The sequence below is a fragment of the Neoarius graeffei genome, chromosome 1, assembly GCF_027579695.1.
Source record: "Neoarius graeffei isolate fNeoGra1 chromosome 1, fNeoGra1.pri, whole genome shotgun sequence".
NCBI classification, from domain to species: domain Eukaryota; kingdom Metazoa; phylum Chordata; class Actinopteri; order Siluriformes; family Ariidae; genus Neoarius; species Neoarius graeffei.
Genome location: NC_083569.1, coordinates 71,303,863 through 71,448,041, shown reverse-complemented (window position 1 = coordinate 71,448,041; position 144,179 = coordinate 71,303,863). Strand labels below are relative to the sequence as shown.

At 41.1% G+C, this 144,179-nt stretch overlaps 3 protein-coding genes across 4 annotated transcripts; 2 read left to right on the top strand and 1 right to left on the bottom strand.

Moving 5' to 3' along the window:
- The first annotated feature begins 26,727 nt into the window (after positions 1-26,727).
- On the top strand, positions 26,728-92,730 carry m1ap (meiosis 1 associated protein). The gene is made up of 10 exons (XM_060919557.1): positions 26,728-26,817; positions 33,103-33,361; positions 39,884-40,069; positions 41,523-41,712; positions 72,388-72,561; positions 72,684-72,843; positions 73,871-74,012; positions 79,455-79,652; positions 90,518-90,700; positions 91,603-92,730. Exons 2-10 carry the CDS (start codon positions 33,113-33,115, stop codon positions 91,762-91,764), a joined length of 1,644 nt encoding a protein of 547 aa, XP_060775540.1. The 5' UTR covers positions 26,728-26,817; positions 33,103-33,112; the 3' UTR covers positions 91,765-92,730.
- A 4,603-nt stretch (positions 92,731-97,333) lies between these two features.
- On the bottom strand, positions 97,334-131,289 carry dok1b (docking protein 1b). Its single transcript, XM_060919106.1, has 5 exons — positions 130,970-131,289; positions 112,955-113,248; positions 109,305-109,395; positions 100,866-101,038; positions 97,334-99,139 (listed from the first exon to the last, which is right to left on the bottom strand). Exons 1-5 carry the CDS (start codon positions 131,024-131,026, stop codon positions 97,988-97,990), a joined length of 1,767 nt encoding a protein of 588 aa, XP_060775089.1. The 5' UTR covers positions 131,027-131,289; the 3' UTR covers positions 97,334-97,987.
- Positions 131,290-136,691: 5,402 nt separating this feature from the next.
- On the top strand, positions 136,692-143,539 carry nagk (N-acetylglucosamine kinase). 2 transcript variants are annotated; one of them, XM_060919230.1, is made up of 10 exons: positions 136,692-136,739; positions 137,032-137,116; positions 139,459-139,557; positions 139,687-139,828; positions 140,529-140,639; positions 140,738-140,850; positions 142,243-142,330; positions 142,411-142,508; positions 142,620-142,698; positions 142,969-143,539. In XM_060919230.1, exons 1-10 carry the CDS (start codon positions 136,711-136,713, stop codon positions 143,160-143,162), a joined length of 1,038 nt encoding a protein of 345 aa, XP_060775213.1. In that variant the 5' UTR covers positions 136,692-136,710; the 3' UTR covers positions 143,163-143,539. The 2 variants fall into 2 exon arrangements, with proteins under 2 accessions (XP_060775213.1, XP_060775298.1); XM_060919315.1 differs by lacking the exon at positions 136,692-136,739 and adding an exon at positions 136,757-136,831.
- Positions 143,540-144,179: the final 640 nt, after the last annotated feature.

Genomic DNA, 144,179 nt, shown 5'->3' with positions numbered 1-144,179 from the left:
CCACAAGCTGAACAATAGATGTCCCAAGCTCCAGTTATTATTTCCCTGAAAAGCACGTCTGTGCAATGCATTGCAATGCATTTGAACTTTAACTTGCGTCTCTGCATTTTAAAAAAGGACTAAAATTCTTCAAATTTGTTTCTTCAATGCAAATTTTTCAGCTTGACCTGTTGTTAGACCTGCACTGTCTTGGTAATACGAACTATCATTTTGGAAATTTAGTGCTGTAGTTGTGTAGGAGGAAAAGTTGAATAGTTTACTTCTTTACACGCAATGAGTGTTACCCACAGACACACAATCACACACGTACACAGACATAGGAGACTCAGGTCAGAGATATATCCATCTTCTATGATATTTCCTGTCTGGTAGAAGGAAGGGGTTCATAGATGCAATGAAAAGCAAACATAATAGGAACACAGATTCCCTTCCACACCTACACCCACACCACAGAGAGATGTTAGGAGCTCATAGTGTAAGTAGGAAGAAGAAAGAAAGAGGGCTTGATCCAGAGATCAAGAACACATGCGCAGTTCATGAGTTCTCAGTGCTTCACAGTAAACACTGGGTCTCTTGAAATATGAGCATGTACCGTATGTGTTTTAGATGAGGTGCAGTCCAGCTACAAAGCTTGAGCATGATTTAGAGAGAGGACTTTACAACTAAGTCAGAGAGGGGTGCTGGATACAAGCACACAGCAAAATAGACATAAATTAGTTGTTAAACATGTATGTATTTCATAAACTGCCGATGTCCTGGGATTTTCACACAACAGTCTAGAGTTTACACAGAATGGTGTGGAAAAAAAACAAAAACAGTGAGTGACAAAGTTCTGTGGGCGGAGATGCCTTGTTAATAAGAGAGGGCAGAGGAAAAAGGCCATATTGGTTCGAGCTTCAAGGAAGGATATAATAACTCAAATAAACGTTCTTTGCAACCATGGTGAGCAGAAAAGCATCTCAGAATGCACAATGCAAGAACATGAGGCTATCATAGGAATAGATTGACCCAAACTGGACAGTTGAAAATCACCTGGTCTTTTTGCAGTGTGTGTATATATATATATATATATATATATATATATATATATATATATATATATACGGCCGACGAAGGCCTTTCTGTGCGGAGTTTGCATGTTCTCCCCATGTCTGCGTGGGTTTCCTCCGGGTGCTCCGGTTTCCCCCACAGTCCAAAGACATGCAGGTTAGGTTAACTGGTGACTCTAAGGCTACATCCACACGACAACGGCAACGAGATGTTATTTAAAAAAATATCGCGTCCACATCGGCAACGATCAGTAAGATATCAGGTCCATATGGCAACGCAACGCTTGCTGAAAACGATGCAATACACATGCCACACCTCTAGGGGAGCTGTAAGACGGTCCCTTCGGAGACACCAGAACAATAGAAGAAGTAAGGACGCATGCGCATAAACTATTATGCGCGAGACTTCATATTAGCCACAAAGTCAGGAAAATCTGTTCGTAAAATTACATTATAATGACCAAATACAATGAAAAGCATTTTTCCAGTCTCACCTGTGAAAGGTAATCCCATGTGATCTCGTTTGGACGGTAAACCTGTTGGTACAGTTAAATGCAGCACATGAATGAGGCATCTTTATTCTCCGCTTTGACCTATCCAATATGGCGGCGAGGATGACGTATGATTCTACGCGGAAGGCGGCGTCTTTATTGGTCTGGAATAAATTGAATGCTACACGTTGATGGATTAATTTGTTCTTCTACGCCCTTTTTGAGGAATGTATTGTAGGACTTAAACCAACATCTGAAGAGGTGAGATCGCTCCTTTTTTCCCCTATTTTTGCTGGCGGGATTGACTCTGTCCTAAGGGCTATTCACTCTCTCTCTCTCACTTTGCACCATTACACAATAAATATTCACACTGAAAATATTTTGTAAGCGCGTTTCATGAACCAAGTTATAGGATTTGTTGACAACTCGCATCGAGTTCGTTACACTTCTACCCGGCGTGAAGCACTGACAGTCACGTGGTTGTGACATCATCGTTAACAAATCCGTTCTACTCATCCAGACGACTTCGCAACTGCAACGTTGCCAGATCTTTCCACTCTGGAACCCGTTCTCAAAAGATTGCGTTTTGGGGCACCCAAAACGCCGGTGCCGTGTGGACGCCAGGCCTAAACGATAAACAATTGTATCGGATTCACCTGAATCCGTTGCCGTGTGGACAGGGCCTAAATTGACCGTAGGTGTGAATGTGAGTGTGAATGGTTGTCTGTGTCTATGTGTCAGCCCTGTGATGACCTGGCCACTTGTCCAGGGTGTACCCCGCCTTTCGCCCGTAGTCAGCTGGGATAGGCTCCAGCTTGCCTGCGACCCTGTAGAACAGGATAAAGCGGCTAGAGATAATGAGATGAGATGAGATGAGATATGGTTTGTTGAAATTTCTTGTAAAGGACGACTAAGTTTCATCTATTCAGTCTTCCCTTCCATCTACAGTATCTATAATCATATTTAGCAATTAGGCTAAGTGCTGAATTTCCAAAATGGTGGTTTCATCTTACCAAGAAAATGCAGGTCAGGCAACAAGTCACCCTGAACTATTTGCACATCATTGTGGAATCCCAATGAATGTTCCAAAGCAATGTTCCAATGTTAAACAGATAAACACTAGCTTTTGGGCATGCAGTTACAGCTCTCCGCAAAGTAATTACAAATTCCACGTTTTCAAAATAAGGTGTCAGCTTTTCCAATCTTTCCTCCTTCCCCCCATGTTTTTCCCTATTTCACACGAGGAGATTAGGACTCAAATCCAAGCACCCTCAAATTAATCTTTCATACGAGAGCATTCAAACAGCTATATGTGAGAGGGCCATTTCCATGACAACAGGATGAGATTAGGCTATGATTGTGCAGGCCCTTGATTGGGAAAAGCACTTAAAGATTTCTCTTCTCACTGTGAAAATGGGCTGACCTGGGGAACAAAAGAACACAAAGAAAAAAAGCAGAGGATGTGAAATTCATTGGCAAATTTCAGGATGTGACTGGTGCACGTATTTCAATTTTAGGCCTTTTAGTCTATCTCTTTTTTTCTCGACTGAATGATCTAAAAAAAAAGACTTATTGTTACTGTGCGTGCAATATTTTCTTTTGTGAAAAAAAGATTTGAGCAGATTTCCATTTGTTTCTGGCTTTTCACCTGAATTTTTTTTTAAAGCACATTCAAGTAGCATGACAGACGTTCATGAATAAGATAATGAATTCACATTCCTGTGGTCTCGTTGTTAGCTATGCTTTTTGTCAGTGTTTGCAGTCATTCAATGCTCTCAATGTAGAATGGTAGCTTGCAACTGGCCACTTTATTAGGAACACCATAGTGTAAAGAGCCAAGTTCTTTAGGACATGGATTCCACAAGGGGTTGGAAAAATTCCTTTGCAATTGTGTGACGGAGATAGCTATTTGGCATGCTTGATACTGGTACAGGCTGTTCTGATTGCTACTTGTTTTGGTGAGTTAAATCCTTGAGATTTATCCTCGCTTGCACATCAACTCTCTGTTTCTATAAGGTTATTCTGACCAGTGATGTAATGCTTTATTATCCATTGACCTTACCCTGTCATACACAGATAAGGTAGCTTTGCCAATGACATCATCATCATCCAATCATATAGCTACAACACAGTCTTGAATGTAAATATATACTCATGTTTGTCCTACAATAAACTGAGAAACATCTCTGAACAGCTGTGTCCGTGTCAGTGACTGTTGCTCCCGGATGTGTGAGGTAGAATCTCTTGGGCGGCAGAAGTCTACATTCCTACACTCTCAGAAATAAAGTACCTTATTCAGGGGTTAAATTGGGATTGGTTATGTGGGGGGGCTCTGCCTCGTACCCGCCCCCGCCGCCCTGCCCCAATATACTTTTTGGAAAATAACCCTCTAATTTGATAACCATATCATATTGCACAGAGATATACACCTTATCTGTGTGTTGTAGGCCTATGTGTGTCTTGTAGTGCCCCCCTACACATTATGGCAGTTTGAATGTAGATTGGTTGGCCAATGTAACAGATTGTACAGGTTGTTGTACATTGGTTTGAAGGAAATGATTAGTGGGGGGTCTGGGGGTCCTCCCCCAGAAGTTTTTTATTATCATACATGTTATTTGCTGAATTCTAGTGCATTTTAATAAGTTGTTAGCTGACTTTACAGAGGTAGGTTGAGCAATATCATGTTAAATCTTGTCACATGCCTACAGGTGAAAAATGTGAAGGAGAAATGTTCAGTGAGAAAATTTGAAGGCTTGCACAATCTTAAACCAAAACAGTTGATTTATTTTGGAGGATAAATGTTAAATATGCCAAAACACTGTCAGTCAAATTGTCAATCAAATATATTCACGCAGTGAATGCAACCAAATACAAACAACACTATAACATTGGAAGCATTTATTATTATTGCTATTATTATGTATTCAATTATTTATTTGGCATGTGGTGCTTTTTGTATTGTCTAGAACATACATAAGATGAGCATATTATAGCAGCAAAATAGAAGCACAATCATTTGAATGCAGCAAAAGTTTTGCTGCATTCAAATGATTGTGCTTCTATTTTGCTGCTATAATATGCTCATCTTATGTATGTTCTAGACAATACAAAAAGCACCACATGCCAAATAAATAATTGAATACATAATAATAACAATAATAATTACACTAATACACTAATAATATTAAAAATAAATAATAATAAATTAACATTAAATTAAATATTAACAATAAATAATAAAACACTAATAATATTAACAATACAGTGAACATAATCATTATCATATTTTTTATTATTAAAAACAAAATATCAAATAATACTGAAGAGGGGAAAAAATAATACTGATCTAAATATGTTGTGTTTTTATTTTTAGACAGTATGTGTTTTGCTAAACACATACTGTCTAAAAATAAAAACACAACATATTTAGATCAGTATTATTTTTCCCCTCTTCAGTATTATTTGATATTTTGTTTTTAATAATAAAAAATATGATAATGATTATCTCCCCCTTCCCCCTGGCTAATTTCTGTCGGTAACTGGGGACTATGGAAATTGAACTCGCCAAATGCACAGACAGTTCGTTCAAGCACCTCTGATGGATTAGGATCGTATGCAGGTAAAAGGGGAGACGGTGTACGGAGAAAATTATAAACAAGTCACAACACTGAAACACAAGCCCAAAAACCCACAAACCACGACTTCTGATTTTTTTTAAAGCGAGCTCACAAAAAAAGAAACCCCAAAGTTGCTTATAAAAAGCGGAATTGGCAACCCACGCAGTGTTCCAGAAACCAGAATCTCTGATCGCAAGTTCTGTTCTAAATAGCTTTGACAGGTTGTCTTGTTATCAGGAAAACTATGATCTATCTCATAAAAGTCATGGGTTTATTGATTAATAAAACGATATTTAATTATTCAGAACTGAAAATTGTGAAAAGGGTTTGTTGCTTTTGATGTGTGCGTGATCATATGCCATCCGCTCCGAGCTTATGTGCCGGGGCTCAGCCCCGGACAGCCCCGGCCCAATTTAACCCCTGACCTTATTGTACCTTTAGGGGTACAATGGCTTGTCACTGGGCCAGTACCCTCTAAGGCAGGGGTTCCCAAACTTTTCCATGCCAAGGCCCCCCAAACAGCATAGCTTCTGGCCGGGGACCCCCTTTGCAAACCCACAGACAATGCTACAAAATATGTAAAGAAACATCAACTTTTAGAATGTTTTCTCTTACTTTTATTCAATAGTCAATAATTGTTACATTTGTTTAGCATAAGAATATTATTAACTAACATGTTTTCAACACAAATATTTTCGCACTGAACAATAAACTGTATAACCTCCTGTAGTACCTGATTCAACTCGTTATCCATCCTTCTTGCGACCAGTGCCTCGCGATGGAGCATGCAGTGTGGGGCCGCTACATGTGGGGCCTTCTGCTTAATGAGAGTGGTCACTCCACTGATCTTCCTGGTCATTGCTGCGGCTCCGTCCGAACACACCCCCACACAACGGGTCCAGTCCAATCCGTTAGACTCGATGTAATCGTCCAAAACTTGAAAAATGTCTTTCCCAGTAGTTCTTCTTTCAAGTGCTTTACAAAATAGTATTTCCTCCACAAATCTTTCCTGTGAAATAAATCTGATGTACACAAGCAGTTGGGTCTCATTGGATAAATCTGTGCTCTCATCCAGCTGAAGTGCGAAGTATTCCCTGGCTCTCACCTGCTCCAACAGCTGAGCAGATACGTCTTGAGCCATGTCACCAATCCGTCGGCTCACGGTGTTATCAGAGAGTGGGACACCATCGATTTTTTTGGCAGCATCCTCACCAAGCAATTCTCGGACAATGTCTTTGGTGGCTGGTAAAATCAAATCTTCTCCAATTGAGTGAGGTTTTTTAGCACGAGCAATGTGGTACAAGGCTAAAAATGATGCCTTCAGGGCCCACTCTGGGACAGTAGCTTTCTGGGTGAATGCAGCAGATTGCTTGACCAAATGCTCTTCTTTGCGTCTGAAGAAATCTACTGTTTTTTCGGCATCTGTTGGATGTTTTTGTACCAAGTGATGCTGAAGTTTCGAAGGTTTTAAGCACTCGTTTGACAGGGTCTCCAGACAGAGGACGCATTTCGGGCAATCATGGCCATTTTTCTGTATGGCTGTAAAGCCATACTTAATGTATGCTGCCTCATATTTTCGGATTTTAGTTGGCCAGGACTTCTTAGTTTTTTTCGCAGCAGTGTCCTCCACAGCAGGGCTGTTGGTTTGTTCCTTCGGTCTCTTCTTCAAAAACCTGTCCATTTTGCGCTAGCAATACGCTAGCTTGAGGAGCAAAGCAGCTTGATAAATGGCGCAAACCACAACGTCACAGGCAATTGGAGAGATGAGAATGGCAAACAATGTTTTGATATGATGTATTATTATTAATAATTATATTTTATAATAATGATTAAAAAACTAATTACAATATATTTAATAATAATTATTTTAAAAAAGTATATTTTTTCCGCAATTTTTTTGTTATCGTCCCTCCAACTTTCTGAGGCCCCCCTAGCGCCCCCTGGTGGCCCCCCAGGGGGCCATGGCCCCCACTTTGAAAACCACTGCTCTAAGGTACTGTACCCTTTATATACTGCTTGGGAATATACATGTACCTTTTTTGCCCTAAAAAGGTACCTTGAGGTCCAACAATGAGCCCTAGGGGGTACATTAGTGTAGAGTGTCCCTTGGGGGACAGAAATGGACTCCAACTCTACCCCTATTTCTGATAGTGTGTAGATCATACTTTGTCAATTCAACCTCCTTCAGTACAGACAAGTCAAAATCTATCATTCTGGTTCATGTTGACATGATTGCATCACATAATTAATGGACATTTGTCATGCTGCAACTCTCCTGTTCTACCACATCCCAAACGTGCTTGGTTCATTCAGATCTGGTGACTAAGGAGGCCACTGAAGTACACTGAACTCATTGTTTGTTCATGGGACCAGCTGAGACAACACAGCACATTATTATGCTGGAAGTAACCATTATAAGATAAGTAAATTGTGGCCATAAAAGACAATACTCAACAGATGCTGCGGCGTTCAAACGATGCTTGGTCGGTAATAACTGGCCCCTTGTGTGCCAAGAAAACATTCACCACGCCATTACACCATGACCAACAGCCTGAACTGTTGACACAAGGTGTGTCTTCTGTTGTTGTAGCCCAGCCGCCCCAAGTTCTGATGTGTTGTTCTTTTTCTGATCACCACGGTTGTAAAGAGTGGTTATTTGAATTATAGTTGACTTCCTGTCAGGTCTGGCTATCCTGCTCTGACCTCTCTCATCAACAAGCACTTTCTGCCCAAAGAACTACCACTCACTGGATGTTTTTTTGTATTTTACGCTATTCTACGTAAATTCTACAGACTGCTGCACTTTCTAGAAGACTCAAACCAGCCCAAGAAACATGGCAAAGTCACTGTGATCAAATTTCTCTTCATTCTGAAAATCAGAATCTTCTCTTGGTAACTGTGTGCATATTGAGTGGCCAGATGTCTGGCACTTCCTCCGGAGCTTTTCAGTGTCCAAGAGTCTTAAATGGCTGCCTGTCTTGCGTGAGTATACAGATTACTTGCAAATACACAAATCCTGTGGATATGATCTATTCTGTTTCAAACACAAACACAAACTGCTTTAAATAAATAAATAAATAAATAAATAAATAAATTCAGCCTGTCTCCTAAGGTCTTCTGTCCTCATTCTAAGATATTGACTCTAATGTTGGCAGACATGTTATTCTGGGAAGAGCTATGACCTTGATAGAATGTGACTCAATCTGGAGCCTTCCTTTCGGCGTCCATTGATGATGTAATTCCTCTCAGCAGGTCATGTAGCTGGACCAAGTGTCTAGCAAATAAACCTTAAACTCTAGAGAAGATTAAACCTTCAACTTAAGAGAGGAGGTGGAACAGGGTTGGAGACAGATTTACATTGACACAAAATGTATGTCTGTCCTCATTGCATCATGGTAGTCCATAATGACCTGGTCCAGATTTACTGCATCTGAACAGCTTCATGACGCCAGTACTACTGAGTTACGATGAAGGTCACTGTCGGGTCACACTCATGTTAGTGTTATCATTACTGAAGGCAGGACCACCAGAACACTGGTGACAAGCTGAAATCATTATCAGACATTACATACACAGTCAACTCCAGAATTATTGGCACCCATGGTAAACATGGGTAAAAACAGCTATAAAAAACTTGAATACTGTATATACAGTATATACTGTATGTGTAACTGATAGGTTTTTTTTTTAAATTTAGTTTATATTTCTCTGTTACTGCTTCTTGACCAACCGGGAACGGGTTTTTGAACCAATTCCGTTCAGGATTATTTGAACTTTGGTGCCAGTGACCAAATCAGCCTGCCTTTCCACCAGTTTTCAACCATGGCAATCAAGGGTCCGTCATTAACAGAGGGCACTGCAAAATTCACAATGGAAGTAAACAGTGGTAGCAAGAAGGCAGATCGCACTGATTACCTGAGAGCTTTTGTTCTATTATTGCAGATATTTGTTTTCATCCAAAATACAAGCATGAATCAACGACTAATGCTAAGAAGACAGAAACTCTCCAAGATAATGACATGCCCACTGATGTTGTCATGGTTCACACTGGAACATCCGGCTAACTTTTGGTTCCAGCTGGAACTAGAGGTCTGCGCGGGACAGAATTTTCAGTCCTGCTCCCACCCGCTCCCGCATTGTGCAGTCCCGCTCCCGCCCGCAAAGAATTATGATTTTCAGTCCCGCTCCCGCCCACGCCTGCCATATTTTGTCCCGCTCCCTCCCGCAAATCCCGCATGATGCAGACGTTCGCGTTATTTCTCACGAAAGTTCTTGTCATTGGCTTGGGGAATTAAACATGCTGATCTTAGCTGAGCTCTCCACTGACCGATCCTTCACCTAGCACACGTAGCGAGGGTGCACGTTGCCAGGCGGCATGCGCAGCTGAGGCTTTAGAGAGATACCCATTGTGAGCTTCACTAGAGGAGCTCTGCTCTTCTGCCATAATCGGAGATCTCAAACACAGAAGAGCGGAAAGGAATCGGAAATGTACGCGAGATTAGACCACATCCGCAAATTTAGGCATCTTAAAATGTTTTTATTAATGCCAAATAAAATATCCAGCACAAATTATATATGATAGACATAAATTAATAATTTATAAATTTTATTTTAAACACGTTTTTAGTTAGCGGGACTGCAGCTTATCACCTCTCCCGCCCGCTCCCGCATTGTGCACTCCCCCTCCCGCCCACGCCCGCAATGAGCTTTCAAAATTTGTCCTGCACCGCACTGCTTTGCGTCGGGTCCCGCGGGACTCCCACGGGAGTGCAGGGCTCTAGCTGGAACCAACTTTTCAGGTTCTGAAGAGATTTATTTCTGGTTGAAATATTCTAAATGGTTCACAGTTTGACGCACAAACCAGAATGGAACCCGTTCCCTGTTACATTACATTACAGGAATTTAGTAGACAATCTTATCCAGAGCGACATACAACATACTCAGAGCACCCTGGGGAGCAGTTACAGTGGTGCTTGAAAGTTTGTGAACCCTTTAGAATTTTCTATAGACTAGAAGGGCTTGAAATCAATAACATAGATGAGTTGAACGAAGAAATTGTCAGAGCGGTAAGGGAAAGTGTTGAAGAAACATGTCCAACAGCTGACTCTGTAAAGAAGAAAGAACCTTGGGAGGATGATGTCCTGCAGTTGATGATAAGGGACCTACGGAAGTGTAAAGAACAAGGCAAAATGAGAGAGTTACAGAAGGCCATTAAACTGCGCAGAAAACAACTAAAGAATGAATACTTCAGAGATATGGCCGAGAAGATCAACTCTGCTGTAGAAGCAAGGGCTGTGGAAAAAGAGTTTGCCTTAGTAAAGAAGTTCAAAGTTCTCAAGACCAAGCCAATGAATGCAATCTCTGAGACTGAACTCAAATCCCATTTCGAAAAGCACTTTGAGCTGCGAATGCTAGCAACCCCACCAGAACTCTTACACCCAACTGAATATCCACACCTATGGGAAGAATTAACTGCAATTAATGAAGAAGAACCAGTCGAGGAGGAGGTAGACGCTGCCATAAAGAGTTTCAAAAACAACAAGAGCTCCGGAACTGACAAGCTTAAAACGGAAGGCCTAAAGTATAACAAGAGCAAGCAGCTTCTCAGGATGATCCAGTCCCTTATGATACTTATATGTTAAGGTTCCTGCATCCTGGCTCCACTCTAATATTATCTCCTTGTACAAGAAAGGCAAAATGAATGTTGTGGTGAACTATCGTGGACTCTCAATCGGTGCAAATATGAGCCGTATCCTTGCAAAAATCATAATCTGTAGACTAAAGGAAGCTTACGAAGAGCACATCAGTGAAACTCAATATGGCTTCCGCCGTAACCGGTCTACAACAGATGCAATATTCATCCTAAAGACAGTGATTGAAAAGTATGGGGATCCTATTGTTGCGACCTACATTGATCTGAGTGCTGCGTATGACCACGTGCCACGTGACTTGTTGTTTAAAGTGCTAAGAGTGCAAACGGGTGCAGAGCGGCTTATAACTATACTCCAGGCACTGTATTTGAATGCCACCGCATCAGTAAGTGGGATGAAGAGCAAGTTTAAGATCAGCTCAGGGTGCCGACAGGGAGGCCAGGAATCCCCGTGCCTGTTTAACTACTATTTCGACTTCGTGTTGAAGGTCGCAACTAGTGAAATTGACAAGATCTACCCAGCTGGGGGGGGCGTTGACTTTGAGTACAACATATCATACCTCTGCACTAATAGGATGCAATGGAGACAAGGCTATACACGAGGGACAGAAGCCATCAAATGGATCGCATATGCAGATGATGTAGTTGTCTTTTCTAAGTCGATAAGCGAGGCCGAGAAAGTGCTTACTATACTAAATGAGACATGCCACCGCTTTGGCCTGACGATATCGACGAAGAAAACAAAAACCCAAGTGTTTAATGATCCAATCCTTGCACGAGAACAAACGCTGTTGAGTCTGAATGGTCAACCCATCAAGAAAGTGAGAGTATTTACTTACCTGGGCCAGACTGTAAGCAATACAGAGGATGTGTGTTTTACTGAACACAGAATAGCTAGTGCGACAGCAAAATTCAGTGAGATGAGAGACGTGTTGACAGACTGCAGGGTGGCAATGGCTACTAGAAGAAAAATCCTAGAAGCATGCGTTCGTTCAAGACTCGTATATGGTACCCAAGCATGGCTACCGAGTGAACAACAAATTGCCAAACTTGAGACGTGCTGGTCACAATGTCTGCGAAGTATGGTGAAGGGAGGTTGGCGCAGGAAGGATGACACAGATGATGAGTTCCATTTTGTTTACTCTAATAACGATATTAGAAGAATACCAAAAACAAAACCAATCAGGGACACTATCATTATCCAGCACCTCCAATGGACTGCCCACGTATGTAGGGGCGAGAACCAGAGACTCACGAAAAAGATACTGTTTGCCCTGCCCACAAGACGATATTATAGGGATCCTTGGCAAAAAGTAGCGAACCTGTTAGGAGTGACTATTGACCAAGCGAAGAGGGCAACTCAGTCGAAAAGAGAGTTCAACAGCCTACTCCAAATGGCCTGCCTCCATGGTGACTAAAGTCACTACAGGAGAACTAACTGTACTGTATATTTCTGCATAAATATGACCTAAAACATCATCAGATTTTCACACAAGTCCTAAAAGTAGATAAAGAGAACCCAGTTAAACAAATGAGACAAAAATATTATACTTGGTCATTTATTTATTGAGGAAAATGATCCAATATTACATATCTGTGAGTGGCAAAAGTATGTGAACCTCTAGGATTAGCAGTTAATTTGAAGGTGAAATTAGAGTCAGGTGTTTTCAATCAGTGGAACGACAGTCAGGTGTGAGCGGGCACCCTATTTTATTTAAAGAACCGGGATCTATCAAAGTCTGATCTTCACAACACATGTTTGTGGAAGTGTATCATGGCACGAACAAAGGAGATTTCTGAAGACCTCAGAAAAAGCACTGTTGATGCTCATCAGGCTGGAAAAGGTTACAAAACAATCTCTAAAGAGTTTGGACTCCACCAATCCACAGTCAGACAGATTGTTTACAAATGGAGGAAATTCAAGACCATTGTTACCCTCCCCAGGAGTGGTCGACCAACAAAGATCACTCCAAGAGCAAGGTGTGTAATAGTCGGCGAGGTCACAAAGGACCCCAGGGTAACTTCTAAGCAACTGAAGGCTTCTCTCACATTGGCTAATGTTAATGTTCATGAGTCCACCATCAGGAGAACACTGAACAACAATGGTGTGCATGGCAGGGTTGCAAGGAGAAAGCCACTGCTCTCCAAAAAGAACATTGTTGCTCGTCTGCAGTTTGCTAAAGATCACGTGGACAAGCCAGAAGGCTACTGGAAAAATGTTTTGTGGACGGATGAGACCAAATTAGAACATTTTGCTTTAAATGAGAAGCGTTATGTTTAGAGAAAGGAAAACACTGCATTCCAGCATAAGAATCTTATCCCATCTGTGAAACATGGTGGTGGTAGTATCATGGTTTGGGCCTGTTTTGCTGCATCTGGGACAGGGCGACTTGCCATCATTGATGGAACAATGAATTCTGAATTATACCAGCGAATTCTAAAGGAAAATGTCAGGACATCTGTCCATGAACTGAATCTCAAGAGAAGGTGGGTCATGCAGCAAGACAACGACCCTAAGCACACAAGTTGTTCTACCAAAGAATGGTTAAAGAAGAATAAAGTTAATGTTTTGGAATGGCCAAGTCAAAGTCCCGACCTTAATCCAATCGAAATGTTGTGGAAGGACCTGAAGCAAGCAGTTCATGTGAGGAAACCCACCAACATCCCAGAGTTGAAGCTGTTCTGTACGGAGGAATGGGCTAAAATTCCTCCAAGCCGGTGTGCAGGACTGATCAACAGTTACCAGAAATGTTTCGTTGCAGATATTGCTGCACAAGGGGGTCACACCAGATACTGAAAGCAAAGGTTCGCATACTTTTGCCACTCACAGATATGTAATATTGGATCATTTTCCTCAATAAATAAATGACCAAGTATAATATTTTTGTCTCATTTGTTTAACTGGGTTCTCTTTATCTACTTTTAGGACTTGTGTGAAAATCTGATGATGGTTTAGGTCATATTTATGCAGAAATATAGAAAATTTTAAAGGGTTCACAAACTTTCAAGCACCACTGGAGGGGTTAGGTACCTTGCTCAAGGGCACTTCAGCCATTCCTGCTGGTCCAGGGACTCAAACCAGCAACATTTTGGTCCCAAAGCTGCTTCTCTAACTTTTTGGCCATGGCATCCCCCCTGTTGGTTGAAAAGGGGTATATGAAATTAAACTAATAAACCACAAAGACATACCCAATCAACTCCAAAATTATGGTAAAGAAAGGTAAAAATGGCTATAAAACACACACACACACACACACACACACACACACACACACACACACACTTTCTTTTCCTAATATAATAATTTTACTTCAATTAAAAGTTAGAGTTTATTGTTTAAGCTAATTAAGCTAATAAACCACAAAGACATTAATTTTACATTAATTTTAGACATTGTGAAATTAAGCTAATAAACCACAAAGACATTAATTTTACATTAATTTTAGACATGACTGTACCTCACTCTGTATGGTGTATGGTACGACACATACAATCCTCCACCAAAAGGTAAGCTAATGTGAGGACTTATGTGCAAATGTTATCACAGCATAACCAGAGCCAAAGCATTTGGTACTCATTACAGTATAATGCCTCTATATTGCCTTTTTGAAAAACAACTACTGAAAGAATGGTCTTCAGGGAACAGCTCAATCAGTGAACACTTACTGAAATCAAGCCTAAAGTCCTAAAGTAATCATATAAACAGCAAGTGTTTACCCTCATATTGTGAAACAGTATGAGGGCTCATAGCTGCATGGATTTAAAGTTAAGAGGATTTGACATACGAGAACGAGCTAAATGCTGAGAATGGGGAATAAATAAAGTGTGGCTCAAGTGAAAGAATGATTACATTTTGTATTCATGAAATACACTTAATAGATGGAAAATGCATGAGCTAAAGCAAAAAAAAAGCACATTAAATTAAAAAGAGACATATCATCATTCTCCTTTAGAAGAATAGATGCAAAGTAAAATAGAGTAGTGAACAAATATTGCACAAGGGTTGTGCTATCATTTCCATCTTTCCATAAAACTGGTTAAACAACAACACGTATCTAATCAGGGACTATTTTACTGTTTGAATGTCATCATGATATTCTTCTACAGTTCACCTTAACACAATGGCTGCGATTATTTATTTATTCATTTTTGAAAAATTATTCTGCATAATAATTGTGACGGGCAGCACGGTGGTGGAGTGGTTAACGCTGTAGCCTCACAGCAAGAAGGTCCGGGTTCGAGCCCCGTGGCCGGCGAGCACCTTTCTGTGTGGAGTTTGCATGTTCTCCCCGTGTCCGCGTGGGTTTCCTCCGGGTGCTCCGGTTTCCCCCACAGTCCAAAGACATGCAGGTTAGGCTAACTGGTGACTCTAAATTGAGCGTAGGTGTGAATGTGAGTGTGAATGGTTGTCTGTGTCTATGTGTCAGCCCTGTGATGACCTGGAGACTTGTCCAGGGTGTACCCCGCCTCTTGCCCGTAGTCAGCTGGGTTAGGCTCCAGCTTGCCTGTGACCCTGTAGAACAGGATAAAGCGGCTAGAGATAATGAGATAAGATGAGAATAATTGTGACCATAATTAAAACGATTACTCCATTATACACCACTAACACATGAAGGAAGTGGACATCTTCCATCCATTATCTGTAGCCGCTTATCCTGTGCAGGGTCGCAGGCAAGCTGGAGCCTATCCCAGCTGACTATGGGCAAGAGGCGGGGTACCAGGTTATCGCAGGGCTGACATATAGACACAGACAACCATTCACATTCACACCTATGGTCAATTTAATTAGCCTAACCTGCATGTCTTTGGACTGTGGGGGAAACCGGAGCACCCGGAGGAAACCCACGCGGACACGGGGAGAACATGCAAACTCCGCACAGAAAGGCCCTCATCGGCTACTGGGCTCGAACCCAGAACCTTCTTGTTGTGAGGCGACAGCGCTAACCACTACACCACCGTGCCGCCAAGCTGGCATCTTATAAACCAAAATGTACTAGCTATAAAATGTACTATTGTACTAAACAGTCTTGCCTGCTTGTATCACAAAGATGCATTATGTACTTTTCCCCATGAAGGATGCCTCTTGAGCATAAAATTGCAACTCAGCCTCTGCCAAATAAAACAATAAGATTTAAGCTTAATTCTCTCTTAAGATGCTAAAGTACATTTCGGCTCCATTCAACGATGCTGTGACATTGAAAATCTGGATATTTCTGCAAGCGATTGTTCCAGATAAAGGTTACATCATAAGACGAGCTGAAGAGCTGACATGCAGGTACAAGACCTTTGTTTTATCTAAGTGTGGGTTTTTAGGTAATGCCTAGCAGCAAGAGAAAAAGCTAAACAGCCATTACTTTACCACACTGTCACTAATCACTGTTTATCTGTTATCGCTAAACCCAGCATGAAATGACAGTCTTATCTACATGACATAAAAAACTGAGAGAGTCCACAAATAGAACCCAATATTGATCCTGCTAGAATATATCAGTCCTAAATCTAAACACAGGCAACTTTTTCGAAATGTTACGAACCAAAGAAGCCTAGAAAAACACATTATACCCTGCAACAGCAGACAGGAAGACAGAGATGAAACATTTGCAAGCATTCCAGCACTAGACCTTCCACCTAGTGAAATTTGACAGACACGGTCGCGTCAGATTGAAGCGCTAGTCCGTTCTCCCTTATCTCCGCAGAACAGATGTGGCAGCTTCATGCCAATTCCCGCCTGCACGGGACATACAGCGCATCGTCATACGTCAGGTCTGATTTCACAGCACAGCCATCAGCCAAAGCCTCTTAAAGCTTAGAAATGAATCTGGCTCTGTGGATGTGCTTAAATAACTGGCAGCATTTATTTCCTGGAGAAGCTTTTGATTGCGTAATATTTCGAAAAGTTGTGGTAGGTGTGAGAATGTCTTTGCTTAACTTTGGGAATGGCTGGGTGCACAAGGCTGGGATGAAACATTCATTAAGGTTGTTAAGAGTTTGCTCGTGATCGGTGTCAAAAATGAGCAACTCGGATATTCCATTCATGGTGCTCTAGTCCAGCCACTCTGAGCTGCTCAGCTACTATGCAACCAGCAGAATACAAGAAACGAGCAAAAGTTGACAGAAATTGGTTGTGCTTTGTGCAGAAGAAAGGAAAACTTGTAGAAATTGAAATGTACTCAAGAATTAAGGAAACTTTTTAAAATGTCGCTAAAACACACACACATAAGCAGGCCTCTTATTATTCTGGTCACAGCAGAAAAAAAATCAACATCCAGATTGTTACACTGTAGGCTATTGAATAAAGCCGACAGGTGATATTCAATGTAACACCCCAGGATTTCTATTATTCCTGATAAATTCATACCAATGCAACACACATGCCTATTTCCGTATCACTGCTGCGCTAAGAATGATACATTACCCTGTATATCTACAAAGTCGGTAGCTTTTAGTAATAATACTTTTCATAATCTGCTTATTAGTAGGCTTAAATTATGTGGAGTGCCATACAAGTCCCTGGGAATGAGCTGTTACTATAGAAATGATAGCCTATTAGACTAAGTACATGAATATCAACTTGTGTTTTGCCTTGAAGTCGCACTACTGTCATGCTGTACGCTTGAACAATACCACTAGAACAATGTCCCAATTACAACTACTTTCGGGAACTCGGATTTTTCTGTGAGCCCCTACTTTCCAAGTTGGGGGCATGTCAATAACAAATGGTCATGACAGCCACCAGTATGAATGTAACACCTACAGCAGAGGATAAGATTTAAGGGGGAATTTTACAAGTTAACTGTTCACCTCTTCATTTTCTTTCAGTTTACACACTCTGTCCATTTTTTCTGACCAAATCCACTTGAACACACACCATGCTGCAATCACCACCTTTGAAGTCATACACACAAGTTTCTGAGGAGGACTTGAAGGCAGTACAATATTAATGCTCAGAATTGGGAAGTCTTACTTTCGAATTTATGTCATTTTCAAGTTTGGTGAAGCTATAAATTGGGAAAACTATGGACCTCTCCCAGAAAGTCTGTGTTTTGGTAGCAACAAGATATCCAGCGAACATTAATCATGAGTTTATGATAACGCTACTTGCTCAAAACAACTAACCATATGGTCAGTATTATACATTTAACCAATGATTATATCTATATGTTAAGTGATCTAAAATACTGTGTACCGTAGATACTACTATAAACTCATTTATATGAAACCTCCCTAATGACATTGGTGGGAATAAAATTATTGCTTTGCCATGAGTTAATAAGGCATAGGAATGAGATAATTAAGTTGTGGCCACAAGTTAATAAGGCTGATATATGACCGTGATAACTAAATCGTGGCCATGTATTAATAATGCATGGCCACAAGATACAGAATCTGTTTACTGACAAAACCAGGCGAGCTCCAAAGGGCTATTATCATACATATCATGCTATTATAATGATATTCTGCAACCTTATGCAGTTAAGCACAGTGTCATCAAGACACTTAATTTAGCTGCTTAAAATGCACAAGCTGAAACGCAAACAATATGCAGACATGGGCAAGTTGTCAACAGCATAACCCCAGCCCAGAAATATATGTTTATAGGCATACTAAAGTACGATTACCTTTATTCATTGCAACAAAAAAACTGACAGCCACCTCAAAGTTTCCTCATGCTGTTTGAGCTCATATTGAAAGTCATGGCCACAACTTAAAATCTCATTCACATGCCTAATTAAGTCATGGCCATGACTTAATTATCTCATTCACATACCTTATTAAGTTATTATAACTTAATAATGTTTTTCCCACCAATGTCACCAGGGGACTTTGTACATTTAAAGCTAGAGAAGGTAATTTTGGAGAAACCAGCAAGAGTAGGCTACATTTTGAAGGTATCCAACTAAAAAATCCCATGACCTCCCTTCAAAGCCACTCCTCCAAAACAGATGAACGCACACTGCCCGACTACTGCTGGAGGACAAGTCCATGAGAGAGACAGAGTGTTGGGCTGGTAGGGGGGAATGGAGTATAGCACGTTGTTGTCATATCCAATTACACTGTCAGAAATAGAGTACAGTCGGAGTCCATTTCTGTCCCCCAAGGTATACTCTACACTAATGTACCCCCTAGGGCTCATTATTGGACTTCAAGGTAACTAGGTGTGCCTTTTTAGGATCAAAAAGGTACATACAGTGGTGCTTGAAAGTTTGTGAACCCTTTAGAATTTTCTATATTTCTGCATAAATATGACCTAAAACATCATCAGATTTTCACACAAGTCCTAAAAGTAGATAAAGAGAACCCAGTTAAACAAATGAGACAAAAATATTATACTTGGTCATTTATTTATTGAGGAAAATGATCCAATATTACATATCTGTGAGTGGCAAAAGTATGTGAACCTCTAGGATTAGCAGTTAATTTGAAGGTGAAATTAGAGTTAGGTGTTTCCAATCAATGTGATGACAATCAGGTGTGACTGGGCACCCTATTTTATTTAAAGAACAGGGATCTATCAAAGTCTGATCTTCACAACACATGTTTGTGGAAGTGTATCATGGCACGAACAAAGGAGATTTCTGAGGACCTCAGAAAAGGCATTGCTGTTGCTCATCAGGCTGGAAAAGGTTACAGAACCATCTCTAAAGAGTTTGGACTCCACCAATCCACAGTCAGACAGATTGTATACAAATGGAGGAAATTCAACACCATTGTTACCCTCCCCAGGAGTGGTCGACCAACAAAGATCACTCCAAGAGCAAGGCGTGTAATAGTCGGCAAGGTCACTAAGGACCCCAGGGTAACCTCTAAGCAACTGAAGGCCTCTCTCACATTGGCTAATGTTAATGTTCATGAGTCTACCATCAGGAGAACACTGAACAACAATGGTGTGCATGGCAGGATTGCAAGGAGAAAGCCACTGCTCTCCAAAAAGAACACTGCTGCTCGTCTGCAGTTTGCTAAAGATCACGTGGACAAGCCAGAAGGCTATTGAAAAAATGTTTTGTGGACGGATGAGACCAAAATAGAACTTTTTGGTTTAAATGAGAAGCGTTATGTTTGGTGAAGGAAAAGACTGCATTCCAGCATAAGAACCTTATCTCAACCGTGAAACATGGTGGTGGTAGTATCATGGTTTGGGCCTGTTTTGCTGCATCTGGGCCAGGATGGCTTGCCATCATTGATGGAACAATGAATTCTGAATTATACCAGCGAATTCTAAAGGAAAATGTCAGGACATCTGTCCATGAACTGAATCTCAAGAGAAGGTGGGTCATGCAGCAAAACAATGACCCTAAGCACACAAGTTATTCTACCAAAGAATGGTTAAAGAAGAATAAAGTTAATGTTTTGGAATGGCCAAGTTAAAGTCCTGGCCTTAATCCAATTGAAATGTTGTGGAAGGACCTGAAGCGAGCAGTTCATGTGAGGAAACCCACCAACATCCCAGAGTTGAAGCTGTTCTGTACGGAGGAATGGGCTAAAATTTCCTCCAAGCCAGTGTGCAGGACTGATCAACAGTTACCAGAAATGTTTACTTGCAGTCATTGCTGCACAAGGGGGTCACACCAGATACTGAAAGCAAAGGTTCACATACTTTTGCCACTCACAGATATGGAATATTGGATCATTTTCCTCAATAAATAAATGACCAAGTATAATATTTTTATCTCATTTGTTTAACTGGGTTCTCTTTATCTACTTTTAGGACTTGTGTGAAAATCTGATGATGTTTTAGGTCATATTTATGCAGAAATATAGAAAATTCTAAAGGGTTCACAAACTTTCACGCACCACTGTATATGTTCCCAATCACTATATAACTGGTACAGATAAGTATCTTAGAGGGTACTGCCCCAGTGACAAGCCATTGTACCCCTAAAGGTACAACTACAATGATGTACTTTGTTTTCTGAGAGTGTATCTCACATGTTCACATGCTAGAAAACACAACATTATCGGAATGAATGTAAACAACAAACATGGCTATTGTTAGTATTCATAGCTGTCGACTAGCTTGCTAGCTTTAACAATACAGTATGTCTGCCTAACCTTGGGAAAGACATGCAATGCATGTGTGAGCAGAGTGTGCATAGGTACACAGGTAGGTAGGTAGGTAGGTAGGTAGGTAGGTAGGTAGGTAGGTAAGCCCTAATGTGAAAATCCCACTCTGGTCATTGGTACATGAGTCTCGCTCCTATACGAGATCATGGCGTACCGATCGCCGTTGATGGAGAATTCATGCTCTGCGCGAGGCTTACGGCTAGTTTGACGAACCTTGAACAACATGGGAATGGTGCGGATTTCGCCTCAATTACGAGAAATACATACTAATTCTCGCTAATTTCGGTGTTTTCAAAGAAGAAAGTCAAGACATTGGATTTTATGCAGCCAAGTTTATTTAATCAATATTTCTTTCTTTTTTTTAACTTTTGGTAGCATATTTTGGGCGCTTGACCTTAATTTGGGCGCCTACGACATTATCTGTGGTAGGCTTCATGTGTTTAAATGCCTGAAGCCATTAAATCATTTAATTCAGACCAAATGAAATGATCGGACAGGCGTTTAACAGCCCTGTGACTGCCAGATGGCAAATTTTTTTCCTTTTATTGTCAGAGCATTTGATTTATTCACTGCTGGACATGTCACCAGGTTATCACAGGGCTGACACATAGAGATAAACAACCATTCACACTCACAGTAAATTTAGAGCCACCAATTATCCTAACCTGCATGTCTTTGGACTGTAGGGGAAACCGGATCACCCAGACATGGGGAGAACATGCAAACTCCACACAGAAAGGCCCTCGCTGGCTGCTGGGCTCGAACCCAGGACCTTCTTGCTGTGAGGCGACAGTGCTAACCACTACACCTAAATGCTTCTAAAAACGATTTATCCTAGTGTTAATGTAGTGAAGTGATGGCCTATTTACTGTTGATGGTTTGAGCAGCCATATTCACATGACATCATATGCTGCTCTTAGGCTTAGCAATCAATCAGTCAATCTAAGGCTTTTTTTTTTCTTCTGAAGGAGGAGCCTCTCCCCAGCCTGCCCGATCACGGGCCAACCAAGTCCACAGTGGTCCCGGAAGTTTGCCCCTCCATCTCTTGTCTATTGTGACATCCTGGGGGTCACAATAGACAAGAAGCTGTTCTGGTCGAAACATCTGACCAAAATCTCCATACGGGCAGGTCAGAAACTGGCAGCGCTGAGGAGAGTGGCCAGTAAACTCACCACGGAGAGCCGAGCAACTGTCTACAAGCTACAGGTACGCAGCATCATGGAATACGCCTCACTCAGCTGGATGAGTGCCTCACCAACACATCTTGGCCTACTCGACAACATCCAGAAGAAGGCCCTAAATATTATAGTAGTGGACCAGGACACTGCCAGCACAAAACCCTCCATCCCCAGCCTTGGCCACTGAAGACAGGTTGCTGCTACTACAGTCCTGTTCAAAATGCACACCCACCATTGCCCTATGGATCTCCGGGATATGCTCCCCCCGCCACACCCTAGACGGCGAACCACCCGCCTATGCACAGCTATGTCAGATCATGCCCTGGACCTCCCAGCCTCTAATACTCGCACCCTGGACAGAACCTTCCTCCACACTGCTGTCCGGGTATGGAATAGCCTTCCAGAACATGTAGTTGGACCTGTAGACACTGGCCTCCAGGCCTTTAAATGCAGGGTCCACAGGCATCTTCTGACCACTCCTCCCACTACCAGATGAGCTACAGTGAACCAGATGATTGGCCAAGTGGAATTGTATTCTATCTTGCTATTGTTCACAATTGTAGACAATAAAAAATAAAAATCTCGTTTTTGGTCTCCCTCTTGGTCTTGTCCACCTCCTTGGTGTCCATTCTGTCACTTTAGCAGTCCACCTGTTATCTGGCAACATGTCCTGCCCAGCAATGTCATGATTTTCTGATGACACTGATAATGTCCACCACTCCTGTTTTGTGCCTTATCTCTGTGTTGCTTTTCTTGTCTCTTAGTGTTATCCCTAATATAATGCGTTCCGTCTTTCTTGGTGCTACTGCCAGCATGTCCATTTGAGCATTTGTTAGGGCACAAAAACTAAACTTATCAGGCTTAGCTAACACGCCTGACTTTCTGAGTGGGAATTCTAAGTTGAGGGGCATTTTTCCTTGGTGTTCTTAGTCAAAGGTTGGAAATCCCGAGTTATGAGCTCTAGTTGAAAGTAGGACCAATATAGATGGTTGAAAATGTTTTTTGTGTGTGTATAGAAAGGGTAAATGTGCCATTTCTCATCTCATTATCTCTAGCCGCTTTATCCTGTTCTACAGGGTCGCAGGCAAGCTGGAGCCTATCCCAGCTGACTATGGGCGAAAGGCGGGGTACACCCTGGACAACCATTCACACTCACGTTCACACCTACGGTCAATTTAGAGTCACCAGTTAACCTAACCTGCATGTCTTTGGACTGTGGGGGAAACCGGAGCACCCGGAGGAAACCCACACAGACACGGGGAGAACATGCAAACTCTACACAGAAAGGCCCTCGCTGGCCACAGGGCTTGAACCTGGACCTTCTTGCTGTGAGGCGACAGCGCTAACCACTACACCACCGTGCCGCCCTGCCGAGAGCCATACTATTGAAAATCCCATAGACCCGATTTTTTAAAAAATCCCACGAAGTTATGACGTGGAACTTGTACACCCCCCAAAAAATATGTTGTATATGTTGGGATTATCTACTAACTGTGAAAGTATCAGGTGAAATTTCACTGTCTTTTAAAAGATCAAAATTGCGCCTAACCTGTCAGAAACGGACTACAACCAAACTGTCTAGTCAGAGTCGCTCATATTACATCAGCAGTAGGCTTAGCTATCTGATCTGTAATGGTTATCCCCACAAGGGATGCATTTCTTATTGGTACAGAAATACTCCACCAAACACGTTATACAAATCAGCATGTTGATGTAGGCTACTCGCCGACCGCTACCTGCTATAGATTTGGAAAGGCGCTAGACTTGCGGTGACATACGCGACGTCGGGTCCGTGTAGTCTTTGATCAGCTTATTAAAAAAATATTCAAAACAATTCAAATTGGTGGAAAAAATAAAGTATGATCACCAGGATCGATAGAGCTGCCTGACATGCACAACATATGGAAGCCATTGTCTTAACTTTGAAGTGTAACCTGAAATGTAACACTGGGGAACAATTTGAAAAAAAAATTCTGTTGAGTTAGATTTTTATGCTGATTAAAACTAAAATTGGCATGCTGATTCCAAAATTGCAGTCAGTTTTTTTCTAGCACATCAAGTTTTTTCTCCACAGTTTACCCTCCAGATAAGCAAAATTCCACTGTAGTAAGACTATTTGAAGGTTATGGAAGAATGTTATCAGGGTAGATGGGATGTACATATGATGGCTGACTATTGTTGGAGCATCAAACGCGATAGTCTTCAAGTTGAACACTCCAGAAAGAGCTATAAATGTAAATTTTTACCTTAACTACTTGCACAGGTGGCACGGTGGTTAGCACAGTTGCCTCACAACAAGAAGGTTCCAGGTTCTAACCCAGCGGCTGGCGAGGGCCTTTCTGTGTGGAGTTTGCATGTTCTCCCCGTGTCTGTGTGGGTTTCCTCCTTCCTCCCCACAATCCAAAGACATGCGGTTAGATTGACGTGGGGTGGCCTTGGGCTGAGGTGCCCTTGAGCAAGATACCTGACCCCGGACTGCTCCCTGGGTGCTCTGGTGTGGCTGCCCACTGCTGTGTGTGTTCACTGCTTCAGATGGGTTAAATGCAGAGGATGAATTTCACTGTGCTTGAAGTGTGCATGTGACGAATAAAGGTTTCTTCTTGCACACAATTATAATTACAGTAGCCATATCCTTTGTAAAAACATAATAGTGTTAAGCATTGCAGTCATGCCTGTTTCTTTCATATTTCATTGTATGTCAATATTTGTAAATTTTTATAAAACAAGCACATATCTGTTAAGCCTAGGTCACAACCGGACATACGATTTTTTGGCCATGTGATTTTTGGTGTTTCCCAAATCGCTGCGTTTTTTTTTTTGTTAATGGAGAAAGACGCACGTTGGCCGTAAGTTTGTCTTGCAACCTGAAAAAAATGTAAGCGTCCGTAGAGTTTGTTTGACATGACAAGCCTCAGTCACAACCAGCCGTACGTGCTCCTACGGCCGGTCTACGTGCAAAAAACACCAGAAACGCACGGAGGGCGCGCGTGTGACGTGCTGATTTTCGAGCCATAGACTGGTCGCAGACCGGCCGCAGAGGTCCTTTGTCATGTCAAACAAACTCTACGGGCACTTACGTCTTTTTCAGGTTGCAAGACAAACTTACGGCCAACGTGCATCTTTCTCCACGAACAAAAAAAACGCAGCGATTTGGGAAACGCCAAAAATCGCACGGCCAAAAAAATCGTACATCCGGTTGTGACCTAACCTCTGCGGCTGGTCTGCAGCCAGTCTACGGCTCGAAAATCAGCATGTCACACGCGCGCCCTCCGTGCGTTTCTTGCATTTTTTGCACGTAGACCGGCCGTAGAAGCACGTACGGCCGGTTGTGACCGAGGCTTTAAAGTGCCATTCCACCATTGGATGTATTTTTTTGGCATAAAATACAATATATTTTATGACAACATGACTAGACAGAGAAATCTTTTAGCTTCAAAATGATATATCAAACATAATTTTTTGACAACGACAAGTATATTAATTTTGCGACCAAAGTCACCTACCCTTTTAATTTCCACGTGGTAGTGAAACGTGATGTCATCAGCAGGTTCCCCTTCTTGTGTACCATGTCACGTGTGACGTGGCACAGATTATCAGCAATGGCGGATAGAACGCGATTGTCAGCTTCAGAAAAGAAGCGAAGGAAAATAGCAAGTGTTGCCCAAAGGAGACGGTCGATGGTGAATATCGGCACAGCAATCGACAAGTGGAAATCGCATTCTATCCGCCATTGCTGATAATCTGTGCCACGTCACACGTGACATGGTACACAAGAAGGGGAACCTGCCGATGACATCACGATTCACTACCGCGTGGAAATTAAAAGGGTAGGTGACTTTGGTCGCAAAATTAATATACTTGTCGCTGTCAAAAAATTATGTTTGATATATCATTTTGAAGCTAAAAGATTTCTCTGTCTAATCATCTCATTATCTCTAGCCGCTTTATCCTTCTACAGGGTCGCAGGCAAGCTGGAGCCTATCCCAGCTGACTACGGGCGAAAGGCGGGGTACACCCTGGACAAGTCACCAGGTCATCACAGGTCTGACACATAGACACAGACAACCATTCACACTCACATTCACACCTACGGTCAATTTAGAGTCACCAGTTAACCTAACCTGCATGTCTTTGGACTGTGGGGGAAACCGGAGCACCTGGAGGAAACCCACGCAGACACGGGGAGAACATGCAAACTCCACACAGAAAGGCCCTCGCCGGCCCCGGGGCTCGAACCCAAGACCTTCTTGCTGTGAGGCGACAGCGCTAACCACTACACCACCATGCCGCCCCTGTCTAGTCATGTTGTCATAAAATATATTGTATTTTATGCCAAAGAATACATCCAATGGTGGATGTATTAAGTACAGTATTTTTCATATTTTTTAAGAAAACGGGGATCCTATAGTTCAAAAACTTGACGTGATAGAGAAAAACTGAGATCAGTTTTGGATTCCGCACCCAAAAATTAGTTAAAAACAGCTGTCAGACCTAACTCAACAAAAATTGTGTTCGTGATACTTTTTTGTAAAGATATTCCCATTCATTTTGCCATAGAGGTTGGAATGCATCCAGTAGGGGGCGATGAGATTACTTTCCCTCCCTATAGGTGAAAAATAAATCTTCTATCGATATCGAAAGTATCGAGTATCGGACCATCGCGGTGTCGCGTGCAGATCAATCTGGTAGAAAGCGTCTGACAAATATCGACATTCCAGACCAGCAGCGAGGGAGGCGGTTTAACAAGTGGCAAACCTGGTTTAACTGGAGGTAATAGCGATGTAGTGAAATATCTAAAAACTGTTACTAGAGGATTGTGTTTGTATTACAGTTTAACATCTTAATTCAGTCTCTTTAGTACACAGCGTTAGCATTTAGTCTCTCAAGCTAGCTGAAAGAAGGGAGGTTGGTAACGCGAGCTAACCAAGATAGCTAGCTAACTACAAGAGTTAGCATGTTTTTTTTTTTAAACAAAGACGTGTATTTATTTATTTATTTACACTACCGTTCAAAAGTTTGGGGTCACCCAGACAATTTTGTGTTTTCCATGAAAAGTCACACTTTTATTTCCCACCATAAGTTGTAAAATGAATAGAAAATATAGTCAAGCCATTTTTCTGGCCATTTTGAGCATTTAATCGACCCCACAAATGTGATGCTCCAGAAACTCAATCTGCTCAAAGGAAGGTCAGTTTTATAGCTTCTCTAAAGAGCTCAACTGTTTTCAGCTGTGCTAACATGATTGTACAAGGGTTTTCTAATCATCCATTAGCCTTCTGAGGCAATGAGCAAACACATTGTACCATTAGAACACTGGAGTGAGAGTTGCTGGAAATGGGCCTCTATACACCTATGGAGATATTTGCACCAAAAACCAGACATTTGCAGCTAGAATAGTCATTTAGCACATTAGCAATGTATAGAGTGGATTTCTGATTAGTTTAAAGTGATCTTCATTGAAAAGAACAGTGCTTTTCTTTCAAAAATAAGGACATTTCAAAGTGACCCCAAACTTTTGCACGGTAGTGTATTTATTTATTTATTTAAATTTGTGTGTGAATAAACCCCGTTATCTAAATTAACTTTTCTGCCAGCTAGTGACTGCTAACTGGTCTGACACCTCAGAGGCTCTGAGCTCTTTGCTCAGGTGTGTAATGAGGCAGCAACTTGTTTAAGGGTTGTTTTACAATCAGGGTCCGCAAGCTAAAAATCACATTTAACACTTATTGTCTTCAATATCAAAAGGCTTGACTAAATAAACTCGGTTGTTTATTGTAGCCCTGTGATAGCTCTATTTACCATGCAAAAAAAAATGTGGTGATAACGTTATTTTTGGTGAATGTATGGCAGTATATGTCATATTTAGCAAAATTACTCGTGTCATTTAGAAAAAGTGCTTTTTTGACCAAAAGGGATGCACTTAAATCATTCTTTATACCATAAAACACATATTTGGTTCCATATCACTGGAAACATAGTTAAGTTTTAATGTTGAATGCCAGTAAGTTTTCAGACTATTTTGATCAAATTAGTATGTAATTGTGTCCAAAAAAGTCCTCTCCGAGACAGCTAATTTTTCAATATAAAATAACATATCTAAAATGATTATTTTCATCCTAAAATGTGGTCAAGATATTGGGACATAAATATTAGAGACAACTAACACAAAGCTTACAGCCTTATATTTAAAGTGCTGATGACACGTTTTTGACATCTTTGGCGATGTTTTATAACATAAAAAGTAATTCCCGATGATCCATGTATTAATTCACGAAGGCACCTATTTTACAAGTTATGATAAAAAACGCGGCTATTTGGGCAAATTTGACGGGGCTGCAGCACCCAGGAGACGAAAGAGGAGGAGGAGCTATATGACGTCAGCGAAAGAACCTTCCTCCTAACTTACCAGTTTGTTGTTGATGCAGCAGGTGTTCAGTTTATCATTATTAGTATTTTTATTAGACATTATTATATATATATATATATATATATATATATATATATATATTATAGTTATTATGCCTTCGTGTTGTGTTGCCGGCTTTTGCTCCAAAACCCACAAGGATGGGGTAAGTTCATTCAAGTTTCCCAGAGATCCCGAGCTGCATGCGAAGTGGGTGAAGCAAGTCAGGCGCACTCGTGACAAGTGGGAGCCCTCACCAACATCCGTCCTGTGCGCTGAACACTTCGATTTGGATTGTTTTGACACCCTTCCCAGCTTAAAAGAATCTCTTGGGTGTTCAGTTCAGCACAAACGTGTGTTACTACCATCAGCAGTGCCTACAGTATTCCGGAGGGGGTCTACTAGTAGCTATGCCGGATCCAGCAGTCGCCTGGGACAAGGCGACTCCTCCAAAGATGGTCCTCCTGTCAGAACGTGTTGAGAAACGACATAAGATAAAGGTACGTAGAGCTATAGAGTGCTCCGACATGATGCTAAAAATAGTAAACATGCAGTCTGCGCAGCCATCTTGGAAGTGACTCGCTCCAGAGCACTCATAGAGTACACATCATAGAGTACACATTCATGATAATCATAAATGTAATCATAAAGTCGGCGTGATATCAGTCATGTATTTGCTTGTGAAAGCTTGCGGCTTTCATGTAACTGCCGCCTAGCAACGAGAGGCAAAGGGTAAAGAGGGTAGACTATCATAGATTCTATTCGGAAGAGATCAATACATGATTGCTTAAAAATGAGGTATTTTAACAATTTGCATCTGTTTTGTGATCATCGTGACACTTGTGTGTTATATAGAACTGTATGTCTTATCAGCACATCGAGGATCTTCCACCGGAGGCTTTAGCAAGTACTCGTACCCTTTGTCATGCGTTGTTAGGGAATGGTAGCAAGTACCCCGATGACCGACTTCAAGAATATGTAGAAAAAATTTAGAAATTATACTTTCCAAAAGTCATTTGAGCTTAGTGTATTGCATTTCCATTTATATTGTAGGTTCTTGCTGATGTTTTTGCGGAGTATGACGCAGCTGCTGAATCAGAAGCTGCAGAGTTTGTATGTACTAGTTGTGAACATTCACATTATTATCAATCTCATTTATTTAAAATCAGATAAAATCGTGCCATCATGATCACTGCTTAAAGTACCAGTATTTGGTTGTTGAAGAGCTAGCACTAGAAAGTTCACCGGCGTTTTCATGCGCCATTTCTATTGAGTAGAACAGCCAGTGAACCGCAGCGTGTTCTTCCGCTGACGTCACAGCATGGCCGCGAGCCACGGACCCAGTTTTCTTGCGCTGTGCAATTAAAAGTTGGATATTCGCGTAACAACAGCTTCTTTTCACGTAATTATAACAGAAATCTAACATGTTTGCCATGTTGTATAGTTTATTTAAGAAATTGCATAGAGTCATGTTCGTGTCATCAGCACTTTAAAAGCACTATGGAAGTAGTGGATTCTGAATTGTCAAAAAAAAAAAAGTCCTCTCCGAGAATCACTTCATTTGTTTCTCCCACCTTATAGCAGATTACACAAAACTACCATACACACACGTCAAAAAATTACCTGAAATCTGTTCTTTAACTTGTCCTTCACTTAAAAACTGGTACAAGAACCAGTTTGAATCAATTTGAATTTTGGACCCCTGTGACACAAACTTTGTACCCTGATTGTAAAACAACCCTTATATTTCTCTCACAAACAAACATTTCAGTTACCGAAATACCAGACACATCAGGTTGATGTTAGATTAAAATAAATAGAGCAACATACATACATTTAAAAACACTTTAATAGCCTAAATGCACTACCATATACATTTTCAGTGGTGCTTGAAAGTTTGTGAACCCTTTAGAAGTTTCTATATTTCTGCATAAATATGACCTAAAACATCATCAGATTTTCACACAAGTCCTAAAAGTAGATAAAGAGAACCCAGTTAAACAAATGAGACAAAAATATTATACTTGGTCATTTATTTATTGAGGAAAATGATCCAATATTATATATCTGTGAGTGGCAAAAGTATGTGAACGTCTAGGATTAGCAGTTAATTTGAAGGTGAAATTAGAGTCAGGTGTTTTCAATCAACGGGATGACGATCAGGTGTGAGTGGGCACCCTGTTTTATTTAAAGAACAGGGATCTATCAAAGTCTGATCTTCACAACACATGTTTGTGGAAGTGTATCATGGCACGAACAAAGGAGATTTCTGAGGACCTCAGAAAAAGCGCTGTTGATGCACATCAGGCTGGAAAAGGTTACAGAACCATCTCTAAAGAGTTTGGACTCCACCAATCCACAGTCAGACAGATTGTGTACAAATGGAGGAAATTCAAGACCATTGTGATCCTCACCAGGAGTGGTCGACCAACAAAGATCACTCCAAGAACAAGGCGTGTAATAGTCAGGTGAGGTCACAAAGGACCCCAGGGTAACTTCTAAGCAACTGAAGGCCTCTCTCACATTGGCTAATGTTAATGTTCATGAGTCCACCATCAGGAGAACACTGAACAACAATGGTGTGCATGGCAGGGTTGCAAGGAGAAAGCCACTGCTCTCCAAAAAGAACATTGCTGCTCATCTGCAGTTTGCTAAAGATCATGTGGACAAGCCAGAAGGCTATTGGAAAAATATTTTGTGGACGGATGAGACCAAAATAGAACTTTTTGGTTTAAATGAGAAGCGTTATGTTTGGAGAAAGGAAAGCACTGCATTCCAGCATAAGAACCTGATCCCATCTGTGAAACATGGTGGTGGTAGTATCATGGTTTGGGCCTGTTTTGCTGCATCTGGGCCAGGGCGGCTTGCCATCATTGATGGAACAATGAATTCTGAATTATACCAGCGAATTCTAAAGGAAAATGTCAGGACATCTGTCCATGAACTGAATCTCAAGAGAAGGTGGGTCATGCAGCAAGACAATGACCCTAAGCACACAAGTCATTCTACCAAAGAATGGTTAAAGAAGAATAAAGTTAATGTTTTGGAATGGCCAAGTCAAAGTCCTGACCTTAATCCAATCAAAATGTTGTGGAAGGACCTGAAACGAGCAGTTTATGTGAGGAAACCCACCAACATCCCAGAGTTGAAGCTGTTCTGTATGGAGGAATGGGCTAAAATTCCTCCAAGCCGGTGTGCAGGACTGATCAACAGTTACCGCAAACGTTTAGTTGCAGTTATTGCTGCACAAGGGGGTCACACCAGATACTGAAAGCAAAGGTTCACATACTTTTGCCACTCACAGATATGTAATATTGGATCATTTTCCTCAATAAATAAATGACCAAGTATAATATTTTTGGTCTCATTTGTTTAACCGGGTTCTCTTTATTTGCTTTTAGGACTTGTGTGAAAATCTGATGATGTTTTAGGTCATATTTATGCAGAAATATAGAAAATTCTAAAGGGTTCACAAACTTTCAAGCACCGCTGTACCCATGTTTAATATTGTGTTTTTGTTATTAAAATGTTCACCAACCAGCTGAAGGTGGGTTTTGTTACCCCTGCAGGTTTCTGTCGGCCTTAGTTTTTGGTTCACCACAAAGTACGTGCTTGTGCTTTAAGTGTGAGTTTGCCAATAAAATAGTGAGTATAGTTGTTTTTACAATATTTTGTGGTCAAGCTTCTTTCATGCTGACTCCATAATATGGTGTATTGCAGCACAGTTTCAGTCTTTAGGAATGACAAAGTGAAACTACTCCATGTTATGTGGACCCTCCTGCCTGTTGTTTGAGCTTGTTTCCTGTCTTGTAAATCGTGCGCCCTTTAATAATGTGATTCCTGCTAACGTATGAAATATTAAAAGGTCACAGCTGAGCCGTAAGTAAAATGCACGTCACACTATTTAAAATTCTCATACAGTGTAGATGTCTTACAGATGCTAAAATGTAATGATTAGTTTTATGCTTTTTTTTTTAATTCAGAATCATGAAGTATTAATTCTGACAATTAATGCCAACTACTGAAGTGAGCACCAGAAAGTTCTTGTCAATAATAGTCTTTCACTGCTTTCTGAAGACCTTTTGAAATCATAAGTCGAAAGCACGGTTTTTTTGGAGCAGATTTTATGCCTATTAAAATGTCTCCATCATCTCCTCTTGTTTTGATCAGGCTGCTTGCTCATTTAATGACATTGGGCCTGTGCTGCCCTTTAGTTTAAAGCACTGGACTATTTAAGATGAGACAATCTGTCTTTTGTTGTGCGTGTTGTGTTGAAACAGGGGGTGGACGCCTGAGGCACAGAAGGATCCAGAACATCAGCTTGGTGAAAGGGCTTTCTTGTGAAGTAGAACATAACTGATGAGCCCAGAGATTTCAGAGAATCATAGCCGTATTTAACCAATCTCTTCCAGTATCCCGCGTGTTTGATGTGAGCAACAATAACAGCATTGTGTTAAAATAGACACGGGAAAAAAAGTCTTAGGAAAAAATGCTTTTGGTCCAGTCTACTTCTGGTAATTGTCCATTAGCTTGATTACAGCCAGTCATGTGTTAAGAATGAATAGTTTCTCTGGTTTAGTTGCTGCCTCATTTTTATTCAAATAGCCGATTAATTTCTAATATCGGCATCTGTAATCTCTGCTTTCCTGCAGATTCAGAAGCATGAGTGGCAGGAACCGGTCAGGTGCTTCAGCCAGCCAGGTGCGCCGTGCATCATCCTTCTCCAGTCAGCCATCCCGCGTGCTGATAGTTGACACGTCGCCACCTTGGTGGTCAGAGACACGTTCTGTCGTGTGTGAGGCCCTTGAGAACTTCCTCTCTCTGGCAAGCAGTCTGGAGGGACCCAGTCGAGTACCTCTCCTCAGCCTCTATGCAGTAAACCTGCAGCAGGAGTGTCTGCTGCCGTTTGTGGTGAGAGAAAGGTTGTGTGTGTTTTGGTTGATGATGAGATGAGCTGGTGAGTGGGAGATGTATCCTTGGTAATGACATTTGTAATTTCATCTTATTTACATACGTGTCAAAAGTTACAAACCCAGAGATGCCTACTAGAACGGATTGGCCGTATTTTGTACGGAAAAGTTACGTAAATACGATGTTACAGCAAACAGTGTTATTCTGTACGGAATTATTATAAAGTCTTAAAAAATTCCAGTGAGTTGTTTTTAAATATCCAAGCGACTTTTTCAATCCATGCGCAATTCACGGCTAGGCTATTTATTTTTACGACAACCACACATGCTGTGTGTGACATGCGCAGATTCCGCACATTTGTTCGCGCTATTTTCGATACGGTAGAATGGCCGTGCATTACACCCAGTCAAAAGGGCAATGGATACACGCACTGCAAACTGTGTAGAACTGACATTAACATCACTCATGGTGGTCGCGATGACTGCACGCGGCATGTCAACTACAAAAAAAAAAACCTATGGAGTATGCTGAAATGGCGAGTCAGGCGGAAAGTAAATCTGGGGGTATCCAGCAGTTTTTTACGAAATCTGTGGATGAAAAGACACGGAACGTGACACGTGCTGAAGCGGTGATGGTTGACCTGTGCTTGGAGTTGAACTTGCCGATTAGTGCCATGAAATGCGAGTTAAACTTATTCAGTTTCTTTTTACATGTCTGATTTTTATTCACTGAAATATCAAACACTGGCTGTACTTCTTCAATTCAAAGTCTTTTCAGTGTTGCAAGTGCAAATGTACATGTAGTATGATCAAAAACAGAATATTATGATTAGTGCTGTTGGGATTGTGGCAAAAAATTGATCATTCCACTGTTTTAAATACAATTATAAATGTCATTTTATTCAATGTCTCTTCTGAAGCATTATGCTGAAGTATTTATATATTGGGACATTAAGATAATGTCAGACTCTCTTTGGCATGAAATAATTTTTTATTTTATTTTATTAGAATCCGTTAACAGGTAGAACATTTTGCCAGGCAATATAATATAATACTTTTGAGGAGTTACATTCAATACCAATGATTGGCAGTCAACCGTAATGTCTGCAAACAGGGAACACTATTGTATTTATAAAAATGTGATATATTGTATGCTCTAGAAATTTGTTGAGTGGAAATTCAGTTGATGGCTGCTCGTGATTTGTTTATTCAATTCACACAAAACAGTTCTTTTTAATAATTTAAATGTTAAACATATTGGTATATACACCTCTTTATAATGGAAATGCGCATAAATTAATGTTACTGAAAGTCATTCCAAAATACTGAAATTCAAAATTTGGGGTAGGAATCTCTGCAAACCACAAAGTTTAACCGTTTTATCTAAACCCAGGGGTGGGTAATACGATGGTTTGTAGCATCCATCCATCCATTATCTGTAGCCGCTTTATCCTGTTCTACAGGGTCACAGGCAAGCTGGAGCCTATCCCAGCTGACTACGGGCGAAAGGCGGGGTACACCCTGGACAAGTCGCCAGGTCATCACAGGGCTGACACATAGACACAGACAACCATTCACACTCACATTCACACCTACGGTCAATTTAGAGTCACCAGTTAACCTAACCTGCATGTCTTTGGACTGTGGGGGAAACCGGAGCACCCGGAGGAAACCCACGCGGACACGGGGAGAACATGCAAACTCCGCACAGAAAGGCCCTCGCCGGCCACGGGGCTCGAACCTGGACCTTCTTGCCATGAGGCGGCAGCGCTAACCACTACACCACCGTGCCGCCTAGTTTATACCATATAACTGTTAAAAACTTGAATCTGAGTGGTTAGAAGGTGTTGATTAATTTTCTATAACAGCATAGCTTAGGCAGTCGTGTGGTTGTAATTGAAATACATTTTAATGTTATCGTTTCTATAGTAACAACTCATTAACAGGGACTTCTATCCACTTTACTAATAAACTGATTGGTATTTAACAAAGAAAAAATGTTTAATCATTGATATGATAAAGCTTTCTGTAAGGGGAACTTAATATTTGTGCACAATCTCCAGTGTCAGCACTTTGTATCAGACAGTAAAGGGAGATGCCTCGGGACGGAGGGTTTTGCTGTTTCTGGTATCTCTGTTACATGACCAGCTCTATTTCATTTTCCTTTTGAAGTTCAAGAGAGATTAAAGAAAGCGCTGATGAGGGAAGGATTGTATATAAATGCCATAACAGCCTATTTCACAGACATTTCAGTGAATAAGTACAAATATATAATTGAAAGGTTTATATAACTTTTGGCATTTGAATCTGAACTGCATTTCGTCTGAAAAACAAACACGGTACACAGTAAAGTTGTAACCCTTTTGTTCAAACCAAAAAAAACACTAAACTTATGGTTTTGTCATCTGTCCTTTTGTGTAATTTATACTTTGATTAAACTGTGTGTGCTCAGTCTATCAACTATCAGTTTCTTTTCCAAACATTTTAATGGAAAAATAACCATGGAGTAAATTATCTACTTCATTCACCTTTATTGCACCTGTGACTGAGTCCGTAACACGCCTACATGCATACGATACATTAACCCATTCGAGTTCAAAACTACGGGGGCGTGTTATGCTGTGCAGTCACGTGACATGACTGTTTTTGATAGACTGCATGAACCTATAGCCATGTGCTCCTTAAAGTTGCACAGTCTCACCTCATTATCATTCTGTGTGCGTTTTTGTATGACCGCTAGTAGTGCTGTTACACTCAGTTTCAAAAAAATCAGAGTCCTCTTTAAAATGTTTAACTGCAGATAAGATGATGTACATGCCAAAAATGAAACCTAATATTGAATTTTTTTAACCTTTGAAAGGTGGGCAGAGCTTTCCCCTGCTAGCCCATTGATACGAGCCGCCCCTGATCAAAAGCGTAGCAATTATTGTCACTTTCCTGTGGTGTAAGAGGAATAAAACACTTTGAGGGATATGTTATTTCCCAGCTGGGAGGTCCGTATGGTGAAATACCGTGACCGAGGTCTTGAAAGTACTGAGCGAGGCCCTCTAGGCCGAGGTCAGTATTCAAGGCCGAGGTCACGGTATTTCACCATACGGACCGACCTTAAGCTGGTAAATAATATATATATATTTTTTTTTCTTTACCAAATTCTAACAGAAAACGAGAGCGCCCGAAAGGGAAAACCGAGCCGAGCCGCCATTTTGAATCCTCATTCACGGCTGTAATGCAAATGGCTTCCTCCTCGGTATACAAGTGCTCTTCCATGGCGGGGAAAAAAGCTACATTTTGCTGCCTATGTCGTCCCCTATTTATACAAATAGGAGTCATTCAGGATTCAGCCATGTTTTTGCTCGGCGTTAGCAACAGTTAGAGGTTTTTAGCTTTCTCCTGAAATGTTTTCTTTTATTTCTTCTTCCTCAGGGTAGTAAAACTCGCTTTCGCTGTGAGCACTGTCGTTATCGCTATCCATGCTGTAAAATTAATGCAATTCTCCTGAGAAATGCTGGCAAAAATTTATAAGATTTTTGATAAATCTTATAAAAAAAAAGATAAATGTTGACAAAAAATGCTACTGTTTGTTGTTGTGAACGAGCGAGTCGCCAGGGGTCCGTAACCAGGGTCCGTAACGTAGGATACGGACCCGCTCGCCAGCCAATCAGAGTGCAGGATTTGATGGAAACCGGACCGCGAAAAAAAATGCTGTTATTTAACAGTTATTTGCTGAAGGCAAGGTGAATATCAGGGAATAATAACCTCAACTTCATCTCGGTTATTATTCACCGATATTCACTGAGCCTGACGTGGATAATTGTTTTAGTATAAATACACAGGTGATTATTTTTTAAAAATCGCATTAAAAATAATGTATTGCAAACTTCAAAAGCAGCATGCAAATGTAATGTGCGCAGACTTGTGTATCTATGCCGATTCAGATAAAATACTTTGTTTTGAAATCAGTAAAATAAATCACATTTCCACCTTACCTTTGAATAGTTTTAAACCAAACTTTGGCGCATCTTTAGTGCTTTAAGGAACAGCATTTTCTTTAATACTTTGTAATTTTTCCTCACTTACGGTGACAAAGCGATTGGCAGCCATTTTGCTGAGTCACTCAACGTGATCAGAGGTGGACAAAGTACCCAACTTCATTACTGTTGTACCGTCAATTTTTTTACTTAAATTAAAGTAGTGAAGTACTTGCTTTTAAAAATACTTAAGTACTAAAAGTACATTTTCTGTCAACGCATCGTTGTATTATTGCCACAACGCTTACAAAACCTAACGCCTCTGAAGCAACCGACTGGATTATTTTGTGAATTCACAAAATGAACACATGCTGTGCCATCATGGTGGTTTAACGTTAAGCTAGCTAGTCAGTGAAACTCCACCCGACATGCTAGCAAACTCTTTTCAAACTTGAAATCATATTGGGTAGCTTATGTCACGAGAAAAGAGATTTCTACATTCTGTTTATTTGGCAAGATTATGCTAAAACATATTTCTGAAAGGTCTTCAGATAAGTTAACGTTATTCATGTTAGCGTAGCTTCGTTTTTACATGCTAACTAACAGTGTCCAAGTTAACGAGCTATGTGTAAACATCAGCCATGGAAAAGGCGACGGCAACTTGGCGGGCAAATCCATAGAAAGTCATTTGACTAACCAGACTGCATTGCTATTGCAACGTTATCGCTAGCTCTAAACGCACAGACAACTTTTATCGCAAGCTTTCTCTTGGAATAAAATGTTTACAGACCTCAATATGCTTCCGCAGGTCGGACGGCGAGTTTTTGTAGGCCGTGATGTGGTTCGTTTTAAGGAAACAAAGCAAACATTTAAAACGAAATGAATCTTTAATCCTTTCAGAAAACTGAAACATGGGTTCTAGGTAAAGCCATGGGTGCGTGCGTTCTCCAGAAGAACCGCCTCCTTCCATTCTGCCGTCAACTGATCGTGTTCAAATAATGCTGCGGAGAAATCATTGAATTGATTTTATACAGTCTATGGACGTGACGTGACCCTAGTGATTACTGATAGACTGTCTCAGTGCCACCTGCTAAAAAACCAATCACATTTTAGAAAAGAAAAGAAAAAAACATCCACTTTCAAAGCTGCTTCATAGTAACGAGTAACGAGGACCTTGATAGAAATGTAGTGGAGTAAAAAGTACGATATTTGTCTTTCAAACGTAGTGAAGTTAAAGTCATAAGTTTAAAAAAAAAAAAGTACAGATACTCAAAAAGTGTACTTAACTACAGTACTCAAGTAAATGTACTTCATTACTGTCCACCTCTGGAGGTGATTATCGAGAAACAGTCCGAATCTCTCGACCAATCAGCATTTGCGATTTCCTGTAATCGCCTCCGTATTTATACTAATGGAAAATAAGCACTTGTGGTGGTAATTAAATTTTGTGAGTGGTATTACATCACTGCAGCATTGATTATTTTCACATAACAACATGTCCCTGTCATGGTTTTTTTTTTTTTTTCCCCCTCATCTCATAATTGCATCACTAAAAGTAATTCTAAGCATTGTGGGTATCATCTGTACTCTTTTATAATACTGACCAATTTTATTGTTACCTGTGAACAGAAATCTTACGAGCTTAAAGGAACAGTCCACCATACTTCCATAATGAAATATGCTCTTATCTGAATTGAGACGAGCTGCTCCGTACCTCTCCGAGCTTTGCGCGACCTCCCAGTCAGTCAGACGCACTGTCACTCCTGTTAGCAATGTAGCTAGGCTCAGTATAGCCAACGGTATTTTTTGGGGCTGTAGTTAGATGCGACCAAACTCTTCTGTGTTTTTCCTGTTTACATAGGTTTATATGACCAGTGACAGGAAACAAGTTCAGTTACACAAATTGAAACGTAGCGATTTTCTATGCTATGGAAAGTCCGCACTATAATGACAGGCGTACAAATATCAATGTGCTGCTGAAGTGTGCAGAAGGTGTTAGTACGCCTGTCATTATAGTGCGGACTTTCCATAGCATAGAAAATCGCTACGTTTCAATTTGTGTAACTGAACTTGTTTCATGTCACTGGTCATATAAACCTATGTAAACAGGAAAAACGCGGAAGAGTTTGGTCGCATCTAACTACAGCCCCAAAAAATACCGTTGGCCATACTGAGCCTAGCCACATTGCTAACAGGAGTGACAGCGCGTCTGACTGCGTCTGACTGACTGGGAGGTCGCACAAAGCTCGGAGAGGTACGGAGCAGCTCGTCTCAATTCAGATAAGAGCATATTTCATTATGGAAGTACGGTGGACTGTTCCTTTAAATCTGGACATTAAATTACATTTTGTTCATTTTTCCTACAGCCCCCACGTTAATTAAAGGATTTTTGAAAATCTTATTGATGCCATTCTTCATGGCTTTCATGCCACACGAGTGTTTTTCTGACATTAACAAACCCGAATATTCATGTCTCATGAAATATCATGCTACAATATTTTGGCACATGTCATCATGTCCCCCCGTTTTGGTTTCTCCATTCTGTACCCTGGCAGCAGGTGAAGGGGAATCTTGTGCGTTTGCATTCATGTGTGGAGGAGCTGCGCTGTCTGCCTACGGAGGGCTGTACACGGCCACAGGTCGAGCTCCTTAAACAGGCAGTGCTGGACAGCCTGCAGCAGTACAAACACTACACCCACCATGCAAATCTGGGGAACAAGCTCCACAGTGGCTCTGTAGAGGTAAGAACATGGCACATTTCTTCAGTGTCGATGGATTGGTAAGCATTTTTATGATTTTTGCATGTTCCAGTTTCTCCAGCCTCGCTCGAACCAAATGAATATTTCAGTTGGAGACCGGAGCCTTCGCCTCATGTCTAAAGTGCTTTCAGTGTCCTCATCAGTGGGAACCACCCATCGAGCTCCATGAAGATAATCCCACTCACTTTTTCAGGGCACCCGCATTCATATTTAAATCCCCTGCTGATGGAATGTGGCACTGATTTAACCCCTGTTATCAATCCTTAATGAAGCCATCAGCATTCTGACACAAACCACATGGCCTGCTGTTTCCTCTCTGCACTCCACAGGCCACACTTAAATGTTTTCCATGCAGGAAGCAAAGCAGAGGACAAGTGCTTTAATCAGATTGTTCTGATATTTATTTTGACCTTAATGGGATTTAATATTACATTTGTGCTTGATGCGTCAATTATTTTAGACAGCTGTAATAGAATAAGAATGACTTGCAATCCAAACAGAGATGCTTCTCTGTTAGAGGGTTTTGTAGGCTACTCCAGCTGCGTGCTCTGTATAACAGGGTTGGACATGAGGCAGAGTTGAGGACCTTCTTGTGCTCTCATCAGTCTAGGACCAATGCGCTTTTTACCCTAAATGAACAGATTATACAGAAACTGTATGAAAGTATCTGCAAAATATGTCATTATTCATAAGATAACCCCGGCTACAAATGTTTCTTTTGCTATTTTATAGCTTTTATAAAAACCGTTTCAGAACCCATATAAAGCAAATGATCAACATTTTGGATTGGTGGTTCTCAAATCTGTGGTCAGAAACCCTTCAGGAGTTAAAAAATAAAAATCTCCGGCGACCTTTACGATCATTGGTCCAAAAAAATCTTAGCTTATAGTAACTGAATAATAACTGCAATAATTTTGGTAACTGTTAATAATGACTAATGTAATTTTAGTTAATAATAATAATAAAATTGGGGTGGCACGGTGGTGTAGTGGTTAGCGCTGTCGCCCCACAGCAAGAAGGTCCGGGTTCGAGCCCCGTGGCCGGCGAGGGCCTTTCTGTGCGGAGTTTGCATGTTCTCCGTGTGGGTTTGCTCCGGTTTCCCCCACAGTCCAAAGACATGCAGGTTAGGTTAACTGGTGACTCTAAATTGAGCGTAGGTGTGAATGTGAGTGTGAATGGTTGTGTGTCTGTGTGTCAGCCCTGTGATGACCTGGCGACTTGTCCAGGGTGTACCCCGCCTTTCGCCCGTAGTCAGCTGGGATAGGCTCCAGCTTGCCTGCGACCCTGTAGAAGGATAAAGCGGCTACAGATAATGAGATGAGGTTTTTTTTTTTTGTTATTCTACAGATCTTGATCTTTTGATACCAAAAACAGATTTCCAAATAATGGTTTATTATTCCTTGATGAGGTTATAATCAGAATTGTGTGTTTGAAGGTGACAGTACTGAGCAGTGAGCCGGGCCGGGCTGTAGTCAGACAGCTGGAACAGGGCCTGAAGGACTCCGACCTGGTCAGTCTGCGACAGCTGTTGGTCATCCATATCGCCGTGGAACAGAACCTTACAGACAGAGAGCCAGCCTGGAGCCCAGAGTCCTGCTCTACAGAGGGCACGGAGCAGCCAGGCGGTCAGCATCTGTTCACTTTAGCACTGTCAGTTTACAAGCGTTGGGCATTTTTAGTAAAGCCTTTCAACAAAGCCTTTCAATATTAAGGAATTATTATTTAGTCAAAATTGACTTCTGGTATATTGTACACATTGTGTGCTTTGTATACAGTATATTATTTTATCCACATTCACTGGATATGAGCAATCGCACGTTCTGATTGGCTACTCTATTAGGCTATCAGTAGAGGAAAACAAAATGGCGGCGCATGTTGCTGAACCAGGGCGGCATGGTGGTGTAGTGGTTAGCGCTGTTGCCTCACAGCAAGAAGGTCCGGGTTCGAGCCCCGTGGCCGGCGAGGGCCTTTCTGTGCGGAGTTTGCATGTTCTCCCCGTGTCCGCGTGGGTTTCCTCCGGGTGCTCCGGTTTCCCCCACAGTCCAAAGACATGCAGGTTAGGTTAACTGGTGACTCTAAATTGACCGTAGGTGTGAATGTGAGTGTGAATGGTTGTCTGTGTCTATGTGTCAGTCCTGTGATGACCTGGCGACTTGTCCAGGGTGTACCCCGCCTTTTGCCCGTAGTCAGCTGGGATAGGCTCCAGCTTGCCCGCGACCCTGTAGAACAGGATAAAGCGGCTACAGATAATGAAATGAGATGAGTATTTGATGGTAAGAACGTATCTTTTTTTTTTTTTTTCAAGTATTATAGCATTTTTCACAAATTGCTCCTGTCATTTCACTGGTTTGTTTACATTCTAAGCGGAAATGATTTTGTCAGACATTTTGTATAAAGTTTTTATCAAATTTGCAAAAAAAAAGCTCTGTTGCTCAAAATCCAGTGAATTTGGATGGAATAAAAGTTATTCCACTCAATATCATACATGGCTTATAGCCCACTCGGCGCTCTCAGCTCATATATAACTCAATTTCGTGGAATTCAAGCAGCAATTAACCTAATCAGTGTATTACATTTTTACAGATCCCTTTTAATTCTTTTTTTTCTTTTCGTTTTTTATTCACAACCCAAAACAGAATTAGGTGAACTTCTAATCACTTCTAAACAGAAGTCTAATCCCTCTGTACATGTTTACTACATGCTTCCAATTAAGATTTACCATAGCATTGAATTAAAAAAAAAAAAAAAGGGTGTGTGTGTGTGCATATATATATAATATGGGTCTGTCTCAGAAACTGGTCTCTCATTTGGGACATTATGGTCAAAAAATACATTTTCTAATTTTACTTTTTTTTTGTTGTTTGCATTTACCTAACACTCGATGTTTCTTTTGTCATGTTTAATAAGAATAAAGATAGCATCTTGCTTTATCTGGCCTCCACTGTGGAACATTTTTTTGATTACAATTCAAATGCTTTTGTAAAATTGATTTTCATATAAAATAACTACATCATGAAGAATTAAAGCCCCTCCTTCACAGATGAGTGAAAATATTGAATAAATTTCCTCTTTTTGATTGCTTGGGTTAAAAATGCCAAGTTATGATGACTGAATTGATTATTCACTTAAATATGAATAATATGATACATTTTGGGTATTTGATATGGCGAAATAGGACACAATGGAAAAATCAAGAACACACCGGAAAGATGAGAATAACGGCGCTGGTAAAAGAACAGCGACTGTACCGGCTGAAGGTTGCGCGGGTCTCTGCTGCGGCACGCGAGCAACGGGACATCACTACCGCACCGGACTGAGTGCGAGACGGGGGCGGGGCAACATGACTGGTCGTAGATTCTATCAAGAGTTCAATCTAAATTGACCATGGTTGCAAAATATTGGCCAAAAACACGCAAACACTACGAAATATGAAAGTAAGATGAAAAAGAAACATTCTATTGCCTTATACTGCAAGACTAAAACAAAATAAAACTGTCAAAACTCGCCTTTTCAGTGATAACGTCCGAACAGATCACCCGCGTAACAGAGAGCCCGCAAATGGAAGCACGATCAACTTCTAACTGTTGGAGTGGAAAATTCCATTCTACACATGCAAATTGTTAATGTGTGTCCTTCCCCGCACACAAATAACACGCTACGGTAAAAAATAGACCACAACTCATTTTATAGCTCAGAAATTCATACAAGACCAGCTACCATCGTAACACATTCTGTAAGAAACATATTCTATACCTAACTTTCAGCTTTCGTTTTAAAAAACAAAATCGCAGATTTATAACTACATTTTTATATGGCGTAGTGATTTTAAGTTACTACTTTTGGTGAGGTAATGACCTTGACCCTGAGGCTTTCCGTTTAGATCAAAACCCACGATCGTATTGGTTTTGGGTTTGCGGAAAATGGAGTTACGACGGCGATCAAATATTTTGCATGATGTTTTATTACGGTTATGATTATTCTGTGAGCGCACCAATCCTTAGGTGTATAAAGTTACAAGTTAAAATACAATTAGTGATAACTGTAGACTTTTCAGTGGACTACAACCTTTTTAAGGGAATGTGATGTAGTCGACCATTTATCATGTCCCAGATCAAGCCGCCATTTTTCCACAAATTTGCAGAATTTTTGCCAAATTCTGAATAGAGTCTTCACATCTGTATTATTTCTTTCATCATTTTATTTCAAATTAAAACCAACATCACCATTCAAAACCGTATAGTTTATTGACTGTGAGTATATTTAGTGGGGGACCCCCACAGTACCCAGTTTCTGAGACAGACCCATTATATGTGTGTGTGTGTGTGTGTGTGTGTGTGTATGTATGTACAGTGGTGCTTGAAAGTTTGTGAACCCTTGAGAAATTTCTATATTTCTGCATAAATACGACCTAAAACATCATCAGATTTTCACACAATTCCTAAAAGTAGATAAAGAGAACCCAGTTACACAAAGGAGACAAAAATATTATACTTGGTCATTTATTTATTGAGGAAAATTATCCAATATTACATATCTGTGAGTGGCAAAAGTATGTGAACGTCTAGGATTAGCAGTTAATTTGAAGGTGAAATTAGAGTCAGGTGTTTTCAATCAATGGGATGACAATCAGGTGTGAGTGGGCACCCTGTTTTATTTAAAGAACAGGGATCTATCAAAGTCTGATCTTCACAGCACATGTTTGTGGAAGTGTATCATGGCACGAACAAAGGAGATTTGTGAGGACCTCAGAAAAAGTGTTGTTGATGCTCATCAGGCTGGAAAAGGTTACAAAACCATCTCTAAAGAGTTTGGACTCCACCAATCCACAGTCAGACAGATTGTGTACAAATGGAGGAAATTCAAGACCATTGTTACCCTCCCCAGGAGTGGTCGACCAATAAAGATCACTCCAAGAACAAGGCGTGTAATAGTCGGCGAGGTCACAAAGGACCCCAGGGTAACTTCTAAGCAACTGAAGCCCTCTCTCACATTGGCTAATGTTAATGTTCATGAGTCCACCATCAGGAGAACACTGAACAACAATGGTGTGCATGGCAGGGTTGCAAGGAGAAAGCCACTGCTCTCCAAAAAGAACATTGCTGCTCATCTGCAGTTTGCTAAAGATCACGTGGACAAGCCAGAAGGCTATTGGAAAAATGTTTTGTGGACGGATGAGACCAAAATAGAACTTTTTGGTTTAAATGAGAAGCGTTATGTTTGGAGAAAGGAAAACACTGCATTCCAGCATAAGAACCTTATCCCATCTGTGAAACATGGTGGTGGTAGTATCATGGTTTGGGCCTGTTTTGCTGCATCTGGGCCAGGACGGCTTGCCATCATTGATGGAACAATGAATTCTGAATTATACCAGCGAATTCTAAAGGAAGATGTCAAGACATCTGTCCATGAACTGAATCTCAAGAGAAGGTGGGTCATGCAGCAAGACAATGACCCTAAGCACACAAGTCGTTCTACCAAAGAATGGTTAAAGAAGAATAAAGTTAATGTTTTGGAATGGCCAAGTCAAAGTCCTGACCTTAATCCAATCGAAATGCTGTGGAAGGACCTGAAGTGAGCAGTTCATGTGAGGAAACCCACCAACATCCCAGAGTTGAAGCTGTTCTGTACGGAGGAATGGGCTAAAATTCCTCCAAGCCGGTGTGCAGGACTGATCAACAGTTACTGCAAACGTTTAGTTGCAGTTATTGCTGCACAAGGGGGTCACACCAGATACTGAAAGCAAAGGTTCACATACTTTTGCCACTCAGATATGTACTATTGGATCATTTTCCTTAATAAATAAATGGCCAAGTATAATATTTTTGTCTCATTTGTTTAACTGGGTTCTCTTTATCTACTTTTAGGACTTGTGTGAAAATCTGATGATGTTTTAGGTCATATTTATGCAGAAATATAGACAATTCTAAAGGGTTCACAAACTTTCAAGCACCACTGTATATGTGTGTGTGTATATGACCACACAACACGCATACGTTTAATTTTTCTACCTGACCCTTTTATTCAGTATGTCTTACAAGAAGTGAAAGCAGCAGAAGGCAGAACAATACAAAATACTTGAAGAATCTGAAAGGACTCATAACCTGAAAGACTAAAGCTGGCTTTTGCAAGTGCAATTACAAAGTGCATCTGAGTGAGTTGATCAGTACTTGTAGTGTGTGGCACGCCATTAACACGGCTGTGTTTCATCATCACAAAGCCCAGGAGTGCTTGAACATTACGCAAGTCAGAAATTTGGTTAGTGTTTGGTTCATTAGTGCATGCCTTATCCCAGATTTGTGAATCTCTCTCATGGTCTCAGAGATGTCTGATCCTTAAAAAGTCAGCCAAGCTGCAAATTGCATAACCACTGATAAAAAAAAAAAAAGACAAATTACTTACTTCAGAGAATTTCTTTTTTATCAACATCAGCAAGAAGAGTGAAACGTTGTGTAAATGACAAAATCTCAGTCCATTTCTTGTGAGACAAATAGACAGAGACTGAGGTAATCCGAGTTGAAAAACATAAAGCATGTCAAATTATTAAAAGGACAGTTACATAAGTGTGGTTTACTTTAAAGATGGGTGTGCCATGGTCTTTCAGTCTCAACTCCATGATTATTCTGACTGCATCGCTCCCAGTCAGTTTAGCTGCTTAACGTGGCACTGTTCCAAAAGAAGGAGTCAGACGGTGCACGAATTTGTAAGACGTTGATGGGGATTATAGTTGAGTGTGTTCTCAAGTGTTCTGTGATTCTGAATTCACTTTTGCTAGACACACACTCAGCCACAGATTCATGCTGACCTCCAGAGCCCAGACCCATTAACAGTGTAAGACTGCTGGAAAGGGAGCCAGAACCCCTCCTTCAAATACATCCTGTTTTTCTCCTTTCAGCAGACAGACTTGAACATGACAGCCTCATGATCAGGGTTGTGGAAGGTGTTTTGTAAAAGAGGAAGGAAATATGAAAGTGTGTGCATGTGTCCACTATAAATAATAGAAAATTTGTGCAGAAGGCTTTTTGATACAGTATTCATTCCTGTAGCACAGATTAACCAGAAAGTGTGGATTATTCTGTACTAAAGTTTAGATTTATATCATTTATAGCCATTTTTATCACCAGTCTCTAAATCTTTAGGCTCATCAGAGGTTTGGTTTTAAACTCGATAGACGACATCTTTTATCCCACGAAGCCTCGGAGCAGTACAAACCCTACTGGTGAACTTTTGATGCAGTGTCATGAGCTTTAAAGTGCATATCACGGGTAAATTCAGGAGCAAGATCAGTACAATTCTCCTATTTTATATTAAACTTTGGTCAAATATCTGTAACATTCTGCATTTTTTTTACCTTGCGCAATACCAGAAAAATTCAGTTGAAATCAAGCCATTTGAGGTGAATTGGTCCGCCTCTGAAAAAACTTGGCGTTTGGATTTCCCGGCAAACATTGATTTTCGTGACGTCGCGTGCGGGACGCCTCCCTCTGAATCCTACGTCAGCGCTGGTTTGTTTATGAGAAAACGACCTGGTGGTTTTCTGCAAATTTCTTCAACGTTGTCACGTAATTATTAAAATGGTTAACAGATGTATCGTAGGAGGGTGTAGCAACACCAATCTTGATGGGATTAGTACTCATCGTTTCCCAAAAGACCGGACAATGAGAGAGAAATGGGAGCGCTTGGTCTACACAGGCTGTGCACTGAAACCGTGCAAAGCTCTCGCAGCCTGCTGGCGCTTCCGCAGGTGACGTCACGAATCTGGCTCCAGACTCCCTTGGGATTTTTCCAGACGCGTTTTGGTATTTTATTTTTTTCTGCTGTAGACAGATGGCCTTGTGCAAAATTACCCTTCTGGATGAGTGTGTAAAGGGACATACTTTCAGATAAAAAAAACACAAAATTGGTCCAGAATATGCACTTTAAACTCTGTGCATTGATCATGATTCTGGAGTCAATCTGCATTGCAATACTCCTAAGCAATACCAAGAGGATTCAATGGCCCACTCAGTGACTACATTATCGTGACATTACTGTTAGATGCATATTCAGTGAGTGCATGTACTAATAATTCATATGCTTCATTTATGCACAAAGAGAGAACTTCTGGCATTCGGCACTCTAATACCAAGGTTAAAGCTCGGTCTCGGACTGTATCAGGACCCTGGCTGGGCCATAGTAACCAAAACAAAAAAGAAAAACTGAAAATGTATTTTAAAATATTCAAACAGAATAAAAACATTGTATAACTTGTATAATTATAGAACTGCATGGCGGCACACTGGTGCAGTGGTTAGCACTGTCGCCTCACAGCAAGAAGGTTCTTGGAGTTTGCATGTTAGAAGAAGAAGAATCCTTTATTAGTCACATGTACACTCAACAGTGAAATTCCTCCTCTGCATTTAACCCATCTGAAGCAGTCAGAGGTGGACAAAGTACCCAACTTCATTACTGAAGTGAAAGTACAGATCCCACTGGTCAAATGTTACTCCGATACAAGTGAAAGTTGTACCGTCAAATTTTTACTTAAGTTAAAGTAGTGAAGTACTTGCTTTTAAAAATACTTAAGTACTAAAAGTACATTTTCTGTCAACACATCGTTGTATTATTGCCGCAACACTTACAAAACCTAACACCGTTACCAAAGACAGAAATGTGAATTCACAAAATGAACGCATGCTGTGCCATCATGGTGGTTTAACGTTAAGCTAGCTAGTCAGTGAAACTCCACCCGACATGCTAGCAAACTCTTTTCAAACTCGAAATCATATTGGGTAGCTAACGCTACTAGAAAAGAAAGATTTCTACAGTGTGTTTATTTGGCAAGATTATGCTAAAACATTTCTGAAAGGACTTCAGATAAGTTAACGTAACTGTTTTTTTACATGCTAACAGTGTCCAAGTTAACTAGCTATGTGTTAACGTTAGCTGTGGACAAGGCGATGGCAACTTGGTGGGCAAATCCATAGAAAGTCATTTGACTAACCAGACTGCATAGTTATTGCAACGTTATCACTAGCTCTAAAAGCACAGACAACTTTGTTGCAAGCTTTCTCTTGGAATAAAACGTTTACAGACCTCAATATGGGGCGGCACGGTGGTGTAGTGGTTAGCGCTGTCGCCTCACAGCAAGAAGGTCCGGGTTCGAGCCCCGTGGCCGACGAGGGCCTTTCTGTGCGGAGTTTGCATGTTCTCCCCGTGTCCGCGTGGGTTTCCTCCGGGTGCTCCGGTTTCCCCCAAAGACATGCAGGTTAGGTTAACTGGTGACTCTAAATTGACCGTAGGTGTGAGTGTGAATGGTTGTCTGTGTCTATGTGTCAGCCCTGTGATGACCTGGCGACTTGTCCAGGGTGTACCCCGCCTTTCACCCGTAGTCAGCTGGGATAGGCTCCAGCTTGCCTGCGACCCTGTAGAACAGGATAAAGCAGCTACAGATGATGAGATGAGACCTACCTCAATATGCTTCCGCAGGTCAGATGGTGAGTTTTTGTAGGCCATGATGTGGTTTATTTTTGGCAAACATTTAAAACGAAACGAATCTTTAATCCTTTCTGAAACATGGGTTCTAGCTATAACCATGAATGTGTGCATTCTCCAGAAGAGCCGCCTCCTTCCATTCTGCCATCAACTGATCATGTTAAATAATGCTGCGGAGAAATCATTGATCTTGATTTTATCCAGTCTATGGACGTGACGTGACGCTAGTGATTACTGATAGACTGTCTCAGTGCCACCTGCGAAAAAACCAATCACATTTTAGAAAAAAGAAAAAAAACATCCACTTTTAAAGCCACTTCATAGTAACGAGTAACGAGGACCTTGATAGAAATGTAGTGGAGTAAAAAGTACGATATTTGTCTTCCAAATGTAGTGAAGTTAAAGTCATAAGTTTCCAAAAAAAATAATACTCAAAATACAGATACTCAAAAAGTGTACTTAAGTAAACATACTTCATTACTGTCCACCTCTGGAAGCAGTGAACACATAAGTGAGCAATGAGCATGCGTGTACACACCCACCCAGAGCAGTGGGCAGCTATGCTACAGCACCCAGGGAGCAGATGGGGGTTAGGTGCTGAAAGGGGAAAGCGCTGTTCATTCACTCAACTCCCCTTCCATTTTTCCTGCCAGTCCCATGAATCAAACCAGTGACCCTTTGGGCTCAAGGCTACTTCTCTAACCTTCAGCCCACGGCTGTCCCCAGGCCATTTTCTCCCCGTGCCTGCATGGGTTTCCTTTGGGTGCTCTGGGTTTTTTTCCCACAAGCCAAAGACATGCAGCTGGCTACTCTAAATTGCCCATAGGTGTAAATGTGTGTGCGAATGGGGGCATCGTGGCTCAGGTGGATAAGGCGCCACACCATAAATCCGGGGACCCGGGTTCAATTCCGACCCGAGGTCATTTCCCGATCCCTCCCTGTCTCTCCTGCTCATTTCCTGTCTCTACACTGTCCTATCCAATAAAGGTGAAAAAAGCCCAAAAAATATCTTTAAAAAAAAAAAATGTGTGCGCGAATGGTTGTTCGGTTATAACTGCATCCAATACCAGTATTAAAATACTAATTATAATATTAATATTTTTTTCAAACTGAACATTCAGCCCAGTATTTATTCCCTGTTAAAGGACAATTTATATTTTCCTGCTGGGATGAGAATATTTTTAAAGCTCTAAAATATGTACAAGTGTCCAAGAAAACTATCCATGACCATAAAATATAAAACTTGACTAAATTATATCAAAATAAGACCTGCATTTCAAACATGCAGCACAAACCCTTCTCTCATGCTGCTATTTTGTTATATAACAGTCAAATATCAATCCCACGATCAGTGGTGACTCAGTGAGTAGTGTCTCTGATCTCATGATTTTACATTAGTATCTCAGGACTGGGGTGGTGTAGTGGTTAGCACTGTCTCCTCACAGCAAGAAGGTCCGGGTTCGAGCCCAGTGGCCGACAGGGGCCTTTCTGTGTGGAGTTTGCATGTTGTCCGCGTGGGTTTCCTCCGGGTGCTCCGGTTTCCCCCACAGTCCAAAGACATGCAGGTTAGGCTAACTGGTGACTCTAAATTGACCATGAATGTGAATGGTTGTTTGTCTCTGTGTGTCAGCCCTGTGATGATCTGGTGACTTGTCCAGGGTGTACCCCGCCTTTTGCCTGTGACCCTGTACAGGATAAGCGGTTACAGATAATGGATGGATGGATGGATCTCAGGACTGACACAAAGCGACTGCACTACAATCCCTTGGATTGTATCCTTTTAATTGTAAGCCACTTTATATAAAAGTGCCTGTGAAATGATTAATGCATATAGATTCCAAGCACTTCTCATGAGTATCACCCTTGAGGCATAAAGGAAATCATACTTTTAAATAAATCCAGTCCAGATCCCATAGCCTGTTGCCCATCACTGATCCAGGCACAGTGTTGTGAACAACTTGATATTTATTTGTTGAGTCGGGTCAGGCGGGGTACAGCAGAAAAGCAGAAAATTATGCAATGGCTTGTGTTCAGGGATGTGAGCTGACTCTCATGGTTGCTGTCTTGTGCCTGTTTGTGTTGGGCTTTGTTTATTCATTGTGGTAAAGGTGGCACTGCCGGACTTTAGTCATTTCCCTCTGGCGTATTGAGAATTTCAAAAGCTGGCTGTGGGTCAGTAGTACATCATGAGTTTTCCGCATGATGAGTCAAAACAAGGCCACCCAAGTCTGTCTGTCTGACTTTTACCTTCTCCATCTATTTCTCTCCCATGTCTCTGTCAGAAGCAGTAACTCTGGCCTTTATTGTTTTTGAAATGGCAGATTTACTACTATGGGTACAAGACAGACCTGCCCATAGGTCTTGCCCTATTTCTTCTTCTCTTTCACCGCCTTTGGCATCACCATGGTGATGGGATGGTGTGGTCAAGGCAACATGCTTTAATGCAGATCAGCGAAAACATTAATGACACTCAGGCTGCCAGAGGATAAGATAAAATGTGTACGGGAAATCTAAATATATCACTCGACGTCAGAGAACTGGCAACTATGTGAATAGGTCTCTGTTGGTGCTTTGGTTTGGGTAGACTGTTAATGTGTACCGAGAGTGTGTTTGTGTGTATCCCTATCTCAACACTTATTGTTCGTGAAAATTAGATCCCTGCATTTCAGATCTGTTCCACTTCACAGTTTCATCCTGAACTTTATTTCATTAAATTTCATATTTCGCAGTGAATTTTTACATTTCACTGTGTAGGAAACTAAACAGTGTTAAGTAACAAGTTGATTCTATTTCTAATGCATTCTGTGCTGTAACTTGTTACGTACTACAAATCCAGTGACAGGACGCTGTAATTGTTACAGGTCAGAATTGTAGGTCAGGTGGGATTTTTCAACCTAGGCTAGAATTTTTAACGCGGTTCATAATTTGCTACTTGTATTAGGGAGACTTACTATGTTTAGGCTTAGGATTTGGGAAAACTTTGTATTTTAAACTACTTGATGATGTAATAAGACTGGACTCATTAATAAATTCAAAATATAGATCACTCTTGCAATTGTCACTGGTTTAGTGGTTAAAGTGTTGGGTTAAGAATCGGAAGGTTTCAAGGTCGAATCCCAGTTAAGTATGAAAAAAAGTATTTTTAAAGAATGCTAATTAGGTAGATAGGAATAGGTTGACAGACAGACAAGAGAAAATACTCAGTAGTTGTAGACAGAGAGGAAGTGGATGGAAGAAGGAGAGACAGAATAAGTGGTGGAAAATCCCTTTTAAGAATCTTAGATAATTCAAAATTTTACTGAGGTTGACAAATGTTAACCCAGGTCAAAAAAATAACTAAATAACTAGGATGAATTTTTTTGACCCGTAACATAATCAGTACAGACGAAACAATCTTCTACACATCTGTTTTTCTTTCACAGACACTGCAAGTCCTTAAAAATCTGAATTTGTCTGAACATTTAATGAGTTAAAGGCCTTAATGATGGCTTAATTGTAATGTCATAATATATTTAAGCACTGAGGGTCCTCAGACAGAGTGTTTTGGTAAACTGGGATGTATGGATGCCGTCAGTCCCCACTCGCTTGCTCACTCGAGTTTGTTGACGGTGTAGTGGCTGGCTGCTTTATGTCCCGGGGCTCCCTCATGCCTGTGTTACCTTCTGGCTCTCCCCTTTTAGTTATGCTGTCATAGTTAGTTTTGCCGGAGTCCCTGCTTGTACTCGGCGCAATATGTATACTGTTCCTACTTATTCAGGTGACGTTGGGCATACCTAACAACCTGTGTTTTCTCCCCCTCCCCCAATCTGTCCCTCTGAGTTACATGTCGGTCCTGGGATCGAGATACTGGCCTCTTCTGCTCCTCGGACCTGCCTGATCCATCCTGGAGGCCTGTGTCTGGTTGGAGTCTCATCGCATCGCTCCTGTGGAGGGTGGCCCCATGTGGACAGTTAGGGGTCGCACCTGGAGGATGCTCTGGACTCTTACAGTGGTGCTTTTGTGGCTGGGGACTGCAGTTGACTTGCTGACTTTAGGACTGCAGTTGACTTGCTGACTTTAGGACTACGGTTGTCGAACAGTTTTGCGCTCGGGTTTCCGTCGGTGGGGGGTTTATAGCGTCAATGAAGCTGACTTTGTTAGGACTGTTAATGTTATAGTCGTGTTGTCTGTTGTTGCCCAAATGAGGATGGGTTCCCTTTTGAGTCTGGTTCCTCTCGAGGTTTCTTCCTCATGTCGTCTGAGGGAGTTTTTCCTTGCCACCGTCGCGCTCATTGGGGATAGATTAGGGATAAAATTAGCTCATATTTTAAGTCCTTCAAATTCTGTAAAGCTGCTTTGCGACAATGTTGATTGTTAAAAGCGCTATACTAATAAAATTGACTTGACTTGACCCTTTGGTCTATTTTTAATAATAAAAATACAATTATTTCAAATGTTATTATTTTTTGAATTGAGTCTCAATCGAGACTTTTTTTTTTTTGAGTCTCGTTTAACATTTGACATCACCTGAATAGTAACTAAACGATACAGGGTCCAACTAAACGATCAGTACCACCCCAGACTGACTCAGTATACCCAGTGTGGCTGGAGAACAGAAAGCACACTCTCAATGTGTTGGTTTTAAATTACATTTAATTGGGATTTTAGAGTGGTGTTTCTTTTGTTTTTTAAGAAATCCAATTAATTTGAGGTTACCTGCAGACATCTTGTACCTAAATTTAGCATGATTAGTCTGTCTACCCAGACTGGGAGACAACCCAGACACTGTTGTCTCATAATGGTCACATAACTGCAGGGAAAAGAGTAATAGATAGCATCTGTCTTTCTCCTCATCTTCTCTCAAGGTACCACGTTTCAAGATCACCTGGCCATTTCTGTTTTATGGCATATTAGTATGTACAGTGGGGCAAAAAAGTATTTAGTCAGTCACCAACTGTGCAAGTTCTCCCACTTAAAAAGATGAGAGAGGCCTGTAATTTTCATCATCGGTATACCTCAACTATGAGAGACAGAATGAGAAAAAAATCCAGAAAATCACATTGTCTGATTTTTAAAGAATTTATTTGCAAATTATGGTGGAAAATAAGTATTTGGTCAATAACAAAAGTTCATCTCAATACTTTGTTATTTACCCTTTGTTGGCAATGACAGAGGTCAAATGTTTTCTGTAAGTCTTCAAAAGGTTTTCACACACTGTTGCTGGTATTTTGGCCCATTCCTCCATGCAGATCTCCTCTAGAGCAGTGATGTTTTGGGGCTGTCACTGGGCAACACGGACTTTCAACTCCCTCCAAAGATTTTCTATGGGGTTGAGATCTGGAGACTGGCTAGGCCACTCCAGGACCTTGAAATGCTTCTTACGAAGCCACTCCTTCGTTGCCCGGGCGATGTGTTTGGGATCATTGTCATGCTGAAAGACCCAGCCACGTTTCATCTTCAATGCCCTTGCTGATGGAAGGAGGTTTTCACTCAAAATCTCACGATACATGGCCCCATTCATTCTTTCCTTTACACGGATCAGTCGTCCTGGTCCCTTTGCAGAAAAACAGCCCCAAAGCATGATGTTTCCACCCCCATGCTTCACAGTAGGTATGGTGTTCTTTGGATGCAACTCAGCATTCTTTCTCCTCCAAACACGACAAGTTGAGTTTTTACCAAAAAGTTCTATTTTGGTTTCATCTGACCATATGCCATTTTCCCAGTCCTCTTCTGGATCATCCAAATGCTCTCTAGCAAACTTCAGACGGGCCTGGACATGTACTGGCTTAAGCAGGGGGACACGTCTGGCACTGCAGGATTTGAGTCCCTGGCGGCGTAGTGTGTTACTGATGGTAGCCTTTGTTACTTTGGTCCCAGCTGTCTGCAGGTCATTCACTAGGTCCCCTCGTGTGGTTCTGGGATTTTTGCTCACCGTTCTTGTGATCATTTTGACCCCACGGGGTGAGATCTTGTGTGGAGCTCCAGATCGAGGGAGATTATCAGTGGTCTTGTATGTCTTCCATTTTCTAATAATTGCTCCCACAGTTGATTTCTTCACACCAAGCTGCTTACCTATTGCAGAGTCAGTCTTCCCAGCCTGGTGCAGGTCTACAATTTTGTTTCTGGTGTCCTTTGACAGCTCTTTGGTCTTGGCCATAGTGGAGTTTGGAGTGTGACTGTTTGAGGTTGTGGACAGGTGTCTTTTATACTGATAACGAGTTCAAACAGGTGACATTAATACAGGTAACGAGTGGAGGACAGAGGAGCCTCTTAAAGAAGAAGTTACAGGTCTGTGAGAGCCAGAAATCTTGCTTGTTTGTAGGTGACCAAATACTTATTTTACTGAGGAATTTACCAATTAGTTCATTAAAAATCCTACAATGCGGTTTCCTGGATTCTTTCCCCCCATTCTGTCTCTCATAGTTGAAGTGTACCTATGATGAAAATTACAGGCCTCTCTCATCTTTTTAAGTGGGAGAACTTGCACAATTGGTGGCTGACTAAATACTTTTTTGCCCCACTGTACCACATAGCTACGATTAGCTGGAGTGTGTGTTTGAGATTTCCGCATTCTCAGGTCATTTCAGGGGAAGCCGGCCGCTATCCTCAAAATATTTCAAGGTCAGTTTCACCAGCTTGTGTGGCAAGTGGGAGTTGACCAATGATTGCCTCCTTAAGTGGGGGTTATCAGCTCGTGTTTAGACTGCTGTATTGTCAACTGACAAACATGGATATTAAAAACAGTCCACGTCAATAACCATTGCTCTAAAAGCAAAAGTGGTGTGCCTGATCTTCAATTTATTTATGGTACGTTTCGCCATGCTGTTTACACCCAAAGCTTCTTCATCCCTTAGCCTAGCATCTTAGCCTAATTAATTTAAATTAAGTGGTGTGCCTGGTATGAAATCAGTAAGCTTCAGATTAAAAGAAGCCAAAATCCACAGCAGATTTAAGAAGTTAATAAACTTTTACAACAGAGAAGGAAAAGTGGAGGAGGAGGGGGAAATACAGTGCTGAAGGGCCACAGGTGGAAATAGAGAGAAAAGACAGAAAAGCACTTGCTCTCACTAGACAGAGAAAATCATCAGCAGATAGACCTAGAGATGGAAAAAAAATTAAATAGCAAGCTTATTACAGACTGAGACAGTGGAAATAAGAAAGCACTTGGATAAACTATATAGACTGCTCTGTGTCCTGAGTCATGCAGTGGGAGTTGGAATAAAAGGGAAGAGCATGTGGCAAATCAGAAACCTTCCTGTACCTGGAGGCAGCTTAGGAACACCATGAATTCCATTATATTTATTCAGAGTAGGATGGCAGATTAACCAACATGACTCATCAGCATAAGTTGCTCTCTAAACATGTAAACATCTTGCCGTTGTAGGCTGATAATAAAAAAATACCAGCATTTTCAATCCAATTCCTGATCTTCCAGTACCTGGTAGAGATTAAACCATAGAAAAAATGGCATACAGTGCTTCATAGGCTCTTGCATCTATTCACAGCACTATTTTGTATCTTGAAATTGGATAAATTGTGTGCATTGCTGGTAGGCTTGTTGCTGATGATTTGCAAAAAATGAATGTGGCATGGAAACACTTTGTGAGGTTTTTGTATGCGTTAATTGTTCTTGAAAGCCATGGTAAGGTCAGATCTCAGAGACTCGCAGAAGAATAAACCATAAATATAACTCCGGCAGGGGCGGCACGGTGGTGTAGTGGTTAGCGCTGTCGCCTCACAGCAAGAAGGTCCGGGTTCGAGCCCCGTGGCCGGCAAGGGCCTTTCTGTGTGGAGTTTGCATGTTCTCCCCGTGTCTGCGTGGGTTTCCTCCGGGTGCTCCGGTTTCCCCCACAGTCCAAAGACATGCAGGTTAGGTTAACTGGTGACTCTAAATTGACCGTGAGTGTGAATGTGAGTGTGAATGGTTGTCTGTGTCTATGTGTCAGCCCCGTGATGACCTGGTGACTTGTCCAGGGTGTACCCCGCCTTTCGCCCGTAGTCAGCTGGGATAGGCTCCAGCTTGCCTGCGACCCTGTAGAAGGATAAAGCGGCTACAGATAATGAGATGAGATGAGAACTCTGGCACTAAATGTAATGAGACCTGTAGGAAAAGTGTTATGGTGGCGTGGTGTCTCAGAACTCCAGGGTCCCTCGTTCCATCCCTCATTCCATCTAAATGTGAAAGCAGCTTCACTGTGGTAATAATAAGTCATAATTTTGAGAAGCTTTTTGTTTATATTTCTCTAACGCATGTTTTCTGTAAGATGTCTCAGTATTAAGACTTGGTGAATGGCATAATTTTACCTTCAACCAACAGAAACAGACTGCAAATTTGATACCTGTCATTCAGTCATATTGATTTGTACACATACCGGCCACTTTAATAGGAACCTGTTCTTGATTCTAAGATTCCTGTTCTTGGCTGCAGAAGTGGAACCCAATGTGGTCTTCTGCTGCTGCATGCTGAGATGCTTTTCTGCTCACCACGGTTGTAAAGAGTTGCTATGAGTTGCTATATCCTTCCTGGCAGCTTGAATTAATATGACTATTTCTCTCTGACCTCTCTTATCAGCAAGGCATTTCCACCCACAGAACTGTCACTCACTCAGTGTTTTTTGTTTTTCTGCACCATTCTGTGTAAACTCTAGAGATGGTTGTGTGTGAAAACCCCAGGAGATCAGCAGTTTCTGAAAGACTCAAACCAGTCCATCTGGCACTAATACCCATGCCACAGTGAAAGTCACACTTTGAGATCAGTTTTTCCCGTTCTGCTGTTTGAAGTGAACATTAACTGAAGCTCTTGATTTGTATTTGCATAAGTTGATGCATTGTGCTGCTGTCAAGGGATCGGCTGATTAGAGAACCGCATAAAACAGCAGGTGTAAGGGTGTTTCTAATAAAGTGGCTGGTGAGTGTCCATGTGATCGCCAGTCTCAAAGTTACTGTTAGGCTTTGCAAATAAAGCCAGAGGAGCAAAATTCTTTGGTTTGCATAGACCCTACCCTGTATTTTAACCGCGAGTAGCCTAGTGGTTAGCGTGCCCGCCTCTCGATCGGGAGATGGCGAGTTCTGCTCATGGTCGGGTCATACCAAAGACCGTCATAAAATGGTACCTACTGCCGTCTGGCAAGGCACACTGCAATACAGATGCGAGTGGGGAGTCAAATTCTTGTGGGTACCAGAGGACTAGCCCCCCACTGTAACCCTAGCAATGTAATAGGCGAGAGGCCAAGGGCTACGGAAACGGGGATCGGCGCCACCACTTGGAGTGAGAAGGACTTTGATTTTGACCCTGTATTTTGCACTTTTAAGAATAACTAACATGAGCAGGTTAGTTTTGCAAAACTTTGGGTTGCCACCAGACTTCCATGTCAAATCTATCTATCTATCTATCTATCTATCTATCTATCTATCTATCTATCTATCTATCTATCTATCTATCTATCTATCTATCTATCTATCTATCTATCTATCTATCTATATGTCGGATCTTCACCAAATTTGCCAAACGTCCACCACCCAGGGGCCCACTGCGCACCCCCTGGGGCCCAAATATGGAATTTCTGAATATATCTCATCTCATTATCTGTAGCCGCTTTATCCTGTTCTACAGGGTCGAAGGCAAGCTGGAGGCTATCCCAGCTGACTACGGGCGAAAGGTGGGGTACACCCTGGACAAGTCACCAGGTCATGGTGATGTTAACCCAAGACAAGCAAAAATCCAAACGTCCACCACCCAGGGGCCCAAATATGGAATTTCTGAATTCTGCCAAATTGTGGCTATCTCCTGTACCTATGTGCCAAGTTTAGTGAAGACCTGTCGAGAGATTTTGTTGATAAATGTAACGTGAAAGGCATTGAGGGAGAGGGTGGGTGGATGGATGTGGTGCCCCCCAGGGACCTCCCTGGGGCCCGTACATGAATTTTGTTTATATCTGCAAAATTCCGGGTCATCCCCGGACCTACTTGCCAAATTTGGTGAAAATCCATCGAGAAATGGCGACGTTAGCTCAAGACAAACAAACAAACTTTGCCGCTTATTATATAGATTTCTTGCCATTTACATTACTTTTAGGAATATTGCACAACTGCTTTAAAGAATTGTCTTGGAAATTGAGGTTATGTAGAATGACTTAGACAAGCAGCTGATCTTTTACATAAATACAGTCTATCTGAAAAGCTCTGTTTTTTGTATTAGATTCTTTTGGCTGTAGACAAAGATTTTCCATTTTAGAAAAATGGAGAAAAAAAAGACATGTTGTTGAATTATCTCATATTTGCTCTCACATTTGCTTCTGATGTGCCTTGCTAACTTGGAACTTTACCATTTCCTAAAAATGAGATGCAGGATAAATGTGTGTTTGTGTGCTTGGGTGTGTATGTGTGTTCCTATGTGTAGGGCGTAACAGTCACGGTGGTCTGTCAAGGATTTGGCCTTGAATCGTTCTGTTTGGAGGGAGTTAAGAGGATCTGTTTCTTTGTCTGCTATCGCACATTCTTTCATGTTAAAATCACTGTGTATACTCATCTTTGTTACATTTTCAGTTCAATGTCATTAGTAATGTTCTGATTTAAAAAACAAAAACCCACCACTGTGGTTTAATGGTAAGCTGTTACCTGGAACTTTGTTGCAGTCTGTCATATTTGCTGTCTTAAAAAGTGACTGTACGATTCCTTTGTTTGTTAAAGAAACCTTTGCAGAAGCAAAACACGTCTTATATAATTCATTCACTTGCTTTATAATTTGTCGGTTATGTGCATTAGTATCAGGGGATTTATCACCATCTAAAAGTTAGAGCTGGCCAATATCACTCCTTCCCATTAGAATATTCTTAGTTAACAACATATCCCATTGCCAGAATGGAAGCATTTGTTTTTAATTACAAACAACAAGCCTGACTGAAAAGTAAATTAGGGAATTATTCATTCTGAATTCCCACCACTATGATCTCTGTCATGTTTATCACAAAAGTGTTTTGCTGTTATAAATTATGGAGATAAATTCAAGCAGACCACCAGGGATGACATGGAAACGTTTCGCATCTGGAACAGTCTCTGTGTCCTTGTTTAGAATTCTATCTTAATTTTCCCCTTTGTTGTTTTTCATCTTTCATGTTCAATACCTGATGTTTGATGCTACCATTTACAAATTCCGGGACTGGGCTATAACATCTGGACAATACAGTTCAATATGGTATTTATTTTTTAAACATTTTCCATTCTGACCTGAGCCACCTGTCCAATCTGGCAGCTCAGGAAACAGTCGCTGTGGAAAAGGTCACTGCAAAGTCATAGCAGTGTAGTAATGATGTTCACAGTACACTGGCAGGTGTGTGTATAAGAGGTAGTCAGTCTTCATTTGCTAGTGACGCAGACTTTATATTAGTGTTCTCTTATAGCCTGCATGGTCTTTGTTCCTCTTGTTCCTTTGCAAGAAGTCAGGAAGGAGGGTGTGAGACTGACTCATGGCTTCAGCATATATATATATATATATATATATATATATATATATATATATATATATAAAACCCCGATTCCAAAAAAGTTGGGACAAAGTACAAATTGTAAGTAAAAACGGAATGCAATAATTTACAAATCTCAAAAACTGATATTGTATTCACAATAGAACATAGACAACATATCAGATGTCGAAAGTTAGACATTTTGAAATTTCATGCCAAATATTGGCTCATTTGAAATTTCATGACGGCAACACATCTCAAAAAAGTTGGGACAGGGGCAATAAGAGGCTGGAAAAGTTAAAGGTACAAAAAAGGAACAGCTGGAGGACCAAATTGCAACTCATTAGGTCAATTGGCAATAGGTCATTAACATGACTGGGTATAAAAAGAGCATCTTGGAGTGGCAGCGGCTCTCAGAAGTAAAGATGGGAAGAGGATCACCAATCCCCCTAATTCTGCGCCGACAAATATGCCGCTTTTCCACTACCAACGCGGCTGAGTTGGGCTGAGCCGTGCCGTGCTGAGTCGAGCTGAGCGGGGCTGTTGGAGTTGCATTTCGACTACAACCGCGCTGAACCGTGCTGGCTGGAAGTGGGTGGACACATTGGGCGGAGTTAGCGAAAGTGGGTGGACGTCACGTGATGTCGTTAGGCGGCGCAAACAGTGACATCAGTGACCTTTTAAGCGGTAGTCTCACGACCCGGATAGTAAACAATACACATGGAGTCGTTAGTGTTGCTGGTCTTGGTGCTGTGGCTTGTTGTCACCGACAACGCGAACAGACACTGGCAAGAGCTTATAGATGAGGCGAGGCGCATAAGGCTTCAGAAATTCTCGTAATTCATAATTATTCTTCTTCCGGGTTTACGGTGTTTACAGATCCCAGCGTGCTCGCGGGGCGTGTGGGCATGTGAGGACACTCCTCCTCACCAATCAGTGCACAGGGGAGTGTCTGCTCACGCCCCTAGCCCCACTCTGCTCGGTTTGGCTCGCTTCAGCCCCACTCCAAAACCGTGCGAGTTTTGGGTGCTGAGCAGGGCTGAAGTGAGCTGAGTCGTGCTGTTCTGAGGTAGTCGAAACGTGAGCCGTGTCGGGCTGAAGCGAGCTGAAAAAGGGTAGTGGAAAAGGGCCAATAGTGGAGCAATATCAGAAAGGAGTTCGACAGTGTAAAATTGCAAAGAGTTTGAACATATCATCATCTACAGTGCATAATATCATCAAAAGATTCCGAGAATCTGGAAGAATCTCTGTGCGTAAAGGTCAAGGCCGGAAAACCATACTGGGTGCCCGTGATCCTCGGGCCCTTAGACGCCACTGCATCACATACGGCAGATTCTACCATAACAGAGGCCAGTTAAGTCCCATCTCCTTAAATTGCTGAATTGATTATTTTGATCATTCTATTAAGTTTTTCTAGTAGCATTTGGGGTCTTGGACATTCACAGTAAATTTTAGGACAGTAGTCCTGGTAACTAATTAATAAAAGCCTGACATGACAGACATGCTAAATGACAATAGAAACACATCGGTTTCTATCATCAAAATCTGACAAACTAACGTCTACCATCATATTCTGACAGACACTCTAGATGAAAATAGCAACAAAACTGTTTCTTACATTATTAATCTGACAAATTTAGTAATAATATTAAATACCTCATCACTAGAACCAAATAATAAAATAAAATATTGAAATAAAAAAGATAAAATTTATTTTCAAAATTGAAACTCAACAATAATTGTCAGAACAGTGACGATAGACACGACTGTGTCACTCTCGCGGGGAAATAACACATTGAAATGGCCTGTCGGCTGAAAGGGTTGCAAGTGGCTCTGATTTATCTCAACTTACGATAGTTTTCCTCCAGAAAAATTTAAATATGAATGCACAAATATATTCTCAGTGTTTCTATCGTCAAAAATTTCTATCGTCAGGATAGCTGACTGAAAATCTTACCTTGATTTATTTGATGAAATCTAGCTGTCAGAACTCCAAGTCTTGCCCGGAAGTAAATGTCTGCTGTCACAAAAATCATGCGCAGTAGAATTTCCTCTTTGCGTTAGTCAACATGTGCGTGGTGAGGGCTTGAATTTTGCTATCGTCAGGTGCATTAGACTGACAGACTGACGATAGCATTTTTTAAAAATAACTGTGGGCTTCTCTCGTGAACGAAATAGTTTTTTCGCTGTTAATCTATTTCAATTCTATCTGTTGACACCCAAAAATGATAAAGCCTGCTTCCACACGATAACTACCAAAGATCCATAATGGCCGAGTCTATCGTCAGGTCATCTGACAGAAATTCACTGACGATAGCAACAGGGATAATGAAAGGGATTTTTAAAATGGGAGTTATGTCTGTCAGATATGTCAAAGAAATAGAACTTTATTCTTTAAAAATCTTTTATTGATATACTCAGTGTATTTTTAAATGACGTGCTGTTTTAGAAGACCAAATACCATATTTTCAATGTTGAAAATATTACCTCACTGAAAAAAGGACAAGAAAAATTTCTTATTTTGTGGGCAAGTGGTTAATGGATCCAGTTACGATAGAATCTGCCATACAGGCATGCTTCTGTATTGGAAATCACAAAATGGGCTCAGGAATATTTCCAGAGAACATTATCTGTGAACACAATTCACCGTGCCATCCGCCGTTGCCAGCTAAAACTCTATAGTTCAAAGAAGAAGCCGTATCTAAACATGATCCAGAAGCGCAGACGTCTTCTCTGGGCCAAGGCTCATTTAAAATGGACTGTGGCAAAGTGGAAAACTGTTCTGTGGTCAGACGAATCAAAATGTGAAGTTCTTTATGGAAATCAGGGACGCCGTGTCATTTGGACTAAAGAGGAGAAGGACGACCCAAGTTGTTATCAGCGCTCAGTTCAGAAGCCTGCATCTCTGATGGTATGGGGTTGCATTAGTGCGTGTGGCATGGGCAGCTTACACATCTGGAAAGACACCATCAATGCTGAAAGGTATATCCAGGTTCTAGAGCAACATATGCTCCCATCCAGACGACGTCTCTTTCAGGGGAGACCTTGCATTTTCCAACATGACAATGCCAAACCACATACTGCATCAATTACAGCATCATGGCTGCATAGAAGAAGGGTCCGGGTACTGAACTGGCCAGCCTGCAGTCCAGATCTTTCACCCATAGAAAACATTTGGCGCATCATAAAACGGAAGATACGACAAAAAAGACCCAAGACAGTTGAGCAACTAGAATCCTACATTAGACAAGAATGGGTTAACATTCCTATCCCTAAACTTGAGCAACTTGTCTCCTCAGTCCCCAGACGTGTACAGACTGTTGTAAAGAGAAAAGGGGATGTCTCACAGTGGGAAACATGGCCTTGTCCCAACTTTTTTGAGATGTGTTGTTGTCATGAAATTTAAAATCACCTAATTTTTCTCTTTAAATGATACATTTTCTCAGTTTAAACATTTGATATGTCATCTATGTTCTATTCTGAATAAAATATGGAATTTTGAAACTTCCACATCATTGCATTCTGTTTTTATTTACAATTTGTACTTTGTCCCAACTTTTTTGGAATTAGGGTTGGGTATATATATATATATATATATATATATATATATATATATATATATTTATTTGGGGGGCAGCACAGCGGTGTTGTTGTTAGTACTGTCACCTCACAGCAAGAAGGCCCTAAGTTCGAGGCCGAGAGGGCCTTTCTGTGTGGAGTTTGCATGTTCTCCCCGTGTCCGCGTGGGTTTCCTCCGGGTGCTCCGGTTTCCCCCACAGTCCAAAGACATGCAGGTTAGGCTAACTGGTGACTCTAAATTGAGCGTAGGTGTGAATGTGAGTGTGAATGGTTGTCTGTGTCTATGTGTCAGCCCTGTGATGACCTGGTGACTTGTCCAGGGTGTACCCCGCCTTTCACCCGTAGTCAGCTGGGATAGGCTCCAGCTTGCCTGCGACCCTGTACAGGATAAGCGGCTACAGATAATGGATGTGTGTGTGTGTGTGTGTGTATATATATATATATATATATATATATATATGGGCAATTCTTTAGCAGAGAGGCCAAAAATTATGAAATTAAGATTGCCTTAACTTGTCAGCTCAGTGATTTTGCTAAAGTATGGAATCCAAGGCAAACTATTGAAAACCATATTTAAAAGTCACCTCAGTTATAGCAATGTGGCTTCAGAGAAATCTTGGTTTGAATATTAAGAAATGAAAGTTCATTTTTTTCTGACGTGATTCCGTTACTGACTTTTTTTCTTTCCTCATAAAAGATTTTGCCTTCGGAGAAGAAGAAAGAAAGAAACCTTTATTTGTCACATGCACACTTCAAGCACAGTGAAATTCATCTGAAGCAGTGAACATACACGTGCGCGCACACACTCAGAGCAGTGGGCAACCACACCAGAGCGCCCGGGGAGCAGTCAGGGGTTACAGTAGATACCTTGCTCAAGGGCACCCCATGTCAACCTAACTGCATGTCTTTGGACTGTGGGGGAAACCGGAGCACCCGGAGGAAACCCACGCGGACACGGGGAGAACATGCAAACTCTGCACAGAAAGGCCTTCATCGGCCGCTGGGTTCGAACCCGGAACCTTCTTGCTGTGAGGCGATCGTGCTAACCACTACACCGCAGCATTAAACATAATAGGAAGCTGCTAAATGACATGAAACTCATTGCGGATTCCTGAGGAATTTCTCATTAGGCTTTATCACTCAGACTCTTTTTTTTTTTTTTCTCCTCGATAGAAACTCACAAAGTCACTCACAGACCTATCAAATATTCATTATCTAACATCACACTTACTCCATTTCCTCATAAGATAAGAGATAAGCTATAAGCCTGTAATTATTACCAGTGAGTAACAAGTCCTTATGACTCAGTAGCTATTAGGTGCACAATACATGTCAAGTTGAACGTTCTGATGTCGGAGTGATGGCAAAATGATCAATTAGGTTCCATTTATTTCAGTATGACAGAGAACAGAGGGTCATACAAGCAGCTAATTTGCTGGTGTTTCCAGCACAGACAACATCTCTGATCTGTATCTGTTCTCAGGAAAGAGCTGTGAGAGAGATGGACAGCTAGTGAGAGACAGTTCATAAGTGAGGAGCGAGGATATGAGTATCATGTGGCTTCTGTGTAAAAGGCTTGGAGACTGCTGGTAACCACTTAACATTTCTTACAGACAAAGACAAAGGGTGTGAACCAGACGAAAGAAGGAAAAACAGGGATTAGAGGATGCAGTATGTAAGATGTAAAATAAATATGCTAAAAGTATACAATTCGATGAGATTAAACTGTGTTTAACAACACCCAGAAAGGAACGGGGGGGTGAAAAGACAGACAGAGAGAAATGAGATGTAATTTTTGTATTAACAGGTGATGTGGGGGTTGCTGTGCATCTGTTACTCGTTCTGCTTTCCTTTTCCCACTTCTCCATCCTCACCTTTTTAGCCCACTCACACCATCTGGGTGACATTTACTAGATGTTAAATCTTATCAGTGTGCAGTGGTGTATGATATTCATCAGCCTTCATTTAGGATTCGGTATTGGAGCTATAGCTAATGACATGCAAATGAACTCGTGTTGCGTTTTTAACTCTACATTATGTAAAGAACTGATCTGCGTTGAAATCTTCATCTTTTTCAAGAGTAGTAGTAATAAAGAACAAGAACGCTTTTACAGGAGCCTTGCAATGATGTTTACTTGCTTTAATGGTCATAAAGCTGCTGATGTTTAAATATTAACCCACAATAAATGATTTCCGTGTCCTTGTTGACAGCTTGTGAACAGCATTGTTCGTGTTTGACTTGCAAACTGTAGATGAGATACAAAGGATTAGCAGTTCTGCTTCACTGATAACCTGGAAAAAATAATATTTATTACAAAACTGCTTTAGCGCATGTATTTTGGATTGAACGAACTCCAGCCTCTCCCTTCATAAATCCCAAGACAGTGATTGCATACTAGAGTTGCTTACTTTTTTTTTTTTCTCTTCATTCCTGGCTCCATCCCATCCCATCCCATCCTCCCTCTCTCTCTTTGCCCCTTAATGAAACTTTAAACATGACCACTTGGCTCCCATTAGAGTCTATGGGCCCCTTGGAGGTACAGTACATGAATAATTGAATATGGCTCCAGAGGAAGCATCCATGAGTCTTATCTTACAGAGGTTTATGTCCAGGATGACATTCATAAACAATTAGGCTCCTAATGTCAAAGAACCATAATGTATACTGTATATAAACATTTAGTCTTATTGATGATTTATATTCGTCCAGAGTCTTAAAAAAATACCCAAATACAGTAAGCCAAAGTAAGCTTTGAGGAATCTTCTACATTTCAATTTTGTATGAAAAATTGGGAAGCAGGACAAGCGATTATCTGATTATCAAAATATGCATAATTCATTAATCTTTAGTAACTGCTTTCGTCTGGTCAGGATCATGGTGAATCTGGAGCTGATCCTGGGAACACTGAGCATAAGCTGGGAGCGTTCATCCTGGACAGGACACAAGTTTCATTCACACTAAAGGGAAATTTAGACGAGCCTATCCTTCTACCAGTATGTTTTTGGGACTTGGGTGGAAACCAGAGAACCCAGGGTGAAAAAAAAACACATAGAAATGAATAATATTTTATTAATTAATTTCAGGTACATCAAGTAATATCTCTGCTGTGTTTAGAAGCGGTTTGTGTATGTATCTGCTAATCTCAGCAAGTCAAGTTTTAGTAAAGACAATTCAGTTATAAAATAATTGAATTTTTTTTTCCCCCAGTTTCGGTCTGTTTCCATAAAAGTGCATTAATGGTAGCCAAAGCTGAGCGCAAAAAAAAAAAAAAACCAGCGAATGAAAAGTTGAAGAAAACTTTGTAAGGTCGAGTTCCTGATAAAACACCACAGTTGTGCACTACCATCTAGTGGCAACATGAGATGATGCAAAAGCATACATCATCTGATATTCCCCTCAAATTCAAAAGCTTCACAGAAAAATTGAAAATAATATGAAAAGTACTCTCAAGACACCAATTCTCCTCACTTTCCTCTCAGAAGGCTTGGTAACAAAAAACCTGTTTTTTTTGTTTTGTTTTGTTTTGTTTTTAAATTAAAATCATATGAGGGCAGCACGGTGGTGTAGTGGTTAGCGCTGTCGCCTCACAGCAAGAAGGTCCGGGTTCGAGCCCCGTGGCCGGCGAGGGCCTTTCTGTGCAGAGTTTGCATGTTCTCCCCGTGTCCGCGTGGGTTTCCTCCGGGTGCTCCGGTTTCCCCCACAGTCCAAAGACATGCAGGTTAGGCTAACTGGTGACTCTAAATTGACCGTAGGTGTGAATGGTTGTCTGTGTCTATGTGTCAGCCCTGTGATGACCTGGCGACTTGTCCAGGGTGTACCCCGCCTTTCGCCCGTAGTCAGCTGGGATAGGCTCCAGCTTGCCTGCGACCCTGTAGAAGGATAAAGCGGCTAGAGATGATGAGATGAGATCATATGAGGGCGGCACGGTGGTGTAGTGGTTAGCGCTGTCGCCTCACAGCAAGAAGGTCCGGGTTCGAGCCCCGTGGCCGGCGAGGGCCTTTCTGTGCAGAGTTTGCATGTTCTCCCCGTGTCCGCGTGGGTTTCCTCTGGGTGCTCCGGTTTCCCCCACAGTCCAAAGACATGCAGGTTAGGTTAACTGGTGACTCTAAATTGACCGTAAGTGTGAATGTGAGTGTGAATGGTTGTCGGTGTCTATGTGTCAGCCCTGTGATGACCTGGCGACTTGTCCAGGGTGTACCCCGCCTTTCGCCCGTAGTCAGCTGGGATAGGCTCCAGCTTGCCTGCGACCCTGTAGAACAGGATAAAGTGGCTAGAGATGATGAGATGAGAAAATCATATGAAATTACAGTGTCACAATGTGCAGTTCCTACCTTTTATCCTTTCATATCTGACTTGTCGCATGTGCAGGTACTTCATTTCTTTTTTCATTTGTTTTTATCTATATTATAGAACATGATGGAAATATAATTACACAGTACCAGTCAAAAGTTTGGATATATTTGGACTCATTTCATAGTTTTTTTGTTTGTTTGTTTGTTTGTTTGTATTTTGACTATTTTCTACATTGTGGAACAATATTGAAGACATCAAAACTATGAAATAACATGGAACATGTATGGAAATATGTGGTAAACATTATAGAGGCACTGGCTAAAAGCAGAGCTCCTGATGAGTGTATGAGCAAAATATTAGCAAGAGCAGAAAATGAACCTGAATAGAACAATAATAATAGAGCATATGAACCATCGAATTGTTTAGTGTAGTATATTTCATGTCAATAAATTGCTGTGACAGTGATACCAATAATGAGATATGCATTGCAGTTATGAATATATATTTATTCCTTTCTTTGACACCGCATGCCATGCGCCAGAAACGACACCATGACATTTATTATGGTGTGACTCTGCTGGGTGCCTGGTGGACAGCAGTGAACCAGCGCTTTCACTTTACATCATTACTATATAGTTACAACCGAATATCAAACTTGATATGTCAAACAGTTTTCTATTACATCTTTCACATCCACGCGCATTGGAACTCAGAGTGTAGCCAAACTATAAAGCGCACGTACACCATTAGGACTAATTAGCATGCACCTGTTCCTGATTTGAGCTCAATCACAGCGCATACATATAAGGATTCTCAGTAACACACAGGCTTTGTGAAAGCCTTGTATTTTGTATCACTTTTCAGGTTTTGATCCTGTTTGTGTTTTTGGTCTTTGAGTATTGTATTACCTCTGATATCCTGTCTGTGCCTCACTGGACCACTGCCTGTTCTTTGACTCTGCCTTTGTCTACGTTTTGGATCTGTTTGCTAGCGTGCTTTCAATAAAACTCTTCCTGCACTTACATCCATCTATCACCCTGACATGACAGAAACTGTCAGTTGTCCAACAAGCTAGTGGAGTAATAAAACTGTTTTAACTAGTTTTATATGAAACTATCATGAATATTTTCCATAAAATGTGTTAGTAAATAATCCCACGTTATTTTTAAAAAGCAAATTAAAAATAAGCACTGGATTAAAAAAAACATCTATCTTATGTCAATAAAGATACAAATTTTGTCGTCAAGTGTTAGATACGTTGCCTTGCACTTACGATCAGGTTCCCTGTGGTGGTGCACGTACGTCATTCGTACATACGGACGTTATACGGTCAAGCCATCAAAAATCAGGTTGATGCATTACCATATTCTCTTAAGTATGGGGTTCCACTTCATGCATAAAATAGTGTTACAAAAAAAAGTTTCATATTTTATATTCTTCAACGTAGTCAGTGTTTACCTTGATCACGCTTTGCACACTATTGGCATTATCTTAACCGGCTTCATGAGGTAGTCACCTGGAAGGCTTTTCAGTTAACAGATGTGCCTCGTCAAAAGTTAATTAGTGCAATTTCTTTCCTTCTTAATGCATTTGAGACCAAACAGTAAATAGGAAATAATAAAAATACAGTAAATAGCCCTATTCCACAACTGTAGTAATCTACAGTGGTGCTTGAAAGTTTGTGAACCTTTTAGAATTTTCTATATTTCTGCATAAATATGACCTAATACATCATCAGATTTTCATACAAGTCCTAAAAGTAGATAAAGAGAACCCAATTAAACAAATGAGACAAAAATATTATACTTGGTCATTTATTTATTGAGGAAAATGGTCCAATATTACATATCTGTGAGTGGCAAAAGTATGTGAACGTCTAGGATTAGCACTTAATTTGAAGGTGAGATTAGAGTCAGGTGTTTTCAATCAATGGGATGACAATCAGGTGTGAGTGGGCACCCTGTTTTATTTAAAGAACAGGGATCTATCAAAGTCTGATCTTCACAACACGTTTGTGGAAGTGTGTCATGGCACGAACAAAGGAGATTTCTGAGGACCTCAGAAAAAGCGTTGTTGATGCTCATCAGGCTGGAAAAGGTTACAAAACCATTTCTAAAGAGTTTGGACTCCACCAATCCACAGTCAGACAGATTGTGTACAAATGGAGGAAATTCAAGACCATTGTTACCCTCCCCAGGAGTGGTCGACCAACAAAGATCACTCCAAGAGCAAGGTGTGTAATAGGCGGCGAGGTCACAAAGGACCCCAGAGTAACTTCTAAGCAACCGAAGGCCTCTCTCACATTGGCTAATGTTAATGTTCATGAGTCCACCATCAGGAGAACACTGAACAACAATGGTGTGCATGGCAGGGTTGCAAGGAGAAAGCCACTGCTCTCCAAAAAGAACATTGCTGCTCGTCTGCAGTTTGCTAAAGATCACGTGGACAAGCCAGAAGGCTATTGGAAAAATGTTTTGTGGATGGATGAGACCAAAATAGAACTTTTTGGTTTAAATGAGAAGCGTTGTGTTTGGAGAAAGGAAAACACTGCATTCCAGCATAAGAACCTTATCCCATCTGTGAAACATGGTGGTGGTGGTATCATGGTTTGGGCCTGTTTTGCTGCATCTGGGCCAGGACGGCTTGCCATCATTGATGGAACAATGAATTCTGAATTATACCAGCGAATTCTAAAGGAAAATGTCAGGACATCTGTCCATGAACTGAATCTCAAGAGAAGGTGGGTCATGCAGCAAGACAACGACCCTAAGCACACAAGTCGTTCTACCAAAGAATGGTTAAAGAAGAATAAAGTTAATGTTTTTGGAATGGCCTAGTCAAAGTCCTGACCTTAATCCAATCGAAATGTTGTGGAAGGACCTGAAGCGAGCAGTTCATGTGAGGAAACCCACCAACATCCCAGAGTTGAAGCTGTTCTGTACGGAGGAATGGGCTAAAATTCCTCCAAGCCGGTGTGCAGGACTGATCAACAGTTACCGCAAACGTTTAGTTGCAGTTATTGCTGCACAAGGGGGTCACACCAGATACTGAAAGCAAAGGTTCACATACTTTTGCCACTCCCAGATATGTAATATTGGATCATTTTCCTCAATAAATAAATGACCAAGTATAATATTTTTGTCTCATTTGTTTAACTGGGTTCTCTTTATCTACTTTTCAGACTTTTGTGAAAATCTGATGATGTTTTGGGTAGGAATATAGAAAATTCTAAAGGGTTCACAAACTTTCAAACACCACTGTATATTATGTCAAGAACCGCTCAACTAAGTAAAGAGCAATGACAGTCCATCAGTACTTTGACATGAAGTGTCTTTTAATTCATAAAAAATAAGGAAAAAACACTGAATTAGAAGGTGTGTCCAGATTTTTGAGTGGTACTGTAGTTATACCTGATCTGAATTCCATTATCAAAAATTTTTTATGAAAAGATAATAATAAATGCAGAAACACTTTTGAGCATAGTTCTTTCTCTCTCTTGCTCGATCTCTCTGTAGATGACCTGATGCTAGGGGCTGAGATGGACCTGCAGCTCGTGGAGAACAGTGTCATCGCTGTGGAGAACGCTCTGAAGGCATGGCTTCATGACCAAACAGGAGAAAGAGAGCACCTTCAGCTGCTGTTACCTGCACCCGTACAAACAAACAGTCCAAAATCCTCTCCAGCTCCTGGTGATTCATATTACACACAGTAACTGTGCCTGGTGACTGTCATATACAATTTGTTAAAAGTCTAAGGAGATAGAAAATGTGTATGTAGGCACTGAAGTAGATAAGTGTGTGTGTGGCTGTAGTGTGTATAAAGTGTGATATGCAGGAAAGGCTTGTGAGCCCCGCTCTTCTCCCCTACATGCCTGATCTTGGAGCCAAAACTGAGAGCATACGGGACTTCCCTCCAGCTAGCAAGAGCCCGTCCAGTCAGAAGTCAGGGCCACAGCGACTCCGAGTCATCAAGTACAGCTTCATTACAGATAAGATGGCTGCTGTAACCGTGTCAGTGAAATGATAATGGTTCTGCCTGAGGCATGCGCACAGCCAGTGATGTTTTCTGTCATGAACAAGGCCTTTCATACAGCTCTTTCAACAGATCAAACACACACACCATGTCCATGTCTGCACTGTCAGCAACACTCGACAACAGAATCTGAATTGCCTGTTCATTCATTACCAGTTCTAAAAGACTTATTTTGCAAAACTGAATGCAGATTTTTTTTAAATTTGGAAAATGGCAAATGTAGAGGTACATGCTTAACAGTATGCCTTTTTTTCCCCAATTACATGCACCTTTAGACACTGTGAGGACACGTAACTGTCAGTCATTCAAGAAATTCAACAGTATTAAGTGTGACCTTTGGGGAGAAAAAAAAAAGTTGAAACGTTGACAAGGCGACAGTGAAAAACAGATAGTGAGACTAAAGGAGCAGCCCGAAAGAGATAGATGCAAAAATTAATGGATTATGCAAAAACAGCATCTGTTTCATGTTGAACATGGCCATGAGTCATGCTCTAATGTGGTGTGGAACATCTAGACAGAGACTTCTGTGTCTGTCGTAAGCACACACGCAGACAGACACACTGCCATGCATTGTGGAAGCTTGTAGATTTTGCATACATTTTGCATGCCCATGAGGTCATTGATTTCAGGGAATTTTAGAGAGACAGTGAGAGCATTCTCACCTTGTTATGCTGCGAAGGGAAAAAAATAATCACGGTTTCATTTTCCCTCCTTTTTTGCTTTCTGTCATCTCAGTTTCACTCTCACTCTCTCCTTCCACCCACTTGAGTAATGATCAGGATGTTGCTTTAGTCTTTTCTTTTTCGTTGTACGGTTTACTCATTCAGTTTACATCCAGCACTTACGTACTATGAAGCCATGCATTAGAAGTACTTGACATTTAAGAAGCATTAGTACATTGTTTCTTGATTTATATACGAATTTTGAGTCTGTAAATATGTGTGTGTGTGTGTGTGTGTGTGTCAGAGCTTTGCGTGCAGAAGGAGTGTGTCAGTCTGTTCTGTATGGCCTTCCACTAGTCATCAGACCTACAACTTGCTGGCAGCTGGACTGGGAAGAGATGGAGAGCAACCATCAGACTTTCCACGCTCTCTGCCACACACTTCGCGTCAGTGAAGAATCTGTCTGAACATGTGTGAAGTGGAAAAAATTTCAGATTCATAATATAAGAACAGAATCCTATCGATTGCAATATATGACATTAGAGTAAGAGTGAAATATTTTTTTTTAAATCTAATTTGTACAATTACCCATTTTCCCCACAATAGCATATTTCCCGTAGCAGATATCTCGCCAAAAAGCTGACTGACATTGACTACACAGATGACCTAACACTCACTGCTGATACCATCCCAAATGCCACAAATCTATTTCACCTCCTAGAAAATGCTGCTAATGATGTTGGGCAGGGCGGCACGGTGGTGTAGTGGTTAGCGCTGTCGCCTCACAGCAAGAAGGTCCGAGTTCGAGCCCCGTGGCCGGCGAGGGCCTTTCTGTGTGGAGTTTGCATGTTCTCCCCGTGTCCGCGTGGGTTTCCTCAGGGTGCTCCGGTTTCCCCCACAGTCCAAAGACATGCAGGTTAGGTTAACTGGTGACTCTAAATTGAGCGTAGGTGTGAATGTGAGTGTGAATGGTTGTCTGTGTCTATGTGTCAGCCCTGTGATGACCTGGCGACTTGTCCAGGGTGTACCCCGCCTTTCGCCCGTAGTCAGCTGGGATAGGCTCCAGCTTGCCTGCGACCCTGTAGAACAGGATAAAGCGGCTAGAGATAATGAGATGAGATGATGTTGGGCTGTATGTTAATGCATGTAAAACGGAGCACATAAGCTTCAACCAGCAGGGTTCAGTACAAGCTTTATCAGGAGAACCAATCAAAGCTGTTGAATCCTTCACATATCTCGGAAGCGAAACCAACTCCACTAAAACATGATGTGAAATCTTGTATAGCTAAAGCTTGGGCAGTCTTGAACAAAATGCAAATAGTCTGGAAATCAGATCTATCTGACGACCTAAAACACAGTTTCTTTCGCGCCACAGTAGAATCCGTCCTGTTGTATGGCGCCACAGCTTGGACTCTGACTGATACCCTCGAGTCCAAACTCGATGGCACTTACACTCGGATGCTGAGAGCTGTCCTTAACATCTCTTGGACACAACATCCCACCAAAGCACAGCTCTACGGATCGATCCCTGAAATCTCGTCTACCTTACGTGAGCGTAGAATGCGTTTTGCTGGACACTGCTGGCGAGCAAAACAAGAGCTTGCAAGTGACCTCTTGCTATGGATTCCTCGTCATGCCCAAAACCGAGCTGGTAGACCAGCCACCACGTACATTGACCAATTATGTAGAGACACCAGTTGCCTACCTGAAGATCTGCCAAGCTTGATGCAAGATCGTAATGGATGGCGTGATAGGATGGTTGTCCAAGCTAGCTCGACTAGATGATGATGATGATGATGAGCATATTTGGTGTCTGACTTTTGCTTCTTCTGTTTATCGCTGGACCTATCAGGCTAATTTATTGAACAAGTGTAGGAAGTCTGTCTCACCTTGAATCATTTCCATAAATAAGTGCCTTGACGTGCATCACTGGGGAAAAAACTGATCTCTTAGCAGGCAAAGATCCATCCATCCATCCATCCATCCATTATCTGTAGCCGCTTATCCTGCATAGGGTCGCAGGCAAGCTGGAGCCTATCCCAACTGACTACGGGCGAAAGGCGGGGTACACCCTGGACAAGTCGCCAGGTCATCACAGGGCTGACACATAGACACAGACAACCATTCACACTCACATTCACACCTACGGTCAATTTAGAGTCACCAGTTAACCTAACCTGCATGTCTTTGGACTGTGGGGGAAACCGGAGCACCCGGAGGAAACCCACGTGGACACGGGGAGAACATGCAAACTCCACACAGAAAGGCCCTCGCCGGCCGCTGGGCTCAAACCCGGACCTTCTTGCTGTGAGGTGACAGCGCTAACCACTACACCACCCATAGCAGGCGACGATATCTCCAATAAAGGAAACATTATCTTGTCTCTGTTTTCATGATATTATTATATTACAAATATAAGACCATCTACTAAAGAGATCTATCTATCTATCTATCTATCTATCTATCTATCTATCTATCTATCTAAGAGATCATTTTTGCTCTGATCCAGTGTTATGCACATTTGTAGTTTAGAATCTATTAAATAAATAAACAAAGCTTCATCTTGTAGCTGATTGCTGTAACGTTAAAGAAACAGCTGTCTTGTTCAACTGGAGTCAGTTTTTTTCCTAAGCTCAGTTTGGTCTCAAGTATGAAGGTGGAACTGAACTGAAAAAAGTTGATAATACTGTGCTATAATAATAATAATTACAACCCGATTCCAAAAAAGTTGGGACAAAGTACAAATTGTAAATAAAAACGGAATGCAATGATGTGGAAGTTTCAAAATTCCATATTTTATTCAGAATAGAACATAGATGACATATCAGATGTTTAAACTGAGAAAATGTATCATTTAAAGAGAAAAATTAGGTGATTTTAAATTTCATGACAACAACACATCTCAAAAAAGTTGGGACAAGGCCATGTTTACCACTGTGAGACATCCCCTTTTCTCTTTACAACAGTCTGTAAACGTCTGGGGACTGAGGAGACAAGTTGCTCAAGTTTAGGGATAGGAATGTTAACCCATTCTTGTCTAATGTAGGATTCTAGTTGCTCAACTGTCTTAGGTCTTTTTTGTCATATCTTCCGTTTTATGATGCGCCAAATGTTTTCTATGGGTGAAAGATCTGGACTGCAGGCTGGCCAGTTCAGTACTCGGACCCTTCTTCTACGCAGCCATGATGCTGTAATTGATGCAGTATGTGGTTTGGCATTGTCATGTTGGAAAATGCAAGGTCTTCCCTGAAAGAGACGTCGTCTGGATGGGAGCATATGTTGCTCTAGAACCTGGATATACCTTTCAGCATTGATGGTGTCTTTCCAGATGTGTAAGCTGCCCATGCCACACGCACTAATGCAACCCCATACCATCAGAGATGCAGGCTTCTGAACTGAGCGCTGATAACAACTTGGGTCGTCCTTCTCCTCTTTAGTCCGAATGACACGGCGTCCCTGATTTCCATAAAGAACTTCACATTTTGATTCGTCTGACCACAGAACAGTTTTCCACTTTGCCACAGTCCATTTTAAATGAGCCTTGGCCCAGAGAAGACGTCTGCGCTTCTGGATCATGTTTGGATACGGCTTCTTCTTTGAACTATAGAGTTTTAGCTGGCAATGGCGGATGGCACGGTGAATTGTGTTCACAGATAATGTTCTCTGGAAATATTCCTGAGCCCATTTTGTGATTTCCAATACAGAAGCATGCCTGTATGTGATGCAGTGCCGTCTAAGGGCCCGAAGATCACGGGCACCCAGTATGGTTTTCCGGCCTTGACCCTTACACACAGAGATTCTTCCAGATTCTCTGAATCTTTTGATGATTTTATGCACTGTAGATGATGATATGTTCAAACTCTTTGCAATTTTACACTGTCGAACTCCTTTCTGATATTGCTCCACTATTTGTCGGTGCAGAATTAGGGGGATTGGTGATCCTCTTCCCATCTTTACTTCTGAGAGCCGCTGCCACTCCAAGATGCTCTTTTTATACCCAGTCATGGTAATGACCTATTGCCAATTGACCTAATGAGTTGCAATTTGGTCCTCCAGCTGTTCCTTTTTTGTACCTTTAACTTTTCCAGCCTCTTATTGCCCCTGTCCCAACTTTTTTGAGATGTGTTGCTGTCATGAAATTTCAAATGAGCCAATATTTGGCATGAAATTTCAAAATGTCTCACTTTCGACATTTGATATGTTGTCTATGTTCTATTGTGAATACAATATCAGTTTTGGAAATTTGTAAATTATTGCATTCCGTTTTTATTTACAATTTGTACTTTGTCCCAACGGGGCGGCATGGTGGTGTAGTGGTTAGCACTGTCGCCTCACAGCAAGAAGGTCCGGGTTCGAGCCCCGTGGCCGGCGAGAGCCTTTCTGTGTGGAGTTTGCATGTTCTCCCCGTGTCCGCATGGGTTTCCTCCGGGCGCTCCGGTTTCCCCCACAGTCCAAAGACATGCAGGTTAGGTTAACTGGTGACTCTAAATTGACCGTAGGTGTGAATGTGAGTGTGAATGGTTGTCTGTGTCTATGTGTCAGCCCTGTGATGACCTGGCGACTTGTCCAGGGTGTACCCCGCCTTTCGCCCGTAGTCAGCTGGGATAGGCTCCAGCTTGCCTGCGACCCTGTAAGTATAAAGCGGCTAGAGATAATGAGATGGGATTTATTATACCCCTGCTTCAAAAGAGGGGGAAATACTGGTTTACCTCTGTCTGTCTGTCCGTCCGTCCGAAACACCCTTTTTCTCAGCAACCACAAATCATAGCCACTTGGTACCAAACTTCAGCTTGGGGTTCTATACCATGTATACCATTTTCAGGTCTGTCGCACATCAACTTCCTGCTTACCGACTGAACATATTTACGAAACATATATAGGGTGAATTTTGACACTATTTCAAGACGCAAAATGCCATTTCAAAATACCAGGACGCTATTTGAAATCCCTGGGGAGAGACACTACTCTTTACTGACTTGTTTCCGGGTTAATTATTTGTTGAAGTCAACATTCATAATAAGTGTCCTGGTCCTTCAATTGCTTGCATTCTGATATAAGTGAGAGCGGGGGGATATGTAAGTGAGCAGTAGCTCACAGTTGATCTTGTTTCACAATTAAATGCGTAAATACGGACTTTTCTGATTTTACAAAACCATTTATTTCAAATGAGGTCACATAACAGTGACGTATAGTACTGTGCAAAAGTCTTAGCCATCCTATTTTTTTTTTTTTCTTAGGACAAACATTGTTCTAGATTTTTACTGTATGATTTCTACATTATTGATTCAGGAATAAAACATTTTAGATTTCCAGATTAAATTAAATGTTTGTATGTCAGGAAAGAAAACAGCATCTTAAGTAAGAGAGCACTTTTCAGACATAGTGAAGTGAAGGTTGCTGGGTTTTGCTGCAAAATAAGAAACAAGTGTGACCATCAAAGTCTCCAGACAAACTGTGGCTGGTTCTGCAAGATGCTCAGTAAAACTTGCGTATAATTTCCTTATAAAAACGCACACATTGTACCTGCAACTACTTGTTTTTTTAAGCAAACAGTCATCACACCACTTTCATTTATTAATGTTTACTGCTATTTATAGTATTTTTTTAAATATAGAAACATTTAATTTCATTCTTTTTGAAGGCATCTTTGCTTTACAGTATTTCTTTGTATGTGGTTAAGAATTTTGCACACTACTGTACCGTACTTCCAGTGCAAAACTAAAAAACTAACGATGTGTATAGAGTCCACTATATTAACTATAATTAATGATATATGGGGTCAAGGGAAAATAGCGTAAATGAGATTTCTTTGCTGCACTATTTTTAAGGAACATTCCTAATGTTTTAAGAATATTATGTTGTTGTTGTATGTCTTTGTGCTTCTCCAGACCCGTGACTGGTTTCTCTTAGTGCGGTCAGAGACTGAGTTTCGTTCTGCGTCCAGCACGTTTTCCTACTACGTGCTCCAGTCTTCAGCCTCCCTCTCTCTGTTACTAAAACCTGTCCTCACTCGAGAATTATTATTGCCCTGCAGTCTGCCCGTCTCAAATGAGGACCCACCGTTCAACACACTCAATATGGTGGAGGTATTCATACTCTCTCTCTCTCTCTCTCTCTCTCTCATGTCTTACACACAAACACAAACATGGCTCAGTATTCAAATTATGTGTTTTCAGTTTATATAGTGTCAAGACCCCCTGGTCCCAGCCAAAACCCTCACAGTTTGGGAAATATATGAAGTACACTACCGTTCAAAAGTTTGGGGTCACCCAGACAATTTTGTGTTTTCCATGAAAAGTCACACTTTTATTTCCCACCATAAGTTGTAAAATGAATAGAAAATATAGTCAAGCCATTTTTCTGGCCATTTTGAGCATTTAATCGACCCCACAAATGTGATGCTCCAGAAACTCAATCTGCTCAAAGGAAGGTCAGTTTTATAGCTTCTCTAAAGAGCTCAACTGTTTTCAGCTGTGCTAACATGATTGTACAAGGGTTTTCTAATCATCCATTAGCCTTCTGAGGCAATGAGCAAACACATTGTACCATTAGAACACTGGAGTGAGAGTTGCTGGAAATGGGCCTCTATACACCTATGGAGATATTGCACCAAAAACCACACATTTGCAGCTAGAATAGTCATTTAGCACATTAGCAATGTATAGAGTGGATTTCTGATTAGTTTAAAGCGATCTTCATTGAAAAGAACAGTGCTTTTCTTTCAAAAATAAGGACATTTCAAAGTGACCCCAAACTTTTGAACGGTAGTGTATTTATTTCATTAATATTGGCTTTTTTTCGTGGTATATCAGATATATTCCATTCAGCTAGCATGATATTGAAGGAGTCGAAAACGAGTTCGGTATCAGTCCTTGAAAAAAATCTCCCAGCCTTACTTGCCCAATAGGCAAGCAGCACCCAAAACATACTTGTCTGAAAAACAATTCCACTTGCCCAGAGCTTTATTTTATTTTGGAGAGGACAGAATGCAGTTTTTTTGTTTTTTTTAAATAGGTGAAGAAGCATAATTATTATAAATCCACAAAACCATAACACCAATATATGCAGACACATTCAGAAAGAAGTTCTAGTAGCAGAGGAATGAATAATTTATGGTATATTAAGCTGTGGAGAGTTTTGAATGAGTATAATAATCATGCTGGAGCTTTGTTTCTGTTATCAGAGGAACACAGTCCTGTGCAAAATGGCACCGTGGAACCAGAGTGTAGTAATGAACCTACAGTTCAAGAGAGTTCTACACACACACACACACACACACACTGAACTTTACAACAGCTGCACACTTGTGAAATGGAAATAAATCAACTCAGGCAGAAAAAAACTATTTTGGATAAAATTGTTATTGTCCGTTACACACTGATCAACCTGTGTGACTCAGCTGTGCCTTTGAATCAAGAATTAATGAAAAGGGAACTGAACATTAACCGTTTATTGAAATTATTGTTACAAGAATGATTATAATTACTGTTTGACTATAGCTACAACTGAAATGTGCTGATTCTGTTAGTGTTCATAATTATTATACCATCCACTATTAGATAAAATTAAAATAAAATCTTACAATATTGTTTGAAAGTTTAGAGCAATATATTTTATTTTACAAATAATAACACTTCAGATATTGTTTTAACAATAATAAGCATCACTGTATAAATGATAGTGCAGATAGCTGTGTAACTACATGTCCTTGGGGTTGATGAGACACGGAGGGGTGGGGATACCATCTAGCCCACAGTTCAAGTCAAAGCCCTTTGAGAGTAAACGCTTTGGCTTTCACAACATTCTGTTCCCAAAAGCTGATGTCGGGGAAAAGTCTTTACACAAAGAAGGTTTTCTTGCTTCTGTAGTTTTTTAAAACTGTTCTTCCGTGTCTGGACTTTTCAGGAAAAAGAATGTATATTCTAACGTGTAGCTAACACTAATGCTAGGCCACAAATCTGCACCATCACTCCAGTCGTTTCGAGGAATTTTGTACGGATCATAACCGCTAATAAACTCTCATTTCTGTGTATATCTATCCTTCGCTTCTTTCTGACTAAGGTTGTCCAAGTAATCCGGTAGTAGAGCTTTTTTTTTAGCTGTAGTTTTCTTCGGACAACAGCAACAGACGCCAGACATCTCCGCTTGGCTTCAGTATGTGAACAGCCAATCAGCGGGTCCCGTATGTGTTTACGATTTTTATGTCACGATTTACAACCAATGGGAGACACCCTTTGTCGGCTGTCCACCAATCACAGGCTCCCGTGCCACAATGGCAGTATGTTGATAAATATTTAGAAAATAAAAATATCATCATTACGAAATATATGAAACCATCAAAAACAATAAAAAAAAATTGTAATATACTAGTTAGTGGTACGGAACATTATTCAGTGATATCGTTTATTATTAACTCCAATCATGATATAAAAGTTCCAAGTTTGACACCTGCCGCTTCAACCGCGCTGCTGGCACACGATGTCCTTGACCCTCGTTGCCCTTAGCCAGTTTGTATAATTACGTCATTACATGGACCCCTCTGAACTGAGCTTTTCCAGTACACTCGAACACACGCATACTTCGACGAATTATAACCAAAAACAAAGAAATTTGAATGAGTTCCTCAAAATATTTTTTGTACTTTTATATATTGTCATATTGATGAAAAAAACTTTTTAACGCATTTCCTGTGAAACGAGATGAGCTACTTTAGACTGGTTCCCTGCTCTCTTAGCGCCTGTGTGCCTGTGTTGCTTAGGTTGCCAGCACGAACTTTTGTCGTCCGATCGGACGATTACCATTAAAGTTTTACTCGTCTTTGCACAGACTTTAGTCGTCTCGGATGATCGGACATGAGGTTTTTCGAGCATTGAATATGCTAGCTGAATGGAATATATCTGATATACCACGAAAAAAAGCCAGCCAATATTATTATTATTATTATTACAGATACACATTCCTTTCTGGTGTTCAGCGTGTCTTTCTCTTTCAAAATTCTCTCAAAATCTTCCGTATTTAATGAAGCAAACCTGGTGGCCATGTTTGTTTACAAATTGTCACAGTCGCTCGCTAGCACAGAAGTTTTACGTCTCTGACATGTGATGTCATGTTCTCTTGACCACCATGCAATATTGTAAACCATATTCAACGCTCATTCTCCCTTGGGTAGAGTGACGTAAAACACATAGGATAAGCGATATGATAACAATATTGCATGCTATCGAACCAAATGAATGAAACCCGCTATAAGGGAACAGAATACATGTTTTTATTCCATCGGAAAAGTGTCCTGTATGTATAATAATTAAATAATATTTACTGGCTTTAAGTGGTATATCAGATATATTTCATTCAGCTAGCATGATATTGAACGAGTCAAAGATGAGTTCAATGTCATGCTAGCTGAATTGGATATATTTGATAGACAACAAAAAAAGTCAGCCAATATTATTATTATTATTATTATTATTATTATTATTATACATACAGTGGTGCTTGAAAGTTTGTGAACCCTTTAGAATTTTCTATATTTCTGCATAAATATGACCTAAAACATCATCAGATTTTCACACAAGTCCTAAAAGTAGATAAAGAGAACCCAGTTAAACAAATGAAACAAAAATATTATACTTGGCCATTTATTTATTGAGGAAAATGATCCAATATTACATATCTGTGAGTGGCAAAAGTATGTGAACCTCTAGGATTAGCAGTTAATTTGAAGGTGAAATTAGAGTCAGGTGTTTTCAATCAATGGGATGACAATCAGGTGTGAGTGGGCACCCTGTTTTATTTAAAGAACAGGGATCTATCAAACTCTGATCTTCACAACACATGTTTGTGGAAGTGTGTCATGGCACGAACAAAGGAGATTTCTGAGGACCTCAGAAAAAGTGTTGTTGATGCTCATCAGGCTGGAAGAGGTTACAAAACCATCTCTAAAGAGTTTGGACTCCACCAATCCACAGTCAGTCAGATTGTGTACAAATGGAGGAAATTCAAGACCACTGTTACCCTCCCCAGGAGTGGTCGACCAACAAAGATCACTCCAAGAGCAAGGCGTGTAATAGTCAGCAAGGTCACAAAGGACCCCAGGGTAACTTCTAAGCAACTGAAGGCCTCTCTCACATTGGCTAATGTTAATGTTCATGAGTCCACCATCAGGAGAACACTGAACAACAATGGTGTGCATGGCAGGGTTGCAAGGAGAAAGCCACTGCTCTCCAAAAAGAACATTGCTGCTCGTCTGCAGTTTGCTAAAGATCATGTGGACAAGCCAGAACGCTATTGGAAAAATGTTTTGTGGATGGATGAGACCAAAATAGAACTTTTTGGTTTAAATGAGAAGCGTTATGTTTGGAGAAAGGAAAACACTGCATTCCAGCATAAGAACCTTATCCCATCTGTGAAACATGGTGGTGGTAGTATCATGGTTTGGGCCTGTTTTGCTGCATCTGGGCCAGGACGGCTTGCCATCATTGATGGAACAATGAATTCTGAATTATACCAGCGAATTCTAAAGGAAAATGTCAGGACATCTGTCCATGAACTGAATCTCAAGAGAAGGTGGGTCATGCAGCAAGACAACGACCCTAAGCACACAAGTCGTTCTACCAAAGAATGGTTAAAGAAGAATAAAGTTAATGTTTTGGAATGGCCAAGTCAAAGTCCTGACCTTAATCAATTGGAAATGTTGTGGAAGGACCTGAAGCGAGCAGTTCATGTGAGGAAACCCACCAACATCCCAGAGTTGAAGCTGTTCTGTATGGAGGAATGGGCTAAAATTCCTCCAAGCCAGTGTGCAGGACTGATCAACAGTTACCGGAAACGTTTAGTTGCAGTTATTGCTGCACAAGGGGGTCACACCAGATACTGAAAGCAAAGGTTCACATACTTTTGCCACTCACAGATATGTAATATTGGATCATTTTCCTCAATAAATAAATGACCAAGTATAATATTTTTGTCTCATTTGTGTAACTGGGTTCTCTTTATCTACTTTTAGGACTTGTGTGAAAATCTGATGATGTTTTAGGTCATATTTATGCAGAAATATAGAAAATTCTAAAGGGTTCACAAACTTTCAAGCACCACTGTACACACTCTCTTCATATCAGCATTCTCGCAGGCCAACGCTAGCTTACCTGCAAGTTAGCGCGGCAGTGAAGTCACCTTCCAGCTGGTGTAGGGTTCATTAGTGCAGCAGTGAAGTCACCTACAGCCGCTGTAGTGTTCACCCGTGGCACAGGCTAACGACCGAGAAACTAAGGTTTCTGTCCCAAGGCTCTTCTTCCACGCACAGTCACCACAGCATTTTCACTCAGACTTAAGTATTAATTCCCTGATGTAACTTACTTAGTTACTTTTAAAATCAACCTCGACAACAACACACAACGGAGTGACCTGGCAGTCAAAATTCTCTCAAAATCTTCTGATTTTAACGAAGCAAACCTGGCGGCCAGGTTTGTTTACAAATTGTCACAGTAAGTTTTACATCTCCGATGTGTCTCTTTTCCAGTTTTTCGATGTCTGTTGGTTTGTTTTTCTCTTGTAAATATGCATGAAGAATATATAATGAAGTTTTGGTAGCCTGTCGGGTGTTCAGCGCGTCTTTGGTTTCAGTTTTTAGTTTATTTACTTAGTGCTTAATTATAGCATAGCTAATCCTTGCAGTAGCACTGGATTAGCCTCGTCTCCTCTCGTTCCCAGCCGACAAAGAAATGATTGTGCGCATGCGCAGCAGAAAAGTTTTGTCATTGGGTCTTCGCACGAGCTCCAGTGTGTGACATCGTGTTGTCTTGACAACGTGCAGTCAAGTCAAGTTAAAGTCCCTTCCATGCCAAGATCTGGTCTTCCCAGGCAGTCTCCTGTCCCAGTACTAACCAGGTCTTTTGAGGTGCATGGGTGCGGCGCTGATCTCTGTTTCTATACAGCTAGGGTTACAGTAGAGGGCTAGTCCTCTGGTAACCACAAGAGTTTGACTTCCCTACTCGCATCTGTATTGCAGCATGCCTTGCCAGATGGCAGTAGGTACCATTTTTATAATGGTCTTGGGTATGACCCAACTGCGAGTAGAACTTGCGATCTCCCGGTCAAGAGGCGGACACGCTAACCACTAGGCCAACTCGCGGTGACAACGTGCAATATTATAAAAATATTGCACGTTCATTCTCCATTGGGGAGAGTGGCGTAATACATGGAGGATAAGCGATATGATAACAATATTGCATGCCATCAATAAACCCACTAGAAGGGAATAGAATACATGTTTTCATTCCATCGAAAAAAGTGGCCCGTATGTATAATAATTTCCGATATTTCACTCTGATGATGTCACGCCCAGTGTTTTCCCGCTGACTTGACGTGCACTGTCAAAATGGCAAACCAATTCAGAATTAAAATTCTTTTGATTAAATTGCATGTCTTTTGTGGATGTCTGTATAATATAAAGAACATTACACAGTGGTGTGAAAATATGAAGTTTATCTTCTCGTTTTGAAAAATATATCACTTCTTCGTTTCACTCACTCATGATATATACATTCACCACCTGAAGATAAACTTCATATCTTCGTGTAACCGTGTAATATCCTCTATTTATTTTTTCGTGGTCCAAATCCTGCGCTCTGATTAGCTGGCGAGCGGATCCGTGTCCTACGGTACGGACCCCGGTTACGGACCTCTGGCGACTCGCTCGTTCACAACAACAAACATAGTAGCATTTTTTTGTCAACATTTATCTTTTTTATAAGATTTATTTATAAGATTATCAAAAATCTTATAAATTTTTGCCAGCATTTCTCAGGAGAATAGCATTAATTTTACAGCATGGACAGCGATAACGACAGTGTTCACAGCGAAAGCGAGTCTTACTACCCTGAGGAAGAAGAAATAAAAAACATTTCAGGAGAAAGCTAAAAACCTCTAACTTGCTAACAGTTTGATCTCATTAGTTAATGAGGCCCATTTTGGACCATGTTATCCGAATACATAATACTACATTAGGTAAAAACTTTAAACCAGTACAATCTCTTCTTCAAAGTTTCACCAAATGGCTTTATTTATGCAATGTGAAGGTCATAATACTGTATAACTTTGGTCGAGCAGAAACATGGCTGAATCCTAAATGACTCCTATTTGTATAAATAGGGGACGACATAGGCGGCAAAATGTAGTTTCTTTCCTGCCATGGAAGTGCACTTGTATACCGAGGAGGAAGCAATTTGCATTACAGCCGTGAATGAGGATTCAAAATGGCGGCTCGGCTCGGTTTTCCCTTTCGGGCGCTCTCATTTTCTGTTAGAATTTGGTAAAGAAAAAAATAAATATATTATTTACCAGCTTAAGGTCGGTCCGTATGGTGAAATACCGTGACCTCGGCCTTGAATACTGACCTCGGCCCAGAGGGCCTCTCTCAGTACTTTCAAGACCTCGGTCACGGTATTTCACCATACAGACCTCCCAGCTGGGAAATAACATTTTATATATATATATATATATATATATATATATATATATATATATATATATTCAAGTAGCATAGACATGTTAAGTAGAAAAGGTATATCTACTCTTATTAAACATAAATTTGATTCGGATGCGTTCAGGTGTTTTCATATCTGCGTATTAACATTCTGATAGCAGCAGTGACACATCTTCAGGCTCGCACTGGACAGTGTTGTCAGAAGGCATGCCCAGTTTAATCAAGTTGAAGACAAACCTGGGTCCATGAGTGAGATCTATTGTAAACCACAGTTAGCTGTCTGAACAGTGATTGCAACGTTTTATTTTTTTTAAAAACCAAATCACCACTGGGTAGCTTAATTCCACATGCAAATTGGTTTGAAATGAGATTAGGACTCATTTTTACTCATGTTTATTAATGCAGTTTGTCCATTGTACTAAACTAATGCCATACTCACAACCCGCCGTAAGTGTTTTGGACACGCACGGGTCGCAGGGTTTGGTAGCTTGCAGCCGTGCCGCAGGGTCGCGGTGCACCCAGGGGAAAGTTTGGGGAAGGAGTACAGGCAAAGTATTTGTCAAGTACAGGCTGCACGCCTGACTTCCTCGAGGCGTGGGAAAAATTGTGCCATTAGCCCGTGGAAAGTGTATATCTGACGCATGTGTTCAGTGAGCGTGGAGTGTGTGTGACTTGCATTTTACCAGTTTCCTGCACTAGGAGTACGGGCCACACTTGTGAAGCATGTGTGACGCACGTGATTAGCACATGACAATCACTCATGACTTGCGTGCAACACAAGCCAGGAGTGGGTATAAAATCAGCGTGTCTGCAGCATTCTGCATCTATTGCTTCGTGCTGCTCCTCAGCTTCTATCATCTGCCTATAAGGGTCCAACTCCCTTAGTCGTTGCGGCGGTATGGCGACAGCCATCTTCTTCCCTTCGACAATGCTACATGTTACACGATCGGTTCCTTGGTTCCTCCCAAATATATATACCCAGAGTCTTGCCCCATGTGTCGTGTACGGGTTGCATGCGCTGCGTGCACGCCACACATGGGGCAGAAAGTGAGATGTACTTCTGTCTTGGGGGCCGCACAAATAGTAAGTGTGGAGTACTTGTGTAGTACTTCTGAGGCATGTCACTCATACAATGACCGTCACTCATGCGTCTTATTGTCATCGCAAAGCCCCTACTAGCCGCGCTGCTGACTTGGTTCAGGCGTACAAAAGGAGTACGGGTTCCGTACGTAGTGTATGCATTCTTGATTTTTCGCAAGACCTGTAGAATTTGCATGTGCAGGACCAAAAGTCTCCACGGCCAGTCTGCGACCTTCTACAGCGCTGAACACATGCAAGTGTCGCGCAAGTCTCAAGCACGGTATTGGCAAATTTTTTACCGTAGACCACCTGTAGTAGCACGTACAGTGGGTTGTGAGTGAGCCTAAAAGGGCACGTCTTTGGTAAATTCAGGAGCAAGATCAATGTAATTCTCCTATTTTATATTAAACTTTGGTCAAATATCTGTCACATTTTGCGCAATTTTTTTACCTTGCGCAATACCAGAAAAATTCAGTTGAAATCAAGCCATTTGAGGCGAATTGGTCCGCCTCTGAAAAAACTTGCCATTTGGATTTCCCGGCAAACGTTGATTTTCGTGACGTCGCATGCGGGACGCCTCCCTCTGAATCCTACGTCAGCGCTGGTTTGTTTATGAGAAAACGACCTGGTGGTTTTCTGCAAATTTCTTCAACGTTATCACGTAATTATTAAAATGGTTAACAGATGTATCGTAGGAGGGTGTAGCAACACCAATCTTGATGGGATTAGTACTCATCGTTTTCCAAAAGACCGGACAATGGGAGAGAAATGGGAGCGCTTGGTCTACACAGGCTGTGCACTGAAACCGTGCAAAGCTCGCGCAGCCTGCTGGCGCTTCCGCAGGTGACGTCACGAATCTGGCTCCAGACTCCCTTGGGATTTTTCCAGACGCGTTTTGTTATTTTATTTTTTTCTGCTGTAGACAGATGGCCTTGTGCAAAATTACCCTCCTGGATGAGTGTGTAAAGGGACATTCTTTCAGATAAAAAAAAAAACGAACTTGGTCCAGGATATGCACTTTAAGGTTACTTAACAATGGCTAGAAATCAAATATACTAAAATTGGTGAACTGAAATATTACTCAAGTTAAAAAATGACATCACTTATTCACATAAACACACAGACACACACACGTTCAACTTCCATACAAGGTCAGGAATTTGTAGCTTATTCTTTTAATTGCATAGTTCACAGCTACAGTAAACAAAACACTCATTAGAAAGTCGAACCTGATGAGGCGAGCAAGCTAGTTTGGTTATCTTACAATAAACGCCGTAGACCTGTGAAATAATATATTGTACATTATTTGCCAGTATACAACACTGAATCTCTAAACAAGTTCATAGTAGCCTATTAATTCTAATCGCAGTTAATGTCTCATCTCATTATCTGTAGCCGCTTTATCCTGTTCTACAGGGTCGCAGGCAAGCTGGAGCCCATCCCAGCTGACTACGGGCGAAAGGCGGGGTACACCCTGGACAAGTCGCCAGGTCATCACAGGGCTGACACATAGACACAGACAACCATTCACACTCACATTCACACCTACGCTCAATTTAGAGTCACCAGTTAACCTAACCTGCATGTCTTTGGACTGTGGGGGAAACCGGAGCACCCGGAGGAAACCCACGCGGACACGGGGAGAACATGCAAACTCCGCACAGAAAGGCCCTCGCCGGCCCCGGGGCTCGAACCCGGACCATCTTGCTGTGAGGCGACAGCGCTAACCACTACACCTCCGTAGTTAATGTGTTACACTATAAAACATCTCAATTATAACACACTGACAGAATAAAAATGTGTCATGCCATGTCTATTTTGGGGAACATTTCAGTGTAAATCAACCATTTTGCATAATTTGTCTTTTCAGGGAAGCACTGTGACCTTCAGTGGTTAGTTCTGTGAGCTTTCCTGATGTCTGTGCTGTACGTTGCTGGGTGTAGTGCTTAATATAATTGTTTAGTGTTCTTCCCTCTAGTTATGATGGTCAATGACTCATAAAGTACTATCCTTTTTGGGTTCCAACATCCTGTTCCTGCATGTGTCATTTCCTCTTCTGTGACAGACTTTGATGTGTACAAAAATCTTACGGTTTAGTGAAGAGCATTTTCTGAATCTGTCAAACACAGTGCTGTTACATGTCAGGATGTGATTATTCACTGATTTATGATAGCAACGTCTTCAACAAAGCCTTCACTATCGTTTCTTTTTTGTTTGCTCGTACCTTCCTCGAACACCCCGTCAAGACTTTTTTTTTTTTTTTAATTTCATATTCTTTGTATTCTGTCCACATGATAATATCATAACTACCAAACATAGAGCCCTAATTTATCAAAATCTAATGTGGATTTTGCAAAATACATGCAGTGTTTATTCATTTTGTCCCAGAGGTGTTTGGAGCAGCTGGAGACAGAGCCTGTGTTTAACCCTCTTTGTCTGGGCTGTAATCTCTACCCATACCTGAGGATGAGAGGCCTGCTCTCTCGCTCCTACGGCTCTCGCTCTCAGAACCAAGCACGAGGCCAACGTAGAGACACACACCGACCAGCAGAGGGCTCCACACCTCGGCAGGTCAGACGCACTCAAGAATTAAACACTGAGAAGTGCTCTCTGAAGTTTAATCTCAACATGGACCGACTCATATCCTTTTCCTTACAGGTTTAAATATTCACACCATTATTTGGAAAACTGTACAGTGTGCGTAAACTGATCTCTGTCTACTGTACATCTGTAGCATACGTGCAATTAGAAGAAACAAGACCTTCAGCAATTCGTATGAAAACAACCTGAAACCCTGTTGACTTGAAACTCAGTTATACTCTATGTCGAAGTCCATAAACACAACAAGCAATGGCTCGGCAGGCAAATTTCCAACCCCGGAACAATAAATTAAAATGTACAGTACTCCGTTATGATTTCCCTAAAGCTTTCTGGTATCCTTGTGCCAGTAACACAACACACAACCTGCATTAGTAACGCATAAGGACAAATTCTTCCCTCTGAAAAGACAAAAGATTCAGAGCTTGATTTAGCGATACATTTTGTCTAAAGAATTCACGAAAGCTTTCTATTTTAGGTAAAGGTTTATAAGCTTCCTTTAGAGCAAGTTTTGAGTAAGCAGGTTTCTGTTCTTTTTTTAGTATCGGGAAATGTGTTATCTTTCTTGTCCAGAGCGATTGCTCATACTATGTAGAGGTAAACAGAGATCAAGTTAGAAGCACCTGTAGTAATTCTTTAACCTAACTAGAGAGTAAATTAATACAACTGTGTTATATAATACAGTATTATGCATTAGTACATACCGTACTCACCCTGGCTTACACAATTATGTGGTCGTTCGGAGTCTTGCCAGGTATACAGTCCCGACAGCAGTTTTATCATGAGCTTGTATAAATTAACTGCCACCACTAGCCCATTATTAATACAATGGAATTTATTTATGAGGCGAACGTGTCTTTTCTTCTTGTATATAGTTGCAGCAAGGTCGTGTCAGGGCCATGGTCGCTCCACTGTCCTCTGCACCACCAGCCAAGATGTCCCGCCCCCCTCTGACCCTGAGCTGCTCACGACCTCATGGCCCATCCGTTTGCTTAGTGGACAGTGATGTGGAGAACAGTCGTCTGATGACGATCTGAGAGTGAAAGTTTGGTGTCTTACCATTCTAGGCAGACTGTTCTCACCTTGGTTGTGTTTTTGGTTAGTGTATATTTATATAAAACTGGCCTACATTAGTATAAACTGACACACCACACCACAGTGCACTGCAGACCCAAACTTATATTTATAGCCCGGAACACGTCCAGTTCTAAACCGAGCTGGGTTTTTTTTGTTGTTGGTGGTGGTGGTTTTTAGTATGTACAGAAACTAACTCTATGCAAATACGGTAGCAGCACAAGATATCTTCAGATAAGAACAGACTAATTTACAGAAGTAGCTGAAGCCAAGTTTTAATGCTAGATATTTGTCGTCATTCACTATTCACTAGGCCCCATCATTTAGTGCTTAGCAGGCAACTCTATGTCTAATCCATATACAGACATTTTAATAAGTTTCAAGATCAAATCAGTACTGCAGACAAGACAGTCTATTAATAATTCGAAACAATTCCTAAACACAACAATTTGTAATGAGTCAGGGACTGGACAGGGTTTGTTCCACTCACTATGAGCTATTAGAGGATAATATGGCAACATTACACTGCGGTACACGCCAGCCGTTTATGCGTCTACAGCTGTTAAACATTAGAACAGATAAAATGCCTCATTCTTCACAAAAAGAATAAGGAAGAAAAAAAAACAATAAACCCTGTTAACACCCCTATTTTGGCCTTAGATGGTCAGAACACAATAAGCAGTTTCGTTGCTTAAAATGCTGACAGTTCTCACAGTACTTAATTAGTATGATGTATATAGAGGGAGAGAGAGACACACACACAGGGGTGGCACGGTGGTGTAGTGGTTAGCACTGTTACCTCACAGGAAGAAGGTCCGGGTTCGAGCCCCGCGGCTGGCGAGGGCCTTTCTGTGCGGAGTTTGCATGTTCTCCCCGTGTCCGCGTGGGTTTCCTCCGGGTGCTCCGGTTTCCCCCACAGTCCAAAGACATGCAGGTTAGGTTAACTGGTGACTCTAAATTGAGCGTAGGTGTGAATGTGAGTGTGAATGGTTGTCTGTGTCTATGTGTCAGCCCTGTGATGACCTGGTGTACCCCGCCTTTCGCCCGTAGTCAGCTGGGATAGGCTCCAGCTTGCCTGCGGCTACAGATAATGGATGGATATATACACGTGTATGTATATTATATATATTACACATACACAAAAATCTATATACACACACATATGTATGTGTATGTGTGAGTATATATATATATATATATATATATATATATATATATATATATATATTTGCTAAGCGGTACATAAGAGCATATCATGTTGTAGTTGCATTCAGCTCCATCCTGCACTACAACACACACACACACAACGCAGCTGAAGAGAAATTCAGCCTGAAGCCACAATGAGAGCGTGTTGTGCTGAAAACGAGAGAGAACTATGTTCAGTTGTGAGAGAGAGATTCTTTAGTGTAATGCTATGTAGCATTGTAGTTTTGAGGGTACAAAAGGGAGTGAAAAGATTTCTGGAACTGAAGTGGTGTCAAGGCCATGGCATTACTCAATGCCACTGTCTGACTGAGGCCCATCAGTGCTGCTTCATTAACATTTCCGCTATTCCACCCACTCAGCGCCGCCTACACCAATGTCACTATGACCTCATTTTGGGGTTAGACATTATGCAAAACCCATCGCAAATGAGAAGCATTTTTTTAAAAATGTTCTTGTTATTGGTTTCCTGTTCCATATATTATTTTAAAAAGGATTTCAACGTTTAAAAGGAGGGATTTTCTGATTGTATTACTTGAAGGTTTTGCCCGGAGTTCTTTCACATCTGAGTCTACCTAATGGCGTGAGCACATGTTCTCTCCTGGGCCAGATAGCATGTGGATTTGTAACGTCTGTGAAGTGTTATTTAGACTCCAAATTGAAGTCCACGCAACCTTTTCCCCCATAGACGAAGTTCAACAAATTTTACGAAGCACTCGCAGAAATTGAGACAATATGTCTAGCCACATGAACAACAGGCATGCAAATGTGTTTGATTTTAAGAATCTGTTGCCTTACAATAAAGAGCTTCCTCTCGCATACCACAGCATTAAGGAAAGGATGTCAGTGCATTAATGCTTCTTTCTTGATACTAGTTGCCGTTCAGTTTGTTTTGTTTTCATTAAAGAGTAATATTATTATCTGAATGTAACTTGTTTAATACCTAATATTTCAAAGCCAGTAAATATGTGTGTTGATGGAATTTTGCCCCGGTCTGCGCAGTTTTGTTTAACTTTCACACAAACAGTCCTGCATAGTTCATCTACAAAGAACATTTTGTCATGATGTGTGTGGAAAGCAGAGACAGGGTCTGGCAGGGACTAGAAAGACTGATCCCGTTTCCATAAATAGGAATGATTAGTTTCTGGCAGTAACATAGATTTTTCATGAAGTAGGTTTTCCAGCTTTCCTGTTTTCACTTGCAGAATGTCCTATCACGACGATGGCTTATTACAAAATATGTGTAATATGAACCCTCTACATATCTTGACTATTGTTATATAAGGTTTATTTAGTTCTTTATGAAGCAAGTCGTTGACTAGGGCAAACACAGTGATTTATAGTAACTCATTCGTGACCAAGTTAACGCTCAGGCTCTAGATTTATGATTACTGTTTCTCAAGCATTTTTGTCACCATCGTTGTCCCTCACCAGTGTCCATCATGCCATGTGCGATATGTTTTATTTACAAATTAATAACCATATGGAGTCAATTAAATATCCGAGTTGAAATAAAAGATTAGAAACAGTTTAATATTCAAAATATAATTTGACTACGATAACCATTTTCATGTACTTCTGCAGTACAATTCAGAGAGCAAGGGCACACTTCTGTTTTTTTTTTTTTTTTTTTAAACCCTCCTTACGGTTATTCAGGCATACAGAAGGGGGTGGAATGAAAACAGAAACTGTACATTCTAGAAAGGAGAAGTCAAAGAAGAGGAGAAATACATCCCCTGTGCAACCCTTTTTATAGACTGGGAAATGCCAATATTGATGCTAATGCCATTGAAAAAGGTCACTAATTTAACATTACTGAAAGCATGTGTGGTTAGATATCTTGTTTTTCTAACATATGCAAAGATGGCAGAAGGTATTGTACTTTCATTTCCCAAGGGAATTGTGGAGACAGTTATTTTTGGTCACAATGACGCACTCTTATACTTCTGGCCTCTAATTTAAAAAAAAAAAGCAATCCGAGTTAGCTGGTTTTAAAAAATGCCAACATATTTATTTGATCCAAATGGAATAACAGAACCAAGATATGTCTTAAGCTATAGGAAATTATATATACATGTTATTATGGTCACAGTATGGCCACGTGTTAACTTTGCTTTTGTGGTACTTTTAAAAATGTGGCTAAAAGGATTGGGAATTGTAATGACTTTAATGGCACCTTAATGACTCCACAGCTCCAGGGTTCCCAGTTCGACTCTGAGCTCAGGTTACTGTGTGTCCCCGCGTGAGTTCTCTTTGCACCTCCCAGAAACGTGCCAGTTGATGGATTGGCTATGCTATATTACCTTTAGTGTGTGAATGTGCATGGCATGACCAGGTTGTATTCCCGCCTCATGCCCAGTGTTCCCGGGATAGGCTCCGGTGGAAGCCACTGTGACCCTGATCAGGTTACTAAATATGAATGAATGATCACCACTAACAGCGGTCTCAAAAGTAGCCGGTCACCGGCAGCAAATCGCCGGCTATGGCTTGTTATGCCGCCGGCTATTGTCAGTCGAGTCACAAAATTTAATATTAAATATTTCTGACAGCAAAAAAAGTTGTGAATGTAAATTACATCCACTATGTCATGTATGTCCATTGCTGCATCAACTGTGTTTACATCCTCGACACGAGTGCAGCCATTACTGCCGCCTGTGTTGCCAGATTGCGCGTTTTCCCGCCCAATTTGGGCGGTTTTAAGTGCATTTTGGCGGGTTTTGAACATATTTTGGGCTGTAAAACGTCAGCAGTATCTGGCAACATATTTTTTTACTTAATACAAGAAATTAATGGATGCCAACATTTTTGCCAAAATGGTATTTTATTCTCCACTGTTTAGGCAGCTTCAGCATCATACTGTGAGATTCTGTTCAAATTGTTTTTTTCTTCTATGAAGCCTGAGCCATTTATTTTATTAGTGTATAATTATTGTTTAATTTAGTCTTCAGGAGAAACTGCCTGCACACAGTACTAGTATTAATAGTTTTTTTTTCTTACATGAAAGCTGAGGCATTTATATTATATTTTAAGGTAACTTCATGTTGTGCTGTGAGGTTCTCTGCACTTTAACTTTTGAACCAACAGGTGCATTTGGATAAGTAAAGCCTATTTTTCTGCATTTTTGTAGTCCTGGTAATCTTTTATATTGGTAAAGTTGTTTATAGGACCATTTCTCAGTGTCTGTTTTTTTAATCAATAGTTTTTCAGTAATAACTTAATATTTAACATATCACTCAATTTTAAACAACCCCCGCGCCTCCTCCATAGTCTCCAAAATTTCTGTGGGAAACACTGGCATGCGTAACAACGCTAATCACGCTTAAGCTAGACGACCCGCCTCAAATACCCGTCCCGGGTAAATGTTATCCCAATTTTAGATGGCCTGTTCCAAACCATCCCGCCCCATGAAAAATTCGTACTTGCATATCTATCTATCTATCTATCTATCTATCTATCTATCTATCTATCTATCTATCTATCTATCTATCTATCTATCCCTGCACGCTTTGCGTGCATTATGTCTGCCGCTGGCAGACATTTTACCATTTTGCACCCTGCTGTAAATTATTTGTACCCTGCTATTCTCCCAAACTTTGAAGCCCCTGCACTAATATAGTCCTCTCTCAAAAACATCTCCTGACAAACAGCTCACAAAAACATGTCAACTTTTGCTGGGAATATTTATAGGAAGCAAAAAGAGGTATATGTAATACTTTCAGTAAGCACAGACTAATTTCAAGGGAGTCATTTGGTACTTTTATAGAATGGACCAAAATGTTTTTGAGGGGTTTTTTTTTTTAAATCTCCAAGAAATATGGGCATGGTACTGCCTGCTTTTTAGCTAAAGAAAGCAGCATGTTAAAAATGCAGCACAATGTGATGAATAGATCAGATTCTGGCAGGCCAAGAGGGTGGTCATTGAAGAAATACTTTCAGACAGTGGAAGAAAACACAGAGGAGGGGAGAATGAAAAGGAAAGAGTGAAGGGGTGAATGAGAGAAAAAAAAAACAGGACTAGGAACAGCCTGTACCTTCAGATAGAGCCAGGCAGACACCGATTAACTTAGCCAGCATTTTAGCCATTTAAATTAAAGCCCTTTTTGTACAGCTGGTTAAGATTCACTGTGCATCAGGCTGTGTTTTATCTTTTCTGGCATTCCTCAATAGCCGTTTCAGGAGGACAGAATAAGGGAGTAAATAGGGGGTTGGTGAGAAAGGGGGGGAAAAAACCCCAGAAGTATTTGGGATGACTTCCCGTATTTGTTCTCTCCTAAGATGACAACAAAACCAGTTTTAAGACAAACAGACATTTCTTGAAATAGAAAGTGGTAGGAGATTCTGAAAAATCTTTTATTATTATCATATATCAACAGCACAGCTGTTTTTGACTTACTCCCACACATACACATAGCAGATGATTAGTAAATTGCTACATTTAAAATCTCAATAGAAAAAAAATGTAGATGTGTTCATTGATTGTCCATACAGTCCATCATCTTTGAGCATCCGAGGCGAATTGGCATTTTAACACAACGCCAGATTCCCTCGTCTAGAAGTTCCAATTTCTGTTATTTAAGGGCTTGGCAGCCTCTAATATACAAGTCACAGACTCAGTATGATTCACTAAGAAGGAGAAACTGGTAAAATATGTGCAAAATTGACATAGTATAAAGACCATGTGGGTAACCCACATACAAGAACGTGTTTTAGAGAGCACATTTAAATTTTGCAAAATATGTAGTTTCATTGTCCTTCATAAAGGAAAAGAACTGTCACTGATAATTGATCACAGTGCATTGTCTATGACGCCAGTCATATATGACACTAACCTGCACACTTATTCTGTTTTCCAGTTACTGTAGTAATCCCAAATATTACAGTGGCCCTGGAACAAGACCCCAGAAAGCATGTGATCATTTAGAAATTAGTTTCTAAAGACACCAGAGCACATTTTGACTGCTGGAAAAGGAATGTAGGATCAAATCAGATATCACCCAAGTTGTCATAAATGATGTCTGGAGGTCGCATGGCAGGGTGCCATGCTGTGGCTGGGGTCTTATGCTTAGACACTTTACTATAAATATCAGCATGCTTCTCTACGTTTCCTCCACTAATACCTCCATTTCCAAACCCTTCTCCAGTAGAGTAATAGATACTGCTGCTATTATTGTTGTTCAGGTTAGCTCCAGTTTTACCTTGGGGCAATGGAGGTGGCTCTTTCCTAGGAAGTGCTCCCTTCCCTGGTTTGGGTGCGGGGAGGGGTTTGGGACCTTTAAACTTGGCCATAGCTGATTGGAAAGGTGTCTTACCAAAAGGAGGGACACCACAGTCATCTGTATTTGGATTGTAAGTCACTTCATGACCCTGAGGTTCTTCAACTCCCCTGGATTTCCAGGACTGGTTTTCCAGCCGTGCCTCATCATACAGAGTGGTGATTGGCTGGATTACTGGAGGACCTGCTCTTCCTTCAGGCTCATCATAGATATGCTCTGCCTGGGTTACTGCAGTAGGATGCCTGTTGCGGGATTCAAGTCCCAGTGCTCCTGTTCTTGGGGTCAGGTCAAGAGTCACTCGGTCATAGAGATCTGAATAAAAAGGTTCGTGCGTACTGCCACCACCTTCATCGCCAAGTGGACGATGCCATGGGTTATGCACTGGTGTAGATTTAATGCTGTCTACAGGGTCAGAATAAAGACATTCCCCCAAAAGAGTGGGCAGACGGACTGAGTCAGCAGGCTCAGAGTACAGATTCACTTGATCGTCCAGTGCGGTTTTTGGCCCACGAGGCAATGTGCTTGGAACAGGAGCTGGAGGCTCTGGTAAGGAGCGACCCTTAAGATTTTTACTTTCTCCTTCCCTCCGGCCAATGACTCCATCAGCAGATCCAGGTTTACTGCCACCAGAGTCTCCATCTGCCTCCCGGGCGATTCCCTCAGCGATGGCAGCCCGGATCTGTTGGAGAGCAGGACAGTCCCCGTCAAATGATGAACTATGGTGTTGTTCTTCAGCCTGAGCCTTCTGCTCACGAATAGCACCCTCAACAATCTGGAAGATCTCGTTCCCCTGCTTCGTCTCAAAGGTGAAGTTGCCTGGGCCAGATTCACAACGGCGCCCGGCCTCAAACGAGAACATAACCTGCACCAAACATCAGAAACAGTGAACAATGCTAACCAAGGTTTTCATTTTAATGTTTTAATGTAGTATATTTTTTTACCCAAACAACAATAAATTATATATATATATATACACACACTACCGTTCAAAAGGTTGGGGTCACTTTGAAGTGTCCTTATTTTTGAAAGAAAAGCACTGTTCTTTTCAGTGAAGATCACTTTAAACTAATCAGAAATCCACTCTATACATTGCTAATGTGCTAAATGACTATTCTAGCTGCAAATGTGTGGTTTTTGGTGCAATATCTCCATAGGTGTATAGAGGCCCATTTCCAGCAACTCTCACTCCAGTGTTCTAATGGTACAATGTGTTTGCTCATTGCCTCAGAAGGCTAATGGATGATTAGAAAACCCTTGTACAATCATGTTAGCACAGCTGAAAACAGTTGAGCTCTTTAGAGAAGCTATAAAACTGACCTTCCTTTGAGCAGATTGAGTTTCTGGAGCATCACATTTGTGGGGTCGATTAAATGCTCAAAATGGCCAGAAAAATGGCTTGACTATATTTTCTATTCATTTTACAACTTATGGTGGGAAATAAAAGTGTGACTTTAAATGGAAAACACAAAATTGTCTGGGTGACCCCAAACCTTTGAACGGTAGTGTGTGTGTGTATATATATATATATATATATATATATATATATATATATATATATATATATTATATAGTGTACAAAAGTCTGAGGCACCCTATTTTTTTTCAAACAAACTTTATTTTATGACTTCTATATTATCGAGTCAGTACAAAAACATTTTAGAGTCCAAACGTTCGTTTTCTAGCACAAAATTAAATATTGCAGGAAAACAGTTTGTATCTGAGCAGCATATGACATAAGAGACCACTTTTCAGATTAAAATCATAATGAAGGCTGCTGAGTTTTGGTGCAAAATGAAGAAGCGAGTGTGACAGTCAAAGTGTCCAGAAGAACTGTGGCTGGTTCTGTAAGATGCTCAGTAAAACCTACAGCTCACTTCCTTATAAAACTGCACTAATTGTACCTGACACTATTTTTTTTAAACAAAAGGTCGTCTCACACCAAATATTGACTTTGTTTCATTTATTATGGCTTACTGCTGTTTATAGTATTTTTTTTTTTTAACGTTGAAATATTTCATTATTTTTTAAACCAGTTTTGGTCTACAGCATTTCTTTACATGTGCACAGTACTGTATGTATGCATGTGTATATATATGCTAAATGTCATCTTGATACACCACTGAGCCCGAGACAAACTTTTCTAGTGAACATGTTCTTATCCAAACTGTAATCTGGTCTAACGGTCTAGGAGAATTAGAACATGTGTTTATTTAGGTCTGTGATAGATAACAAGCTTGATTCCAGTCACCTTAGACCCCCCCCCTCCCCCCGCACACACTTGAGGGAGAAAGGAAGGCTAGTTTCCTGTATCAAACTAGTTTCTATGGTTATGACAGGAAGCAGAGATGGAAACAACAGCGGCCTCAAGTTCCTGCTTTAGTCAGAGGGTAGCAGTCACCAGAAATACAGGCCGAGAACAACCACAAAAGTATTTCAGGTGCACACCATTTGTGTGTGCGCACATATCAAGGGCATCAATAAACATTTCGATGCAAGACCTTGTGTAAATGTAAATGATGCAATGGAATGTTGTCAAACTGTTTAATTTCCCTTCATATTCTGTTGAAGATGATAAAATAAGAACTCACTCGATCTCTGCCATAGCGACGTAACAGTTTGTAGGGCCACACCAGCAAGTTCTTCTTCGTCTTGGGCTCCTTCAATATCAGGCTCTCTCCATCTGCTTTCAGCCAGTAATTACCAAGTAGACCACAACGTTCGGATGCTTCTGTTCTTTGGACAGTCACCCAGAATTCATTGACTGTAAAAGTACAACAGGTACAATATGTTTGTTTAGACTTTCTCAACTCTGGTCCAGAGAGCGCAATTGTGCCTATACAACTTAAAATTGTCCAATGCCTCACCAGGGCTGCATTAGCTGAAACTTAGTTTTTCTTTAAATGGTCTGCAAACCATAAATGTAAAATATATAGAGGATATTACATGGTGTCGCGAAGATATGAAGTTTATCTTCGAGTGGTGAATGTATTTCACGAGTGAGCGAAGTGCTCGCAAAATATATTCACCACCTGAAGATAAACTTCATATCTTCGCACCACCATGTAATATTCTTTTCTTATCCACAAAAAATATGCAAGTTAATCAAATGAGTTTTCATTTTGAACCAGTTCGCCATTTTGACAACGCGTGTCAAGTCAGCGGGAAAACACTGGCAGTGACATCATCGAAGTGAAATATTGGGAATTATTATACATACAGGACACTTTTTCGATGGAATAAAAACATGTATTCTGTTCCCTTCTAGCAGGTTTCATTAATTTGGTTCGATAGCATGCAATATTGTTATATATCACTTATCCTGTGTGTATTACGTCACTGTACCCAATGGAGAATGAGCGTTGAATATGGTTTACGATACAGCCTGGTTGTCAAGACAACATAACATCACACGTCAGAGCTGATGCGAATATGTAGTGAGAGAGGTTTGTACTGTGCATTTCTTTGTTCGCCGGGAAAGAGAAAGATGCGTTGAACACCTGAAAGGCTACCAAAACTTCATTAGATATTCTTCGCGCATATTTACAAGAGAAAAGCATACCAATGGACATCGAAAAACTGGAAAAGAGTGTGTATAATAATAATAATAATATTGGCTGGCTTTTTTTCATGGTATATCAGATATATTCCATTCAGTTAGCATGATATTGAACGAGTCGAAGATGAGTTCAGTATCATGCTAGCTGAATGGAATATATCTGATATACCACGAAAAAAAAAGCCAGCCATTACTCAGATGTATTTCATAAGAAAAATTACTTTTTCAAAATGAGAAGATAATCTTCATATCTTCAAGCCAAAATGTGATTTTCTTTTTATTATATAGACACATTCACAAACAAAAAGTACCCAAATTTCTCCAAACAATTCATCGATTTCCTCGCAAGTGACATATAGAGAAATATGTCATAGTTTTGGTTTTCCATGCCCCAGATGTAGCTCGAATGAAAAATACAAGTGCCGTATTTCCCAGAAAAACACTCATGTCTCATCTCATCTCATTATCTGTAGCCGCTTTATCCTGTTCTACAGGGTCGCAGGCAAGCTGGAGCCTATCCCAGCTGACTACGGGCGAAAGGCGGGGTACACCCTGGACAAGTCGCCAGGTCATCACAGGGCTGACACATAGGTGGGGTTTACATTAGACCGTATCAGCGGATCATCAGATTAACGTTTTTAAAACGATTAGCGTGCACACAGCAACGCCAATACACAATTCGCGTGCACACAGCAATGCCAATACACGGATACGCTCGGCTCCGCAGGCATCCTGCGCTCCAAATCACTCCGCCCTGAACAGCGAGTGCCCTCTGGAGGGTGCGCACTCCGGCCCTGCGCAGCTCACAGAGCGCGCGAGTGAAGTGCACGAGCAGTGATTTGGGACTGAGCCGCTGTGTGTGTGATCTCAGTGCATATCGGGCATGCGCGTCACTTACCACTTGCAAGTGGAAGGATGGCAAGCCTAAAGACAATCATAACTACACAATGGGCAGTATTTGCATCAGTATTTGCAGTATTTTCATACTTTTATACTCTTTAATGAAAGGTGATACAAGGCGGAAGTCCGCGCCGTTTTTCAGCAGTCGCGTCACATGACCAACGCCAGCGAATCAGGAAGGTGGATGTCACAGTGACGTTGTCCAATGACGACGCCAGCTAGAGCTCAGCACAGTGTATCCGCGTATTCTCAATGTTTACACAGCACCGGACCAGACACGATCTGGATTGAATACGTGGACCCTGGCGGATTCCCGTTTCCAGGCGTTTTAATGTAAACGGACAGTGCATCCGCGAAGAAAACGAGACAGATACGGTCTAATATAAACTTGGCCATAGACACAGACAACCATTCACACTCACACTCACACCTACGGTCAATTTAGAGTCACCAGTTAACCTAACCTGCATGTCTTTGGTCTGTGGGGGAAACCGGAGCACCCGGAGGAAACCCACGCGGACACGGGGAGAACATGCAAACTCCGCACAGAAAGGCCCTCGCCGGCCACGGGGCTCGAACTCGGACCTTCTTGCTGTGAGGCAACAGCGCTAACCACTACACCACCGTGCCGCCACACTCATGTCTATATAATAAATAATTATCGGTTCTGTCTATTAATTATTCATATAGAAAAGAAAGTATGTTCATATACAATACATCTTATATAAAATCAGAGGCTAAAAATAGAGCAGAAATACGTATTGGAAATGTATTGAATACTGCACTGTGATGTAGGAGCTTAGTTTGACAAAGCTGATATTTCCGGTAGTCTTGGCTAAGGGTGCTACAAAAAATAGGACTGCTTCAACATTTCATGTTCTAAGAAGAACAAGAAGCTGACAATCACCCAGCCCTTTCCGACACCCTCAACAGTTAGGTCGGTGGGCCTGTCCCGTGTATACTACAGCTTCTGAAACTGCCTCGGATACTTACCGTAAGCTTATCGAGACCTGGCTCACAGCTGGCTTCATTACAGAACTCTTAAACTCTTTATTTGCCAGTGTGAAATTAAACATCTGTAACATCAAGAGTTTGCACAATAGAAGGGCCATGTGGGACATGGTGTTACTTCATATGCTGAAGATACTGTTGAGCAACAAATGTGCAAGTACGATTGTTAAACACAGGTGTTTAATAAGAGCTGGTGGAATACACCAATCACAGAGCACATGACACACACGACCAGTGCACCCGGACACTGACAATATGACTAAGTGTGCAAAGACTGCAAAGTCACAAGCCTCTTAATGTCAGTGCTCACTCACAGACACACACAGTCTCTTTGAGGAAGTCACAGGTGCCCTTCTGAAAAACAGAAGTATTAATGACCTTTGTTTCCCTAAATACCTTCAATGAAAGACACTAAGACCTTCACAGCTATCTAACAATATCGCGCACACACACACTCTCACTCTCTCTCGCTTTCTCGCTGTCCGAGGCATGCGTAGAGGTGGGCTGTGCCAAAGGAGGATGGGGATAAATGCTTGAGATTCTGTGCTACTCTCTGTGCTCCTTTTCGCTTAGTAACATTTTTCTTTAACTCAATCATGTTTAACTCCAGACGACCAAGACAGTCTGGCATTGCGGAGATCGCAGTGTATGAGTGAGTGAGTGAGAGAGAGAGAGATTTCTGTCACAGAAAGGAAGCAGCTCTCCTCTATACTGTCTAGAGTAAACACATTAAAAGCCACATTTTTCCAGAGCTGTGTGCCTAACATGTGACCAGAGGAAGTGTCCTCTGTATGTTGTATGAGGCCCGTTTTGTCTTTTCTCCTCCATGGTTAGACACAGTTCAGCCAAAATTAAATATACGTTAATTTGCCCTCAAATGTAATCGATCTATTTTACGAATATAGCTACTGAGCCAAAGAAAATCTTTTGAGGAAAGTGAGTGAAAATTTCTTGGCTGTTCCTTTGAAAAGGCCAATAATGACTGTGCTACTACCAAAATCGGACAGGAAATGATGTCACAAAGCCCCCTTGTTTGGGATCTCGTGTACCAGAGATGTATGTAATTCCTATCTCTGTCTTCTCCCTGTAGTGATGACGGCTATGCTCCCAAAGCACAAACAGCCACAGCAGTATATACTAGAGGATGATAATCTTTTACCAAATAAACATTTGATAGTCATTTTGAAAGTCAATGCAGGAACAACCAAATTTAGAAGAAAAAAAAAATCCCTCTACTGGCTAAGGTCAAGTGAGAAAAATAAGATCGACTGGCTGAATCCCAAACAGCCATCTATCTTGGATTTAAATATGCCATTTGTCCGATCTAACACTCAGTGCGTTTACATGCACATAGAGAGAATTGAATTTCTGCCGTTGCTCGACTGAAATCGAAGTTCAAAATGCCATGTATACACCTTAATTCGGCTGAAATTGAACCGAACTTGATTTCTCGGAATCGAGCTACACGACCTAGATTATGTGATTTCCGCCGAGCGACTTAGTGCATGTATACCCTATTGAGCTACGTATTCGAGCTACTTACTTCAGCACTGCCCCTTCCGGAAGTGACGAGTGACGAGACCACAAGCGGGAAACACAACAGCCTTGGTCGGCATGACAACGAATCATGACAACGGCATGAATCTTTTCTTTTTGTGGCATTGTTTGCACTGTTAAAATTTAGCTCACTTACTGTATCACCAAATACATCTGTACAGCTGTTGCATAGCTGTGAATTGTGTACATAAACAAGTCACCGTATTTGTGTGTGTGTGTGTGTGTGTGTGTGTGTATGTAGATATATGTCCAACATCTGAAGAATGTCAATAAAAACAAAACAATTGAACTTTTTGTGTGTTTATTAAGACATAAGTTAAATTGTAAGCAAAAAATGGACTTTAGAAAAATATACAATTGTGCAAAATAAGTTGTCTTACAAAACAGTGGTCTGCGCAGGACAGTTTGTAGCCATACAGTCTGTTAGAGCAAGCCTAACAGCTTGAGCACAGAACTTGTGAACACGGAACTGCCAGTGTTGCCAGATTGGGCGGTTTTAAGTGCATTTTGGCGGATTTGAACATGTTTTGGGCTGGAAAACGTCAGCAGTATCTGGCAACACTGCTGATAACTTTGTTTATACTCTTGAATAGCTCTTCATGACGACAACCGGAAGTGTACCAACACGATGGGGCGTGTAGCGCCACCTGTGGCTCGAGTGCACAATGTACCTCACACAATAGCTCGATTTGCTTGTGTGCATGTAGGATTGGATTTCTCTAGCACCCCTGCTGGGACCCTTAGCTCGATTACCGACAGTAGCTCGATTTGGATGTGCATGTAAACGCACTGACTGTTACCACAAGCTGCTGTTAAGCAGACTCAATGATATGGTGTTGGTGACAAGGCTACAGAGTGGTTTAAGAGTTACCTTGCAGACAGAACCCAGTGTGTATATGCAATTGGGCACGTCAAGTTTTATGGTGCTCTCTAAGGTTCAATATTAGCCCCTGTCTTCTCATCTCATCATCTCTAGCCGCTTTATCCTGTTCTACAGGGTCGCAGGCAAGCTGGAGCCTATCCCAGCTGACTACGGGCGAAAGGCGGGGTACACCCTGGACAAGTCGCCAGGTCATCGCAGGGCTGACACATAGACACAGACAACCATTCACACTCACATTCACACCTACGGTCAATTTAGAGTCACCAGTTAACCTAACCTGCATGTCTTTGGACTGTGGGGGAAACCGGAGCACCCGGAGGAAACCCACGCGGACACGGGGAGAACATGCAAACTCCACACAGAAAGGCCCTCGCCGGCCACGGGGCTCGAACCCGGACCTTTTTGCTGTGAGGCGACAGCGCTAACCACTACACCACCGTGCCGCCCAGCCCGTCTTATTTTTATAAATAATATTGGGAAGGAAACAGTGATGCATGAAAGTTTGTGAACCCTTTAGAATTTTCTCTATTTCTACATAAATATGACCTAAAACATCATCAGATTTTCACACAAGTCCTAAAAGTAGATAAAGAGAACCCGGTTAGACAAATGATACAAAAATATTATACTTGGTCATTTATTTATTGAGGAAAATCATCCAATATTACATATCTGTGAGTGACAAAAGTATGTGAACCTCTAGGATTAGCAGTTAATTTGAAGGTGAAATTAGAGTCAGGTGTGAGTGGGCATCCTGTTTTATTTAAAGAACAGGGCTCTATCAAAGTCTGATCTTCACAACACGTTTGTGGAAGTGTATCATGGCACGAACAAAGGAGATTGCTGAGGACCTCAGAAAAAGTGTTGTTGATGCTCATCTGGCTGGAAAAGGTTACAAAACCATCTCTAAAGAGTTTGGACTCCACCAATCCACAGTCAGACAGACTGTGTACAAATGCAGGAAATTCAAGACCATTGTTACCCTCCCCAGGAGTGGTCGACCAACAAAGATCACTCCAAGAGCAAGGCGTGTAATAGTCGGCGAGGTCACAAAGGACCCCAGAGTAACTTCTAAGCAACCGAAGGCCTCTCTCACATTGGCTAATGTTAATGTTCATGAGTCCACCATCAGGAGAACACTGAACGACAATGGTGTGCATGGCAGGATTGTAAGGAAAAAGCCACTGCTCTCCAAAAAGAACATTACTGCTCATCTGCAGTTTGCTAAAGATCACGTGGACAAGCCAGAAGGCTATTGGAAAAATGTTTTGTGGACGGATGAGACCAAAATAGAACTTTTTGGGTTAAATGAGAAGCATTATGTTTGGAGAAAGGAAAACACTGCATTCCAGCATAAGAACCTGATCCCATCTGTGAAACATGGTGGTGGTAGTATCATGGTTTGGGCCTGTTTTGCTGCATCTGGGCCAGAACGGCTTGCCATCATTGATGGAACAATGAATTCTGAATTATACCAGCGAATTCTAAAGGAAAATGTCAGGACATCTGTCCGTGAACCGAATCTCAAGAGAAGGTGGGTCATGCAGCAAGACAACGACCCTAAGCACACAAGTCGTTCTACCAAAGAATGGTTAAAGAAGAATAAAGTTAATGTTTTGGAATGGCCAAGTCAAAGTCCTGACCTTAATCCAGTCAAAATGTTGTGGAAGGACCTGAAGCGAGCAGTTCATGTGAGGAAACCCACCAACATCCCAGAGTTGAAGCTGTGCTGTACGGAGGAACGGGCTAAAATTCCTCCAAGCCGGTGTGCAGGACTGATCAACAGTTATCGGAAACGTTTAGTTGCAGTTATTGCTGCACAAGGGGGTCACACCAGATACTGAAAGCAAAGGTTCACATACTTTTGCCACTCACAGATATGTAATATTGGATCATTTTCCTCAATAAATAAATGACCAAGTATAATATTTTTGTCTCATTTGTTTAACTGGGTTCTCTTTATCTACTTTTAGGACTTGTGTGAAAATCTGATGATGTTTTAGTCATATTTATGCAGAAATATAGAAAATTCTATAGGGTTCACAAACTTTCAAGCACCACTGTATGCTTACAGCTAAAGTGCATCTTTATGCAGACAAAATAATAAGTCTACTCAATTGTCTCTACTCTGAACCAGGCTGCTGATGAGCTCCAGACTCCTTTTCAATAGCTGCAGGCCTCTCTGTATGATCTAAAGTTGGTTCTTAACGCTAAGAAAACCAAATTAGTTATCTTTTCCAGCTCCCGCTCCCAGATCTCAGATATTGTTGGCAATCATACCTAAGGAGTGGACTCAGTTGAAAAAGTATCATTCTACATGTACTTTGGGATTTGTTTGGACAATGTGCTCTCTTTTAGAGAGCATATTGAGCAGCTTGAGAAGAAACTTAAGGTCAGGCTGGATTTTATTATCAAAATAGGGCCTGTCTTACTTTAGCAATTCGGAAAATGCTTGTACAGGCTACGTCCTTAAGTGTTCTAGGTTATGGGGACATTATTTTCATACATGCTGCCTTGATTCTGTATACCATAGTTGTTGTTGTTTTTTTTCATTTTATGTCTATAATTTACATCATTGTGTACTTTATGATCTGATTTCTTCACCTTCATTAAGTCTAAGGAAATAGCAATTTCTTTTACAATTCTTTTAAAATTCTTTTAAAAATATTTTTATTTACAAAGCCACACTGGGTAAACTCCCTTTTTATCTGCGTAATCTTCTTTTACTTACCAACAACTATTATAATTTTCACTCCTCTAGACGGCTGCCCTATAACGTACCCAGGATTTGCTCAGAACTTGGCAGAACGGCTTTCTCCTATTTTGCACCCTGGACATGGAATAACGTTAAGAGCACACTTCAGCTGAATTTTTTTTTTTTTTTCCGTGGGAAAGTTCCAAGCTCTGATAAAAAAAAAAAAAACTAAGAGTGCAATTTCTGTTCCTCTGCTGGATTTTGTATTATGTATCTGTAGTCTCTGTTTTCACTAAGCTTGATTTTATAACGATTGTAACCTTGTAATGGTGTGCTTTCTTCACTAGGTCTTACTCAAAAAAGAGATCTTAATATCAAGGGAGTTCGTGGTTAAATAAAGGCTAAATTAAAAGAGAGAAAGTTACCTTCCTCTCTGGAGTAATAGATCAAATTCTCAGACATCTTAAGATTCTGTTGTCCATTTGAGTCCATATTAGTGAAAGATCCACCCCCTCCCTGAAAGAAAAAGAAAGTAAGTTAGCATGAGAAAGGGAAAGAAAGAGAGAGAGAGAGAGAGAGAGAGAGAGAGATGCTGAGTGTGCAGTGTTGCCCTTCTGATTCCCATAAAAACTCAAATTCCCTTTTGCCTTTGGAAATTCCCAGCATGTATCCGGAACATGCCTAGACATTCCCTTTTCATTCAGTACACAAACACAAACAACCAGAAACAAGGAAACCTGATGCAGTTTAGTACTTCATAATAATCTACTTCTCACATTTCTTCATATACGGCATTTTACACTTATTTAACCTCCTAGGGCTTAGCGGTCACATGCGTGGACAGCACTTTACGGAAATTCGGAACAAGAATCCACATATGTGGACATACTTTTTCTCTAAAAGTACATCTTATCAAAAGATGATGCTTAGTTTTTATTCTAATCAGGTTCTAATAAGCCCAAATAGCAAAGAGAAATAAAAAATGCATGTAAAAAAACAGCTTGGGCCTTAGGAGGTTAAGCCTAGACTGGTACCAAAATTCAAAAAAGTGCTTATTTAAGGAGTTAAAGGCATTTTTGAGACAAAGTCGGCAAACAGTCTTATTTTGTCAATTTGGGTGTGCCAAATTCAAATCTGCAATATGCCGAGCTCTATCTGACCTCTGTTGACCTCTAGAGGTCATTGAACTTTGGGCCTGTAAACGTCTCAGCTGAACCCAGTTTCTCAGCTTTCTAAGGAATGAAATGTACTAAAATGATTAATGAAGTTAGCAAATAGCCTTGTTTGTTAAATGTTTGGGTGCTGAATTCATTTTTCATTTGTAAAACGACATATGACCTCTGATAACCTCAAGGTCATTAAACTTGGCCTATAGAGGTTTTCGACCCACGTGACCGTTGCCATGTCAACAAGTAGCCGGCGCCATTTTGACGGTCACAAATATGGCGACTACCGGTAGCGATACACTGTTGATCATGACGAAGTCTCATTGTCGAGTATTTTATCCGGCCTAGATGACGCGAGTAAGAAGCGATATCACCAGAAAATCAATGATGCTGGTGTACGTGATCCGTACACGTTACCACGCTATCTTTTTCTGGCTTTGTGATCTTCCTGACCTGCAGTCAGGCGTGTGGGAAATACCAGGGAAAAAACATAAAAGAAAAAGGAGCGAGATGCAGAAAACACCTTCACTATCCAGCGACGTAGGGCATTTACAGGGCGAGCAGAGGGAGAGGTATTTGCAAAAATTGAGGTTAGCAGGCTTAGAGAACGACGTTTACCTGCTTCCACCAGGATTGTTCACTGACGTACGGAAGTACACCAAGCCCTCGTCTTTACCTGACTTCGGCCCACATGATCTGTATACCTATGTCGTTAAAAACCAGGCTGGGTAACATGCCTAGATCAGCGGGTCGTCCCTGGAGCCGGTGGTCGCCATCTTATTACAGCTAAGGTTTGTTCACATTTTCATTTACTTTCGGTCCTCAGGATAAACAAAATGTTATTAAATGTCATTGAAATAACTTCTTAGTCTGTTGAGACATGGCCCGTTTAAATTTGCTGTTACCAGGCAATGACCAAGAACTGTATTATTAGGGTCGGTGTAGTTGTAGCAGTGCGCTAGCAGCTAGCTGTTAGCACTAGCTAATGTCAACAACAGTAGCTGGTATGTTACTGTAGCAATGTTTACGTTCAGTCATTTGGATGACTGTTAAAACCTTTCAGTCTCAAGTTTTTCCTTTACTGGATTTACTAGTTTACTGAGCTAGCGTGCTTGCTCCCAGCCTGCCCGAGCGCGCTAGCTCAGTAAACTAGTAAATCCAGTAAAGGAAAAACGAGACTGAAAGGTTTTAACAGTCATCCAAATGACAATGTAAACATTGCTACAGTAACATACTAGCTACTGTTGTTGACATTAGCTAGCTTGACCTTCAAAATGGCGGACACCGGGGCGTCACGTCACCTGTGACATCATGTCGAAATCCTCTATAGGCCTATGCATTTAACAGCATTTTTAAACTGACTTTACTCCCCCAAAAAGAATATGAACAGACAAACAACAAATAGAAAGGAACAAATACAACATTAAATGCCAGTCCATGTACATGTGACTTACTTTTCACAATGAGAATGCCTAGGCGATCACCTTACATAACATTGCATTACATTTAGCGGTTATTGTTTATACAAAGCTACTGAAAAAAGGACAGATTCAGCAGCATACAAAATGTGGGGGCATACAGGGTATACAGCTTAATCAGGGTTAGGATATATGAGAGTTTTTTTCTTTGTTGTTTGTTTTTTGCTTTGTTTTGTTTTAAACGGGGTAAAGCCTTTACAAAAAACAAACAACAAAGAAAAAAACTCTCATATATATACTAACCCTGATTAAGCTGTATACCCTGTATGCCCCCACATTTTGTATGCTGCTGAATCTGTCCTTTTTTCAGTAGCTTTGTATAAACAATAACCGCTAAATGTAATGCAATGTGGGCGGCACGGTGGTGTAGTGGTTAGCGATGTCGCCTCACAGCAAGAAGGTCCTGGGTTCGAGCCCCGGGGCCGGCGAGGGCCTTTCTGTGTGGAGTTTGCATGTTCTCCCCGTGTCCGCGTGGGTTTCCTCCGGGTGCTCCGGTTTCCCCCACAGTCCAAAGACATGCAGGTTAGGTTAACTGGTGACTCTAAATTGACCGTAGGTGTGAATGTGAGTGTGAATGGTTGTCTGTGTCTATGTGTCAGCCCTGCTATGACCTGGCGACTTGTCCAGGGTGTACCCCGCCTTTCGCCCGTAGTCAGCTGGGATAGGCTCCAGCTCGCCTGCGACCCTGTAGAAGGATAAAGTGGCTAGAGATGATGAGATGAGATGTAATGCAATGTTATGTAAGGTGATCGCCTAGGCATTCTCATTGTGAAAAGTAAGTCACATGTACATGGACTGGCATTTAATGTTGTATTTGTTCCTTTCTATTTGTTTTTTGTCTGTTCATATTCTTTTTGGGGGAGTAAAGTCAGTTTAAAAATGCCGTTAAATGCATAGGCCAAGTTTAATGACCTTGAGGTTATCAGAGGTCATATGTCGTTTTACAAATGAAAAATGAATTCAGCACCCAAACATTTAACAAACAAGGCCATTTGCTAACTTCATTAATCATTTTAGTACATTTCATTCCTGGAACTGGGTTCAGCTGAGACGTTTACAGGCCCAAAGTTCAATGACCTCTAGAGGTCAACAGAGGTCAGATAGAGCTCGGCATATTGCAGATTTGAATTCGGCACACCCAAATTGACAAAATAAGACTGTTTGCCGACTTTGTCTCAAAAATGCCTTTGGGTGTCATAATTCTGGATTTTGGTACCAGTCTAGCCTGCGAGATTAGAGCATTAATAAATACCCTTTCGTCATTCATCCATCTATCTTCAGTAACCGCTTTATGCTTGACAGTCACAGTGGATACGGAGCCATGAACCCTGGGCATGAGGCTAATAAAGCCCGATTTACTGTAATGGGCTGGCCAGGCCATGTGAGAGTGATATTATTCCACACACTTCATCTCAGGCCATGATGTCTCACCTGAAATGCAATCTCACACATCTTGTCCACCCACTCGCTGGTGACTTGCTTTTCAGCTGCAAACACATGCGTCTTGTCATTGGTCTCCACGCAGAAGGCGGCCATGTTCTCTTTCGGACAGCTTTCGGTGACGGCAGGAAGAATGCTGATGCACTCTGACAGGCGGATGATCTTTTTGTCTAGTTTTTTCGTGTTGGGTTTTTCTGTGCCGCTGCCTGCGCAGTCAAAAAACTCGAGTCGTGCAATGCCGTTCTGACTCGCAGGATACAGCACGAACCAGTTCTTCTTCCATTTCTGAAAACAGATCGAATAGATTTGATACAGTTTGACAGAAGCAATGGCACAAGGCCTTGGGGGAATGCCAGGTACACTTAATGGGTCTTGGCACAAGCAAAGCGCTATACACACACAGAGCAATCAAGGTTGAAGAATTGCGCCACTTAAATAGACATGGTATTGTTTAGCTGAAAGAGGAAGTGATTTGTGATGCCCTTTACTAGAAGATCAAACATGGGGTCATGAATGTTAAGCTTGCTGGTGGATTATCAAGAATCATTTGAATTGGAAAGCTGCCTTTCATCCACAATGAACTGAGACTGGATCTGCAACATTCCATCATTTCTACACCCCAAATAGCCTCTCAGTGTTTGGCATCATACCCATAAGAGAGACTTCTGACTTACATCACTGCGTCTTTATTTAACGTTTGGGTGACTATACTGAGGTTACCACAAGGAAACCTGCTGCCAGTGACTATGACAGCCTGTCCTCCAGATGCACAAAAGAGGGAAGGAAAGCTGGGAGGTTGCATGAATAAACAAACTGTGACCAAGAACACGTGTGTGTGTGTGTGTGTGTGTGTGTGTGTGTGTGTGTGTGTGTGTGTGTAACAGTAACATGGCTCACCACAATATAGTGTATTAGTATCATAGTGTATAGTGTCATATTTGCATATGACATCGACCCGTATCCTGCAAACTGATACTGTACTATTAATACATTTTGACTTTCCACCAGTCTCCAACTGCTTTCTAACTTTACTATTTCAAAAATAATTTCTCCATTACTCTTACAGGAAGAAAATTTGCCTCTGGGACAGCAGTTATTTTTAATATACTAAACTGTGTGTTAAACAATGAAGGCTTCAATTCCAGTTTAGAAGAATAAAAAAATAATCATGTAACAAAAATGATCTGAAGATATTTGGTCAGATGGCAAATGCATACTGCTGTACAGAGCCAGAATAAGCCATTTTACAATTCTGAGCAAATGCATTAAATACTACACAGGTAATAATAATAATAATAATAATAATAATAATGCATGATATGAACAGAAATAGCATTTCTATTTATAATGCTACATATCTCTTGTACTATGATTAAACAAACTGGAAAATCAGTGATCCATCACAATTAATAATTGGCCTGTATCAGTTTAATTAAAAAAAAGTTACTATATTTATTCACTTTACAAAGAAATCATGATTATTTATTTATTTATTTATCATAGCAATGCCTCGTTTTATTTAAATGCCCACAGAATTTTTTTTCTTTCTTTTCTGGAATCCAAGAAGTTACCAAATAAATAATAATTGTGCATAACTGAACAACATATACATACACAGTACTGTACAAAAGTCTTAGGCGCATGCAAAGAAATGCTGGAGACCAAAAATGGCTTAAAAATAATGAAATTAAATGTTTCAACATTAAAAAAAACACTATAAACAGCAGTAAGCCATAATAAATGAAGCAAAGTCAATATTTGGTGTGAGACGACCCTTTACTTTAAAAAAAAAAATAGTAGTCTCAGGTACAATGAGTGCAGTTTGATGCGGAAATGAGCTGTAGGTTTTACTGAGCATCTTACAGAAGCAGCCACAGTTCTTCTGGACACTTTGACCCTCACACTCGCTTCTTCATTTTGCACCAAAACCCAGCAGCCTTCATTATGTTTTCTTTTTTTAATTTGAAAAGTCATCTCTTATGTAATAAGCTGCTCAGATACAAACATTTAAATTTTTTTTTTACATTTAATTTTGTGCTGGAAAAATGAACGTTTGGACTCTAAGTGTTTTTGTACCGAGTCGATAATGTAGAAGTTGTAAAACAGAAATCTATAACAAAAGTTTGTATGAAAAAAGGGTGCCTAAGACTTTTACACAGTACTGTATATTATACAATGCTCAGCGTAAATGAGTACACCCCCTTTGAAAAGTAACATTTTAAACAATATCTCAATGAACACAAACAATTTCCAAAATGTTGACAAGACAAAGTTTAATATAACATCTGTTTAATTTATAACGGGAAAGTAAGGTTAATAATATAACTTAGATTACACATTTTTCAGTTTTACTCAAATTAGGGTGGTGCAAAAATGAGTACACCCCACAACAAAAACTACTACATCTAGTACTTTGTATGGCCTCCATGATTTTTAATGACAGCACCAAGTCTTCTAGGCATGGAATGAACAAGTTGGCGACATTTTGCAACATCAATCTTTTTCCATTCTTCAACAATGACCTCTTTTAGTGACTGGATGCTGGATGGAGAGTGATGCTCAACTTGTCTCTTCAGAATTCCCTAAAGAAAATCATGTCTTTACACCATAAAGGTGAAGGCTACAAGAAGATCAGCAAAGCTTTACTTATCAGTCAGAATACTGGAGCAAAAGTGGTACAAAAATTTAAGAAAGATGGAACTGCAACCGTCTCACAGAGACGTCCAGGTCATCCACAGAAGTTAACACCTCGACAGGAGTGTCTTCTGATGAGAAGGGTTGAAGAAAATCTGCATGCAAGTTCACTGCAGTTATCTAAAGAAGTAGAAAGCCAAACTGGGGTGACTATTTCCCGTGACACAACACGGTGTACACTGCAGAGGAATGGCATGCATGGATGCCGTTCACGAAAGAAGCCTCTCCTAAAGCCCAGGCACAAAAAAGCCCGCCTAGAGTTTGCCAGGGCCCATGCTGACAAAGATGAAGACTACTGGGACTCTATACTCTGGAGTGATGAGACCAAGATAAATGTTTTTGGAACTGATGGCTTCAAAACTGTATGGCATCGCAAAGGTGAGGAATACAAAGAAAAATGCATGGTGCCTGCAGTGAAACATGGTGGTGGCAGCATCCTTATGTGGGGCTGCATGAGTGCTGCTGGTGTCGGGGAGCTGCATTTCATTGATGGCATCATGAATTCACAGATGTATTGCTCTGTACTGAAAGAGAAGATGCTACCATCACTCCGTGCCCTTGGTCATCGTGCACTTTTCCAACATGACAATGATCCTAAACACACATCTAAGGCCACTGTTGGATTTCTGAAGAAGAACAGGGTGAAAGTCAGTGCGTTTACATGCACATCCAAATCGAGCTACTGTCGGTAATCGAGCTAAGGGTCCCAGCAGGGGTGCCAGAGAAATCCAATCCTACATGCACACAAGGAAATCGAGCTATTGTGTGAGGTACATTGTGCACCTGAGCCACAGGTGGCGCTACACGCCCCATCGTGTTGGTACACTTCCGGTTGTCGTCATGAAGAAGAGCTATTCAAGAGTATAAACAAAGTTATCAGCAGTGTTGCCAGATACTGCTGACGTTTTCCAGCCCAAAACATGTTCAAATCCGCCAAAATGCAAAACCGCCCAATCTGGCAACACTGGCAGTTCCATGTTCACAAGTTCCGTGCTCAAGCTGTTAGGCTTGCTCTAACAGACTGTATGGCTACAAACTGTCCTGCGCAGACCACTGTTTTGTAAGACAACTTATTTTGCACAATTGTATATTTTTCTAAAGTCCATTTTTTGCTTACAATTTAACTTATGTCTTAATAAACACACAAAGTTCAATTTTGTTTTTATTGACATTCTTCAGATGTTGGACATCTATACACACACACACACACACACACACACACACACACACAAATACAGTGACTTGTTTATGCAACAGCTGTACAGATGTATTTGGTGATACAGTAAGTGACCTAAATTTTAACAGTGCAAACAATGCCACAAAAAGAAAAGATTCATGCCGTTGTCATGCCGACCGAGGCTGTTGTGTTTCCCGCTTGTGGTCTCGTCACTCGTCACTTCCGGAAGGGGCAGTGCTGAAGTAAGTAGCTCGAATACGTAGCTCAATAGGGTTTACATGCACTAAGTAGCTCGGCTACAATCGCATAATCTAGGTCGTGTAGCTCAATTCCGAGAAATCAAGTTCGGTTCAATTTCAGCCGAATTAAGGTGTATACATGGCATTTTGAACTTCGATTTCAGTCGAGCAACGGCAGAAATTCGATTCTCTCTATGTGCATGTAAACGCACTGAGTGATTCAGTGGCCAAGTATGTCTCCTGATCTGAACCCAATCGAACACCTATGGGGAATTCTGAAGAGACAAGTTGAGCATCACTGTCCATCCAGCATCCAGTCACTAAAAGAAGTCGTTGTTGAAGAATGGAAAAAGATTGATGTTGCAAAATGTCGCCAACTTGTTCATTCCATGCCTAGAAGACTTGGTGCTGTCATTAAAAATCATGGAGGCCATACAAAGTACTAGATGTAGTAGTTTTTGTTGTGCGGTGTACTCATTTTTGCACCACCCTAATTTGAGTAAAACTGAAAAATGTGTAATCTAAGTTATATTATTAACCTTACTTTCCCGTTATAAGTTAAACAGATGTTATATTAAACTTTGTCTTGTCAACATTTTGGAAATTGTTTGTATTCATTGAGATATTGTTTAAAATGTTACTTTTCAAAGGGGGTGTACTCATTTATGCTGAGCACTATACACACACACACACATTTTATTCAACTGCTTCAAATTAGCTTGTACTATTTGTAATTGTATATACTGCTGTAAAAATATTGATGAAACCCATGATAGCTTATAAAATTGCATTGTGACATTTGATTATGATATCATTATATCGTCATATTGCCCAATCCTAAAAAGCTTGTTTGCATATTTTGCTCTTCTACAAACACCAGTACTGCAATAACAATTAATAAATAATATACATGAAGCCCTGACTGTGGGTGGTAAAAGAGAGCAATTGGACTTGCTTGAAGATTCTTGAAGACGTTTCACCTCTCATCCGAAAGGCTTCTTCAGTTCTGTCTGACTGGTAGGGAGTATCAGGTATTTATCCTCTCATGGATGAAAAGCTCATCTAAGGTGTCGTTGAGTCATCCTGTTGGTGTGGGTCACCGGGGGCTGAATGTGAATGGCCTCGAGAGTCGTTAGGGTGATCAATGGAATGCTGATTCTCTCTGTCCTCCTGTGAGCCACTGAAAACAGCTGGGTTTTCAGTGCAGTGAGCAATGCATGGACTCGTATATTGGTGAAACCAAACAACCGCTTCACAGGCGTATGGCTCAACACAGGAGAGCCAGTTCCTCAGGCCAGGACTCTGCTGTCTACCTTCATCTTAACAACAAAGGACACTCATTTCAGGATTGCAACGTACGCATTTTAGCCAGAGAGGATCGTTGGTATGAGTGAGGAGTTAAAGAAGCCATTTTTGTCAACCTGGAACGGCCATCACTGAACAGAGGTGGGGGTCTAAGACATAATTTATCAGCCACCTACAATGCAGTCCTTGGCACACTTCCCAGACAACTGAATGCACACCAAAACCCAGCTGTTTTCAGTGGCTCACAGGAGGACAGAGAGAATCAGCATTCCATTGATCACCTTAACGGGCAATCCATTGATCACCCTAACGACTCTCGAGGCCGTTCACAACCAGCCCCCAGTTGACCCACACCAACAGGATGACTCAACGACACCTTAGGCTACATCCACACGACAACAGCAACGAGATGTTATTTAAAAATATATCGCGTCCAAATGGGCAACGATCAGTAAAATATCAGGTCCATATGGCAACGCAACGCTTGCTGAAAACGATGCAATACACATGCCACACCTCTAGGGGCGCTGTAAGACGGTCCCTTCGGAGACACCAGAACAATAGAAGAAGTTAGGACGCATGCGCATAAACTATTATGCGCGAGACTTCATATTAGCCACAAAGTCAGAAAAATCTGTTCGTAAAATTACATTATAATGACCAAATACAATGAAAAGTATTTTTCCAGTCTCACCTGTGAAAGGTAATCCCATGTGATCCCGTTTGGACGGTACAGTTAAACACAGCTAATCTTTATTCTCCGCTTTGACCTATCCAATATGGCGGCGAGGATGACGTATGATTCTACGCGGAAGGCGGCGTCTTTAATGGTCCGGAATAAATTGAATGCTACACGTTGATGGATTAATTTGTTGTTTCTCACCTGTGAAAGGTAATCCCATGTGATCTCGTTTGGACGGTACAGTTAAACACAGCTAATCTTTATTCTCTGCTTTGACCTCTCCAATATGGCGGCGAGGATGACGTATGATTCTACGTGGAAGGCGGCGTCTTTAATGGTCCGGAATAAATTGAATGCTACACGTTGATGGATTAATTTGTTGTTTCTCACCTGTGAAAGGTAATCCCATGTGATCTCGTTTGGACGGTAAACCTGTTGGTACAGTTAAACGCAGCACATGAATCTTTATTCTCCGCTTTGACCTGTCCAATATGGCGGCGAGGATGACGTATGATTCTACGCGGAAGGCGGCGTCTTTAATGGTCCGGAATAAATTGAATGCTACACGTTGATGGATTAATTTGCTCTTCTGCGCCCTTTTTGAGGAATGTATTGTAGGACTTACTGTAAACCAACATCTGAAGAGGTGAGATCGCTCCTTTTTTTCCCTATTTTTGCTGGCGGGATTAACTCTGCCCTAAGGGCAGAGTCTCTCTCTCTCTCTCTCACTTTGCACCATTACACAATAAATATTCACAGTAAAAATATTTTGTAAGCGCGTTTCATGAACCAAGTTATAGGATTTGTTGACAACTCGCATCGAGTTCGTTACACTTCTACCCGGCGTGAAGCACTCACAGTCATGTGGTTGTGACGTCATCGTAAACAAATCCGTTCTACTCATCCAGACGACTTCACAACGGCAACGTTGCCAGATCTTTCCACTCTGGAACCCGTTCTCAAAAAGATTGCGTTTTGGGCACCCAAAACGCCGGTGCCGTGTGGACGCCAGGCCTAAACGATAAGCAATTGTATCGGAGTCACCTGAATCTGTTGCCGTGTGGACAGGGCCTTAGATGAGCTTTTCATCCATGAGAGGATAAATACGTGATACTCCCTACCAGTCAGACAGAACTGAAGAAGCCTTTTGGATGAGAGGTGAAACGTCTTCAAGAATCTTCAAGCAAGTCCAGTTGCTCTCTTTTACCACCCACAGTTACTATGACCTGGATGACTGAGAATCTTCACAGACATGAAGCCCTGACATAGAACAAAAAGATCTTCCATTCAACCTCCATTCGATTATCAAAGCCTTTTTTGGTTGTTATGACTGCACATAAAGCCGTAAAGGCAGATATGCTGGTGTGCTCCAAGAAAACTAGTGTCAATAGATTTATTATAAATGTGAGAACCAAACTCCAGTGCTGAGGAACTGTGAACTCCACAGCCAATCAATTTCTCATTTAAAGCGGCCATTACATTATTGCAACACTACACATCAAGTCAAGCCACCTAGTGAAAGACAGTCTGGTTAGGTCATCAAGGCATCCGGTTACATTACTACAAGTCGTATTCCACAACTGTGTACTTCTTGCGATTTCATTCCGGCTGAGCAAACAGAGCATTGTGCCGTTCTGATATTCTGACAGTCAAAATGTTAAATGCAGGAATGATAATGTCGCGCACTAAAACCAAGAGTATGAATGAACGTTACAAGTAAATATGTGAGAGGAACATGGGGGGGAAATGTAGCACATGGTCACACTGCTTCAACAGGACAAAAAAAAACATCTCTAGTAAAAGCTTCAAAGATGCAATTGGGGGGGAAGCACGCACACGCATACACACAACTTATCAGGGAGCAACGAATCTGCTTTATTAATCTATAATGTACATGTGCATCTGCCAGTGCAGCAAAAAGGAAATGTGTGGGATTACCCTGAGTGCTTTGCTTCCTCCAACACACTGCAGGTGTACAGAAAATCAGCAGATCTCCATCTGCAAAACTCATCTGAGCCTACTTTCCCGAAAGCGCCACAGCAAAAACCAATTTCATACTACAGAGGGTTCAGAATGACACTCGTGTCCTTTCTTACAGTCAAAATTATACCAGTAGCTTTCAAAAGGAAAAAAAAGCGGCCATTTTTTTTTTGAACATCTGGAATGATTACATACTCACTGTATTTATCTAGAGCAAACCAGTAGCTGATGTGGAGACTACCTAGATGTGAAGACGTATATAAAAACTAATATCTGTTTTTTTTTTAATATATATTTTTTATTTTTATTTATTTTTTTCTTCTTCCACTGGTTTTTATTTATTTATTTATTTCTCTTTCTTACTTGAAAAGTACTCGTACTAAAGAGAATGTTGATCAAGGCTAACGGAATGGAGGCGAGATTTGGTCGAGGGGAAATATGACGTACAGGTACAAGAATATGGACTGATATTTACGAAGATATATTCAACATCAAGGGAAGGGGAAAAGGGGAAAAAAAGATAAATTTTTAATTTCTAGAATTACAAGCAAGTGTAACTGTATATAATATACATCTCCCATGTGTTTGTTAAGTTTGTTTGTATATACGTAGTTGTCAAATAAAAAATAAGTTTAAAAAAAAACTAATATCTGTAGAGAATATTGAATTTAAATCTAAATCAAGTGACCCAGAGAACAGACACAGCTAACAGTTTATAAAAATAAATTTATACATATACAACAGGCACAGTCTGTGCAAGCATACCAAATATCAAAGACACGCGGTTAGGTTAATATGGGACGGTCTCGGGCTGAGGTGCCCTTGAGCGAGACACCGAACTCCCAACTGCTCCCCGGGCGCTGTTAGCATGGCTGCCCACTGCTCTGGGTGTGTGTGTGTGTTCACTGCTTCAGATGGGTTAAACGCAGAGAGGAATTTCACAAGCATGTGATGAATAAATTTCTTCTTCTATCCTCTAGCCTTATCAACATGACTAATTACAGTTTAAGATACATCTATAACACACCGCAAATGGATCACTTATTATTGTAGGGTGTGCCTATAACAGCCTGTGTTGAAATTTGATAGAAATAAAATGAGTGAAACGGAAAAAGAAAACAACACATTTAGCACAGTTGCTAATGCTATACGTGGGTAACTTAATATGCAAATTCTGTGCTAACATTCTGTGTGCTAACACACTCCTTTTACTCCTTTTTAAGTTCTGCCTGAGAAAGTTTATCAAGCAATTTACCATTGTAATTGTTTATCAGCTTTAAAGAACATTATTCTATGCAATATGGTGGTACAGTGGTGAACGCGGTTGCCTCACAGCAACCTCATGGCTGACTGGGGGATTTCTGCGTGGAGCTTGCATGTTCTCCTTGTGTCTGTATGGGTTTTCTTGGGGTGCTCCGGTTTCTCTTACAGTCCAATGACGTGGATTTGGTCGACTCGCTACTCTAAATTGGCTATAGGTGTGAATGTGAGTGTGAATGGTTGGTTGTTCGTCTCTGTGTTAGCCTTGTGATCAACTGGTGATCTGTCCAGGATGGGATGTCCCCTGCCTTTCATCCAAAGTGAGCTGGGATTGGCTCCAGCTTTCCCCTGTGACCCTGATGGATAAGCAGGATAAATAATGGATATGGATGGATGGATGGATGGATGGATGGATGGATGGATGGATATGTAGAATATCAATAAACAATACTAAAATAATGGCAAGAATTTTTATGAGGTATATTTTGTAGCCTCCCTTATAAACAAATGTTTATGTATATGTTCCATGCATTTTGGGATGAGAACCCTTCGACTGGTTAGTCAGACAGAACTGAGGAAGCCTTTTGGACGAGAGGTGAAACGTTTTCAAGAATCTTCAAGCAAGTCCAGTTGCCCATTTCTACCACCCACAGTCATAACGGATGTAATGTAATGGTCATTTCTTCCCCCGTCTATATGAGCGTACCTAACTTCAGTTGAGGTCAGGGCTCACAGGTTTACACCATATATACAGTGGTGCTTGAAAGTTTGTGAACCCTTTAGAATTTTCTATATTTCTGCATAAATATGACCTAAAACATGATCAGATTTTCACACAAGTCCTAAAAGTAGATAAAGAGAACCCAGTTAAACAAATGAGACAAAAATATTATACTTGGTCATTTATTTATTGAGGAAAATGATACAATATTACATATCTGTGAGTGGCAAAAGTATGTGAACCTTTGCTTTCAGTATCTGGTGTGACCCCCTTGTGCAGCAATAACTGCAACTAAACGTTTCCAGTAACTGTTGATCAGTCCTGCACACCGGCTTGGAGGAATTTTAGCCCATTCCTCCATACAGAACAGCTTCAACTCTGGGATGTTGGTGGGTTTCTTCACATGAACTGCTCGCTTCAGGTCCTTCCACAAGATTTTGATTGGATTAAGGTCAGGACTTTGACTTGGCCATTCCAAAACATTAACTTTATTCTTCTTTAACCATTCTTTGGTAGAACGACTTGTGTGCTGAGGGTCGTTGTCTTGCTGCATGACCCACCTTCTCTTGAGATTCAGTTCATGGACAGATGTCCTGACATTTTCCTTTAGAGTTTGCTGGTATAATTTAGAATTCATTGTTCCATCAATGATGGCAAGCCGTCCTGGCCCAGATGCAGCAAAACAGGCCCAAACCATGATACTACCACCACCATGTTTCACAGATGGGATAAGGTTCTTATGCTGGAATGCAGTGTTTTCCTTTCTCCAAACATAACGCTTCTCATTTAAAGCAAAAGTTCTATTTTGGTCTCATCCATCCGCAAAACATTTTTCCAATAGCCTTCTGGCTTGTCCACGTGATCTTTAGCAAACTGCAGATGAGCAGCAATGTTCTTTTTTGAGAGCAGTGGCTTTCTCCTTGCAACCCTGCCATCCACACCATTGTTGTTCAGTGTTCTCCTGATGATGGACTCATGAACATTAACATTCGCCAATGTGAGAGAGGCCTTCAGTTGCTTAGAAGTTGCCCTGGGGTCCTTTGTGACCTCGCTGACTATTGCACGCCTTGCTCTTAGAGTGATCTTTGTTGGTCGACCACTCCTGGGGAGGGTAACAATGGTCTTGAATTTCCTCCATTTGTACACAATCTGTCTGACTGTGGATTGGTGGAGTCCAAACTCTTTAGAGATGGTTTTGTAACCTTTTCCAGCCTGATGAGCATCAACAGCGCTTTTTCTGAGGTCCTCAGAAATCTCCTTTGTTCGTGCCATGATACACTTCCACAAACATGTGTTGTGAAGATCAGACTTTGATAGATCCCTGTTCTTTAAATAAAACAGGGTGCCCACTCACACCTGATTGTCATCCCATTGATTGAAAACACCTGACTCTAATTTCACCTTCAAATGAACTGCTAATCTTCGAGGTTCACATACTTTTGCCACTCACAGATATATAATATTGGATCATTTTCCTCAATAAATAAATGACCAAGTATAATATTTTTGTCTCATTTGTTTAACTGGGTTCTCTTTATCTACTTTTAGGACTTGTGTGAAAATCTGATGATGTTTTAGGTCATATTTATGCAGAAATATAGAAAATTCTAAAGGGTTCACAAACTTTCAAGCACCACTGTACGTCCACTAAGTAGATGCAAGTTCATCTATATCATGTTTGCAGTGTTTTGGGCGAAGCAAAGTTTTATTAGGTAAGATACAGTAGAATAAATCCATTTCCGTTTAGCCTTCATGACCAGATCCGCTACATTTCAGGTTCTTAAACTTCAACTGCAAAACTGTATTCCCTTGATCAATCAGTACACATTTATAAGCATAATCCAACTATTTATATATCAAGCGTATTATGTAAAAGTGTACAATAATAGTCTATTTATTTTGGCCCTTTAAAGATTTCTATTTCAGATTTTCAGATCAACAGAACACATTTGGTCCAAGTTAACGTCTTGTTTTGAATTTGCTTTGGATTAAAACAATTCAAGTGACCAGTCAAACAGGGTAATAACTGTAATAACTTGATAATAAATATAACTTTGATAATGATGCGTTGTGATATCCATCACTGTAACTAACTTTAAGAAAATGCATCCAATTCACTGAACCACATCCATGATACACAAAACCCTACAGACAGGCGTCAATGAGCCTCACCTCAGCCCTTTTGACATACTTGCGCCTCACAGATTTGGACTCAAATTTCTATAAGACTATAACAAGGCTAGTTAAAGTCTAATTAAGTATGGCCAAAACTTTGTTACATCTGACCATCACACCCATTCACTGGAACCAAGAAGCCCAAATCTGTTCCAACATGACAATGCCCCTGTGCACAAAGCGAAATCCACGAACACACGGTTTGCGCAGAACTTGTGTATCCTGCGCAGATCCCTGACCTCAACCCCACCGAACACTTCTGAGACGAGTTTGAATCCCGACTGCACCCCAGACCTCCTCGGCTGACATCAGTGCCTGAGCTCGCTAACGCTCTTGCGGCTGAACGAGAACAAATCCCCATAGCCATACTCAAAAAATCTAGTGGAAAGTCTTCCCAGAAGAGTGGAGGTTATTATAACAGGAAAGGGGGAACTAAATGTGGAATAGAAGAAGAACTTTATTCATCACACATACACTTGTGAAATTCCTCTCTGCATTTAACCCATCTGAAGCAGTGAACATACGCATGCACACACACGGGGGGCACCTCAGCCTCAGGCCGTCCCATGTTAACCTAACCTGCATGTCTTTGGACTGTCGGGGAAACCGGAGCACCCGGAGGAAACCCACGCAGACACGGGGAGAACATGCAAACTCTACACAGAAAGGCTCCCGTCGGCCGCCGGGCTCGAACCCAGAACTTTCTTGCTGTGAGTCAACAGCGCTAACCACTACACCACCGTGCCATTGAATGGGATGTTATCATGGTGAGGTGTCCACATATTTTTGCCATAAAGCTGGTCATGGTATTTTTTAAAAAACAACAAACAAACAAACAAACAAACAAAAACCCGCCTGGGAGACATGAAGGACAAACGTACGACTTTTTTTTTTCCTAACCATCTCACAGAATATCACTCTCTGAAAACTGGAGAAAAAAAAGTTACTTTTCTGGGATGGCATAAGAATATGTACAGGGTAAAGATATTTCTTGTCAACAGCACAGAAAGAATGATCTAGAATCCACCACAACACCAAAGAGAACTGAAACCAGAATAAAAGTCAACTTGTCAAATCCAAGAAGTTTAATTTACAATGAACATCAAATTATAAGATGTGATTTCAGCACAGTTATGCCACCAACACCATATAAGGTAAGAGTCAGTCCGTTGAATATATGACACAGGATGGAACTTATGCAAATAAGGCAAGAGAGAGTGACTTCCTCAAATCTGCGTCCCAGTCTTATCAGCGGTATAACAGTGGCGTGACACACACACACACCTTTCCACTTTAGGCCTTATAGTACGGTAGGTTATGACTATAAATATCACATAACTGATTATACATGTAAAATAACCAGGACCATGGGTACAATTTGTAGCAAGTTGCACATTAAAAATAATAATAATAATAATAATAAAATAAAATCACCCAGAGATATGCATCTGATATTTACACTCAAACACCCACACATTCTTCACTTATTACCCTCATAGCTTGCTTTTTAGCTTAATGATTAACCACGTTTGATACTGTTCCGTACGTAGCTTTCTGTTTTGACATTCACATCCACAGTTTCTCTCACATTCACGCCAACTGAAGCATTAACCAGCCCTGAAACAAATACACATTATACTAACATGGTAGCCTGTGTGTGTGTTGTGAGGAAATAACCGAAAGGCGAAAGCATGCTGGCTGGCGCTTCCTAAATAAAGACGAGTTACAATATTGTAATGATAAAAACATGACACCTGGCTGTGCTCGGTGAAGATGTGTGAAGTCTTAATGTGTCACAGAGAGCAGGGTGACAAATTAGGGTTTTAATATTGTGTTAAAACAACAGAAGGTCCCTCCGGACAGAAAAGACTATTGAGGTTAAATTTACAACTACTCAAAAAGCCCCGAAAGAGTACTAGATGTCTTGTAGTTCTGTTTCTTAGTGCTTCTGCTCTGAGGTTTGTGACTAAAACACAGAGAAGTATGTTACTCAAGCGGAAAGACAGCACGTTCTATTCTGGATCACTTTGATATCAGTTCTTTACCTCAGAGCTTTAAATGACGGTGTGTGTGTGTGTGTGTGTATAGAGTTGGGGGGGGACCAACAACAACAAAGCAACAAAGAAAATGTGCTACTTTCAAGATTCCCTGTCTGAAGTCACAGCTCAATCACTTGATCACAAATCTACACTTCCTCATTTGGTTAAAGTCACTGAGTGCGTCACGTGTGCCATACCGCTCGCTCTACAAGGCCACTGGCTACATTCTTAGTATCGTACACTCAAAACAGACCCCGATCCAGGGTACTGGGGCAAAGGCAACGACTCCCTGGACTCCATGTTACACAAACATGACTCTCAGAAGACAGTACAAGTCGTCTAGCACAAACCCACACACACACACTGATGGTTTGATCCTAAAGGTCAACGTGAAGGTCAAATGTATTTTGGAGCAACCTGCTACGGTACGGTAACACCTACAAAGGTCGCTTTACAAAATGTTTTAAAAGCATTAGTCGAGTTTGAGCTACTTTGGTAGAACAAGAAGCACTATTAAAAAAAAAAAAAAAAAAAGTTATTTACCGAAGTCAATCCTTTTGTATTTCGATACACATAACGAACACATGTCTACGCTAACTATAATCTCCAACACACAATGATGACAATTAAGATTTTGGATTTTTTAAAAAATTGAGTACGGATTAATAACCTCAAAATCCTAACAGCCTAAATTCTGAAAAGTGATGAGCATGAAACAGATTCCATAACCTTCTCACACGTACAACCTCCAACAGCTTCCTGAGCAAACAAACACACGTCCTGGTTGACTTTAGTCTTCATTAGCACATGCATTCGAGAAGCATCCCTAACATTGTAAGAACAAACATATTCACTTTTTTTTTTCGTACAAAAAGGAAAGTGATGCATTTCGTAAGATAGAACAAACACCTTCTAAACATCTGCAGGAAGTTTATTAAAAAAAAAACACTGATTGTTGAATGTGTTTTTAATATTGAGAGTTTACTGAAATGCAATCCTAAGTATGCACACCAAATTCACATTCAGATCCTTCTGAAGGCTTTATTCACCAAAACATATTTGTTAAATTATTATTATTATTATTATTATTATTATTTTTTAAATCTGGTCAATGTAAGAGGCTGTTTTTAATAAATACTGATTTTTTAAACAGAGAATGCATTTGCATCCGAGCATATCACTGGAAACTAGTGGAATGTTGTTGTTTTTTAACAGAATCTGTCATTCAACCAGAGACCATTAAAGCTAGAAGGCCTTTCGATTTCATAAAATCGGTGAACTTTAGTTCCGTCTGAAATTTGGTCATTGTGATATATGTTTATTTCTGTAATATCTCAAAAAATATCAGGCCATTCTGTGACTGGGAAGTTATTTCATTTGAAAGGATTCCCAAGCAAATAATGTGCATAAAATCGCTCGCTTCGCACAGTCAAGCAGACAGAGGAAGTCCGTGTGCACATCTACAGGTTTACTTTGACCGTGCACTGACCGTTACATGATTCTGTCGCTAAACGGACAGCTGATCACACCGAGGTGCTCGCTGACCGCCGATATTTATTAGTTTGGTCCTACGTTTCCTTTCCTTCGCAACATAACGTCTTTTCTTCTCGCTTTCCGTTACTGTAGTCGGTCTTTCTTTCACGTTTCATTCCCACACTCGCGTCCTCCATTTTTGTCTCCTGTTTCAAATTTGTATCCCACAATGCCTTGCGCGAACGGGGAACGCTCACCACATGATGCATGATGTAGTATTGGGTCATGGTGAAGCAGGAAAAAATAGCAGAGAATTTAGGGCCACGTGGCTCTAAATTCATTAATTGTTCTATTTTTTAAATAATAATAAAAGTGGAAGTCTGTGATTTTAACTCAGTGGCTTTCAGTCCACTAAACAAAAATAACTGGGTGCCAGGGAAAATTGTTTTTATGATCTACACCTGAAAAATCTGAAAGATGGTCGCTTTAAAGTTTAAACAACTGTAAAATATTTGTATACGTCAACGTTTCAATAAATCTGTTGAATACCACTGTGCTGTTGAGTGAACAATTATGATTGGTCAAGAAAAGCTGATTCATTTTGAATAACAGCAGCTTTACCAGTACTGTAGTTCTCTTTACAAAGCAAACCACAATGTGCTTGATCTACTGCATTATCATTTCTATAGCAACAGCAGACACTTCACATAGACTGGTTAGTGCTGTCACTTTATGCTTCCAGACATGGGAAAGTTTTCACTTTTTGCATTTTGTAATTCATCAGTAAAATGACAAGCTGCACTTTTTATCTTATTAACTTCAAGGAAGACAAAAAAAGAAAGTCTGGGCAGTCTGGGCTGCTATGTCATAAATGGTAACAGGAACTAACTTTATTTTGCACATGTTCCACAACCTTAAATGTGCCTATAAACAGATAAAAAGTATGACATGTTCTTTAATAAGCACATAATTGCTTGAGCTGGCAAATAGATTTGGTCTAAGAGGAATAAAACGCATCAGGATGTGCTGTTAGTGGAAAATAATAAACTTTGTGGTTGATTATTTTCCTATAACAGCACGGCATGTTTTATTCCTCACGTAGTTTTTTTTTAAAATCAGTTTATGGTTTATTTAATGAAGGGTCTTGTTGCTCAGAATATGCAGATAAAGAAAACGAGTCCTCACATTCAGGAAGCCAAAACAGTTAGACAAACTGGTCTAAAGCAGTCCAGGTCAGGTTAGTTGGTAGCACTGGACTACTTATTTGGGTTTCTCACACCTGTGGTTAGGCCTTCTGGTGAAACAACATTTTCCATCATATGTAGGGTGTAGAAGATGACAGTGGACCTGTGCACATGCGAGAGACTACCAGACACGTGTGCTTCTATTATTTAACCACTTATTGTTATATTATATTATATGAAAGGTTTGTAAATTAAACATCTGATATTGACAGACAGGGCGGCACGGTGGTGTAGTGGTTAGCGCTGTTGCCTCACAGCAAGAAGGTCCTGGGTTCGAGCCCCGGGGCCGGCGAGGGCCTTTCTGTGCGGAGTTTGCATGTTCTCCCCGTGTCCGCGTGGGTTTTCTCCGGGTGCTCCGGTTTCCCCCACAGTCCAAAGACATGCAGGTTAGGTTAACTGGTGAGTCTAAATTGACCGTAGGTGTGAATGTGAGTGTGAATGGTTGTCTGTGTCTGTGTGTCAGCCCTGTGATGACCTGGCGACTTGTCCAGGGTGTACCCCGCCTTTCGCCCGTAGTCAGCTGGGATAGGCTCCAGCTTGCCTGCGACCCTGTAGAACAGGATAAAGCGGCTAGAGATGATGAGATGAGATATTGACAGACAGATGATTCCTCAAATGCTTTGAGGGGGTCAGTGTGTCAGTTTTCCCCTGTGATCATTACTATGCTGTTCTTTCATGTGACCGGCTCATGGCAGAGGAAGAGTCTGATTTCCATGAGATCAGTCTGAAGTCCTTTAAATGTTTCTGCTGTCAAATCGTGAGGTCATCTGAGTGTCTGCACTCTTCAGCAGAGTCACCTGCAAGTTCATGTTGCACTTTTGTAGGACAAAAAGGGATGCTCTTTGATGTGAGTGACGTCAAACCAGTTGTTAGTGCTCAGTGTTTCTCACAGCACACGGTTCAGATCAGTTTTAACTCAAGAAGCTAGAATAATAATAATTATTATTATTATTCCAGATGAATCTACATTATGATGAAGTGTTTAGGAGGAGAAAAAAAAACCCTAATACAGCTTACCTTTCCAAACTTCTGGTGCTGGACATAAAGTTGTCCTTCTTTGATATGTGTGTCCATCTTTGTCCTTCTTCTCTAAAGACAAACAAACCAGTCCTTCCCAATCTCTGCATGAACTTCCGCTTGCCAAACTTCAGTAGTTCGTCACATGGGGCTGATTTAAAGTCTTTGTTTGTACTCAGATTAATTAGATCTCAGCACAGGAGTCAGGAAATGAGTTTGATCTCTTCGACGATAATAAACAACTGAAGATCACGTTTCACTTCTCTCTCTTCTCTCTGCCTGAAGTGAAGTGAAGTGAGGAAGCACCTCTCTCTCTCTCTCTCTGTGTATGTGTGTGTGTGTGTACACACATGCTGCATACTCCCATCAACCAGCCACTGGGTTGCCAGATTGAGTGATTTTGCATCACCTCTACTATCCTCACTGGTTGTTCACAGTGTGTAAATCAATCCATCCATCCGTTATCTGTAGCTGCAGGCGATCTGGAGCCTATCCCAGCTGACTACGGGCGAAAGGCGGGGTACACCCTGGACAAGTCGCCAGGTCATCACAGGGCTGACACATAGACACAGACAACCATTCACACCTACGCTCAATTTAGAGTCACCAGCTAACCTAACCTGCATGTCTTTGGACTGTGGGGGAAACCGGAGCACCCGGAGGAAACCCATGCGGACACGGGGAGAACATGCAAACTCCGCACAGAAAGGCCCTCGCCGGCCACTGGGCTCGAACCCAGAACCGTCAATAAGGAGTCCAAGATAAGATCTTACTTTTAGACGCTTTTACTCATTTCAAGCTTTCCATCCATCCATGCATTATCTGTAGCTGCTTTATCCTGTCCTACAGGGTCACAGGCAAGCTGGAGCCTATCCCAGCTGACTATGGGTGAAAGGCGGGGTACACCCTGGACAAGTCGCCAGGTCATCACAGGGCTGACACACAGACAACCATTCACACTCACATTCACACCTATGGTCAATTTAGAGCCACCAGTTATCCTAACCTGCATGTCTTTGGACTGTCGGAGAAACCAGAGCACCCGGAGGAAACCCACACGGACACGGGGAGAACATGCAAACTCCACACAGAAAGACCCTCGCCAGCCGCTGGGCTCGAACCCAGGACCTTCTTGCTGTGAGGCGACAGTGTTAACCATGACACCACTGTGCTGCCCCATATACAGTAATATTAAAGTTTCTTTATTACAGTAATAAAATTAATAGTTTCTCTAATATATAATTCACTTGACTAGGGTACATTGTAAACTCGAATGGACTGAAAGGTTATTACAATCTGGCAACTATCTTCTAATCTTCCTCACTTCTCAACCTGGATATCCCTGGGACGCTGTAGCATAACTGCCCACTGCTCTGGGTACGTGTGTGTGCTCACTGCTCAATCATTTCAATCATTGCCTATTAAATTGATGTATCAATCCAAATTGTCATAGTATTACATCTGTCTTATAGAGTGCATAAAGCAAATGTGTACAAATATCAAGACTTTACATGAAAACATGCAGTTAGATTGACGTGGGGCGGCCTTGGGCTGAGGTGCCCTTGAGCAAGGTACCTGACCCCTGACTGCTCCCCGGGCGCTCTGGTGTGGCTGCCCACTGCTCTGGGTGTGTGTGTGTGTGTGTTCACTGCTTCAGATGGGTTAAATGCAGAGGATGAATTTCACTGTGCTTGAAGTGTGCATGTGACAAATAAAGGTTTCTTTCTTCTTCTTTAAAAAACCCCCCATCAAGCTGGGCTTTTGTGCGTGTGTGTGTGTGTTCACTGGTTCAGATGGGTTAAATGCAGAGGAGGAATTTCACTGTGCTTGTGTACATGTGACAAATAAAGGCTTCTTCTTCTTTTATCTGGTTTGGTTTAAAAAAAAAAGCACCTTCATATTTAACTCAAAATGTACAATTATTAATGTTAATTCATTTTGTTTCCTGTCCCCATTTAGGATTCTCACATGTTTTGCACGCCCGTCCCCAACTGTTATAATCAAGCACAAATTGCTATGGAAGCTCTTTTCTTCCACTTGAAAAAAAAAAGCGACAGTATGTTTTAATAATGAGAATGTATCTCATAATTATGGATTTGTATGCGTACTTTCATTCATAAGCCATAGCCTAAAGGTTAGAGAAGCAGTTTTGGGACCAGCAGGAATAGCTGAAGTGCCCTTGAGCAAGGCACCTAACCTCCAACTGCTCCCCAGGCTGGTCTGGGTATGTTGTATGTCATGTTGGATAAGAGCATCTGCTAAATGCCATTAATGTAATGTATCTCATAATTATGATTTACTTTTTCATAATAATGAGAACATTTTCTCAAACTTGTGACCTACTATCATTATTACAAGACAGTAAATCATTATTACAAGATACTAAGTCATAATTATGAGATAATAAGTCATTGTTATGACATAGAAAGTTGTAATTATGAGATAGAAAGCCCAATCCATATATTTCCACCCACAGAAATACAAACCAGATACGTCATGTTAAAATATATCTTTCAAATATGTTGTATCACATTAACTTTTTTCCCAAAGTAATATTAAAAATTGTGTTTAGTCTCAAGTTGACATTATTCATACTTGCTTTAGGTTACTGATATTTAGATATTTAAAAAAAAACTTGTTCAAGTGATGAGTTACTCAGACCCATAGTTTAATAACTATTACCTCTATAACAAATTTACTCGTGGCTTATGGACTGATAAACTGTTGATGCATTCATTGTTCATTAGCAGTAAACTCATCCAGTATCACCAAATTCATAGGCATCTTTTTTTTTAAAAGTCAAGTTTCAAGTCAAGTCAAGTTTATTTGTATAGCGCTTTTAACAATAGACATTGTCCCAAAGCAGCTTTACAGAATCTGAATGACCCAAGAGCCAATTTTATCCCTAATCTATCCCCAGTGAGCAAGCCTATGGCAATGGTGGCGAGGAAAAACTCCCCCAGACAATATGAGGAAGAAACCTCGAGAGGAACCAGACTCAAAAGGGAACCCATCCTCATTTGGGCAACAACAGACAGCATGACTATAACATTAACAGTTTTAACATGAAGTCAGTTTCGTTGATGTTATAAACTCTTCATTAATGGAAACTTGAGTGCAAAACTGTTCATGACAACTGCAGTCCTAAAGTTAGCAAGTCAACTGTAGTCCTCAAGCATTACTGTAAGAGTCCAGAGCGTCCTCCAGGTGTGACTTTCAACTGTCCATATGGGGCCGTCCTCCGCAGGAACGATGCGATGAGACTTCAACTAGGCACAGGGCACCAGGATGGATCAGGCAGGTCTGAGGAGCAGAAGAGGTCAGCATCTCGATCCCAGGACCGACATGTAACTCAGAGGGACAGAGAGAAAACACAGGTTGTTAGGTATGCCCAATGTCACCTGAATAAGTAGGAACAGTATACATATTGCACTGAGTACAAGCAGGGACTCCGGCAACCAACTATGACCGCATAACTAAAAAGGGGAGAGCCAGAAGGTAACACAGGCATGAGGGAGCCCCAGGACATAAAGCAGCAGCCACTACACCATCAACAAACTCGAGTGAGCAAGCGAGTGGGGACTGACAGCATCCATACATCCCAGTTTACCAAAACACTCTGTCTGAGGACCCTCCAGATCTACACCTTTACCTCATAAACACCATTAACAAAAGGCTTGACTAAACATATATGTTTTCAGCCGAGACTTAAACGCTGAGACTGTGTCTGATTCCTGAACACTACTTGGAAGGCTGTTCCATAACTGTGGGGCTTTGTAAGAAAAGGCTCTGCCCCCTGAAATCTCTTTAATACGCAAATAGTAATGCAGTCAGATGCTAAATAACATTTGAGTTAAGGTAGGAGTGTGATTTTCAAGCTTCATACTGAAAGCAGTTCTTCATTGTGCTGATGGAAAATGATTCTCCCCTCACTCTCACCAATCTGAAGAATATTCAGACATACAGGGTGGGCCAACATGCAGACGTGGGTGACAGGAACCACCATATCAAGACCACATCAACCACACATCAGTGTTCTGGCAGTATCAGCCTGAAACAGACACTGTTTGTAAAACTCCAGTGTGTTCTATAGGCACCAGTGGAATGGCTTATTTGACAGGAAGAACATAGTTATATATGGGGTGGCACGGTGGTGTAGTGGTTAGCACTGTTGCCTCACAGCAAGAAGGTCCTGGGTTCGAGCCCAGCAGCCGGCAAGGGCCTTTCTGTGTGGAGTTTGAATGTTCTCCTTGTGTCCACATGGGTTTCCTCTGGTTTTCCCCACAGTCCAAAGGCATGCAGGTTAGGCTGACACTGTGTCTAAATGACCTGGCGACTTGTCCATGGTGTACCCTGCCTCTTACCCATAGTCAGCTGGGATAGGCTCCAGCTTGCCTGCAACCCTGCACAGATAATGGATGGATGGAACATAGTTATAATCCAGTACACACATGTAATGTCTTCACTTTTTCATTTCACATTCAACTGAACGTTTGAACACAGCATCAAAATGTGTGACTGTTCAAATACTTGAAGTTAATAAGGAATTATAAAACATAAAAATGAAAAACAAACACTCAACTGTGTGCATATAATGTGCAATAAAATGTCACTTTTTATCACCATTATGACAAAAGTCTTTTTTTGAATTAAGAAAAGACATACTGCCACCTAGTGGCAATTGAGAGAAAAACTTTTAATGTAAGTCAAGTCAAGTTTATTTGTATAGCGCGTTTAACAATAAACATTGTCGCAAAGCAGCTTCACAGAATTTGAACAACTTAAAACATGAGCTAGTTTTATCCCCAATCTATCCACAATGAATGTATTTGCATGAAACACATTTGCATGAAAACAGCATTTACAAATTAGCATAATTATGCTTTCTTTTTTTCCTCGAATATGCATTTATCATTTCAGTTTTATGTTCAGCAAAGTCCTAATGGCTAAGTTTACAGCCCATTACAGGTCGAGAAAACTTATAAATTATACACTACCGTTCAAAAGTTTGGGGTCGCTTTGAAATGTCCTTATTTGTGAAAGAAAAGCACTGTTCTTTTCAATGAAGATCACTTTAAACTAATCAGAAATCCACTCTATACATTGCTAATGTGCTAAATGACTATTCTAGCTGCTGGTTTTTGGTGCAATATCTCCATAGGTGTATAGAGGCCCATTTCCAGCAACTCTCACTCCAGTGTTCTAATGGTACAATGTGTTTGCTCATTGCCTCAGAAGGCTAATGGATGATTAGAAAACCCTTGTACAATCATGTTAGCACAGCTGAAAACAGTTGAGCTCTTTAGAGAAGCTATAAAACTGACCTTCCTTTGAGCAGATTGAGTTTCTGGAGCATCACATTTGTGGGGTCGATTAAATGCTCAAAATGGCCAGAAAAATGGCTTGACTATATTTTCTATTCATTTTACAACTTATGGTGGGAAATAAAAGTGTGACTTTTCATGGAAAACACAAAATTGTCTGGGTGACCCCAAACTTTTGAACGGTAGTGTAGATATTGAAAAACAAACAAACAAAATCAGGAAAAATATGCAAATTTGAGTTCATCTTCTCCATAACTTCATACAGATGTGGGACAGGTGTGATCTGACGTGGGGAAGATAACAGTGGGATAAAGTTCATGTTTATTGCTGGGCTCGAGCGCTCATCTGATTGGTGGAAAAGAGACTTGGTGAACACGTCATTGGCTTGTCACGAAGAAGAAACAGGAAGTGGTGGAAATGAGTGCAGTGTATGGCGGTGTGGAAGGGTGAGGTTTGGAGGAAAAAAACGTCAAAATTATTAATACGTTTTAAATTTCCTTTAACGCAAATGACAGTATTTATGGGACGCTGTGTGTTGGTGTGTTATGCATTCTGTTTACGTCATTTCCGTATCTGTGAGAGCTAATGAATCCTTTAGACTGCTCGTCTTAAAGTCATAATAGTTAATATAAAGTAATAAATTAGTCTTGTTGTAATAATAGTAACGGATATTATTATTATTATTATTATGAAGAATTGTATTATTATTATTATTATTATTATTATTGTTGTTGTCAGGGGTGGGACTCATTCCAAAGCAGTGCTGCTGTCTGCGACAGGAGAGATCCTTGCAGAGACAGATGGACCCTGCACCAATCACTGGGTAAAGACAGGATCTCATCTCATTATCTGTAGCCACTTTATCCTGTTCTACAGGGTCGCAGGCAAGCTGGAGCCTATCCCAGCTGACTACGGGCGAAAGGCGGGGTACACCCTGGACAAGTCGCCAGGCCATCACAGGGCTGACACATAGACACAGACAACCATTCACACTCACATTCACACCTACGCTCAATTTAGAGTCACCAGTTAACCTAACCTGCATGTCTTTGGACTGTCGGGGAAACCAGAGCACCCGGAGGAAACCCACGCGGACATGGGGAGAACATACAAACTACGCACAGAAAGGCCCTCGCCGGCCACAGGGCTCGAACCCAGGACCTTCTTGCTGTGAGGCGACAGCGCTAACCACTACACCACCGTGCCGCCCAGGTTCAACCATGTTCTGTACATTTGTTCCTTGTCCTTGCACTCTTTCCTACTACATAGTTGCAGTTTGTAGGTACACGCTTTACTCGCCCTACAGTCTGAGCAGATATTAGTTCGTTCGTTTGTTAGTTAGTTGGTGGACTATTCTATTCTCAGCACAGCAATGTGTCTAATAAAGCGACAATAAGTGTCGTCGTCATCGTCACTGCTGAACCCGATCCAGGCTTGAGGCGAACCATGTTTGGTTGGCTTGGCCAGAATTGCAGCAGTAGGGTGGCCAGATCCATTCTGCGCACACACACACATTCACACCGATGGGCAATTTAGAGTAGCCAGTTAGCCTAATTGCATGTCAAGTCAAGCCAAGTTTGTTTGTATAGCACTTTTAACAATAGACATTGTCCCAAAGCAGCTTTACAGAATCTGAATGACCCAAGAGCCAATTTTATCCCTAATCTATCCCCAATGAGCAAGCCTGTGGCAATGGTGGCGAGGAAAAACTCCCTCAGACGACACGAGGAAGAAACCTCGAGAGGAACCAGACTCAAAAGGGAACCCATCCTCATTTGGGCAACAACAGACAACATGACTATAACATTAACAGTTTTAACATGGTCAGTTTTGTTGATGTTATAACCCTTCATTAATGGAAACTTGAGTGCAAAACTGTTCATGACAACTGCAGTCCTAAAGTTAGCAAGCCAGCAGGTAACACAGGCATGAGGGAGCCCCAGGACATAAAGCAGCAGCCACTACACCGTCAACAAACTTGAGTGAGCAAGCGAGTGGGGACTGACAGCATCCATACATCCCAGTTTACCAAAACACTCTGTCTGAGGACCCTCCAGATCTACACCTTTACCTCATAAACACCATTAACACAAGGCTTGACTAAACAGATATGTTTTCAGCCGAGACTTAAACGCTGAGACTGTGTCTGATTCCCGAACACTACTTGGAAGGCTGTTCCATAACTGTGGGGCTTTGTAAGAAAAGGCTCTGCCCCCTGATGTAGCCTTCACTATACGAGGTACCAGCAGATAGCCTGCACCTTTTGATCTAAGTAGGCGTGATGGGTCATAGAGGACCAGAAGTTCACTCAGGTACTGTGGTGCGAGACCATTCAGTGCATGTCTTTGGACTGTGGGGGAAATCCACACAAACACGGGAATCACATGCAAACTCCACACAGAAAGGCCACTAGGCTCGAACCCAGAACCTTCTTGCTGTGAGGTGACCATGCTACACTTGCATTACATTACAGGCATTTAGCAGACTTTCTTATCCAGAGTGACGTACAAGAAGACCTTGGCGTATCCACAGTGGGCAGCCCAGGGAGCAGTTGGGGTTTAGGTGCTTTGCTCAAGGGCACTTCATCCATTCCTGCTGGTCCAGGGAATCGAACTTTTGGGTTCAGAGCTGCTTCTCTAACCTTTAGGCCATGGCTTGTTGCTCGACAATAAGCGTACAGTGGTTTAAAACCCCTACAACACTGTGTAATGCAATACACACACATCTTGTTAAGAATTTTCTGTAAAATTAACATAAAAATGGGGGGCACAGTGGTGCAGTGAACAGGTTTTGGGTTCGAACCTTGTGGACGACTGGGGCCTTTCTGTGTGGAGTTTGCACATTCTCCCTGTGTCTGTGTGGTTTCCACCCACAGTCCAAAGACATGCAGAATTCGGTCAACTGGCTACTTGAAATTGTCCATAGGTGTGAATGTGTATGGCTGCTTCTTTGTGTTAGTGCCACAATGGACTGTCAACCTGTCCAAGGATGTACCCCGCCTCTCACCAAATGTCACCTGGGATTGGCTCCAGCTCACCTGTGATCCTCAATGAATTAATGTTAGAAAGTGGATGAACATAAAAAGCGACATCTGTCTTCTTTTTGATTAGCGTTAGATCCAGTCTAGTGTGCTATGTTCTTACTAAAGTTATCTATGTTCTTTAGCTGGTTGGTGTTGATGAGTGTATCAAGGGCATTCACGATATGGTCCAAAAGGCAAAGATCAGTGCAGGGTTGGATCCTGACACACCCATTTACTCTCTGGTGAGTTTGTATTACTATTTAGATATACAGCATGATTTCATGCACCTCCAATAAACCAATAAGCAGATTGTTAACAGTGCTGTCATTTTTCTGAATGGGCAAGACAAAAAAAAGTGTGTTTGTATATAGGGCATGTCGCTGAGTGGTGGAGAGCAGAAGCATGCCATTCAGAAACTGATTGATGAGATGATGGAAAGATTTCCTAAACTAAGCCAGAGTTATTACATTACCACAGATGCCATTGGTGCCATGGCAACAGCAAGTGACCACGGTATTGTATCTTACGTTAGCAGGAATGACCTCAGGAAATAAATTATTAACTCAACTTGTAGATAACATGACTGTCGCTAACACACAAGTGTGTGTGTGTGTGAGAGATATAATTTATTCTATCCACAGTCACTGGATATGAGCAATCGTGCACTCTGATAGCCTAGTAGTAGAGTAGCCAATCAGCTCATAGACTGTGAGTCGAGAAAAACAAAATGGCAGAACCAACCCAGAATAAAATAAAAACTCTAGTTGGAAATAAAACCCCAAGAAATGGAAAAAAAAAAGCAGTAAAATATGGAATGAAAGTTCCATATTTTACTCTTACCATCTTATTTGATGGTAAGAGCGTCTCTTTTTATTGTTCAAAAATTATCATAGCATTTTTCACAAATTGCTACTGTCATTTCGCCAGTTTGTTTACATTCTAAGCGGAAATGATTTTGTCAGACGTTTTATATGAAGTTTTTATTTATTGAACTTGCAAAAAATAAAAATGCTCTGTTTCTCAAAATCCAATGAATGTGGATAGAATAAAAGTTATTCCACTCAATCTTGTCATACATGGCTTACGCACCTTGTTGGCTATCAGCTCATGTACGACTCGATTTTGTGGAATAACTTGTGTGTGGGAGAGATTGATTTATATAATATAGATAGTGACTTGGCAAAACAAGGACCATAGATTTTCTTCCCTGCAGGTGGTATAGTCCTGATATCAGGAACTGGTTCAAACTGTAAGCTGGTGAACCCTGATGGCACGCAGGTGGGCTGTGGAGGATGGGGTCATATGATGGGGGATGAAGGATCAGGTAACTATCCCTACTTATACTTTATATCCTTTATATAGACTCATTACCATCCTTAATATGTGTATTTACTTGACATTTCTGATTCCTGGTCTCTTTAGCATTTTGGATGTCTCATCTTGCTGTAAAAGCAGTATTTGATGCCAAAGACAACCTGGTTACACCTCCACATGATATCACCTATGTTAATAAAGCCATGGAGGACTACTTCAAGGTTAGTGGTCATTGTCCTTGTTCTGTGATGTCCCTGAAATAGTTGTTTACAGTGGTGCTTGAAAGTTTGCGAACCCTTTAGAATTTTCTATATCTCTGCATAAATATGACCTAAAACATCATCAGATTTTCACACAAGTCCTAAAAGTAGATAAAGAGAACCCAGTTAAACAAATGAGACAAAAATATTATACTTGGTCATTTATTTATTGAGGAAAATGATCCAATATTACATATCTGTGAGTGGCAAAAAAATATGTGAACCTGGTGTGACACCCTTGTGCAGCAATAACTGCAACTAAACGTTTCCATTGTTCAGTGTTCTCCTGATGGTGGACTCATGAACATTAACATTAGCCAATGTGAGAGAGGCCTTCGGTTGCTTAGAAGTTACCCCGGGGTCCTTTGTGACCTCGCCGACTATTACACGCCTTGCTCTTGGAGTGATCTTTGTTGGTCGACCACTCCTGGGGAGGGTAACAATGGTCTTGAATTTCCTCCATTTATACACAATCTGTCTGACTGTGGATTGGTGGAGTCCAAACTCTTTAGAGATGGTTTTGTAACCTTTTCCATCCTGATGAGCATCAACAACAGGGCAGCACGGTGGTGTAGTGGTTAACACGGTCACCTCATAGCAAGAATGTTACGGGTTCGAACCCAGCGGCCGGCGAGGGCCTTTCTGTGTGGAGTTTGCATGTTCTCCCTGTGTCTGCATGGGTTTCCCCCACAATCCAAAGACATGCGGTTAGGTTGATGTGGGGTGGCCTTGGGCTGAGGTGCCCTTGAGCAAGGTACCTGACCCCTGACTGCTCTCCGGGCGCTCTGGTGTGGCTGCCCACTGCTCTGGGTGTGTGTGTGTGTGTGTGTGTGTTCGCTGCTTCAGATGGGTTAAATGCAGAGGATGAATTTCACTGTGCTTGAAGTGTGCATGTGACAGTTTCTTTTTCTAACAACGCTTTTTCTGAGGTCCTCAGAAATCTCCTTTGTTCGTGCCATGAATCACTTCCACAAACATGTGCTGTGAAGATCAGACTTTGATAGATTCCTGTTCTTTAAATAAAACAGGGTGCCCACTCACACCTGATTGTCATCCCATTGATTGAAAACACCTGACTCTAATTTCACCTTCAAATGAACTGCTAATCCTAGATGTTCATATACTTTTGCCACTCACAGATATGTAATATTGGTTCATTTTCCTCAATAAATAAATGAGCAAGTATAATATTTTCGTCTCATTTGTTTAACTGGGTTCTCTTTATCTACTTTTAGGACTTGTGTGAAAATCTGATGTTTTAGGCCATATTTATGCAGAAATATAGAAAATTCTAAAGGGTTCACAAACTTTTTCAAGCAGCACTGTATGTTGTATGATTATTTCCACCTGTAGGTGTCCAACCTGATGGGCATGCTTCCCCACCTGTACAGAAACTTCCAGAAATCATACTTTGCTGGCTTCTGTAGAAAACTAGCTGAAGGTACCTCAGTCATTCTGCTGTGATCTATTACAGTGCATAGGCTGCTGCCTGCCTTCACATCTCAAACATTTGTGTTTTAGGTGCTAATGCAGGTGATGCCTTCTGTAGATACGTGTTTACCCAAGCTGGTAAAGTGCTAGCACAGCACGTTGTAGCAGTTCTTCCCAGCGTGCACCAGGTTTAACACACTGCTTGTCTCAGTCAATGAATAATATTAACATGCATGAATACAGTATTACTTCCATTCTGTCTCCGTTTGCTCTCCATCTATCCATGTCTCCCCCCCCAGGAGCTGTTCTTGGGTGACCTTGGTCTGCCCATTCTGTGTGTTGGATCTGTATGGTTAAGCTGGGAGCTGATGAAGGACGGTGAGTTTGGTTATAACCAGTCAAAAAACTCTCATATCAGAAAACGTTACAGTATCGCTGTGAATAACGTGTTTTATTCACCACTAAAGGTCATGGCAACGTGATCATTATTTTTATCTGAACTCTGTTTACTTGCATTTCTGTAGGATTTTTTTTTTTTTTAAACTTGTCTGCTGATCATCATGATCATGGCTACTGCATGAGCTCTGTAAAAACCGCACTCAGTTGAACAGGACACTGTGGTGAGTCTGTGGTTGCTTTTTCTTGCAGGTTTCACTCAGGTTCTCTCCCAGGCCAGATTATCTGGTTCCAACCATTTTCAGAAGTATAGCCTTCTCACCCTGCGCCAGTCATCTGCTGTAGGTGGTGCCAAGCTGGGAGCCCAGAATGCAGGTGCCACCTTGCAGCTGGACTACTCCACTAGTGCCAGTGTGTTCTTCAGCCACATGTTCACGGAGCAGTGAACAACACTAACGAGGACCAATCAAGCTGGAAACACTGCTCTCTGATTTTGAAGTGTTTGGCTCCAGTGCACTCCAGTATAATGGGAAAAATACCTCAATTTACTACTTACGAATCTCCAGTGTGTTTCAAGTGATCTGTATACCTCAGAATTAGGGTCATTAAATTAAAAAAAAAAAAACCACTTAATTACTTAATTTCCTTGATCTGCTTATTTTGAATGTAAAAATGAATGCTGTTCTGAGATCTGTCCCCCTGTGCATTAATTGTTTCACAATGTAAAATACTAATTCTTATGCAGTATCTCAATGTCTTTTCATAATAAGAATTGCAACGCTAAGAGGCTTAAGACCTGATTAAAAATCTAATTTCAGAAAAATGGTCTGTTGTCCAGTTTTACTTAGCATCTGTTAAAACATCTCATCTCATCATCTCTAGCCGCTTTATCCTGTTCTACAGGGTCGCAGGCAAGCTGGAGCCTATCCCAGCTGACTACGGGCGAAAGGCGGGGTACACCCTGGACAAGTCGCCAGGTCATCACAGGGCTGACACATAGACACAGACAACCATTCACACTCACATTCACACCTACGGTCAATTTAGAGTCACCAGTTAACCTAACCTGCATGTCTTTGGACTGTGGGGGAAACCGGAGCACCCGGAGGAAACCCACACGGACACGGGGAGAACATCCAAACTCCACACAAAGACCCTCATCAGCCACTGGGCTTGAACCCAGAACCTTCTTACCGTGAGGCGACAGCGCTAACCACTACGCCACCATGATAAACATTACACATCAAAATAATGATTATTAGCTCATAATTCATAACCTGTGTACAATAACTTAAGCATGCTCATGATGTAACCTAATCTTATATTAGCTATGACCTTTTAGCTTGGTAGGCAACAAACGTCACTTCAAGATCCTACTAAAGCTACACACACAAAGGGGTGGCCACATTATCATTTTCTATGGATGAAGAAAATTGATACCCCAGTACAGTGACTGGGGCGTA

Excerpts from the sequence above, each read along its gene's own strand:
- m1ap (XM_060919557.1), top strand. The coding sequence starts at position 33,113 with ATGAGTGGCAGGAACCGGTCAGGTGCTTCAGCCAGCCAGGTGCGCCGT. Across the intron at positions 41,713-72,387 it reads GGGCACGGAGCAGCCAGGCG|ATGACCTGATGCTAGGGGCT; the intron begins GTCAGCATCTGT and ends ATCTCTCTGTAG. Across the intron at positions 72,844-73,870 it reads CAGCGACTCCGAGTCATCAA|AGCTTTGCGTGCAGAAGGAG; the intron begins GTACAGCTTCAT and ends TGTGTGTGTCAG.
- dok1b (XM_060919106.1), bottom strand. The coding sequence starts at position 131,026 with ATGGACACACATATCAAAGAAGGACAACTTTATGTCCAGCACCAGAAG. Across the intron at positions 113,249-130,969 it reads AGCACCAGAAGTTTGGAAAG|AAATGGAAGAAGAACTGGTT; the intron begins GTAAGCTGTATT and ends ATCTGTTTTCAG. Across the intron at positions 99,140-100,865 it reads GTCGCTATGGCAGAGATCGA|GTTATGTTCTCGTTTGAGGC; the intron begins GTGAGTTCTTAT and ends TGTTTGGTGCAG.
- nagk (XM_060919230.1), top strand. The coding sequence starts at position 136,711 with ATGAGTGCAGTGTATGGCGGTGTGGAAGG. Across the intron at positions 140,851-142,242 it reads CCATGGAGGACTACTTCAAG|GTGTCCAACCTGATGGGCAT; the intron begins GTTAGTGGTCAT and ends TTCCACCTGTAG. Across the intron at positions 142,331-142,410 it reads CTGTAGAAAACTAGCTGAAG|GTGCTAATGCAGGTGATGCC; the intron begins GTACCTCAGTCA and ends TTTGTGTTTTAG.